Source organism: Coenobita brevimanus, chromosome 71, assembly GCF_032717465.1.
Source record: "Coenobita brevimanus isolate Jiangsu-jjx chromosome 71, ASM3271746v2, whole genome shotgun sequence".
In the NCBI taxonomy this organism is placed as follows: Eukaryota; Metazoa; Arthropoda; class Malacostraca; order Decapoda; family Coenobitidae; genus Coenobita; species Coenobita brevimanus.
This window is the reverse complement of record NC_137024.1, coordinates 661,337-805,515: the sequence shown is the minus strand read 5'-3', so window position 1 is coordinate 805,515 and position 144,179 is coordinate 661,337. Positions and strand designations below refer to the sequence as shown.

Below are 144,179 nucleotides of genomic sequence, written 5' to 3'. Positions count from 1 at the left end.
GATTAGCCAACACTGCGGGAGATTTAACCAACACTGCGGGGATTTAACCAACCAACACTGCGGGGGATTAACCAACCAACACTGCGGGGATTTAACCAACCAACACTGCGGGGATTTAACCAACCAACACTGCGGGGATTTAACCAACCAACACTGCGGGGATTTAACCAACCAACACTGCGGGGATTAACCAACACTGCGAGAGATTTAACCAACACCGCGGGGATTAACCAAAACGGAGATTAACCTCATGTGTGGGGGCATCAAGAGTACAAAGGTCATCGTGCTGAAGGGGTGAGTACAAGAGCATCATGAAATATAGTACATTATTACATTCTTTTCACAGATTTAGTACATTAATTACATTCTTTACGCAGATCATCATCAATCATCCATCAGTCGTCAGTCATTCGTCATCGTCAGTCATTCGTCATCGTCAGTCATTCGTCATCGTCAGTCATTCGTCATCGTCAGTCATTCGTCATCGTCAGTCATTCGTCATCAATCATTCTTCAGTCATCATCCTCCATCATCATCAGTCATCATCATCATTATCATCCTTCATCATCCGTCATCATCATCATCATCAGTCATCATCATCATCCGTCATCATCCTTCATCATCCGTCATCATCATCATCATCCGTCATCATCCGTCATCATCATCATCATCATCCGTCATCATCATCATCATCATCATCAGTCATCATCATCATCATCAGTCATCATCATCATCATCAGTCATCATCATCATCATCAGTCATCATCATCATCATCAGTCATCATCCTTCATCATCCGTCATCATCCTTCATCATCCGTCATCATCATCATCATCATCATCATCATCACCACCACCTTACTCCTTACTCTCCTGTCACAATAATTCCAATACCATCACTTTCAGCATTAGTAATATACAAACTGATATTAGCCCGTCATATCCAAAACTAAATCGCCAAGGAGGAGGGGCTAGGGAGCTTAACCGACGAGAATACGGACCAAGGAGCAGGCACAAGGAGGGTAGAGGGCGACTGCTGGACATTTGACTTCGGAACCCTTCTCCGAGGACGAAGGACTGGGAGCACGTCGGGTTTGTTGTGATGTGGTGACACGTAAATCTCAAACCTTTCCATATCTACACTTTGTTGCTAATTTTCAAAGTCTGCCACGTACTCCCCAGTGGATTCTTCCGTTTTCTGTATTCTGGTATTACATTTGTACTTTTCTTATCGCGTTTTCTCTAGGCATTCATTATTTTGAAACGACCAATCACCCTTTCGATGACCTTTGCAACGATCGTATGTTTCAAGACCACACACTGCCAAGAATACCACATCTTTAACCTCTTGACTTTTTACTTGGCAGTTCGCCGGTGATAAGTTTTTTTTTCCAGTCGAATTTAATCCTTTCCCTCCCTCCCTCCCGGTTCCATTGGCTCCGGGCGAGGCATTGTGTCCAGCATGGCGTTAACTATTAGCTGCTTCACTGCACTAAATCATCAGTTCTGCATGATTCTGCTCACAGCTCCATGTAGCATATTCACAGAAACAGGGGACCGTTGTAATAATTCTTTTGCACTTATCAACACCCATCACCATGAATGAATGAAACCACAAACACACATAAATACAAAGCTGGATTGTTGTGAGTTGCTTCTGGTTCTTAGTCAGGGGTGATGACTGGCCACGATGCGTCTAACTGTAAACAGTGCACCCTCGGTTACTGTAGCAGAGTCCCGGGGTGCCCACAGACGAAGTGACAAAAGCTAGACGAACGAACATTAGGGGTAGTGAGTATCATTCCAGGCAGAGGCAGGTCCCAGGGTGAGTCCACCAGTGGGAGAGGGAAGGCAGACTGGCTCCCACCGTGGACAGAAATAAGGGTTATTACCCGACACAGGGAACACACAGACTGGTGCCTGATGGAGTGCGGCCTGTGTGTATCGCTACTGAAACAAAACTGCCGCACTGGCTTGTGTGATCCACACGTCATCGTCTCTGTGGCGAGAACTGCTGTCTCGAAGCACTCAGCTGCTGACACACACACACCAAACCGTTTTGTAGCTGAGGCTTTAGTAACTCTTCTCATATCATAACACTACCACACCACCTACCACCTACAGTAACCACCTACCCGCGTATCCGCCTGCCTGCCACAGGATTTACCAGCCACCTAACACAGGACCTACCCAGCTGCTCAACACGTGACCCACCAGCCAGAGCACAGGACCCACCCAGGTACAAAACACAGGACCTACCCAGCCACTTAGGGCTTACCCACCCACCTAGCACAGGACCAACCCACTCACATAACACAGGACGTACCCACCCAACTACCCACCTACAGTAGCTACCCACCTTTGTACCCACCCAGCTGTCATAGGACCTAAATACCCACCAACCTACACAGGACCTATCCTCCCATAGGAGCTACCCTCCCACCGGCGCACTGCCTTGCTTAAGATCTACCCACACACTTGTCATAAGATCTACCCATCCACCTACCACATAACCTACTCACCCACCTCCTACATGACTTACCCACCCATCTACCCACCAGTCTACCATTCACCCTTCCTCCACACCCTTCTCTACCTCCTCCTTTCGTCCTTCGTACCTCTGCCGTTTTCCCCTCTTGACCTGTTCTTCCTTCCCAAAATGGGGTCCTTCTAAAGAAAATTCAGCAGCTTTGGGAAGGTGTGTTTTAGTAAACGGGGTTAATGGAGGCAGTATCCAACCCATAAGACTTGACAGATCCCATCCAGCCTGAGTATAATTGTGTGGTGGTAGCAAGAATACAGTAAAAGACACATTGATTGGATTAAACAGCAGGAAAAAAGCAAAAGACACACTGATAAGGTTAAGCACTAGGATTAGGTACCTTTGGCAATGGATAGGTAACTAGATAGTCTTTCTTTTACTGTGCTTTTGTTTTCCCTGTGGAGGAAGTGTGAGATTGTGTTTGCTCGTATAAAAGGTATATGGCATACTTGACAAATGTCCCCTTTGTGGTGTAGTTCTGTAGTACACGCAGGGAGAACAAATTTGGACCTTTGTATTGTGTACTGATTTTTATTCGTGTGATCATTTATAAAGGCCCCAGTTTGTTTATAGTGCATTACTCCTGTTGCCCTCGTCCACTTTTTAGATGCCTGATAGTCTAGGAGTTGGGGCACTACGACCAGATTTATTCCTAAGGGTCTAATTCCAAGTGATGGTTGGGGTTTCTTGCTTCTGGCATGCTACTTCAATCAGGCGCTCCCAGAGATGTTTTGTTGAGCTTATGCTGGAAGATTGTGTTGTGATTGCTAGATGCCTGGTAGCCTAATCTGACCTAATGTTATTATGCTGAAAGATTTTTGTGTTGTGACTGTGAGGTGTATGGTAACCTGATCTGACCACGTATTGTCCGTGTGCATGGTAACTTAAAATTACCTAATATGATCTCCCAAATTAGCCCATACTGAAGCTTAGTCAATATTTCAGGCCCAGCTCACATGCTTGGTGGAGGAGTGAGGGACTCTGATCAACCAACTGCAACAACACGTGCAACAGCGAGGCCACACCATCCATACTCAACACGTCCGCTTTCATGTTGCCGTGATACTTGCTCAGGTGGGCTAATGAATACTTCTGTTCCCGTCTCAGTCCTTCTCTTCCTTCTCTTTTCAGTACTCCTCTCTTCGCTTCTCATTTTAGTGCATTTTAGTCTTCTCTTTTTCAATACTTCTCTCTTCTTCTCTGAATACAATACTTACCATTTTTTCCTCTCTTCAGTACTTCTCTGTTCTCTTCTCAGTTGAGTGCTTCTCATTTTTCTCTCTCTTTTTAATACTTTTTTTTTTACTCCTCTTTCCAGTACTACTCTGTTCTCTTCTTCTTCTTCTTTTCTATACGTCTCACTTCTCTTCTGAATGCATCTTTTTTTTTTTCTTCTCATTCAATACTTCTCTCTTCTCTTCAATTTGAATGCCCCCTTTTTCTCTCTCTCTTGTAATTACTTCTTTTTTCTCATTTAAGTCTAATTTGTTTCGTTTTTCGTATCTTTTTCTCGTCTGTCTCTTGTCTTCTTTACTCCTCCTCTCTTCTCTTCTCTTTTCCGTTCACGTTATTTTTATCGTATTTCCTTGTCTCTCCCTATTTTTCTTCCCTACTCATTTTATCTCAAGTCTTCCTTTCTCTCTTTTCTGCCCTCTTCATCTAATTTAATTTCTTGTATCTCTCTTCTTATTTTACCTCACCTGGTCTTGCCACTTAGCTCTCTCTTTCCGTAGCTAATTAATGCTGACTCACCTGTAGATGATGTTATTGTGCCGTGCTTTATTGTCATAGGGTGAGGAGATTCAACACGTGGCGTGATATTATTGGGAAATGAATCAGAGGATAAAGGCGTACCCAGTTATTATTTACTATTATCAGGTGTGGGAAATTCAGCTCAGTTTGATTTTATAGGAACATGAATCAGAGGATAAAGGAATGTCGGAGTGCCTGATATCTTTGGCCAGATTTTTTTTTTTTTTTTTTCTTTTTTTTTTTTTTTTTTTTTTTACTAAGGGTTAAATACTGCACGCCTTCCATTTATTCTCTTCATTTTGGGGGCTCTGAAGTTGAGTAAAATTGTCTGACGGTAGTAGTAGTAGTAGTTTTGAAATATGAAACCAGTGGACTGCAGGTTGAAGTCCTCCTGCGGTGTACCATCCTCCTTTTGGTGGATAGGAAGGGAAGCGAGGGATATTTGTATAAGCGAATAGTGGAGCCACGCGGGTATATCGATGCCACCACGTGAAGGCGCCCCTCTTCATCACCTTAAACTGGTATAGAAAAAATAAATAAATGACTGATATAGAAAAAATAAATAAATCAGTAGATGCACCAGATCTATAGACGTGCTCGCAAAAGTGGGTAAACCTCACATTTCCTGAGTGTCTCTGTGTTCTTTCCTGAATATGTAAGACAAAAGGACTCCTTGTGAATATCAGGGTATTTACTGTATCTGTCTGTCTATAGCCAGACGCCGTAATTCCGTAAAGGGTGGCCACAAACAAGTCACCTCCATATCGCCCTGTCCCCAGCCATTTCGCTCTCCTCCTCCCAACTTGCACCCCCTCATACACCTCTGTACTCCATCCCACCACCTCGTCTTAGGTTTCCTTCCCCCTCCTCCCCTACACCTCACTCATATACACTCCTAGTTAGTCTCTCACTCCATCCTTCTTTCTTCCTTACTTAAAAAGAAAAATCCTCTCCACATGGGCAAACCACCTCCGTGTATTTCTCCCAACAGTCTTTACAAATACCGTAACTAGATTCAACCAGTGTTTTCTCTGGAGCCTAGTAATTTCCTCCTTCTAGGACATATATTTTCATTACAAGAAGACCAGCTAAATAGAGAGGCTACTAGAAATTGAGCAGCGTGGTTAGGGACTGAATAGAGACTACTAGAAATTAAGCAGCGTGGTAAGGGATTGAACAGAGAGGCTGCTAGAAATTGAGCAGCCTGGAGAGCCATTATGTTGGAGCCTTTATAGAGAAAATGAAACGAGACAACATATTTACTTCCTCAAGACAGTTTTGTTGACTGAGGAGAAACCGGCTGTAGTGTCCATGAACCCTCTCTCACCCCGATATCTTTCTCTAAGGCCAATAAATCGTCTGCAAGTAGGAAGACTATACTAGAGAAATGGGTTCAGTGTGTTGAAGGGTTTTGAAGTGTAGAATTCAAGTAATCATTGATGCTGAAGACGGACAGCTTCTCGTAGTGGCCTTGATATACCCGGTCGGCTCCACTGCCTAGTTGTACAAACTTCTAAACTCCCTCCCTAACCCTCGAAAGGAGGAAGGTGGGCTGCAGAGGAAGCGAAATTTCATTCTACAGACCACCGACTTCACGTTTCAGCAACAATAACAAGAGTTACTACTACTACTACTACTACTACTGCTGCTGCTACTACTACTGCTGCTGCTGCTGTTGCTGCTGTTATTACTATTGTTACTATTATGATGATGATGATGATATTATTATTACTGTTATTGTTATTCCCCACAGATAGACGCGAATCTGCACTCCCTGGACATCCTGGAAAAAGAGCGTGGTGGCGGCGGCGTGGCGATGGAGGAGGCGGCAGTGACGGCGGTGGCTGGGCACTGATTTGGATGACGCCGACCAATAGACAAATGACGATGCCATTATGTCGAAAGAAATGGCTGTATATTCACTGTGTCCATCGTGTTATAAGAACGTCCCAAACTCCCAGTCAGAGTTACCGATTAAGTTATCAAAGGTGACTGGAGGTTTTTAAATCCTGTCACTTGGGGATGGTAAACTGGTCATCTACCCTTACATGTACGAGAATATGGCAGCCTGATCACCCACCCTCTCTCTCTCATCTCCCTTTGTTTCTTTGTAAGTATCCACATTTCCTTCTCTTGTCGTTATGTTGCTCTTTCTCCTCTCCTTTCATTCCTCACCTACTCTTTATTTTCCTATCATTCCCCTTTAATCTCCTCGTAATTTCCTTAAGTTTTCCCTACTTTCCCCTCCTCTTTAACTTTCCTATGCTTCTCCTCCTCCTATCTTGTTTTCTCCCTCTTTCCAGTCCTTCTCAGATTCCGGCTCTCCATCTCACGCTCTTCCTTCTCTTACCTTCCTCAAATAATCCTCTCTCTGTTTTTCCTCATTAGCTTCCTCTTACGTCCCTCGTCCTCCTTCCCATCTCCTCTATCTTCACCATCATTACTGAATCTCCTTTTTATCAATTATAGTTCTCAAGGCGTTAATGAAGGGTATCGCCATCCCTTTCAATTCGATGTCTCATAAAAACAATAAAACAGGATTAAAGTGGAATCAGGAATAAAAACCATTGTAATGTCCATGCAGAAGGGGTTAAATATCATGTAAAAACATGTTTTTAATCATTCGCTAATAAAATCATGTGTATATAACCTTTTTTATCCTCTTTGTAATTTTATCCGTTTTTTCCTTTGTGTAATATTTAAGTAAAAGAAGAAGCCGAAATGCACTGCAGACTATTTTAGCCCTCATAGCACAATGAAGTGCTTTTCTTTCTGCCATCATATTACTTGAGTCATCCATTAACCATCTACTAGGCTTTTTCTTATATAGGTTAGCAGATAACCCCATTCTCTGAAGATGAGCTGTAGTTCAAAGGCGCCAGAAGCATTGAATGGGTTCTGAAAATGACCGTGCTGCCAATTAGTTCACATTTTTTCAACCAGATGGCAGCACCAGTCTTCTCAGGAACAGCAAAACATAAGACCCCTTCCCTGTGCAACGAAACATAGGTCAAAGGTTCCCCAATAGATGGCGCCACTAGTCATTTGTTGGTGGCGCCATGTATTGACAAACCATTGAACTACGGTTCGTTGCAGAGGGAAGGGGCCTTATGTTTTGCTGTTCCTGAGAAGACTGGTGCTGCCATCTGGTGGAAAAAATGTGAACTACACACCTCAGGGATTATTATTTCAAATTTTTTCCACCAGATGGCAGCACCAGTCTTCTCAGGAACAGCAAAACATAAGACCCCTTCCCTCTGCAACGAACCGTAGTTCAAAGGTTCCCCAATAGATGGCGCCACCAGCAAATATCTATCGAGAAACCTTTGAACTAAGGTTTGTTGCAGAGGGAAGGGGTCTTATGTTTTGCTGTTCCTGAGAAGACTGGTGCTGCCATCTGGTGGGAAATATGTGAACTACACACCTCGTCACCAGTCATTTTCAGACCATGTGCTGCCATCTATTGGGAAACCTTTGAACTGTTTCGTTGCACAGTGAAAGGGTCTATGTTTTCCTGTTTGGAAGGACCCCTGATAAAAAGCCAGGCAGATGACGCCACCAGTACATTTTCATGTCATCTTTATTTTCTCATTAGTTACTCTGGAAACCCTTCTCTTGAAGTAATTCAATCTGCTTTTTAACTGGTATAGAGGATTAATGTATTACATCGGATTAATGTATTACATCATCAATAAATAAAACATTTTAATTAAAATTTATTTCCTCTTGTAAAATATATTAATAGTACAATCAGTACAAACGAAATGACACGGTGTTATGAGGATGGGAAAGGATAAACTGAGGATGAAGGGGTTAGGGTGGGGAAGGAGGATCAGGGGAAGAGCAGGAAGCCAGAAGGAAGTGTACTGTAAGTGGAAGAGAAAGTGTGTGCTTTGGGTGTAGCTGAGTGCGTGAGTGTGGGTATGGGTGTGGGTGTGTCCGGGTTTAGCTGTAGGAATATGGGTGTGCCTGTGAGTGTGGGTGCAGCTGTGAGTGTGCGTGTGGCTGAGTGTGGATGTGGGTGTGACTATGAATGTGGGTGTGGCTGTGAGTGTGTAAGTGTGGAGGATGTCTGTGAGTGTGGGTGAAGTTGTGGCTATAAGTGTGAGTGTGAGTGTATAAGTGTGGATGTGAGTGTATAAGTGTGAATGTGACTGAGGGTGGGTGAAGTTGTGGCTATAGGTGTGAGTGTGAGTGTGACTGTGCTGTGTGTGGGTGAAGCTGTGGCTGTAGTGTGTGTGGGTGTGGATGCACGAGTGAGTGTGGGTGTGGCCTATGAGTGTTGGTAAGGGTGTGACTCCGTGGCTGTGAGTGTGGGTGTGACTGTAGCTGTGGGTGTGGATGGCAGTGTTGGTGTTAAGGCTGTGACTGCAGGGTGTTCATGAGTTCAAGGTTGTGGGTTTGGATGAAGGTGCTAGTTAGGGATACCTTGCACCTTAACACCTCCTGCTAAAATACAGTACATAACTGAACAGAGTGGTAGCAAATCATGAGATCGGAGTACAAAAAGAATCTGTCGGACATGTCAAGGATCATATGTAACTTCGTCTTGGGATTCTAGTGTACCAGCTAGCAAGCACAATAATTTCTTTAGTACATGACGATGATAGATTGTGTACCAGACAACCCCGATCAAAATCCCCACCTACTGGACTTGTTTCTAACAACCAATTCAGATACTTACAGTGTCGAAGTCCCCCCTTGGATCATTGTCTGATTCAAGCCACCAGTTTAACACCTACCACACCCTCCTGCTCTGAACAGGTCGTTGTGACTAAATGGCACTACGACAGGGCAGACTGGGAGGTACTCCATAATTTTTTCATGGATGTTCCTTGGACCTCCCTTTTCTCCCAAGATGTAAATTCCACAATGGGCCACATACAGGATTTCATTAAAGTCGGCATGGAAACATTCATTCCCCATCATAGTTACAGAAAAAGATGTAATTTTCCTAAATGGTTTGGCCACAACTGTGCTTGAGTAACAGAACATAAAACAATAGCCTATAACACTTATACAAGGGCCAAAACCAAAGAAGCCTTTAATTATTATAGAAATAACAGAAACTATGCTAAAACTATCATTAATCTTTCTAAATCAAACTTTCTGCATAGACAGGCTAACAAACTACTAAACAACCCAAATGATAACAAAATATTCTGGTCAACCCTTAATTCATTCAAAACTAACTTCACTACCTCCTCTTCCATTCCACCTTTACAGTCCCCCAATGGAAATCTAGTAAGTGACCCACATGGAAAAGCCAAACTTCTTGTTGACATTTTTTCAACAAACTCAACCCTAAATACAGAAAATTACAATATTCCTGTACTTGATTTTGATTCCCCTCAAATACCTCCTTTCATGATTCACACCAGATATGTACAAGCTGTATTACAGAATCTCTCAGCAGACAAAGCTACTGGTCCAGATGAAATTCCTTCAATAGTACTTAAAAATTGCTCCTCAGTGTTGGCTCCTGAATTGGCAACATTTTTCCATTTATGCATCCATTTCTCAAGATTTCCAGCCTCTTGGAAAGAAGCAAATATCCATCTTGTTCCCAAAAAGGGGACAACTTCTGATCCATCAAACTGTAGACCAATTGCAACAACTTCCATTCTCGGTAATGTTTTTGAGACGCTAATTAACAAACACATAATCAAGCATCTAGAAATCAACAAATTAATCAATGATTGGCAGTCTGGATTTAGGCAAGAACATTCAATTGTAGACATTTTTGCCTTCTTACCCATCAGATTAACAAAACAATAGACCAACACGGTGAAACACACACAATAGCACTAGATATATCAAAAGCATTTGACAGAATATGGCACCGGGCATTACTGTCTGTCACACTATGGCCTTGCATCACTGCGTTCCTCTAATTTCTTCTTACCTTCATAATAGAAAAATACGGGTCATGGTGGATGGTATTTATTCTCAATCATTCCATAAATGCTGGCGTACCTCAGGGATCAGTTTTGGCGCCAACCCTCTTTCTCATTCATATAAATGACCTCCTAATCTGTCACTCACAACCCAATACACTCTTATGCTGATGACTCGACCCTTCATAGTTCTTTCACATTTAGTACTTTCTTTACACAATTTGATATTAATTCCCAAATAAACACAGCAATTTCTCTGAACCAGGACCTTTCTAAAATTAATCAATGGGGACACACAAATCTGGTCTCATTTAATGCTCAGAAAACTAAATACATTAATTTCTCCAACAGAAAGAATCCCTCAGACTCTCACATATTTTTAAATAATGTCAATATTCCCATATCCACTACAACTGATATCCTAGGTGTTACTCTAAACCCCAATCTAATAAGCTGGACAGCTTATGTTAAATCCCTTGCTAAAAATGCTTCCAAAAAATTGGTACTTATGTACAGAGTTCGTGAGTTCTTCACTGACGAGCAGATGGCCACAATATACAAAAGTCATGTGTGTTCTCAGATCGAATACTGTTCACCACTGTGGAGTGGATGCAGAGCGGTTGCACTGAGGCAGTTGGACAAAATTCAAAATAAAGCCATTAGATTAATCAATAATCCTGCCATCACACAAGACCTTCCTCCATTATCAGTACGCAGAGATGTTGCTTCTTTAGCATTATTTTATAGATATTTTTACCGTACGTGTTCAGACGAACTGGCTTCAATTGTGCCTCCCCTTCACATTTTCTCCCGAAATAGTCGGGCAGCTGGGAGCGCCCGTGAATTCACTCTCTCTCCCCCGCAATGCAGAACCTCTGCTTGTCAAAATTCATTTATCCCCAGAACTACTACTACTCTGGAATTCACTTCCTGGGAGTTGTTTCCCACAATCATTTAATCCACTTCAATTCAAATCCAGTTGTTATAAATATTTTATGAATGGAGGATGCCTTTAGGCACATGGACTTATTATTTTTTTCCCTTTGTTTTTCCTTCCTCCATTCATTATCTATAAAAAAATAGAAAAAACTAAAAAAACTAAACCTCTCTACATTGTTTTTGACTGCCCTCTGTAGTGCCGAACAGATGAAGATCATACTTAATAACCATTAGCATTCCATAAAGAACTATAAATTTAGGGTCCGTCATCTCGTTTGCCACTCAAGGATTACACATACATCCCAACAATACAGAAGTCCTGACCTCCTCATGTTGGGTGAAATGTTGGAAATGCAGGAATTTTTACAAATCTTTGGGCTGCCCAACTGCAGTTATGATCACTGATGGTATTTGTAATAATAATGATAAGAATGACCAAGCAGGTACAAATTACAACAAAGATACCATAAGTTTAAAATATCATTAATACAGTATATAACTGCTCGCATAATGCAGGAATATTGTACTGTATAATGAAGCTCCTGCTTTATGAGAATTCCACATTATAGGGCCATCCTGTATGTTTGCATGTTAAAGGGTATCATGATACCCAAGCCAGCCTCGAAGTTCACAGTTTGGGGCAATATTCAGGGTTTTTCCAGGAAATTTGCCTACCTAATAAACACTTCATTACAGTATATACAAACACTTGAGGATGCCCCATCTTGAATGGAAGAGGTTGTGGGAATCCTGGGGGAAGGTGGAGTGGGGTTCTGTGGAAAAAAAAAAAAAAAAAAATCACAGAGCACATGGACAGCCACTGCAAGGGGAGAGGGCAGGATCATCTGGGGCAGAAATGCTCTGTGGATCGTGATGACACCCTGCGCAGATACAGGACAGCCATATGTCATAGGCTGATGCAACACTTGGTATGACTATCACTGGCCACATTATGACTGCTTGAACCAAAATTTGGGGCCTCTGGCTGCATTATGTCTATCGTCGCCGCGTAGTACTGTGTTAAAAAAAATGGGCAGCTTCCTCCACCCGCCTTAAGGCTATCATTTTCGCATTGTGACTAAATTTTGGCATCAAACTTTGCCTACCATGTTGTGAGTTTCGCACAATAGGATCGTGCGTTATGCCAGCAAAGACTGTATAAATAAACCCTTACACAATTACAATACTTAGACAACAATGTTATACTTTTTAGGAGAACATATATGAAACCCTTAATTAATATTGTGGTAACTGTTGTGCCCTAAAGATTACAGCACTTAATTTTTGGCCAATGCTCATTACCCGGTTCTTTTTCATAAGGAGGTGAACTGCTATTTAAATCTGTAGCTGTACCACCGAAATTACTATCCATCCATCCATCATCAAATCCTATGTTGCCCCATAAGGAGTGTAGGAGCCCGGGGCTATGTATGTTGGCCCAGACCAAAATTACTGATAAAGAAAATTAAAACACAGAAAAATGGTAATGCTAATACACCACACATTAATATACGAATGCTGCAAATTTATTTTTTTTGGAAAAAAAAAAAAAAGGGCTAAATTGTACAGTAACTAGGACTCATCTCTGGCTTCCATAAGAGACAACATTATGTTTCAAAGCATAATATGGAATGAAAACAAAACCCGCACTGACAACAAAAGCTGGACAATCTAACTCCTTCACAACAATGATATTCTTTATTCTTGCCATCTCCAGATTTTGTCAGCCTTGGAGAGTATTTTTTGTGACTGACTGGGAAATCATCTCCAATAACCCCTTCAATACCTGATTCACTCCCTATGCAGCATAAAATAACCTGAAAGAAGCAGGAATATATAGTTTATAACTAATGTGACTGTGTGGACAAAATGACCTTGACATCTGGTCCAAATCCATTTCCATATTCTCAATTCTTCTTTATGTATTTCCTGGTTCTCAATTCTTCTTTATGTATTTCCTGGTTTATGTCTGCCATATAGAGCACATACAGTCAACTCTAATTCATGTTTAGGATCTGTGCAGAATAATGTTGCTTTTAAGTGTCACTGCTTTATGTGGTACTAGGGTAGAGCTCTTGGATCAGAACGCACTGCAGCCTCCATAGTACGGTTTGGGGATCAAAGGTTGGCAGAATTCCTATCATGTAAATGCTACTGGGGGCATAGGTAAGTTTCCTGGCCTTAAATGTTCTGGGCTACAGTAGCCTTGCCTTGGACCCCTATGCTCCAAAATGGGCAAAATGGGAGCCAACGTTTACAGTAGCTACATTCCACTCGTTTATAGTGAGTAGATTTAATGTAACTGAATTCAAAACATCCTCACAATGAGTTATGAGCAACTTTAAATGAGATTAGAACAACACAGGGGGAAGAGGCACTGATTTTGGAGAAGTGGAAAATATCAAGTGAAGAATAGCTATATCATCACCATCATCATCATCTGGACCTCCTTTCCCACCCTAGGGCACTGTTACAAAAATGGAAATGGTGATATATTTACCTGAAATGCCAGAGTAACTCTGTCCACATGAAATCCTACTTAAAAAAAAAAAAAAACTCATTTTCAGAACAAATCTAGTATATTTTTCCAGCTAACATCAAGAAATTTTATCCAGGCCTGTGAGAGTTACCAGAGTTATCATTAACTCTCATGGTCAGGCTAGTATTCTATTCCAGAAAATGCCAGATTATTCTCTTCTGCTGACACTGAGTCCTTAGAGCTGGAGAGTCAATTTCTCTGTAGTTACCCCTAATACACTAAATGCTATTCACTTTACTCCTCTTCAAAATGGGCCAATATTGGATTGACGTAGTGCTGTTGTTTCTGCATTTACTTCACTACTTTTTTATCCAGGTGCTGACAGATTTTCCACTCTTCTCCCCAGTGAGTAATAAGGGTTTTGTCTTCACTGTGTGTCATTCTCTATCCAGCCGATGATCTTGTCACCAACACAAGAGAATGTCATCATCATTTACAGTCTGAAAAACAAAAACAGGGATTAATCAGTACTCCTGAGAAAATTACATCATCATCATCATCTTGCCTCTTTCCCAATCACACGTGGAGGAAGGCAGGATCCAGAGAGCAAAGAAAGGTAAGAAACATGACAGTGGGAGAACTACTCAACAGCATGCCCAACGAAATGGGCCACACACTCATTCAATTACTATTTAAGCCCAAAGAATCCTGAAGTATAATATAGTGTAGGGTGGAGTATATAAAACTTTCTGTATGCAGATGATATTGCACTGCTTGCCAATACAGTAGTCAAAAGGGCTGTGCATACTGGTGTAGAGCTTTGTGAGTACCGGTATCTGTGTGTCATGATTTGTAAACTAATGTAATGCAGTGGATGTTAAGAGAAAGAAAGCAACTCTCAGCATGATGTGTTGGTGAATGTAAAGAAACTTGCATTGGTGAGCAAGTTTATGTGCAGAAGTCACTTATTCAGGTGCAACCCAATTATATCCACCAAGACACTGCCTGTGGACTCAAATATGGCATTCTCTGTCTCTGTATGGTCACATCTCTCACAGCATAGGCCATGTGACTGCTCAGTGTCTCACTCATGTGGGGTTATGGTACGAGATGATGATTTAAATGATGGAATGAGGTAATGGTCTGAGTCATGGTGTGACCTGGATAATGTGAGGGGTAATGATCTGGGTAATGGTGTGGGATACCAGGCTAAGTGACGGTGTGGAGCGCAGTTCTAGGTAATGATGTGATCACTGTTTAAGTACATTTAAGGCTGGTGTGAGGTGGTCATTAAGGATGACTTTAAGGAGAGTCCTGATCATAAGCCAATTTTTCCATGGGCTATGTAGTTCCCACAATGCGGATTCCCATACTACTGTTCAGGTTACTGACAAATTAGTCACACTATAGGTAAGCTGACTGTACATAGAGCAGTTTTGTGGCAGATATGGAATAAAGAAGCCTGTTGGTAACAGGGCATGTGTCCTTATATAGCATGGTCAAATGGAAACTGAACATAAATTGGGAGGTTACTGTAGTACATTCAAATTTAACATGAACTCAATGTACTGTATGTAGAAGGTGGCCTTCTGCAGCAGTCCACCTTTCTCTTTTTAGGGGAGAGTGAGGGAGACAGAGGCCACTTGCATACTTTGGCACTTGGCAGTGACACCACTGGGTGGTATCTCTCTCCAGCCCCTTAAATTGACTGCAAAAAGAGAACCGGTATATGTGACTATCCCTCAATAACACTCCAATCCTTCCTAGTCCCCCTCACCACTCCACAAACCTACCTCCTCCTTGACCGTGCTATCCTCATGATCGTAACTCTTGAAGTGGAACCTGAGGGTGCCTGGCTGGTCAATCATGGGCTTAAACTCCCTTAGCTGTACTCCTCCAAGCCACCACCTCACTCTGCACATGAACAGGGTGCCAGTACACTACATGAAGCTGATTGCCTTTGTAAACGGCTCACTGACACCTCTGGAAGCAAAAATGTAAATAATTACCCTTTTCTCCACCAAAAGTACAAAGCCTATCAACAGCATGCCCAATGAAATGACCCACACAATCATCCAAACATTATACAGGCCTCAAGAATCCTTCTCTACCTCACAACCCTGACCAATAACATCACCATCATCACTCTGACCCCTGTTTCTATCTATGGATGCAGTGTGGTAGGATCCAGGAAGAGGGAAGGAGAAAGTCTGTATATGGGAGAACAATTGCAGCATAACTAGTGAAATGGACAAGTCATTCGCATATCATTTAAGCTCCTACAAAAAACATCAATTCAATATAAAGTAAGCACACAGATAAATACAGGTAGGGTATCCACTGCCAAAGGTAAGCAATATGCTCCACAATATCACAGGTTTTTCTATAAAATTCATACTGTAAACTAATTGAGGCTGACAAAAGCTTTATAGGTATCCTTCACACCATGTAATTTGTTCATACAGCTGCATCTGCAGGCCAACATTTAAGACTCATAGGGAGTTGGTTTGAAGTTTACAAATATTCACATACTATGTGACAGAGACCATCAATTTTTCAATCCATCTACCCATCATCTAATCCTATGTCACCCCATGGGGAGTGTAGGAACCCAGGGCTAGGCAAGTTGTTCCTGACGTTTAAGATGAGTGACCAGCCTCTCTCATCCCTGAGTGGTATTACATGAGCAATAAACCCCAACCACCCCTTGGATAGGATACAATAACCCACACTGGCAGACGAAAAAAGATGTATTCCAAAAAGTTTCAGCGACAGCTGCTTTCAGTGGATTTACAGACCAAGAGTGGTACATACAAATGCTGAGAAGCTGCTTATATGCAGGGTAAGGACACCTTTTCCCAACCACACCTGATGTGACCTCACCAGACTCTCCCTCTACTCTGTCCACGAACTCAGTGAGGAATTACAGTGGGCGACAAGGACCTTGCCACTAATCCTCTCATCAACGGATCTAATTTATACATTCCTTCACTATGGTCAAAATTATTATATCTCTTTATACATACAGCTTTCACTATCCTATATTTCTTATAGCTATTACATTTGTACAATATTTGGCTAGAATTCCAGTTGATTCTATGGTCGTTTTCGGAAGAGTGAACGTACCCTGCGTTATGTTGCCTATCTTACAAGCATACTTGGGTTCCTAAATGCGAGTGTCCAAATCCCTTCCAGTTTCACCAATATAAATCAAATCACAGTCACTGCATGGAATTTTGTATACCCCTGCAGTTTCTTTACTAATGGGTTTATTCTTTACTAACATTGATCTTAAGGTGCAAGTATATCTAAATGCAGTATTTACATCCAAATCATGACTCACAGACTTCACCAAGCTAAGATTTGGCACATATGGAACTGTGATGTATGGCTTATTTTATTGACTTTGTGATGTTGGTCTAGGTACAAAAAAGGCTTTTCTGGCTTTAAAATAAGCTTGCCTTATAAACCAACTGGGATATTTTGTATCTAAAAATATTTTCCATATCTTAGTGTTTTCCATATCAAGATGTTGGGGACTACTGATTCTGAGTGCTCTAAGGAACATAGAAGAAATAACTGACATTTTAGTGGAACTGAGGTGATATGAATAATAATGTATATACAACTGCACTGGGTTGGTTTCCTGTATACAGAAAAGCTAAGTGTCCCAAGTTTATCCCTGTGCACAAATACATCTAAAAATGGAAGGGAACCATTATTTTCCCATTCAACTTTAAATTTAATTGGGGGAACCAGTGCATTTAATTTTGTAAGAAAATAGTCAAAGTTAGCGTATATTTCTGGCCAAAATGAAAAAAACATCATCAACATACCTATACCAAATTAAATTTTGAGGAGATATGGTGGTAAGAAGGTTGGATTCAAAATATTCCATGTACAGGTTACTAAGAATGGGAGAAAGGGGCAAGCCCATACCCATACCAAACTTTTGCTTAAAAAACTGATCACCAAAAGAAAATGCATTACACTGCACACACAGCCTAATAAGTTGGAGAAAGACATCATGTGGCATGCCAAGATCAATGTTACAATTAGGTAATTTTTCTTCCAAGAAATTAATTACATCTTCAATAGGGACTTCAGTAAAAAGCGAATCTACATCAAAACTAACCAACCTGCCACTGGAGAATCTGAGAGAATCTTATTAATAAAATCAGTAGTTTTGGACATGGGATTTAGAGAAAATGCCAACCAATGGTGCTAATTTGTTCGCTAGAAATTTTGAAAGTTTGTAAGTGAACGAGCCACACTGTGAGATGATAGGACGGAGGGGAATCTGTGGTTTATGGGTCTTTGGTAAACCATAAACGTAAGGTAATTTTATATTAATTTGAATGAACTTACCTGACGATTTTCTTACAAAATTAAATGCATTGGTTCCCCCAATTAAATTTTTAGTTGAATGGGAAAATAATGGTTCTCTTTCATTTTTAGATGTATTTGTGCATAGGGATAAACTTGGGACACTTAGCTTTTCTGTGTACAAGAAACCAAACCAGTGCAGTTGTATATACATTATTATTCATATTGCCTCAGTTCCACTAATATGTCAGTTATTTCTTCTATGTTCCTTAGAGCACTCAGAATTAGTAGTCCCCATCATCTGGATACGGAAAACACTAAGGTATGGAAAATATTTTTAGATACAAAATATCCCAGTTGGTTTATAAGCCAAGCATATTTTAAAGCCAGAAAAGCCTTTTCTGTACCTAGACCAACATCACAAAGTCAACAAAATAAGCCATACATCACAGTTCCATCTGTGCCAAATCTTAACTTGGTGAAGTCTGTGGCACGTTGGGCCAAAACTACCGGTAACGCATCTTCACATTTAACACTATTTTTCATTATACAGTACAGTAATCACTCCAATATCCGACGTAATAGAGCCATTGGTAGGTCCGGTTATTGGTTTTGTCTGGATATTGGGCCCCAGCGTATGGACTTGTACTTATGGACCCTAACTCTAAGAAACACCTATACAACTCCCTCTGGACATGCATAGCACTTATTTAAGACCCAAATCACATCAATAAGGCACATAAATGACTGAAATAAATGCAAAAGAAACATAAAATGAGGGTTTAGAAGTATGTTCATACATTAATAAACATTCTGGTACTTATGGACCCTAACCTAGCCTAACTCTGAAAAACACATTCCTACTGCACATGCATGAGGTAAGTACGTTCACTCTTCCGGAAACGACCATAGAATCAACTGGAATTCTAGCCAAATATTGTACAAATGTAATAGCTATAAGAAATGCAGGATAGTGAAAGCTGTATGTATAAAGAGATATAATAATTTTAACCATAGTGAAGGAATGTATAAATTAGATCTGGTGATGAGAGGATTAGTGGCAAGGTCCTTGTCGCCCACTGAAATTCCTCACTGAGTTCATGGACAGAGTAGAGGGAGAGTCTGGTGAGGTCACATCAGGTGTGGTTGGGAAAAGGTGTCCTTACCCTGCATATAAGCAGCTTCTCAGCATTTGTATGTACCACTCTTGGTCTGTAGATCCATTGAAGAGGGCAACAAGCAGCTGTCGCCGAAATTGTTTGGAATACATCTTTTTTCGTCTGCCAGTGTGGGTTTTTGTATCCTATTTCTTGGTCACGATAGTGTGACTCTTCAGCCGTCACCCCTTGGATATAAACTTACACAGGCTCAATCTGACTGGAGTACCTTAATTACCCACTAAACCACCTGGCACCATAATTTGATTACTGTATATGGTAGTGTAGTAATTGGTTTCCTGGTGTACGGGAAACCATTTGGCTTGCCATTCAGTGTGGAGTCACCCACAGGCAGAAGGAAGAGAAAAGAATGAAGGAAAGAAAGACAGAAGAGGGAGTGCAAAGTCAACTGTAGGCAGAAGAAAGAAGAAAAAATTAAGGAAAGAACGACAGAAAAGGAAGGAAAGAAGAAAGGAAAGGGCAAACACCTGAGAACAGCACTACATCGAGTGAGTGGATGAGAAGGAAAAAAAATTACCTTGGCCAATTTGAGATAACTGTTAGAAGGTATGAATCTAATAACAAGTTGGCCAGTGTGAAGTACAACAATGGAGCTCTAATAGGCAATCCTTCTGAACTTTACTGTGACCTTGATCTCTTCAACTCAGTGATGTATTGTATTATCTGGGGAGTAACAGACAACATGACACAGTAAATGGAAGATCTCTTGTAGTGATGGGGTTAATGAAAGCTATACCTAACCCAGCATGTTCAAAAAGTATCCGTGGGTGAATAAAGCTAACTGGAAATATATTAGTAATAATAAAATGAATGCATCACCAGACTGAAAAAAAAAAAAAAGCTGATATAAAACTATCTATCTATCTATCTATAGACCGATGCCCTAATCATGAAAAGGGTGGCTGCAGACAAAACACCTCCAAGTTGCTCTGTCACCCACCATTTGACTACCCACCCCCAAACTTACTCCCCCCTCCCTCATACACCTCTCAACTCCATCCCTCCACCTCATCCTCAGTCTTCCCCTCCCTCTCCCTCCCTCCACCTCACCTACATACACCCTCTTAGTCATTCTTTCATTCTCCATTCTCTCCACATGTCCAAACCACCTCAGTGTATTTCTCCTAATCTACTCAACCACATCCACATCCACCCCACAACGTTCTTTCACTTCCTCATTCGTCAACCTGTCCCTCCATGTCACCCAACATGCTTCTCTCAAGTAACTCATTTCCACTGCTCTCACTCTTGACTTGTTCCCCTCTTGCAAGGTCCATGCCTCACTTCCATACATCAGGGTAGGGATCACAATACTATCATGCAGTGACTTCTTAACTTCCATACTCACTTCCCTATTTCTCATCATTGCTTTCAGTGAACCAACAAACTTCCTTCCCTGATGTACCCTTTCATGCACTTCAATCCCCAAAGTTCCATCCTTATTCATCACACTACCCAAGTACTTGAATGCACTCACATTCTCCATATCCTTGCCATCCAACCTCACTGTGCATTCTGTGACTTCATTCCTCTCAAACACCATAACTTTACTCCTGTTTACATTAACTTTCAGATTCCTCTTCCTACACACTGTCCCAAATTCATTCACCAACCCTTGCAACTCCCATTCATCTTCACTCAACAACACTGTATCATCAGCAAACAACAACACCGGAATCTTCCAAATCTCACCCTCATTCATTAGAGCCACCCCCACATCCACTGCCCTACCTTGCACCTCCTTTACAACCCCATCCATGTATATATTAAACAGCCATGGAGACATCACACAACCCTGTTTCAGTCCCACATTGAGATCAAAGAACTCACTCAACTCACCATCCACTTGCACCGTAGCCCTATCTCCTTCGTACATACTCTTCACAGCACTCTTCACAGCACTCAACAATTTTCCCTCCACTCCATATATTCTCAATACCTTCCACATACCTTGTCTATCTATTCTGTCATAAGCTTTCTCCAAGTCCATGAACGCAGCATACACTATCTTTCCCTTCTCTAGATACTTCTCCACTAAACATCTTAGAACAAATATCTGATCTACACACTCTTTTCCCTTCCTAAATCCCCCTTGTTCTTCTCCAACTAGATCCTCTGTTATATGTCTAACCCTATCAATGAGTATTCTACCATATATTTCTCCAGTCACACTAAGAAGGCAAATACCCCTATGATTACCACATACTTCTCTCTCCCCTTTTCCTTTGTATAAAGGAACAATTATACTTGATTTCCAGTCCTCCGGAACCCTTCCCTCTTCCCAAGCCAATCTACATAACTTCCATATCCACTCCACTACAATCTCACCTCTGTACCTCAGCATTTCACCACACACTCCATCAATTCCTGAGGCCTTTCCCATCTTGATCTTCTTCATTGCTTCCACTATTTCCGCCCTACTGATCTCTTCCTCCCTCCTCTCACCTCTCCTTCTCCCAGCCATTCCCCAACCACTTATACCCACACTGCTCTCACTTTCTACATTCAACAAATCCTCAAAGTGCTCCTTCCATCTCCTGAATTTCTCTCTCTTCTCCACCAACAATCTATTATTCCTATCTTTCACTCCCCTACTATTTCCCCTTTCACACTGCCTTACTTTCTTTACCTCCTTCCAAAACAATTTCTTACTCTCCCTCCATTTCACACTCAGATTCCTCCCAAACTCTTCATCCACTTTCTTCTTACTCTCCTTCACCAATCTCTTCAAATCCCTTCTCCTGCTCACATATACCTCTCTCTTCTCTCTCTCATCTTTTCCCCTACCTCTACACGCTAGCCATTCACTATATGTCTTCTTCTTTTGTTCCACAGCTCGTTTCACCTCATCATTCCACCATGCTGTCCCTTGCACACCCTTGCATTTCCTCCTCACTCCACAAACTGCCTCACACACTGCACCTATCTCTTCTGTGAATATCTTACATACGTCTTCCATCCCTTCCATCTGATCTAATTCATACCTTCCCAATCTTTCTTCCACTATGTTCTTATACTCTGCCATTTTCTCACTGTGTTGCAATTTCTCCACTCTTCTCACAGGAGCCGTTTCCTCCTGTCTTCCCCTTTGTCTCTTCAACCATTTTCTTTGCATCTTTACCTTGGCCATCACTACGTGATGGTCTGAGACTCCATTTCCCCATCCTCTCCACACTCTTGCATCCACCACTTGTCTTCTCATTCGCTCATCCACACACACAGTCTATAATTGCCTTTCGTTCAACAAGTTCACCATCCATCCTCCTCATAACTCTCCATGTATACCTGTGGATCATCTTATGTCAAAAGTAGGTGTTAGATATTGCTAACCCCTTACCAGCAAAGATGTCCAACAAAGCACTACCACTCCCATCTACTTCAGCTGGACCACCCCACTGACCAACCACTCCATCCACTCGTACATTCCCAACTTTGCCATTCATGTCTCCAATCAACAGCACTCTCTCGCTCCTCTCAAACTTGTCCATACATGCTTCTACTCTCGCCCAAAACTCATCTTTCATTCTTGCCACTCGATCCTCTGTTGGAGCATACACACATACAATCGCCCATACTTGTATACCTACTTTCATCCTCACCCATACAATCCTTGCACCCACTGTTCCATACTCTCTTATATTCTCCTTCCACTTCTTGCTTATCATCAGACATACTCCCTCTCTTGCCCTCTCATTTTCATTAACTCCTGCACATATTCCTAAACCGTACTCTCATTCTCTCACCCTTTCACCTTGCCATTTAGTTTCAGTCAATCTGCATATATCCACTCTTGCATCCTCAAGCACCTGCACAATCTCTCTCTCTTTCACTTCATCATTCACTCCTCTCACATTCCATGTCCCTACCCTCAGATATAAAACACCAATGGAAAATCTAACAGCCATGATTTATCTTTCAGGAAAACATACTGAAGGATGGCCATGGTCCATGGTAAAGCTAGTGTTTTCTATGGACAGGACATTAAATAAACTGCCAAAACCAGCTAATTACTTCCCTACTGTTGCTGGAAGCTGTTGGTAAAAAAATAAAAAGTAAAAAAATAAAATAAAAAAAGTTAGCAATAATTGATTATCATGACAGAGTGATTCATCCAGCCAAAAAAGACTGCTATTGTCCCCCAGCTACCCTACTCTACTCTCTGGATTAAGCATCTGCAGCCTTTTCTTTCTTTTTGTTCCCAAAGTCGAAATCAAATTACCATTCATTCAAGAGCCAACACATGCATGCACGTTGTAGCCTTTATAAATGATACGATAAGATTCTTTTACCTTCTGATTAATGTGTCCAATGAGATGATGCCATGCACTGAATCTCCCACTCAATACAGTAGGCCTACTGATAAACAACACAGCATTCCTTCATCCTATGATTCATGTGCCTATAAGATCAAGCCATGCACTGAATCTCCTCATCCAGTAAATATAAACAACTGCACAATAAAATCTTCTACATGTGAGTCAGCATTAATTAGCTATGGAAGGAGCCAGCAAAGTGACAAGACCAGATGAGGTACAATGACACGAGACAAGAGATACAAGACAAAAAGTAAGTTGAAATGCAAAGAAACGAGCAATGGAAAGACTAGACAAAGACAGGGAGAAAGAATATATGATAAAAGTAACAAAGAAACTTAAAAGAGAAAAACGAATTATCAGTCAAACTACCTGAGAAAGTTGTAAGGCATCACTGAGGCAAATACATCAGGTTCAGATGGTGCAGGCTTGATGATGCATCTGTTGTTGCAGTACACTGTCCAGGACCTCTCACTATCCAATTAGGCATGTCACTTCGTCCTGAAACACCAACTAAGCTTCAGCGCTGGATGCCTTGGGAGACTGCATTGTCAGATTAGGTTACCATGCACAGACAGTCTTTCAGGATATTTATGTAGGGTCAGATGAGATAAATATGCACCTACCATTCACAACACAGACAATATGTTGGGTCAGATTAAGTTAACATGCACCTCACAATCACAACACTTTCAGCATAAGCTCAAGAAAAGGTCTCTGAGAGTGCCTAGCTGAAGTAGCAAGCCATAGGCAAGAAAATCCAACCATCTCTTGGAATTAGACCCATCAGGACTACACATGGCTGTAATGCACAAACTTCTAGACTATCAGGCATCTAAAAAGTGTACAGTGATCCCTTGGTTTACGCATACTTGGCTATAATGATCGCTCTAACATGAAAATCTGCACTCCTGCTATTACTGAGCATTTTTCGGGTGAAACACATCATTATCAAGCACCTGAGCTGGTTTCTGCTGACAATGGTGGTGTAAAATCTGTGGTTTCTATGGCCTTGAGGGATGCAAAGATGAGGTCCTACTTAAGGAAGTAATCCCAGGAACTATCTCCCTCTGTCTGTATTTCCAGCTTCCTATGATCTCCAGTCTTTCAAACGCAGTGTGTCCAGGCATCTGAAAATGATCGGATCTTGAATTTGGCTCTCTCTTGTGTTTTGTTTTTCTCTTGGAGGGAACTGTTATTGCGGGCTCATGGCCTTTGGCTCTTTCTTCCTCGCATTTAAAAAAAAAAAAAAAAAAAAAAAAAAAAAAAAAAAAGTGGAGGAGACCATCTCCATCCCCTAGCCTCATAACCCCTTACCTAAAGTTCATCTCAGGTCTCTATATGGTATATGTTTCTTTCTTACTGTGCCCTCTTCATCATTTTCTATTAACTTAACCATGCCTGTGTGTGTTTCTGATACTTTCCATAACAGTATGTATATAATTAGTGAGTATAATTCGTTGTAGATGGAAACATTTGGGTTTACAAGTGGGATGTCCAGAAGCAATTGGGATAAATCCCACAGGTTCTGTTCTTCTGCTTTCGTGCCATTTCGTTACCACACGCTAGGTGAGGTACCGTACCAATTATGTGTGATAACCAAGAGATCACTGTACAACAGCAAAAAATGCACTATCGGTACATTACTGGCTACACAGTACAAAGGGCCAAGCTAAATATCCTGATGTACACCACAGAATTGTACCACAACAGGGAAATTACTCAAATATGCTACCTACTTATAAATGGTAGACACTTAATTCCATTCCATCATTCATCAAAACAGTTTTCTGCTTCTCTGTCCACTGCCAGATGCACCTAATCTCGAGGTTTAAGCCAGTCACCATATCTTCTACACTTTGTTCTTATTACCGTATCGTACTACCACATAGTTACACTCAGCCTGGAAAGGATTTTTCAAATCCTAAGGTTCGATACAGCCTCCATTAACTCTTTTACTACAACACACCTTCCCTCAGCTGTTCAGCTTTCTTTGGAAGGATTCCCTTAACTCCTTTACTACAATGCATCCCTGAGCTGTTTAACCGTCTTTGAAAATATCAACTTCTGCAGGCTTTCTGCTTTTGGTTCTATCTGATTTGCATTAAATTAAGCAATATTATCTGGGAGATGGAATTTTTTAAAATATCATTATCATATCCTGAAAGAATTACTGTAACTGGAGAGCGTACGGTAAGTAAAAATAATTAATAAACTGAGTCAAAGAAAACAAAAAAACAAACCCTTCCTTCTCTACCTGCTGTAGGCTAGTTGTTTTTCCAGTGAGGTGCAGTTTGTGTGCAAAAAGAAAAGCAGAAAACATATTATCAGATTATCTGTCTATTTCATACAACTACAACAGACCCTTGCTACAACAGGCCCCAGTTTGGCGAATATCAAATTAGTTTTCACTACGAAGGCCACTGAACTTCCACTGGCTATAACGAACAATGTTAAGTGGGACTCAATAAATGCCCTTTTTACTCCAACCTGGCCTGAAATTCCCCTCTCCCCATTGTGATTGATGAGCTGCAATAACTGACTATGGTAATACTGTACCAGTCATGAAGTATATAAGCTGCAGAAGGGTAAAATTATAGGCCAAATTAGTGTAAAACAGGCAAAGTTTTCATTTTTAGTGCTAGAAAATGCCACTGTACTCGTTTTTCAAACGTGCTTGAAATCCCACCACAGAGTAGGGACCATCAGACATGACGGCTTTATTGGATCAGGCTTCCCCCCCAATTAGAATGTTATAGGGATGATCTACTATAATCCCAAAGTTCAACTGGTCCAAGCAATGGAACTCAATCACTGTAGCTTGACTGACCCACCTTCTTAGCCTGTAGTGCCTGTTTTTCTGGCAAGAGGTGCACCAATTCTTTTCTGACTGTGGCAGCTGCTGTCTTGTCCAGTAACTCGGAACAACGAGACACCTGACTCCGATGGCCCTCCTGCACTCTCCATGCTGAATCCTCAAGCTCCTGAAGGTGGGAGAGGGAGATTAAAGTTGGAAGTAAATGAGTGGAGAGGAAGGAAGGAAGGAAGCAGCAATGATGGTAGGTCAAGGTTGTGAGGAAGGAAGAGTGTAACAAGTGGGTGGAGGCAAGACACTAAAGATACTGTAGTATGAGGGGGTAGGTGAGTGCAGGTGGGTTGAAGATGGAGTGAGGGGTAGGGTAGAGGGGGAAAAGATGGGTTAGGGTGTTGAAGGTACAGTGAGGGGGGGTATGGGAGACAGGCTTGGGTTCGAGTACATTTTTCTGTACTCGAGTTCAAGTACAATTACATTACAGTATCATGAATCCAAGTACAAGTACAAGTACTCCATTTTATAGCTGAACTCGAGTCCAAGTACGAGTACATTTGTGCTGTACTCGAATCTAAGTATGAGTACATTTTACTGTACACCACTTGACCTCAGTGACTCACCAACCCAGGTCACCTGGCCTCTCCAAGGACACACCATTGTTACCCTCACCACTTTTATATATCATGGTTGTACTCGAAAGTATTCGTAAAATTGTCGAGTACTTTGAGTCCGAGTACAAGTACAAGTACTATGGAAATTTTAAACCCGAGTACAAGTACAAGTACATTATATTGTGTACTTAAGTACGAGTACGAGTCCATGTACTCGGACCCAAGCCTGATGGGAGAGAGAGGAGAGGGGGGGTTAGGATGCTGAAGATGGAGTGAGGGGTAGGAAAGGGGTGAAAGATAGCTCAAACACAGATTATGGTGGGAGGCTGAGTACAGATACGTAGAATGTGGAATGGGAGAGGGTTACAGAATGGGATGGCAACTTATAAATGAAGCAAGGATGTTAAGAGGGCTACAGCTCCGCCACAACAAGGGGGGGGAAAAAAAAAAAAAAAAAAAAAAAAAAAAAAAATCCTTGAATTCCATATATTCCTGCATCAATATGTGATACCAGTACAAGATACCCAGTATTTCATTTTATAATCATATTTTGAAGTTTTGTGCAAGGCACAGTACAGTATTGGTACTGGTAATATGAAGATACCAGTACTGCATAAATACCGGTAACAAACTTTTCTGTTTTGCTTTCAGTACCATCTTTTTGTGTATAATAAATAACTGTATCTATTGCATATGAATTACCAGAGTTTTCATTTACAATCCTGGTCAAAGCAGATTTATATACAGTTCTTGTCAGATCCTGTTCATGTAAAACCAATTCTTTTCCCCATCTTTAATAACTAATATGTACAGTATATATATAGTACCAGGTACATATACAAATATACATGCACAAAAACATATATGAAAGTGCTAAGAAATCAAGAAAAACACTTACTCTTAGGGTAAAATAAAAATCTTGTCACATAAAACCTTCCTCCCAAACCAGTAAAGACCTGAACAACTGATAAGTTTTTGGATATTTCATCTTGATGGTTTTGGTCTGAATATTTTCTGAGTACTTTGATAAACAGTATATTTTAACATTACTCGGAAAATATCTAACCAAAATCAGCAAAGACAAAATAACCAAAAGCATATAAAAACACAGCCTATTAAAACATACTATTCTGAATATATCTGTATTGAAATCAAGACAAATTCTAAAAACCTCAAAAGTGTAATGAAAGAATCATCTGGTGGGGGGGGGGGTGTTGGCCAGAAGGGTAACAATACATGGTGTATGATTTTTTTATGAACATTTTCCAGGACGAAGTGCCTTTTGTCACCAATTATGGTATGTAGCTACGGTAATACATGGATGGAGCTACTGTACTGGCACCATATTCATTTCACAACACTGTCTACATTCTGGATATAACTCAAATCCAACCATATATTACAAGCAGGGTGTTTCCTCAGCTGAATCAGCAGCCACCAGTAGCCAGAATGAGGTATTATTGTATAATTACTCCCGTACGGCACCGGGCACATTTTCTTCCATTATCTTACTTTGAATATGATACTTAGCAACGCAGAGTGTGTCCTACCCGTCGCAAATTTCATTTTACTAGTTTAATTAACCAACTAATGTACCTGACAGAGGCGGGCGGACATGTTGACAGAGTGGAGGCTAGGATATTATGTGTGTTCGTGCGTGCGTTTGCAAGGGTAGGGTGTGTGTTAGTACGTGCGTTACCGCTGCGTGGGTGGAACCGCGCATGTAAGTCAGCTTCAACCAATCACATTCAACAGACAATAGCCAATCAAGTGCATCCTTTTCATTTCCCCTCGAATTTCAAATTTAAACTTCGTAAGTCCCCTGAACTAAGTCATTGCGCTATGGCGGTCTGTAATTGGTGCGAGTTAAATGACATGAAAGCTTTCGCTACGTTTTATGAAAACGAAGATAGTGCCATATCGTTCTTGAAAGACCATGGAGTAATTAGATCTATAGTTCCAAAGTGCCCAGAACATAATACAGACTTAGTTTTTAGAGAAAAAGACAAGATCTGGCGGTGCAGGCATACTTTTGATTTGAATAAGACCAAGAAAAGAAACGGACGACTCTCGTCCTGGACCATCGTATCTCTAGGTAAGCATTCCCCTGGGATAGGTTGGGATAGGTTAGGTTAATGTCAGGGGGGTCTGGGGGGCGGAGCCCCCCAGTTAGGAAACACGAGGTCGATAAGAAGCTTAAAATTATATTTTCTGTGGTTTTTTATACGATTTGCGTTGTTTTTTACTTCACTTTTTTGGGAAAATGCTTGATTTCACCAACTTGTCCAATCAAAGTTCATGATTGGAAAAGAGGGGAAATGAGGCATTTCCGACGAAAATGAAGGTCAGAAACATTCGATATCGCATCAAAAACTGCCAGGAAAATATATTGCACTACCTAGGGGGTGTATTGTCCACTTGTAAAAATTTACCGGTTTAAGTATGGTTAGGTTTGGTTTATTTCAGCAAGGTTAGGCTTTAGCATGGAATTTTCATTTTCCCAGTATTTTCAGTGTAATTCATTTGAAATTGACCTTCATTTCTGTCGGAAATCACTCGTTTTTGCGTAATCCAACCTGCCAGAACCTCCTGTTCAACAGTGAAACATTGGGGGTGGGGGGGGTGTAACTCAAAAACGAGTGATTTCCGACAGAAATGAAAGTCAAATTAAAATGAATTACACTGAAAATACTAGGAAAATGAAAATTCCATGCAAAAATGGCGTGCGGGAGTAAAAGTAAAAATTTACCCAGAATGAAATACAGTAGTGTTATAATACCATACCTAAATGATGCCCTAGACAAAGCTGAATCATGTACTGGCTACAAATGAGCAAAGATGATTTTCCTTCTAGATAAACTGTGACCATTCATGACTCTGACAGTTAACTACAGAGCAATACTTCCTCCTCCCTTATGTGTCACACAAGTAGCAGGTGACAGGGTCTGAGGGGTGACACGTTGGTCCAGTCCTAAACCAATCCATCTCCAAGTAATTCCATTTAGGTTAAGTTAGGTTAGTTTTAATTATGTTAGTGATACATTTGGTTACTCTAGGTTCAAGCTTGACTGACACAGTACAGTAGGCTATCGATGAAACAATGGGATTGATTGACCTTGGACACAGAAATGACCTAAAAACATAATGAATTACCTGACGGCCGGAGAAATGTCTCCGTTGATCCTTCCCATTTTTAAGGCCCTGCAGGAGTGTCGCTGTTGCCATCCAAAAGAGTGGATGGAAATGGTTGTTGGTGTTAAAAGGGTCCCTACTGAAATCACTCCTCCCTCCCTTTTCTTTCCAGCGGCTTCCTCTTCTGCGGTTTGGGTCTCCTGAGTGGCCATCTCATCTGTGATTTGGTTTTGCGAGTGGCTTTCCTTTATATGATTCGGGTTCTCCAAGTGGCCTTCCTTTCTATGCTCTGATTATTCTGGGTGGCCATCTCGTCTATGGTAAGGGTTTTCTGACTCTTCTGTGGTTTGTGTTCCCTGTACGATCCTCTCTTCTATTCCTTGGGTTCTCTGAGTGGTTCTCCCTTGTGTGGTTTGGGTTTTCCGGGTGGCCGTCCTTATCGTGGTAGCCTGGTTCCTGGCTGTGGGTCTCCCTTGTCACGTTAGTTCACACATCTGTGGTGCTTTTAACACTTTCCCTGCTGAGGTTATTTTTTTTTCCGTGTAACGCCCTCTTCTGTGGGTTCTCTTGCTGTGGTAGTGGCTCTTTTCAGCGTGGGTTTCATTCTGTGGGAAAAAAAAAAAAAAAATAGCCGCCTCTCACCGCACATAACAACGTGATCGCTTCGGTCCCAAGCTCCCGATGACCGTCTTAACTGTGGTACGGACTTTCCCTGTGGGTTTCATTGTTCTGATGGGGATTTTCCTGTAATAGTTTAAACAGTTTTGGTTTGCATATGTTTCTCTGGGGTCCATAAATGCCGCCTTCCTCTTGCAGTGGGATGTTCCCAGTTTGACCCTGGTGGGGGATGGTATAACGTCGCCTAGATTTGTTTTGCTCGATGCATGGGTTTTGGCAATGGGGATGTTTTTTCTATTCGTTGAGGCTAAGGGTGAGGCAGGCTGGGGAGGTCCTGGGAGAAGTCAAAATAGGGAACGGGGACACTGGGAGGGTGGGGTAAGCTGGGGAGAAACTTTTGTTGGGGCATTGCCAATTTAACATTTTTTGCTAGAGCTAGCGAAATATACAAACTTAGCAGCAATTTTTATCGCTTGGCTTCAAGAAATCTAGCTATATTCTAGATATTTGTAGAAAAAGTCTAGCGGTATCTAGTGATTATGAACTCTTCTATCCATTTGCTGGAGATTTTTTAGTACACCGGAAGTCAAAGGCCCGTACGCTATTCTCATAGGTTAAGGAGATTCCCTAACACATCTTCCTTTGCAATTTAATACTAGATATGACTAGTTAATATCGTTTTGCACGTTATGTATGCAAAATGAGGCGATATTAGAAAAATTTACATAACAGAAGAGGACAGTAAGCTCTAAGAAACCGAATAAATCACTAAGAAAAAAGGTGTTAAGGAGCTTCCTAACCGTCAAGAATACGGGCCAAAAGAGGAAGGAAATAAAGTGAGGAAGACAGTTCCAGAGTTGCCCTGTTGCATAAATGAGGGACTGTGAGTATCGGTTAATCTATGCATTAGGGAGCTGGACAGAAAAGGGATGAGAATTTACTGCCAAATGGGTGCTGCGTGCTGCTGTTAGGTAGGGGTGGTGATGGTGGGGATGTATCCATGGCAACCAGCGGGGATGTCACGGAGGGAGAGAGAAAAGCTAAGAATGAGGAAATGAAGGAGGGATGGAGGAAACATACGACATACTGAAAGTAAGAATCTTAAGAATGAATGGATAGAGGAAAGTTGAATGTTGCATTAGGACGTAAAGCTGTAAATGCTCCTCCAGTCAACCAATATGGTTCCCACATCCCAACCACCCCTAAATACTGCCTCATATGTAGATGACATCACCATAACAAGCACACAACACATTGCAGACTCAACCTGCACACTGCAACAGGACTACCTCAACACATTACAGACTTGGGTTTAGGACAGCCCGCTTAAGATCGTCCCAGCCAAATCCACCCCCAAACGCATCACCGGCAGAAAACATGACCATACGTACTCCCCCACATCACACTTAACAATGTACGTGTGCCACACACCCTCCACTACGGTCCTTGGAGTGACAGATGACATCGAACTCGCCTTCAAGGATCATGTACAAGACATCAAGAGACGGTGCACCCCCAAATTAAATACATTCAGGGCAACTACAGGGCCAGACTTTGGGTAACAAAAAGAAACACTCTCCTTACTCTACAAACAGTGCATTAGATCAGTGATATCCTATGCCTGCACGTCACGGACGCCCATCCCATCTAATACCCACTACAACACCTTGCAAATCATACAGAACAATGCCCTTCGTATCATCAACGGCTGAACCAAAACCACTCCCACGACTCACTTACACCCTGAAAGAAAAGTCCTCCCAGTCAGAGATTACCTAGATATGAGGGGCACACATTTCTACACAGCCGCCTGTTCCAATATACAACACCTCTGTCGTTATATGACAGAAACACACAACACACCTGAGCACATGAAACAGTCACCACATCAACATTATCAAACCCTCTACAACAATTTCTCATCTCCATATATTCCAACACTAGCAATGGAAAAAAACAAAAACGCCTACATACTTCACGTGCAGGGCATTACAGCACCTCATTCACAAGACCATACTACAAGCCCCGCTCCTGACATCCACCCATTTGATGTGTCTATAAATAGAGTTGATCAAGTTCTCCTAGTTAGGCTTAGAGTAGGACATCACCCAGCCCTCCTTCGCTACCAGCTTAGATTTGGGTTGGGTGGATGACAGATGACACTAGCCCTGCTTGTGGTTTAGGAACACACAATGTAGGCTAATACACATAATCGAGCACTGCACAGCACACGTCACACTAAGGCGCAGACACCACATCAACAGTATAGGAAACCTATGAAACAACCCCAAAGAGACAGTTGCTTACCTGCGGTCGACGGGTCAGCTCGATCAGACTGGCCGACTTTAGCAACAACAACCAATATGGTCCAAGGAGATGCAATAAATGAAGGATGAGTTACACCTCGAAGGATGCGAATGTTACAGACAGAGGTACAGAGGGGAGTTTTGAATGGAGGGATGGGAGTGGGGTGGATGAAGGTGACTTAGGCCGTAGCTCAGATTAAAAAAAACGGTTGTCCAAGGGGTTGCCCAATTTAAATATGGCGTGGCTCAAGAAGAGCACCTTATGGAAGTTCAAGGGTATAACCCCATAAATCTGGAATGGCGAATGGGATAGTCATGCATAACATAGAGGTGATCAATGCCACCCCTCTGGCTACGCCACTGGGTGTGACGTATCCTAGCAACCAAAGGCTGGTCAGCGGAGATGATATATGTGTGACCTTCAGTCCAGATATACAGGTGTATTCTGTTGCAACAGAAGACTTCGTTGAATCTCTTGCTTAAAGGTTTAGTCGGTTTAGGTTGATATGCCTTAACTTTCTAGTATATGATAATTATACCAAACATTAAGAAACACAAAGTAGGAAATTGAAGTGTAATTTTGAGAGTATATAGATGACTGAAACCTCCAAGCCACTTAAACCAGGACTCTCAGCAAGAAAACAATAGACAAAAGGTGCTGGTTGCGAAGGTGTTGAAGGAGCCATTGGTGCTGGTGTTCACTCAATGATGGTCGGGACAGAAATGTCGGTTTTGGATTATATATTGACTCTGGACATGATTATTTGGTGCAGCCGACTGTACAACTTGTTATTTTGATCATCATATCAATTAGTTTTTGTTTTTGAAAGTATTAAAGTTGATTAGAGGTGAAAAACAGCGAAAGTCAGTATTGCCAGGTCACCGACTTACCCAACACCCAAGGTAGTTCTTACAAATCCTTCAAGACAGACAATAAAACAGTTGTACTTTATTTTCAAAATGTTATCGACATGTTCAGTAATATTCTCTTACTAGAACTGCATTCAAGGGGTTTTCATCTGCTTTACAACGTCATATATCAGTCCCTGCCGTACAGTAGGCCAGGATATGGCATCTTTGTTGGCTGAAAAGTGTAGGAAATGAGTCAGTAATGATTCACATGCTTCACTATCAAGAGAGAAATGGCTTACATACGTCAGTATAAGATGGAAAAAGGCGGTAACTTTCAACAACAGTGTAGCAGACCAAAAGAAAAACAATCTTATGCAATAATTTTCTGTATAGGATATCAGTCTTCAATATAAAGGAAATTAGATACTATTAATTCGAACAGTACTCAGCAGTGCTCGAAACCAGACTACAGACTCCACTAGAATGGTCAATAAGACACCTAAGTTTTGCTACTAAGAAGGATGACACTAATTTGGCAGAATTAATTACTAACGCCTCCTCTGTGCCTTAATACCAGCCTTAATTCTACTCAGTTATGTGACTAAACGAATTAGGATAATGTTGCCTGTGATAATACACCATAATGTAATGACAATGGAGTCTTGGATAAATTTCGCTATGATAAATGATAGACAAAAATCTAAGGACGAGCCAATGCCCCACTGTCTGTTGTGGGCACAAGACGGTGATGTGACGTCATTTATGATAAGTTGCTATATATCAATAGAAACGTTTTTCACAAAGAGGAAATACCTTGCCTAGATCTTTCCATGGCCAAAATATGCGTTTCATCATACTGCTTGTTGGTTTTCCCACTGCATAGTGACTACGTAGGGATGTAAAAAGCTTCAGATTTAGCCAGTTTGTTAATCCATAAAATAAGACGTGATGAACAGGCATTAGGAGTTACCATTACCATGACTAGATACACAGGTTATAATTTAAGTAGGAAGAGCTATTTGACGATTTTTTTTGGCATGTGTCTATCTTAGTTTCACAGTTCTAGCATAATGCTAGCATGTTTTTGTGCTAATTGATTTTCAACCATATTCTTAGAACATACTTTGCGAATTTTGTGTAGCTATTAGGCACCTCTGGAACCTCTGAGGCACTGGGAGGCTGAGGCGAGTTGCTCTCATGAAAAGTTAATACCCTATTTTTAACGAGTCTAAATTAAATGTTGAATATTATGAATATAACCAACGGTATGGAATAAAAAAAGAACACGAATGAGTTCAGCAGATGATATAATGGAGTGAAGCGTGTACAAGAAGGAGCAGACGAAACGGGGCGTTAGGTGGTGTTCGAGGTGGGGGTGATGTATCCATGGCAACCAGCGGAGATGTCTTGAAGGGAGGGAGGAAAGTAAATGATGCAAGGAACTAGGGAAGGAATGGGGAAATATGCGGCATAATGAGCACGGGAATCATAAGAATTGAGGGATAGAGAAAAGTTGAGAATTCCGTTAGGATGTAAGGCTATAGATATTCGTGCAATCAATCAGTATGGTCCAGTGGGATGTAATGGAAGAAGGACGAGTTACGATTGGAGGAATACGAATGTTACAATTAGAGGGAAAGAGGAAGGTTTTGAATGAAAGGGTGGGAGTGGATGTGGATGAATGTGACGAAGAGCGTAATTAAGATTTGAAAAAAAGGTTGTCCATGGGGTTAGCCAACCTCAATATGGGGTGGCTCAAGGGGAACCCCATACCGGGGATTTACGCCAGATATATGGGATGGCCAATGGCACAGTCAGGCATAAATGAGTGGTAGTTAGTGCCACACTTCTGGCTACGCCACTGAGTGTAACGTCTCCTAGCAACCAGAGGCTGGCCAGCGGAGATGACATCTATCAGTCCTGCAGTCCACCTATACAGCTGTATTCTGTTGCAACAAAAGGGTTCATTGCATCTCTTGCTTAGCGATTTAGTCGTTCTGAGTTTCTATGCCTTAACTTTCTAAAATTTGTTGCCTACAGCACTCTCATATCGACATGTAGGCTATCCACACACACACACACACACACACACACACACACACACACACACACACACACACACACACACACACACACACACACACACACACACACACACACACACACACACACACACACACACACTTACAAAATCACTTATAAATAGAACAGGCCAAACTTTCAGTAAGACTTTCACAGGCATGGAAATCTTAAAGAATGAATAGGAAATATCAACCTAGGTTAGGTCACTTTAGGTAGGGTTTGGTTGGACTGGGTCATTCTTGGTTGGATTGGGTTCAGCTGGATTAGATATAGACGAATTAGGTTAGACTGGGTTAGAATAGGTCGGTTTAAATATGTTTGGGTTGGGTTGTATTCGGTTAGGTTAGGCTGGGTTAGGAAGGTTTGGATTAGGTTATTTTAGGCTAGGCTCTTTGGAATAGGTCAGGTATGGTCAGGGTAAGTGAGAATGGGTGAGATCAGGTCGCTGTAGGTAGGGTTAGGCTGCTTTTAATTTGGTTTGGTGGTCAGGATGGGTTGGAATAATTTAGGTTAGGTATGGGGAGGTTAGGTGAGATTATGTGAGATTATATGTAGTTAGACTGGAGTAGGGACACACACACACACACACACACACACACACACACACACACTCACAAAACCACTTATAAACAAAACAGGCGAAACTTTGAATGTGACTTTCAAAGGCATGGAAATCTTAAAGAATGTATAGCTGATATCAACCTAGGTTAGGTCACTTTAGGTAGAGTTTGGTTGGACTGGGTCATTCTTGGTTGGGTTGGGTTCTGTTGGATTAGGTATAGATGAATTAGATTAGACTGGGTTAGAATAGGTCGGTTTAGATATGTCTGGGTTGGGTTGTATTCGGTTAGGTTAGGCTGGGTTAGATTAGGTCATTTTAGGCTTGGCTGGGTTGGGATAGGTTATGTATGGCCAGGATAAGTGAGAGTGGGTGAGATCAGGTTTCTTTAGATAGGATTAGGCTGCGTTTGATTAGGTTTGGTGATCAGGTTGGGTTGGAGTAATTTAGGTCAGGTATGGGGAGGTTACGTGATATTATGTGAGGCTATATATAGTTAGACTTGGCTATGTGACACACACACACACACACACACACACACACACACACACACACACACACACACACACACACACACACACACACACACACAATACTCTCTAACGGAAGTTGGTGGTAGGGAAATGTGTGTATGTAATTGTGGTGGTGTGGTGAGGTTGCCATGGTAACACACTGGCCGAGCACACACACACACACACACACACACACACACACACACACACACACACACACACACACCATTGGGGAAGAAGCTGAGGTGCAATATTGTGAATAAATCGGTGAGTGCGAAGTGCAACGGAACCTTGAAATCAGCCTAAAACATCATGGTTATCAAGAAAGGAATGTATATCAGGTGCTGGTTGTAAAGGTGTTGAGGGAGCCATTGGTGTTGATGCTCACTCAGCGATGGTCGGGACAGAAATGATGGTTTTGCATTATGTATTGACTCTGGACACGATTCTTTGATGTGGCAGTTTGTATAACTTGTTATTTTGATCATTACATCAATTAGTTTTGTTCTTTAAAGGCATTAAAGCTAATTAGAGGTGAAAAACAGTGTAGGTCAGTGTTGCCAGGTCACAGACTTCCACTACACCCTGGGTAGTACTTACCAGGACTTCAAGGCTGACAATAAGCCAATTGTAGTTTAATATTCAAAATGTTATTGACATGTGCAGTAATATTCTCTTACTAGGACTGCCTTCAAAGGGTTTTCATCTGCTTTATTGTATCATATATCAACCTTCTATAGTAACCCAGGGTATGGCATCTTTGTTGGCTAAGAAGTGTAAGGAATGAGTCAATAACGATTCACATGCTTCATTGTCAAGAGAGAAATGTCTTATATACGTCATGTTAAAAGGAAAAAGGGGCGATAACGTTGTACAATAATGTAGCAAACCGAAAGTAAAACTATCTTATTCAATAATTTTTTGTGCAGGCTATCACAGTCTTCAATATAAAGGAAATTAGATACTGTAAATTCGATCAGTACTCAGCAGCGCTCGAAACCAGACTACAGACTCCACTAGAAAAGTCAATAGGAAACCTATGTTTTGCTACTAAGAAGGATGACTGTAATTTGGCAGACTTAATTACTTACGCAACCTCCATGCCTCAATACCAGCCTTAATTCTACTCAGTTATGTGACTAAACGAATTAGGATAATGTTGCCTGTGATATAACACCATAATATAATGACAACGGAGTCTTGGATAAATTTCGCTATGATAAATGACTGACAAAAATCTAAGGACGAGCCAATGCCCCACTGTCTGTTGTGGGCACGAGACGGTGATGTGACGTCATATTTAATAAGTTGCTATATATCAATAGAAACGTTTTTCACAAAGGGAAAATACCTTGCCTAGATCTTTCCATGGCTAAATATGCTTTTCATCATACTGCTTGTTAGTTTTCCCACTGCACAGTGACACAGTAGGGATGTAAAAAGCTTCAAATTTAGCCAATTTGTTAATCCATAAAATAAGACGTGATGACCTGTGCCGTGAGGAGTTCCCAGTTCTTGATTACCATGACTAGATACACAGGTTATAATTTAAGTAAGAGGAGCTATTTGACGATTTTTTTGGCATGTGTTTATCTTAGTCCCACAATTCTAGCATAATCCTTGCATATTTCTGTGCTAAGTGATTCTCAACCATACTCTTAGAGCATATTTAGCGAATTTTGTGCAGCCATTTGGCACCTGTGAAACCTCTGAGGCTGGGAGGCTGAGGCGAGTTGCTCTCATGAAAAGTTAATAGACTATTTTTTACTTAAGTCTAAATTAAATACTCAGTATTATGAATTTAACCAACGGTATGGAATAGAGAAAGAACACGGATGAGTCCAGCAGATGATATAATGGAGTGAGGCGTGTACAAGAAGGAGCAGACGAAACGGGGTGTCAGGTGGTGCTGGAGTTGGGGGTGATGTTTCCATGGCAACCAGAGGAGATGTCTTGAAGGGAGGGAGGAAAGCAAATGATGCGAGAATCTAGGGAAAGAAAAGGGAAACATGCGGCATAATGAACACAGAAATCATACTAATGGAGGGATCGGAGAAAGTTGAGAATTCTGTTACGATGTAAGGTCGTAAATATTCGTGCAATCAACCAATATGGTCCAATGGGATGTAATGGAAGAAGGACGAGTTACCATTGGAGAGATACGAATGTTTCAATTTGAGGAGGAGAGGAAGGTTTTGAATGAAGGGGTGGGAGTCGAGGTAGATGAATGTGACGAGGGGAGAGGAGAAGATCTGAAGAAAAGTTTGGCGAAGGAGTTAGGCAGCCACAATATGGGGTGGCTAAAGGAAAACACCATACCGGGGATTTACGCAAAGAAATGTGGGATGGCCAATGGCGCAGTCATGCATAACTGAGTGGTAGTTAGTGTCACTCCTCTGGCTACGCCACTTAGTGTGACGTCTCCTAGCAACCAGAGGCTGGCCAGCGGAGATGACATTTGCCTGACCTGCAGTCCAGATATACAGGTGTATTCTGTTGCAACAGAAGGCTTCGTTGCATCTTTTGATTAGCCGTTTAGTTGGTTTGAGTTGCTATCTTTAACTTTCTTAAATTTGTTACTTATCTCACTTGCTGTTTGCTGATGATACAGTATTGTTGAGTGAAGATGAATGGGAGTTGCAAGGTTTGGTGAATGAATTTGGGACAGTGTGTAGGAGGAGGAAGCTGAAAGTTAATGTAAACAAAAGTAAAGTTATGGTGTTTGAGAGGAATGAAGTCACAGAGTGTGCAGTGAGGTTGGATGGTGAGGATATGGAGAATGTGAGTGCATTCAAGTACTTGGGTAGTGTGATGAGTAAGGATGGAACTTTGGGGAATGAAGTACGTGAAAGGGTACATCAGGGAAGGAAGGTTGTTGGTACACTGAAAGCAGTGATGAGAAATAGGGAGGTGAGTATGGAAGTTAAGAAGTCACTGCATGATGGTATTGTGATCCCTACCCTGACGTATGGAAGCGAGGCGTGGACCTTGCAAGAGGGGAACAAGTCAAGAGTGAGAGCAGTGGAAATGAGTTACGTGAGAGGAGCATGTGGAGTGACGTGGAGGGACAGGTTGACGAATGAAGAAGTGAAGGAACGTTGTGGGGTAGATGTGGATGTGGTTGAGAAGATTAGGAGAAATACACTGAGGTGGTTTGGACATGTGAAGAGAATGGAGAATGAAAGACTGACTAAGAGGGTGTATGTAGGTGAGGTGGAGGGAGGGGGAGGGAGGGGTAGACCGAGGGTGAGGTGGAGGGATGGAGTTGAGAGGTATATGAGGGAGGGGGGAGTGAGTTGGGGGGAGGGTAGTCAAATGTTGGGTGACAGGGTGACTTGGAGGCGTTTTGTCTGCGGCCACCCTTTGCGGGATTAGGGCGTCGGGCTATAGATAGATAGATAGATAGATAGATCTCACTTTCATGTCGACAACTACACACACACACGCACACACACACACACACACTCACACACACACATACACACACACACACACACACACACACACACATACACACACACACACACACACACACTCACACACGCACGCACACAAGCACGCATGCAAGCACACCCACCAACGCACCCACCAACGCACACAGGTACGCACAAACACACACACACACACACTCACACACACACATACACACACACAGTGGAGTGAGTTGAGGTGCAAAATTGTGAATATATCGGTGAAGGCGAGGTCCAACGCAACCTTGAAACCCAATTAAAATACCACTCTTAGCATGAAAGTCATGGATATCAGGTGTTGGTTGTGAAGGTGCTGAGGGAGCCATTGCTGTTGATGCTCACTCAGCGATGGTCGGGACAGAAATGATCGTTCTGAATTATATATTTACTCTGGACACGATTCTTTGATGTGGCCGTTTGTATAACTTGTTATTTTGATCATTACATCAATTAGTTTTGTTCTTTAAAGGCATTAAAGTTAATTAGAGGTCAAAAACAGTGAAGGTCAGTGTTGCCAGGTCACTAACTTGCACTACACCCAGGGTATTCTTACCAGGCCTTCAAGACTGACAATAAGCCAATTGTATTTTGATATTCAAAATGTTATTGACATGTGCAGTAATATTCTCTAACTAGGACTGCCTTCAAAGGGTTTTCATCTGCTTCTTAATTTCATACATCAGCCTTTTATAGTAACCCGGGGTATGGCATCTTTATTGGCCGAGAAGTGTAGGAAATGAGTCAGTAAAGATTCACATGCTTCATTGTCAAGAGAGAAACGTCTTGCATACGTAATTATCAAAGGAAAGAAATTAGGTAATTCTCGACAATAATGTAGCAGTCCCATAGGAAAACTGTCTTATGCAATATATTTTTGTGTAGGATATCAGAGTCTTTAGGATAAAGGTCATTAGATACAATAATTCGAACAGTACTCAGCAATGCTCGAAAACAGACTACAGGCTGCAGGTTGAGTTTCAATAAGACACCTATGTGTTGCTACCAAGAACGGTGATTGTAATTTGGCAGAATTAATTACTTACGCCACCTCTGTGCCTTTATACCAGCCTTAATTCTACTCAGTTATGTGACTGAACGCATGAGGATAATGTTGCTTGTGATATAACACCATAATGTAATGACAACGGAGTCTTGGATGAATCTCGCTATGATAAATGACTGACAAAAATCTAAGGACGAGCCAATGCCCCACTGTCTGTTGTGGGCACGAGACGGTGATGTGACGTCATGTTTAATAAGTTGCTATATATCAATAAGAACTTTGTTTACGAAGGGAAAATGCCTTGCCTAGATCTTTCCATGGCCAAAATATGCGTTTCATCATACAGCTTGTTCGTTTTCCCACTGCACAATAACAAAGTAGGTATGTAAAATGCTTCAGATTTAGCCAGTTTGTTATTCCATAATATAAGACGTGATGACCTGTGGCGTGAAGAATTACAAGTTCTTGATTACCATGACTAGATACACAGGTTACAATTTAAACAGGAAGAGCTTTTTTGGCGATTTTCTGGCATGTGTTTGTCTTAGTCTCACAATTCTAGCGTAATACTCGCATGTTTTTGTGCTTATCGAGTCTTAACCATATTTCTAGAGCATATTTAGCGAATTTTGTTTAGCCATTTGGCACATCTGGAACCTCTGAGACACTGGGAGGCTGAGGCGAGTTGCTCTCATGATAAGTTAATAGCCTATTTTTGTTTTAATTATAAATCAACATTCATTATTATGAATTTAACCCACGGTACGGAATGGAGAAAAAACATGAGGAAGTCCAACAGGTGATATAATGGAGGGAAGCATGTTCAAGAAAACGAATCAGGGCGCCAGGGTGGTGGTGGAGGTAGGGGTGATGTATCCATGGCAACCACTGGAGATGTCTTGAACGGAGGGAGGACACAAAAGGATGGAGGAAATATGAGGCATAATGAACACAGGAATCATAAAAATGGAGGGATAGAGGAAAGCTGAGAATTCTGTTAGGATGTAAAGCTGTAAATATTCGTCCAGTCAACCAATATGGTCCAATGGGATGTAATGGAAGAAGGACGAGTTACGATTGGAGGGGTACGAATGTTACAATTAGAGGGAGAGAGGAAGATTTTGAATGAAAGGGTGGGAGTTGGGGTGGATGAATGCGACGAAGAGCGTAGCGAAGATTAAAAAAAAAAAAAAAAAAAAAAAAAAAAAAAAGGTTGGCCAAGGGGTTAGCCAGCCTCAATATGGGTGGCTCAAGGAGAACACCATACCGGGGATTTACGCCAAAAATGTGGGATGACCAATCGGACAGTCAGGCATAACTGCAGGTGGTAACGAGTGTCACCCCTCTGGCTACGCCACTGAATGTGACCTCTCCTAGCAACCAGAGGCTGGCCAGCGGAGGTGACATCTGTCTGTCCCGCAGTCCATATATACAGGTGTATTCAGTTGCAACAGAAGGTTTCGTTGTATCTCTTGCTTAGCGAATTAGTCGGTTTGAGTTTCAATGCCTTAACTTTCTAAAATTTGTTACCTACAGCACTTTCATGTCGACAAGTATCAACACACACACACACACACACACACACACATTGGGGGTGAGTTGAGGTGCAATATTGTGAATTAATCGATGAGTGCGAGGTTCAACGGAACCTTGAAATCCAACTAAAATACGACGCATATCAAGAAAGCAATGGCTACCAGGTGCTGCTTGCGCAGGTTATGAGGGAGCCATTGGTGTTGGTGCTCACTCAGTAATGGTCGGGACACAAATGATGGTTTTGAATTATTTATTGACTCTGGACACGATTCTTTGGTATGGCCGTCTGTACAACTTGTTATTTTGATCATTACATCAATTAGGTTTGGTGTTCAAATGTATTAAAGTTAATTAGAGGTGAAAAACGGTGAAGACCAGTGTTGCCAGGTCACAGACTTACCCAACACCCAGGGTAGTTCTTTCCAGGTCTTTAAGACAGACAATAAACTAGTTGTTCTCTATTTTCAAAATGCTATTATCAAGTGCAATAATATTGTCTTGCTACATCTGCGTTCTAAGGGTTTTCATCTGCATTACAATGTCATATAATCACTAATCAGTCCCTGTACTGTAAGCCAGGATATGGCATCTTTGTTGGCCGAGAGGTGTAGGAAATGAGTCAGTGATGATTCACATGCTTCACTATCAAGAGCAGAATGTCTTATATACGCCAGTATAAGAGCAAAAAAGGCGATAACTTTCGACAATAATGTAGCCAACCCAAAGGAAAACTATTTTACGTAATATTTTTTATGTGTATGATGTCACAGTCTTCAGTATAAAGTAATCAAATACCAGTAATCGAGCAGTACTCAGCAGCGCTCGAAACCAGGCTACGGACTCCACGTAGAATGGTTAGTAAGACACCTACGTTTTGCTACTAAGAAGGATGACTGTAGTTTGGCAGAATTAATTATTTATGCAACCTCCATGCCTTAAAACCAGCCTTCATTCTGCCCAGTCATGTGACTGAACGAATTGGGATAATGTTGCCTGTAATATAACACCATAATGTAATGACAACAGAGTCTTGGATAAATTTCGCTATAATAAATGACGGACAAAAACCTAAGAACAAGCCACTACCCCACTGTCTGTTGTGGGCACGAGACAGCGTTGTGACGTCATATTGGTGTAGTTGCTATATATTAATAGAAAATTCTTTTACGAAGGAAAAACTGTCATGTATACCTCTTCCCATGGCCAAAATATGCGTTTGATCATGATGCTTGTTACTTTTATCAATACACAGTGCAAGAGTGGGAATGGATAACCTTAAAATTTAGCCAGTTTGTTTTCGAACAAATGAGGACTTGATTACCTGTACGATATCGAGTTTCCAGTTTATGGTTATTCTGCCTAGACCTAAAGGCTTTTATTTTCATCAGTAGGAGCTTTATCTCGGCTTTTTTTTTGCCGTGTTTGCATTAATCTGTCAATTTTAGCGCAATGCCTCCATATTATTAGGCTTCGGGACACTCAATCAGCTTCTTAAAACATGTTTATCGAATTCCGTGGAGTCATTTGGCACCTCTGGAATCTTGATACACTGGGAGGCTGAGTAAGCAGTGGCTCTCGTCGAAGTGTTAATAACCTACTTCTCACTCAAATCTGATTTTTTTTTTTTAATTAAACCTTCAGTAAGGAATTTGATCAGAAGAAAGGACATGAATGTCTCAAACAGGTAATACGACTGAAGGAATCGTGTCCAAGAAGGAGTAGACGAAACGGGACTTCAGGGTGGAAGTGGTGGTTATGTGGAGATGTATCCATGGCAACCAGCGGGTATGTCACGGAGGGAGAGAGGAAGGCTAAGAATGTAGGAGATCAGGAAAGGATGGAGGAAATATACGAGATACTGAAAACAGTTATCATAAGAATGGGTGGATAGAGGAAAGTAGAGTATTGCATTAGGGCATACAGCTGTCAATGCTCCTCCAGTCAACCAATATGGTTCCCACTTCCCAACCACCCATAAATGTTGCATCATATGCAGATGACATCACCATAACAAACATACAACACATTGCAGACTCACCCTTCACACTGCAACAGGACTATCCCAACACACTAAAGGCTTGGGTTCAGGACAACAGGATTAAGATCACCCCAGCCAAATCCACCCCCAACCACATCACCAGCAGAAAACATGAACATATGTATATACTCCCCCACATCACACTTATCAATGCATGTGTGCCACACACCCTCCTACGGTCCTTGGAGTGACATATGACACCGGACTTCAAGGACCATGTGTAAGACCTCAAGATGTGGTGCACCCCCACACTAAATACATTCAGGGCAACTATAGGGCCGGACTTTGGGTAATAAAATGAAACACTCTCCTTACTCTACAAACAGTGCAGTAGATCAGTGATGTCCTATGCCTTTTTTTTTTTTTTTTTACAAACAATTCTTATTATACATCAGGATAGGTAGTAGGTGGATGGATAGGTAGTAGAGGGGTTGTTACGTTCAACCATGGGAGCGGAGGCACTTCAAAGAGAGCGAAAAGTTGCTAAAAGCTTCTTGGCAAGTTTGGTATCTGGCCACACACTCATCACTCCGGCAGGAAAGTTAGCCATACCTATGTAGTAAAGTCCAGACTCATACTAGCATTTTTGCAATTCGTATGACACATTTCAGAATCTTTTTTTCCCAACAACTTTAGTACCTGTTGGGAAGTACTTGACTGTCTTGGCACTTGGTTTAGTATTAAAAAACCATCAGCTGTGCCACGCCCAGCCCGAGTACAAGGATTCCTTTAAGATCAAGCTTAAAATTATGTGACTGACTGATTTATGTTCCAAAATATCACAACCTTTCGCGAACAACTGATACTGTAATTCTGACAAAATTGGTTAATCACCTTTACAGCCAGGAATGAAATACTGATGATCACTCACTTCACTATTCATTGTGGACTTCAGAGTAAAAACAGCATTGATATAGACAACTTTTAATAAAAGGAGGACACACATTATCTATACCGAATTTACTTTACACCTCATCACAGAAATTCACACAACTGTACATCAGTCTTCAAAGATATCAGTTGTAGTCTGACAACAACTACGGTACATAAAGAGTGAAACTGAGGTATTCAATCCCTCATTTTACGTTAAAACCTTCCAAAGTATTTTATTCAATGAGGTTTACTAGTTAGAACGCCCCAGAAAGTGGTGGTCTTCCATTAAAAAAATAAATACATAAATAAATACCCACAAGAGGTGACTGAAGGCTTTAGGTCATGTAATATATGCCATCAAGGGAAGCTAGCTCGTCATCCACTCTTAAATGCACTGATACGAGTACATGATAGCCTAGACTGAAGCCCCTACATCTCACAAGGGGGTAAAATGGGACTGGATATTACTCTTACCATTTTGACATTCCGACACTACCACCCAGAGGCATTCACAAAACTCTACACCGGATTGCAAAGATCCTGTTCACCATTAATAACAGAGAATTAACCAATGAACATCCGAAATACAGTGCATTCGCATATAACGCACCATATTTACAACATAATACATCTAGAATACTGCTCATGACTGACAGCGTCCTACAAAAAGTGATAACATGAATCCATACGGCAGAACGCGAAATCTGGCATTAAAAGCCGTCAAATCCGGCCTCAGTAAGTGCAACACGACCCTCCAAACCCCCCCCACACACACACACAACACTACGTGACCACTGACCATAAATCCAGTAGTGAGAGAGCGATTGAGATATTCGTCCACACTGTGTTGCATGCTGCATAGAGAAGACTCGCATTCATTTGTTTTTCATGTTCCAGAGCTTGATTTAAACACTAAAAATCACCCGTTGTATTGGTGTTGTGATGTTTGTGGTGTAAGCTACCAAGTAAGCGGCCGTGTGATGCAAGAACTGTTTCAGGGAGAGGGCAGCGGCCAGGCAAGTCTGGAAGTCTCATATGAGGAGGGAACATTTTTTTTTTTTTTTTTTTTTTTTTTTTTTTTGCCGTAAGCATAGAATGGGACGGCCATACCACGTTGAGTACACCGCTTCCCGTCCGATCAGCGAAGTTAAGCAACGTTGGGTCTGGTTAGTACTTGGATGGGTGACCGCCTGGGAACACCAGATGCTGTTGGCATAACGTTCTCCCTACGTGTCAAGTGGGGTTGGTAGAGGATTAGTGCCCCTCCCTGTAAAACAATTAACTCTAAGCCCTTGGCCACCCCGTTTGGGATACATGGCGTCTGGCAATGAATGAATGAACAAAGGTGTTTGTTAGCGTTCTGGTAATTAGAGGGTGGCAATAGGGGGGGGGGCGGGACTAGCAGGGGTACCCAGCGTTGTTTGGGTAAAACCCTATGATTGTGCATACCGGCATTGCCTGCGGCCCCGGATGGCCATTTCCCCTGTGGGAGAAGACCCCCGGGGTTCCAGTTTACCCGCTGAATCTGTTCTTCCTTGGGCCCATTTCCCCACAAATATATTCCCCATGGACCTCCTACCATTTTCCCACTACCCACCCATCCACCAGATGTATTTCACTTGGGCGCATTATCAGCTGGGCGGGGTAAAAAAATCAATTGGGCTCCACAGTAAACTTCATTTGGGCATTGAGTTAAAATAGAGTATTGGTATTGGGCTGCGAAGTAAAATAGATTAGCTTAAAACCTTACCTATAATAAACTAGAAGGGGTCATAAACATTATCGTTTGCTAACAAATAAGCAGTTTAGATTAGATTACGTTAGTAACGATATGTTGATGTCCAAATGAAGTGGTATGGTGGAGCCCATATGAAATAATAGCAAATTGGATTTTGCGCCCAACAGAAATGCGGTCTACCCACCAACCCTTCCCACTCACCCTGCTCACCCACCCACCCACCTTTCCACACGCCCCATCCCGCCACATCCACCCTCCCACCCACTCCACCCATCCACTCAACCCTGTCCAGCTACACCACCAATCCGACCCATTGTAGCTAATAAGGTTGTAAGTTAAAAAAATTCGGTGATTGGCTACCATGTTTCCATCATGAGGGCTTTATTTCTGATTGGTTTTAATCTTGGCCATCAGGGGCACCACCTTAGCAACTGTAATTGTACACATTTAAATTCGTCGTAAAACGTTACATCTGTCAGAGCTGTTTAGTGTTCTAAATGCATCCCCTCTATTTCCATTGAAGGCAGACAGACAAAACAATACATGTCTATCTATCTTCCTGGCGCCTCCATGTCGCCCAGTCACCCTCCATTTCACTGCCCTGCTCCAAGCTCACACACCCCTCTCTCATATACCTCTCCACTCCATCCCTCCATCTCATCCTTGGCCTTCCTCTCCCTCTCCCCCCCCTCCCACCTCACTTACATATACTCTCCTCGTCAGTCTCTCGCTCTCCATCCTCTCCATATGAACAAATCCCTCACAGCTCTGGGTGGTAACCACATAACTAACACGTGTTCCCTAAGTGACAAGTGAGTTGGCGGAGGGTTAGTGCCCCTCCCCGGAAAACAACTGACTAAAAATACGAACAATACCTATACGTTATATATATATATATATATATATATATATATATATATATATATATATATATATACATACATTATATGTATATGGATTTGGAGAAAGCATATGACAGGGTGGATAGACATGGATTGTGGAAAGTATTAAGACTATATGGGGGGGGGTATTAATCCCCGAGCTAGGTCTAATCAGATCATATAGCCCTGCTAGGGTTACAGGAGAGCGCTACCCCTCCCAGCACAGCAGCCACCGGGCGGGGAGCGAATTCGCAACCTCACGATTACTAGCCCGACACCCTACCACCGAGCTACCGCGCTCCCCTAGGAATATATGGAGTAGATGGGAAGTTGTTGAATGTTGTGAAGAGTATGTATGAGGAGATAAGGCTGCAGTGCGTGTGGATAGTGAACTGAGTGAATTTTTCTATTTGAAGGTTGGGTTGAAACAGGGATGTGTCATGTCTCCCTGGTTGTTCAATCTGTACATGGATGGGGTTATAAACGAGATACAAGGTAGGGCTCTGGATGTTGGAGTGGCCCTAGTGAGAGAGGGAAGTGTTTGGAAACTCCCTGTACTGTTGTTTGCAGATGATACTGTGTTGTTAAGTGAAGACGAAGGGGAGGTGCAAGGCTTGGTGGATGAGTTTGGGAGAGTGTGTAAGAAACGGAATCTAAAGGTGAATGTAGGGAAGAGTAAAGTGATGGTCTTTGAGAGAGGTGACGTCAGTGTATGTACAATGAGGTTGGATGATAAGGAAATGGAAAATATGAGTACGTTTAAGTACTTGGGTAGTGTGATGAGTAGGATGGAAGTTTGGAGGGTGAAGTGCTTGAAAGGGTACAACAAGGAAGAAAGGTTGCTGGTTCCTTGAGAGCAGTAATAAGAAACAGGGAAGTGAGCATGGAAGGGAAAAAGTTATTACATGACAGTATTGTGATGCCAACTCTAACGTATGAAAGTGAAGCTTGGACGTTGTTGGAGGGACACAAGTCAAGAGTGAGAGCAGTGGAAATGAGTTATTTAAGAGGAGCCTGTGGAGTCACATGGAGGAACAGACTGACAAATGAGGATGTAAAGGAGCGTTGTGGTGTGGATGTGGATTTGATAGGAAGCGTTAGGAGAAACTGAATGAGGTGGTCTGGCTATGTGGAGAGGATGGATAGTGAAAGACTGATGAGGAGAGTGAGTGAGGTGGAGGGAGAGGCCAAGGATGAGATGGAGGGATGGAGTGGAGAGGTATATGAGAGAGGGGGGTGCGAGTTGGGAGCAGGGCAGTGAAATGGCGGGGGACAGGGCGACGTGGAGACGATTTGTTTGTGGCCACCCCATATGGGATTAAGGCGTCTGGCAATTTATATACTGTATATATATATACAGTATATATACTGTATATCCCTTTCCTTGGGGGAAGCGTAGATAGATAGATAGACATATAGAAGATAGATAGATAGACAGATAGATATATCAGGTCCGGATGCAGCACTTTGAAAAAATGGGGGCATGATTCCTGGCAAAATTACCCCTTAATGCATTTAAGGAATAAAACTATTAAATTTCTCATTTATTTCACTAGTTTTTGTCAGAGAACAATAATTTAATAAGTGCAAGTGCATAGGATATTCATTGCATATATTTTGGAAAACTGCATGATTCTATTACTATAAGTGTCACCATCCACTCACCTGATGTAGTGCTGCTCTCTGGTGCCTGCCCTTTCCACTCTTCCTTCCTTCCTCTTCAGTCATTCTTTCCTTCCTCTTCCTTCTGTCTACAGGTGACGCTACACTGAATGACGAAGCAAATGGGTTCCTGTACACCAGGAAACCATTTACCACACTGGGTGGTAACCATATAACCAAATTATGACACCTGGTTCTTGTGGGTATTTAAGGCACTCCATCGGATTGAGCCCCAGGGGATGGTTGAGGTCTACTGCTCACGTAATGTCACTTACGGATGAGTGAGGCTGGTCTCTCTCATCTTAAATGTCAGGACCAACTTGCCTTGCCTCGGGATCTTACGCTCCTCATGAGGCAACACTGGATTTGATGATGAATGAATGAATAAACTATTATTATAAGTAATCACTAGTCTCCCAAATATAAGGGGGAACCTATGCCCACACACACCTATCATCCATGTCTGTATATAATATATAGATACACAGATAGATAGATGAACAGATACACAGATATATATACAGTACTTACATGCAGATGTCATGAACTGAGGGGTCAATAGGAGGATTTTGGATTTCAGGTTGGGACAGAATAAATTACAGAATATTTCTATACCAGTGTTTTTTAAATTTACACTACTGTACAAGTAAAACTTACAATGCAATTCACAGTTACATGCCAAGGAACAGTATTTCGTCCCTCATCATTACAAACAAACCTGCAAAATTCTTTTTCATTCTGCTTTATTGTCCGGGTTCCATGCATGTACTGTATGTACAGTCCTTGTTGTATGTCACACTTTTTTTTTTTTTCTTTAATTTTTGCTACCAGTATCACAGTAACTACAGTGCAGAAAGCTATCTATAATGTTACTTTGCAGGTTCACCCAAATTTACAGTACTATAGTTGTATGGACAGTATGATGATACCATAGAACACATCCCTGACTTACAACAATCATACTTATCAAGGACTAAACAACACAGGCTTTTCTTGTAATGCTAATGTTTCATGCTACAATCAGGGAAGAAAAATCAAGACCCTCATCTATTTAACCAGATCAGTCCAAGCACCCTCAACATAAATCAGTAAAGTTTGCTTTAACAAAATTCACGAATCACCATACAATCATCCAGGTTTGTGGAGATGCTATTTGTGGTTTCAGCTATTCATAGGTTAACACACTATCACAAAGTACGTACATTTGTTTAAAGTATAATATGTGACGACATTTTGGGACACTGCATAGGGTACACATACAGTACTTGGGCAATTATCATTAAATTATAATTGCAGGGGCAGGACTATGAGGACACCGATTTTCACAGAATTCTGACATTCACAGGGGTGTTTATAATGCAAACTCTGCAAATAAAGAGGGCCAACTGCACTGTTACCTGACAGCTTTAGGACTGAACTTCTGTCTTTTTGAACGGCAGATCACTTCTCGAAGTACCTGACCACCACCTACTCCAAAGTGATAGGGTAATCATACATGAATATGATGTCATTATGGTAATTTAACCATAAACAATACTTTATACAGTATTTTATAATTACATTTACAAATACAGTAATCCCTCTAATATCCGGACGCCCAATAACCGAACATCCCCACTAACCGAACCTTATCGTCCTGGGATCAAACATTCCCAAAATGGTCCGAAAATCCAAAAAAATTGGAAAAAAAAATCGATTTTTTGCCGTCCGTAATTTGAACTTGCCGCGCACGCCGCGTGAGAGCATTGTTTTGGTTCGTCATTCCTCCGACGTCCGATAGAGCGCCGCTGCATCCTCCCCACTTCCCGCCTGTCTCTCACCGCGACAAGACCTACGCTCTTCGTCATGGCTGCCCACGTGCTCGCTTTTGTGGTGGTGCCGTACTTGCTGCAAGGCCTCCTGCTGCTCTCTGCCCTACTCTTAGTGTGTGTGATGATGGCCCCGCCTCCTGAGAAAAGGAAGAGAGTGGTGTTGACTCTGGAGAAGAAACGGGAGATATTGGAGAAGGTTGATGCGGGTTGGTCTTCCTCTCGCATTCTCCGCGAGTTCAACCTGGCCCGGTCGACTTTGTTTGATATCAAGCGTTCCCGAGACAAGCTCATGCAGTACACGGCTGACTTCTCGTCGAGAAGCAAACGCAACGTGGAGAGGAAGGTTATGTTTACTCCCAAGTATGCAGAGATCGACCGCTCCACGTTGATTTGGTATCGACAGCAACGTGCAGCTGGTGTGATGGTACATGGAACGGAGCTGAAGGCTGCTGCTGAGAAGTTTGCAAGGCTTCCACGACGCCCTAGACTTCAAGGCATCCGAGGGTTGGCTCTTCGCGTTCAAGTTGCGACATGGCCTTACTAACCGTAAAGCACATGGCGAAGCATTGGACGCTAACGAGGATGGAGTGGACGAGTTTCGGCACAAGGTGAAAGGCTTGATCGACAGGGAGGGCCTCACTCTCGGTCAAGTCTATAACGCTGACGAAACTGGCCTATTCTATCGCTCGGTGCCAACGAACACTCTCGCCGATGAGACGGAGAAGCGTGTACCTGGCCGCAAGCTTTCTAAGGAACGGATATCTGCTTTGTGTTGTGCCAATGCTAACGGCATGCACCGGCTTAAGCCCGTTATTGTTGGCCGTGCAAAGCAGCCTCGGTGCCTTCGTGGGGTGATGGATGTCCTTCCTGTCGTATGGTACCATTCTTTGAAAGCATGGTTCACAGCTGTGATTTTCAAAGACTGGTTTCACCATCACTTCGTCAAGGAGGTCATACATTACCAGACGAAGACACTGGGAATTCCTCGCGACCAGGTAAAGGCTCTCCTTCTCCTCGACAATGCACCTGCCCACCCGTGCGACAAGGACTTGGTTGCTGAGAATGGCCGTATTAGGTGCATGTTTCTGCCACCTAATACGACTGCTCTCATTCAACCAATGGACCAAGGAGTGATCGTGGCAACAAAGCGCCTGTACCGTCGGAAGTTCCTGGACGAGGTGATGGTGGTTCTCGAGGACGAGGACGAGCGCAGGGAAGGACGTGACACTCGAGGCAAGCGGACTTTGGAAAACCTTCGCCGCTACAACATCAAGTCTGCGCTGTACAACTGGGCTAGTGCATGGAAGGAAGTCCCTGTGAAAACTCTTGAAAATGGTTGGTCTCGTCTGCTTCTCGGAACAGATGTGGAGTACGATTTCCTAGGGTTTGACGTGGATGACTTCCATGCACGGCTACGTACGCACGGCGACGATGTTGATGTGGACGATGTTCGTGAGTGGTTGGACGACGACGAGGGCGATCCTGGGTATCAGACGTTGTCTGATATCGAGATCGCGTCTTCGGTTGCTGGTGTCAGTCCCGAACTTGAAGATTCCGACGACGAAGGCGATGATGATGCAGACTCCGCCCAGCAGGACACTACTCCAGCCATCCCCAAGCTGAGCGCACTCCGGGAACATCTAGAGTTCGTCCTAGACTACCTGGAACACCCGGACTGCGACAGGGAGATGGGGCCCTTGGGACTCGTGGAGGAAGTGCGTGCTTTCCGGCAGCGCATCATCAATCGCCAGAATCGTCGGTCCTTGCGTCAGTCAACGATTGACAGTTTTTTCAGACCCGTGACCCCCGCTGTGCCAAGCCCTGGTTCCACTCCGTTGCCTCCCCAAGACAGGCCCTCATGCTCCGAGCCACAGCCCAGCACATCAGCTACAGTGGAGTCACCGCTCGACGTGAGTTTGCGGCTGTCTTCAGAGTCTTCTGTAGTCGGTACGCCATCACCACTACCCACCGATGCACCCCTTGGACGCCTGCCAGTGATACTCTCGGGCTCTGACAGTGAATAAACAGCAAGAACTTTTCCACTAGACCACACGGGAATTTTGAGTGTTGTGCAGTGAAAAAAACGGTGTGTTGTGTTAAGGTTTTCAAGTTGGGAGAAAAGTCTAAGTAGAAAAGAAATTTAACGTAACTAACCTTCTTTGTTTTGGCTTTGGAAACTTAAAAAAACTTGGGAAAAGTTAATGTGCAACACTTAAATTTAATGGAACATTATTTGGACTAAAGTGAACACTGTGAAAAGAACGGACTTCTGTGTGTTAGTGACTAAGTTCAGTGCAAGACTTCAGGAAGAGTGTAGTGCAAGTGCTTCAGGAAATCGTTCTTACTGTCAGAGTCCGAGAGGAGGCGGTTATTCATCGAGGTGGCCAGGGACTTGCTGTAAGTAGCCAAAATGTTTCATGTTGTACTATTTTCCATACTATATTTACCAGAATGTTTCATATTGTATTTTTTCCCATACTATACTTACCAGAAAGTGTCATACTGTACTTCTTTCCATACTAAACTTACCTCATGTATGTGCAGTAGGAATGTGTTTTTCAGAGTTCGGTTAGGTTCGGTTAGGTTAGGTTCGGTTAGAGTCCATAAGTACCAGAATGTTTATTAATGTATGAACATACTTCTAAACCCACATTTTATGTGTCTATTGCATTTATTTCAGTCATTTATGTGCCTTATTGGTGTGATTTGGGTGTTAAATAGGTGCTATGCATGTCCGGAGGGAGTTGTATAGGTGTTTCTCTGTGTTAGGGTCCGTAAGTACAAGTCCATAAGCTGGGGCCCAATATCCGGACAAAACCAATATCCGAACCTACCGATGGCTCTATTGATCCGGATATTGGAGTGATTACTGTAATTTACAATTTATATTCTATGTGTAGTCCTTGAAAATCTGTTATGAAATTAATTTCCTCTTATTACTAAGACTCAGATCTCTGATTTTTACAATGTACAGTGAAAATCCCCTGCCAGTTCTGCCTTCCATATTTCTCAATACTTAATGAATGTCACAAAGTAGTCTTCCTTCTTGCATTATTTTGTTGTGCTACACATCATCATCATCATCATCTAATCCTGTGTTGCCCCAAGAGGAAAGTAGGAACCTGGGGCTAGGCAAGTTGGTCCTGACATTTAACATGAGGGTGATCAGCCTCACTCATCCCTGAATGGCATTAAGTGAGCAATAAACCCCAACCACCCCTTGGATATAAACCTGCACAGGCTCAATCCGATTGGAGTGCTTTAATTACCCACTAAACCACCAGATGCCATAATCTGGTTATATGGTTACTACCCAGCATAGTAAATGGTTTCCTAGTGTAAAGCATTTGGCTTGTCACTCAGTGCAGAGACACCCATAGGTTGATGGAAGAGGAATGAATGAAGGAAAGAAAGACAGAAGAGGGAGTGTACAGTAGAGTCACCCACAGGCATAAGGAGGAGGAAAGAATGAAGGAAAGAAGGACAGAAGAGGAAGAAAGGAAAGAAGGAAGGAAGATCATCTAAAAATATTTCATGGAACACTTTCCACCACCACAGTCAGCAGGGAAGTGACTCCTTATAAAGCCACTTAAACCATTTGTACTCGAAGTTATCCTCTGACAACAAACTTGTATCTACCTCCTCAGTGTTGGCCTTAAATTTTGAACTCCCCCTGTCTACGAACTCATGACTCTCAGCTTCAGAAGAATTATAAGAATGGCAAACTGCCTTCTCACTCTGGGATACCATTGACTGTATTTGACAAAGCACATCTTTATCCAACAACTCTTGCAAGTCTGCCAAGAGTTTCTTTTGGCAAACTTCAGTGCAGTTTATCGCAAAACCAACGGCAGTACCCTCAGTCCTTTTCAACAAATTGTACGCTTTCTGAAGGCATACAGCAACAATCTTCACTTTTATATTAAATTCTTTTTTCATAACACTATTTTCTTTAAAGCTCAATTGTGCTGATGGTTGGCTTTCAGTATGTTGCGAAGACTGTATTTCTGCTGATTTGCTAGCCACATCGCAAGGGAGAGATTTAGAGGCATCGCTGGTGTTTCTTAAGTTCATTCCACCCTCACTGACACTGTCACTACCTTTAGTACCTGGTAAGTGCGCACACATCAGCTTCTCAACATTGGGCAGGACAATGTTGTATAATCTACTATATGTGAAACCCAGTTTCATCCATACATGACTGTTGTCTGGATGGAGAGATACAAGGTTCTGTGCAACTCTGAGTGCCTTTTTGTGCTGACCATCAGCAAGGTAAGCATCAAGCAATGCTGAACAACTTACAGTTAGCTGTTCTGATGTTTTTGATGATGAATGCAATTCTTCTGCATAACTTACAGCAGCTGCTGAACTATCTATCTTAATACAAGCTCTTGATAATCCTTCTAAACACTCTCTTCTGCTTGTGCCACTTGATGGTAAAGTTTTTAATATTTCTTTATACTGCTCAAAAGCAGCAGTGAACTCCTTTTTCATAAACTTATAATCTGCTATGAATTTCTGAATACCAAGCTGATCCTCGGGTGACACAATGTGAGTGGAGTCAGTCTGCACGAACCATCCATCTGTACACACTCTGGCAGTGTACTCACCTACTTCTTGCTTATTTGGACACTTTTCTGCAAACAAGTCATCATCAAATGCAGCAAACTCCATTTCACACCTGCAAAAGACAGAGAAAAATGACAATTGTATGAATGCACCTACTGGTACAGTATTATTATCAGCTGAAATAGTATTGCAACCCCAGGCTAATCATAACACAAATCCAGTGGACTGCAGGCAGAAGTACTGTATTAATTTTTTCATGAGACAGGGAGGGGACCAAGGGATGTATGCATAACCAGGCAGCTCCATCACCCAGTTATATTGGTGTCACCACACGATGACATCCTTCTCTATCACCAACTATTTCCTCTACACAACTCACAGCTACTGCATCCAGTAAATGATGGCCTTGGGGGAAGGTCAGGTCAAGTGTTTACAGAAGTGAAATGTCTGCAAGAAAATTATACTGATCAAAGGTAGGAGGCACAAAATATCAGGTTATTTACACATCGTTAGGTGGTAGGTGGGGGCGCTTACTATCCACTCACTCAATGTAGTGCTCTTTTGGGTGTCTGCCTTTTCCTCTCTTCCCTCCTTCCTCTTCTGTCTTTCTTTCCTTCATTCTTTCCTCTTCCTTCTGCCTATGGGTGACTTTACACGCCCTCTTCTGTCTTTCTTTCCTTTGCTGCGTCCTTTTCCTTCTGCCTGTGGGTGACTCTACGCTAAGTGACAAGCCAAATGGTTTCCTGTACACCAGGAAACCATTTACTATGCTGGATGGTAACCATATAACCAAATTATGGCACCTGGTGGTTTAGTGGGTAATTATGACGCTCCAATCGGATTGAGCCTGTGTAGGTTTATATCCAAGGAGTGGTTGGGTTTATTGCTCACATAATGCCACTCAGGGATTAGTGTGGCTGGGAACTCTCATCTTTGATGTCAGGACCAATTTGCCTAGCCCTTGGCTTCTACGCTTCTCATGGGGCGACATAGGCTTGGATGATGGATGGATGGATAAAACAAACTTTACTAATTTTCCACGTCACCTCTGAAATGTCATAAAAGTACCCCAACTAATACTATCACACAAGTCCTGCATGGGACAAGCCTTGCATGTATTCAATATGGACGGCAGGTGTGTATGCCGAAGTGATGATATGTTGCACACAGGAAACTGCTGGTTCTCATGAAAAGGACTACTGAGTCTATGCCCACAAATGAAAAAACAGACCCCCCCTCCCCCAACACACCATCCTCCCTTAAAGAACCCATCACTGACCCTTCACCATGTACAGTATTTAGTTTACAGCACTTCCTTTTCTTCCATCTAATTCAGATCAACTCTCCTATACTCTGGTCATTGTAACTTGGCCTAAAACTGCCATCTCTCCACTCAAATAATAACAAGGGATTTGCTATGCATGAAGTGCTATAGAAAGAATGTAGGGGCAAGGTATTGTCTTATGTTGCCATTCAGCTGTGACAAGAAACTAAAATGACAATATGATACCATACTAGTCATCAGTAAGTGTTATGGAAAGGATATATGGATGTGCTACTGTTTTATTCAGCCCATAAGTTATGGGATATGGGCAGAAATAGGATTAAAATGTCCCCAAGTTAACCCACTTAAGTTCAGGGCAACTCTGGCACCAGTATTCTATTCCACCAAATGCAAGATGATTACCAGTATATTCAGCTGTGAGTTAGTCAATGGAGCCTAAGAGTCAGTACTGGCACCATTAACCACCTAATGATCAGGATATTTAAAGTACCGAATACTCTAGTCCAGTTAATGTCACACAATTTATTCAGTTCAGGGTCTGCCATGGGAGAAGTGTGAGCATCTGGGGTAGGACTGCAAGAGGCTGACTGAAAAAGACCTGGGACAAGGTCACACAGTATAACCTCAGGGATAGGGAACTGAATGGAGAGTCTGCCAGCAGCATGGAGAGCCGCCATTAGGTAGCCATGGCCAATGCATGCATGCATGCATGTTGGAGCCTTTATAAATGAAATGAAACAATATATATATATATATATATATATATATATATATATATATATATATATATATTTATATATATCTAGGCTGCTTCCCCCAAGGAGAGGGAGGTAGCCGAGACAGGACGACACACTACCAATTCACTCATCCATACAAACACATTCATTCGCATGTTAGCCCCAAAGGGGAGAAGGACAGATCCTCACCGCACCACACCACCCGAGGGTCAACTGTGCAGTGAAATCAGTGACATCCACAGTAGGGCCCGACAGCAGAGCTGGTTTACCCCTGCCACATCATAATAGACCCATCCCCTTATATATATATATATATATATATATATATATATATATATATATATATAAAACAGTGTATGGATAGTCTCTTCTCATCCTTTATTTTGATCAATTTTGGGCTAAAATTAGTGCATCTTCACATTGAACACTAGCTATATTTCATTATGTGGGTATAATTCTTCCACCTTAACAATTCATGACATTAATATTATGATAAAAGTGGGACACTGAATCTTATTTATATCATGTAGTGCAACAACATGGAGTAACAGATAGAAGAAGGCAATTACAAGTTCTTGAGATGTTTATAATGTGGTTATACCCTATCAGAGAGTTCCAGGAGGTAGCAAGGTGTCAGAGATACTGCTGATGCTGAGGTAATTGATAATATACACATCAGTTATGAGGAAGACTTACGGAAGAGAATGTGGAGACACTAGCTGATCGCGCAGGGTATTTCCCACTTGTTGATGAGCTCACATTCCGTCGAACCTCTGCTGCATGATGTCTGAAGAGTTTAAAACATACAATTTTCTACGCACAGCATGGTACCTATATTCTGTATATATATATACTGTATACAGAACATAGGGAGTAGGCTGTAGCACCAGCAGATCAGAGTGGTACTCTCAGGGGTAATGGGAATGCTGGTGATATGAGAGCTGGAGCTCCTGTTTCACTAGCCACCAAAATATCCTGACAATCCCTCTCTGCTGATCTTTTCAGCCTGACACTGATATAGATAATAGATCTGCATGCCCTCCCAAACACTTTTTTGTGCCATAAAAAATATTTGATTTTTTTTGTGTGCACTCTATTACAAAAAAAATAAATAAATAAATAAAACCACTGCACTAGATGGTTAATACCGTATTTACTTGGTAAGAGGCTTTTTTTTCATCTTGTTTTTGTCCTGTGTGGGCTGATCTCATGTTGAAGGTTGCTTGAAACATGTTTTGGTACAGTGATTCCAACTATATTATGACAAATTCACATTCTCAAGGTATGCAATTCTGGTACATAGGCAACACTGTTGGCTAGTGGATTGTGACTGCGTGGAGTGATCTGGAAAGAAAAAAAATACCTACTTTGGGGTATTTAAGGAAGCGGCCAGCTCCAACACCTGGGGATTAGGTTGCCGTGTGGAAGCGGTGGGTCTCCAGGCTGGCCGTGGAGATGATCATGACACCTACATCTGCAGCAAGTGGTGTTTTCCGACGACCTCCACCCGGCCACTGTACCTGTGTTTACTAACCATCGCTCTGTTTGGACGTATCACTGTGTCAGTGTATCAAACATACTCAAATGTACGCAAGAAAACGCTAATATCCATGGGAAACTTACTAAATTAACCAAACCCAACATAATCTAGCATAACCAAAAGTAATCCAACCTAACCTAACGCGTTTGACTGCAAGCTTTTAAACATAAATACGTGTTAGAAACGTTAGAAATGAACAGCTACTGGTAGACGTCAGCAGAATATTTACACATTCTAACTCCATTGATCATCATATGCACTGGTATCTATAGGTGTTACTATTTTTTAGAAAGAACAAAAATAGAGCTCAGTATCATAGCACAAGACTATTTTTTTTCAAAATGTATGGAAGAAAACAAAACAAAAAGGCTGGTAACGCTCTTATTATCAGAGGCTCTAAATTACCATTTGCAAAAAATATCAAATAAGAATTCACTACATAATTACAGGAAGGGAAGTGGTACATAAACTGATTAATGAATGCCTTTGTTGTTGTCAAACAAAGATGGCGTCGGGTCAGAGGGCTTTCGCCCAGAAGCTGTCAAAGTAAGGTTTCACTTTTGTAGGATAAATGTTATTTTTGTCGCCTGTGACTTAACCTTATGTACAAGAGTAGCGCATTTTAGTTATCTGGTGTACTGTGAGGAACCGTTGCGTTTTTTATATTTTTTCCGAGTGGCAGCGTTCAGGGACGTTTGTAATCTTCATCTGTATCTTAGGCGATAGGTGTATCATGAGATATTTCAGTCAAATTGTTTGTTATATACATTTCTCTTACAGCATAAAGTTGGTGGGAACAATTATGTTTACTTTCCTGACCCAGATATGGGTCTCTATGTATTCTTTGCCCCCCAACCTGTACCGTAGATGATGATATAGCTGTGATTTATGGTGGGAGTGGCACCCTCCTACATGAACAAACTTCTCTATTGACCTACTGAAAATGGTGAGGTCTTCTAAGGTCAGGAAAAATGTGGCATTCAAAAGAGGTGAAAACAGTTTTGTGGCAGTTAGTGATGCAGTCCTGTAGTATGGGACATGTTAACCAACTTTTCAGCTTTTGCTAATTATGAATGAAAATTCATGCAAACTTATGTAATTTTACACTTTTATAGACTCACAGAACTTCTGATGCTCAGTGTGTCAGTACAGTACTGTATTGACTTTTTCGTGTTCCTTAGATTTGTCCATTTTCTTTCATCAGCTTGTTTTTGTCGTGTGTGGGTTAATTTGATGCTGCAGATTGTTGGGAAATTGTTAAAAAATATCAGTCTAACCTCAACTAACCAAACCAAAGGGATTTATCATGTATACAGATGGCACTGTTTTGTCATACCCGGCAACAAACACCGTTCCCTTCACAAAATACCTCATCCCCTTCATTATGTACTAATGCAGGGATAGGTGAGGTTAGTTTATTATCTCAGAACAAGTCTCCTGCAACCCACAACATCAAATCAGCTCACATAGGACAAAAACAAGCTAATGAAAATAACAGGAAATAGTGAAGTAAATGGTATAGTATTAACTGTCTAGTGCAATGATTTTAAATCTTTTTTTGTAATAGCATATACCGATACAAAAAAATATATACAGGTATATATTTATTATGGCACACATACCCCATTTTTAATTAAAATAATGTACGGTAGTAGTATTATGGAATATTTATATAGCCTATATATATATATATACAAAATCTAGATTGCATTAGTGGAAAGGATGTTTCACTTGGTTTTACATGATATATTACCTAGAATACTGTGCATAGTAAATTGTATGTTTTAAACTCTTCAGACATCATGCAGCAGAGGTTCGACGGAATGTGAGCTCATCAACAACTGGGAAAGACCCTGCGCGATCAGCTAGTGTCTCCACACTCTCTGCTGTAAGTCTTCCATGTAACTGGTGTGTTTATTACCTGTTACCTTATCATCAGCAGTGTTTCTGACACCTTTCTACCTGCCAGAATCTCTGATAGGGTATAACCACATTACAAACTTCTCAAGAACTTGTAATTAAACACACCATGAACTTACCAGTCCCACCTGGAGATGCAGTCACTCCACAGTCAGACAGTTTAGGACTGGGGCAGGAAGCCTTTGCTGGCTCTTATATTGCCCCCTCAAATGCTTGAATAGCTTTCAATAGCTTGAAGATCTTAAATGGGTGTCCTTTAGTTGGTCCTTGGTTCAGTGCAAAAAGATTTTGAATGTTAAATCCCTCCATGCCATGCTTAATTTAGTTTACTGTACTTCTTTTAGGTCACTTCTGAGCCTTCTCATTTCAAGTGACATAAGGCTGGTTTTCTTCAGCCTTACTCCATATGGATTGTTTGCTATGGCAGATATCATTTTGGTTATTCTTCTGTGGACTCCTTCCAGCAGATCAACATCCTCTGTTTGTTACTCCATGTTTTTTCTCTACATTGATATTCTGTAAATAAGATTCAGTATCCCGCTTTGTATCATAGTATACATAAGTGTCATGAATTGTTCAGGTGGAAGAATTATACCCACGTAATGATATATAGTGTTTAATGTGAAGATGCCTTAGTTTTTGCCCAACTTGGACCCATATAAATAATGAGTAGAGGCTGTCCGACTGTCCATCTACAGTATATATATATATATATATATACTGTATATACACACACACATAGCTACTGCAGATAGACAGCCTTTCCTCGTTATTTAAAGGGGTCCACGTTGGGCCAAAACTACCGGTAACGCATCTTCACATTTAACACTATTTTTCATTATACAGTATATATATATATATATATATATATATATATATATATATATATGGTATATGTATGTATGTATATCCATCCATCAGCCAGTCCTACATTGCCCCATGAGGAGCATAGGAACCTGGGGCTAGGCAAGTTGGTCCTGACATTTAAGATGAGAGTGACCAGCCTCACTCATCCCTGAGTGGCATTACTTGAGCAATAACCCCAATCACCCCTTGGATGTAAACCTTCACTGGCTCAATCCGACTGGAGCGTCGCAATTGCCCACTAAACCACCCGGCACTATAATTTGGTTATATGGTTACCACCCAATGAAGAAAATGATTTCCTGGTGTACAGGAAGCCTTTCGGCTTGTCACTTAGCGTAGAGTCACCCATAGGCAGAAAGAATGAAGGAAAGAAAAACAAAAGAGGGAGTGTAAAGTCACCCGTAGGCAGAAGGACGAGGAAAGAATGAAGTAAAGACAGACTGAACAGGAAGGAAGGATAGGAGGGGGAAGAGGAAAGGGCAGACACCTGAGAGCTGCACTACATCGAGTGGGTGGCTGGAGAGCGCCGCCACCTACCACAATCTGAATTGTGGGCAGGTGCTGTCATATTGGAAGGTTGATATGAATAGTAACAATGTATTTAAGGTTTATTGAATTTCATGCAGGTATAGCTTAGTATTCAGTTTGTGAGAAAATAACCAGACTATAACTGGTGGATGGTAGGAGATGGTCAGTAAAAAGGCATATAATGTGTGTAACTTGTGCTGGTTTGAAGGTATCACACTAACATTGTATCATGTGCCATTGTAGCTGGACCCTCTTACGGACACATTGGAGCCAGTTGATTATGAAGACTTCCTTGACCAACACCAGCTGGAGGCAGACCGTGACCCCCTTCGACGCATTCTTCATTTTCCACCAGACGACATCGCAGTCACCCTTATTCCACGACACATACGCACACTCCAGCCTGTTGTGCCAGAGGAAGGGTTAGTCCTTGCACGTATTCAGTCAGTGAATGAGTGGAGCATTGAATGATTAAATGAAAGAATGGATGATTAAGTGAATGGTTTTATTGTAGGTAATAATGGTGAAGTAACTGCATCAGTTGGAAGATGTCTCTTATGTGTAGTTTAGCTATCACTTAATTATTTTTTTAGTTTGGGGAGACTTTATAGTGGAGGAGTTTTTTTTTTTTTCTAATGTGCCTAAGAAATATCCAGAAGTTTTCCCAAAGTCCTTCTTTTTAGCCCTCATGAAAAATTTTCTCCCCATCAAGCACATGCATAAAAACATATTGATCATCATTAGACATAAGAAATAGTGTGTGAACAAGAGTGTAGTGGTAATAAGTTGGTAATTAGTGGAATTTGAACTTTCCACCAAGTGGAACTTTTACACACTGTAACCCCCGAAAGACTGTGACCTAGGCCTAAGAACCCTTATAATCGCTCCCAGGATTCATCATAGGGGAATGTCATTAGCAGAGATTTACTTCTTTATAATCAAATATTAAAATGACGCTGTATTTCCTATTAACCCTTCCACGCCGGGGCCATTTTTACCGAAGTTGTCACCTCAGTAGGGGCAGTTTCCCAGAAATTGCTTCTTTTCAGACCTTAATATCACAGAAAGTATAGCACTTAGGGAAACATATTGAAGACCATATTACTCACAACTCTTTCTCTTGCAAGTGAAAGTATCCTCAGGTCTGTAGATCATTGTGTTGATGAGTAATGATGTGAGGAAGGGAACTAAATTTTGGCGAGAGAGCTGGACATGTCTATGCATCTGGCTGGGGTGACGTCTATGGCTTTGCTCTCAGCGTGATAACTTCTTCACTACTAGATAAACTAGACACTGTTGCATCCAAGGCATGCCTTACGGCACTATCATTGAACCTTTTTCTACTATCCTTGGAAAGAGGCTTGGCAGGGTTGGATGATGCTGTTGGCTACAGGCGGCACAGACATAATCAGACAAATAGGAACCTTAAGGCATCGTTGGACACCTGGCAGAGGCACGGGCCAGACTGACTCTCACGTGCACCTTTTGGTGCCGAGATGAAATGGCAGCTGGTTCAAATGGTGGTGGGAAAACAGTTGCATGTAGAGTCACTACCTGGCGGCCCTGTGGAAGCCAGATTGTGATGTATATAGACGTTACCCGGTGGTTGGGATTAAAAGAATCCTGTATTGGGGTTGTCCCTAGTACAGCTGATGTTTTCTATGGATTTCAAGCTAAACAAATACCCTAAACCAGCTAATTACTTTCCAGTAGTTGCTGGTAGCTGTTGGAAAAAAGAAATCTGAAATGTGTAATTAGATTTGTAATTTGAGAGTCTCGTCTTGGACTCTGACCTTATGTACAGTCACAAAGAAGAATCCCCCTGGAGAGGAAGGGGGAAAAGTATACTTCCCCAGTATCCCTGCTTGTCGTCAGAGGAAACTGAAAGGGACCTTTTTGTCTCCTGTCTTTCTGTCTTAACTCTCCTCTTCTGCTTTTCTGTCCTACCTCTTGTGTTGATATTTCTGTGGTTCATCTGGCCATTGTTTTTCTGCTACTCCTACAGTGCCATATAGCCATATTATTGCCTGGTGCTAATTCTTCATTATTCCTTCTTTTCTTCTGAAGGAGGATCACCAAGTAAGTGTATTTGTGGATGAATGTTTCCTACCTTAGAGTGATGATTGTGTTATTAGTTATGGAGCTTGTAGCCACATTTCACTTATGGTTGTACCTTTCAAGGTCAGTGGTAGCCACACCTCCCTGGGTTGATGGTAGCCACACCTCCCTGGGTTGATGGTAGCCACACCTCCCGGGGTTGATGGTAGCCACCCATCTATTGCCTTGTGAAGAATTACTAAGTGTTGGTCAGCTGTGTTGGTGTGCAAAACATGTCAGTCCCTGTGCAAAATAGGTTGGGGTGGAGGATGGTAATGTAATCACACAAACAGAACACTTGCTAAATGCGAGTCTGCATTTTTTCATGTAGCTAGATGATTTATATTTGTGATCCTGGTGCATTGTATTATTATTCTTAAGGCTTTGTTTTATGTTTAAAATTTTAGAGCTTAGCTGTATTTGTGTTGGGTAGGATTGTAGTCTACCTTGGGCTAGCTTAATTCACAGTTCTTCTAATGAATTGTTTAGGCTCTAGACATTTTTTTCAGTGTTTTGATTTCAGTTATTCAAAGGTAGTGCCATTGAGTGGTTTCAGGGCATTGAGTTTATGAGATGTCTTTGCACTGATGTTACTTCTGTGCTGAGAAAGGGCCTTGTATATGCCTGAAGTAAGTTAATAAAAAATGTTAATGATGATATGAAAGCCGGTTGAGTGCAGTCAGCATGCTAGGGAAGTGTGGTGGCTCAGCAAGTGATGGTTGGCTCTGGCCCACACACCCAGTGTTAAGTTGATTTTTCTTTCATTTGTTCGTCATCTAATCCAATGTTGCCCCAGGAGAAGCATAGGAGCCCAGGGCTAGGCAAGTTGATTTTGATATTTAAGATGAGAATGACCTGCTTCACTTGTCCCAGAATGGCATTATGTGAGCAATAAACCCCAACCATCCCTTGCATGTAAACCTACACTGGCTCAATCCGACTGGAGTGCCTTAATTACCCACTAAAACACCAGGTGCCATAATTTGGTTATATGGTTACCACCCAGCATAGTAAACTGTTTCCTGCTGTGCAGGAAACCATTTGGCTTGTCACTTGGTGTAGAGTCGCCCATAGACAGAAGGAAGAGGGAAAAATGAAGGAAAGAAAGACAGAAGAGGAAGGAAGGAACGAAGGAAAAGAGGGTACTTTATTAATATGTAGGATGACTGGTGGGTTAAAAATTTGCCCACAGTAAAGAATCTGCCTGTGTTTACCAGTATGATTTGAGTGTGATGGGATTAAATTATTCTGTTGTTGACTGATAATTTCGTAATGCTTTAGGCCAGTGCAGTACTGTGAGTGTACAGTTTAAACTGGAGAGAAAAGATAGAGTGACTTATCATATGAAGGTACTGTATGTGATTTCATCTGTTTTGTGGCTCATAATATGAGGGTATGTGATATCATGTGTTAGTGTGTAACAGACTACTGAATCTTTGAAATGGGCTCAAACCCCTAGCCACAGATAGGGAAAATAAAAGTTGAACTCCGGTAGTTACTTTGATGTAGTTATTGTAGCCAAGGAATCCATCATTTCATGTTTACAGTGTAGATGCATGTTGATAATACTTGCAGGTCTGGATATGATGCCCACATGAGTGATTGTGTGAGATGCTACACAAGGGACTGGCTCCATGTGAGCCGACAATACCTCCACCATTCCACCTCTGTGCCTGGTCACAACCAGTTGGTGAGTGAACATCTGGCTGCTCTCCAGGCTGGACCACAGCCAGAGTTTGAGGTGGATCTGGAGGATGAGGATCACTCACTAGGGGATGGAGACAGGGTAAGTCACTAATACAGTTTGCTGAGATACAGGAAGGGTGTACTCTACCTATATGTATATGTGAAAAACGTATACATTATATTAATTTTTTATGTGGTTTATGAAGCAATCTGTTTAGCTAGTAATATTTTGACCCATTCACTTCAGTGACATATTTTTCACAATACAGTACTCACACTGTCACCAGATTGTTTTATAAGTCAGGGAAGGACACCTGTAAGTGATAAGTTTGATGAAAGTTGTATCTAACATTCCAGTTGAAAACATCTCCTCAAGACTCCTAACTCCATTGGGAGTTAGCAAGAATAGAATATGATAGACACATTGTATTGTGTGGCTTAAATTGATCAGTTGCATGAAATAAAGAGTAGCTAATTTATAACTGCAGGATCCTGGCCCTGGTAGTAACCGTCACTCATCATCACACTTGTCTGACACCCCACGAGGCAGTTGGGCTAGTTCTGTGTTTGACCTGAGGAATTCCCTGGCTGACCCTCTCCTGCCAGCATTGCTTTCTCGTGTTCCCCTCGAAACCGTGGATGCCAACAACCAGCAGGCCAGACTTATTAACAGACAGGTCAGTCCTTATGTTACCCCATGTCAGTTGTTTTCGTGTTGGAAATTATTGTTTTTTGTACTTCTAATCTTTTACTCATAACCAAGAATCATGAGTAGCTTCAGTCTGTAGTAATTTTTTCTTGCATACATGCTGGATTAAAATGTGCATTGGTTAAGCTTGTTGTGGCGTTTAGTGCTGTATACTCCTTGTTACTATCATCATTACATGCAGTTCTCATCAAAAGTCAGGGATGTGTTCCAAAATATCACAACTTTTTCCATATACTTGGTAATATGACTTTTGGAAAACTGGCAAATCAACTTTATAGATAACAGTAATTCATAAGGCAAAGCAGGGCAGTGAATGTGAGTGTCCCTAATAAGAGAGAATAGGGTGTGGAAGTTGCATTTATTGTTTGTTTATGATACTTTCCTGTAAAGTGAAGGTGAATGGAGAGTGTAAGGCTTGGAGTGAATTAGATTAGAAGTTTGTTTAAGAAATGAAGTTTGAAATAGTGAATTTAAGAAAAAGTGAAGTTATGACCTTTAAGAGGAATAAATTCATGGAGTCCATGGTGATACTCAATTGTCAGGAAATGGAAAATATGAGTGCATTCAAGTATTTGGGTTTTGTGATGAGCAAGAGTAGGAGTTTAGAGGATGAACTGCAAGAAAGGGTACAAACAGGGAAGGACTGCACATACATAAATTCAGTGAGAATGAAGTCAAGAGTGACAGGAGCAGAAGTAGTTATTTGAGAGAAGCATGTAGAGTTTGGCAGAGAGACAGAGAATTAATCCCCAGCCTGTGTTCTGGGATCGAATAGTTGTTAAATGTGGGTTTGAGCCAGCCTCTACTTGCAGGTTTAAATCATCATTCATAATTTGGACCTTAGAGGAATGTATTACTCGTGTTATGCTCTGAATTGTGAGTAGTCCCAAAGTTTGTCTATGTCCTTTCCTCTCAGGAGTCTCTGTTTGTGCTATACCCACCCCAAGATGAAGAAGACCTCATTGAGCGCAGATTCTACCCAGAAATACCACTTCCTCATTCTGGGCACCGTATCCAAGTTAAGTGCATCAACCTCAGACTGGAATTGGAAATTGAGCCCATCTTTGCCACCATGGCCCTTTATGATCTGCGGGACAAGAAAAAGATCTCTGAAAACTTTTGCTTTGATATGAACCCTGATCCACTAAAAAAAATGCTGAACTCTCACATTCCATATCAGGTAAGTAGTTGCCTCTCAGTTTGAAATTTAAGTTTGGTTAGGTTGAGTAGTGCATTACACCAAGTGTCTTAATCCCGTCAGTTGAGTTATGTAATTTCCACTCAATGCATGCCATGTCTACATGATTTTGTTTTGCTGTGAAGAAACTTTTCAGTTAAGAAGATTTAAATATAACCTTCATTACCCCCTTGATAGCTACTGCTCACCGTAATGTTAAATAAAATAATTGACAGGGAGCAAGATTAAATCAAAGTGTCACTATCTTGGAGGGGTTTCAAGTACTTGGGTAGTGTGATGAGTAAGGATGGAACTTTGGGGGATGAAGTACGTGAAAGGGTACAGCAGGGAAGGAAGGTTGTTGGTACACTGAAAGCAGTGATGAGAAATAGGGAGGTGAGTATGGAAGTTAAGAAGTCACTGCATGATGGTATTGTGATCCCTACCCTGACGTATGGAAGCGAGGCGTGGACCTTGCAAGAGGGGAACAAGTCAAGAGTGAGAGCAGTGGAAATGAGTTACTTGAGAGGAGCATGTGGAGTGACGTGGAGGGACAGGTTGATGAATGAAGAAGTGAAGGAATGTTGTGGGGTAGATGTGGATGTGGTTGAGAAGATTAGGAGAAATACACTGAGGTGGTTTGGACATGTGGAGAGAATGGAGAATGAAAGACTTACTAAGAGGGTGTATGTAGGTGAGGTGGAGGGAGGGAGAGGGAGAGGTAGACTGAGGATGAGGTGGAGGGATGGAGTTGAGAGGTATATGAGGGAGGGGGGGGTGAGTTGGGGGGAGGGTAGTCAAATGGTGGGTGACAGAGTTACTTGGAGGCGTTTTGTCTGCGGCCACCCTTTTGCGGGCGTCGGGCTATAGATAGATAGATAGATAGAAAATTCTAATCCTGAAGTGCCTCAGCTGTTGTTCAATCCCTTCAGTTTGAGGATGTATATACTGTTTAATTTTATCTTGCTTCCTTCAGTGGACTATATTTAACTCCCCCCCCTCTTTTTCTGAACTGGTGGAGGAAAAGAATTTTTTTTTTTTTTTTTTTTTTCCCCCCATTGTTTGGGGTTTGCAAGAATGAAGTGGCAAAATACACCAGCACTGTGAAGGTATAAAGGCACAGCCACAAGTCAGCATCAGAACTGGGAAATAATTACAAGTCTTATTATACATTTTAGATTTCCCTCTCAAGAATTGCTGGAAATTGTTGGAAAGTAATTTTTTTGTTTTGATACTTTGTTAAGCTATCAGCCTTTATAATACTTGCCCAGCTGTACCATTTCTCAAGAGAAAGCTTAGTACTGGGTATCATTTTCATAAATTGAGTGGTGACTACCAACAACCATGGGAGGTACTACCTTAATAATAATCGTTACCCATAAGTATGATAATTATCCACATAGTCATCACTTTTAGGCAGAAAACTCGGTCTGTGTAATTTTTAAAAAATCTAAAATAATAATTTTTCCTGGATATGCCTGTTTCCCAGTGTTGTAGGTCCAATAGATTAGTGAAGTAGTATTTAATATGATTTTATATTGCTACTACAGTATTACTGTATTATTATTTCACCAGGATATCTCAACACTGAGCCGGACATGCATCTTTGATATCACATATCCATCAAGTGACCTGTTCTTGGTGGTACGGCTGGAGAAGGTGCTGCAGGGGGACATCAGCGATGTAGTGGGACCTTACATGAAGGATGATGCAGTGAGTACTGCCACTGACTAACTGCTAATGGGGAGGAGATCTGGGTAAGGTGTGAAAGGATATTGATTTGATGTGTGAGGGAGGAAGGTGTGAGGAATGCAAACTTTTGCCTATTGGGGATCCAGGATCACAGAAATTGAACCCAGAGGACCCTGGGCTGAAGCTGCTCTTCTGCAGTTAGCCATCCTTTTTCCCAAGGGATGATGAGGGATTCTTATATGATTGGGCAGCAGAACTACTTAGTTATATTGGTGACCCTGTTTGAAGGCATCCTTCACTTAAAAAGCTTTTCTGATAATCCCAGCCGATATGGCATGTTACAAGGTATGTTGTCTTTCAATGGGGGGAGGGGGGAATAAATCAAGATGTTGCTAATGATGATGGGGGAAAGTCTGATGTATTTTTAGTGTGATGAACTTCTTTGCTCTTAAAAACACTTCTGGGGCATGTGAACTGCATGAAATTGTTGTGTTAAGTAAGGTTAATGTAGGATTTTGTGGCTTCAGGTAAAACCACCGATGGTACAGTTGAATCACAGCTTTCACATTACTCAGATTTTTCTAGCTAAACAAAGTCTTTTTCAGACAGCACTTGTATGCTACATGGCTGTAAATAGCTTTGATCCATTTCACAGGGTTACTTTGCGACACAATGCCGTTAAGACATTTAGCCTCATGAATGCATCTGTTTGAGGATTTTTGGTCGACATTAAGGACAAAATTCCTAATGTTTGCAACATTGGCAGCTCTAAATTTTGATTTGTGTAGTATAGGCAAGTTCTATGCCATTGTGTAGTATAGGCAAGTTCTATGCCAGAAGTGTTTTTATGAGTGAAGGATTCTAATCCCTCCACCTCCCTAGAATAGTTTGTTAATGAATTTGCATTCATATGTACCAGTAATGCACACGATATGGCTGACTGTAACTAATGTTTTAGTAGAGAGTAAATGGGTATCTAACATGAAAAAAATATTTTCACTGTGCCATTACAGAAGATTGCCCATTTTCACCAATCTCAGACAAATAAATGTTCACCTAATAAAGTGTTGTTGCATTTACAAATGTGTTAACAGAACCGAGAGAAGCTGAAGTCAGCAGCGGTGGCATGTTGTGAGCGCCTTGGAAAGTACCGAATGCCACTTGCCTGGACTGCTATCAACCTCATGAACATTTTCACTGGTGTTCACGGAGACAGAGAGAACGCACCGGAACGGGAACCTTCGGGCTCTAATAGTCTTGGTGAGATCATACAATACAGAAATTCCTCCAAATAAACCACCTTGTTTAAATTAATTTTATTTAGTTATTTATTTAACTTTTTTATTTATTTTGCTTAACAAATTAGAGAAAATTTTCCTGTTAAAGTTTCATTATTATATAAGGAAGTCTATGTGGGACAATATAGGTTTATATTTCTTTGAGTGTAGCAGAGTTTCTGGCACTGTGGTGTGCTCCAGTGGCAGGAAGTACATTGGAGGAGGGAGGAGAGGGGATAGAACTAAGATTTAATGACTTTTCATTCTCATCATGAAAGAGTTTTACTTTAGATCTCCTCCACCCCATATAACAATGGGAAATAGGATTAAGATAGTGTTAATGACTAAGCCTGCCAATAGAAAATAGGATTTAGACAGTGATAATGACTAAACATTAATATGTGTCTTGATATCACAGTGCTGTGACTGCTTCAAATACAGTTGAAGACTAACACATATCATGGAATTGTTGTTTAAGGGGAAGATACAACAGTTTTGACCTGACATACTAAAGAAGGTCCAAGTCAGGCTGAAACTGTTGTATCTTCCCAGTAAACAACCATTCCCATTCATGTGTATTATTCTTCAATTTATACATTGTTGTTTCCATGTCCAGACCGAAAACAAAGTTCATCGAGCTTTGATGACATGAAGCGCAAGAGTGGCACTGGCAGCGGGTCGCTTACACGCCGTGGATCATTAGAACGACGCAGCTTCACTGAGAAGAGGCGCAGCTGGTCTCCAGAAGAGTTTGGGGCATGTCTTGATTCATTTAGACCTGTCACTCTCACTGTCTCATCATTTTTCAAACAGGTGGGTTTCTTAAGCTTGAATGTTTGTTAGCATTAAAGACTTGATAACACCTTTTCCTTACCAGTTTATTTCTGTATATGGCACATTATTATCTTATATGTTCTTAACCCATTGGGTCCAGGGATGTGCTTTCATATTGTTATTGCTGTGGCCTGACATTAACCAAATTCTGTACAAGAGGGATAGGTGGGATCCAGTCAGTTGTGGCGCATGGGGATCAGCTTCCAAGAAGTGGCTGGGGTTTATTGCTTTTGTAATGACACTCAAGAATGAAGAACTGGTCATACTCACCTTAAATGTCTGATTTAACTAGCCCAGCCCCAGGCCCTTACGCTTCTAATGGAGCAGTACTGGATTGGATTAAATTTACTCTTATGTCCACAGTACAAGTATACATACATACATACATACATACATGCATAAAAATGACACAATGCTTCCTCATAAGGAATCCCCACAATGAAGTTGGCCATGGTACAGCTGTTTTATTTTGACCAGAAGGTAAACCAAGTGTCATAATCACCTAATTACTTCCCAGGTGTTACTGAATTGCATAAGCAACTCAGATTTCAAAAACAAAAACATACCAGTAGATATATGTAGTATAGAGAGATTGAAGGGAAAGTTGAATAACATTGTTATTGATGTGAAAGTTGGAAGGACGGTGTGGTGGTACAGTGTGGTGCAGTGCAGGGTAAGTTGTCAGTTTGTGTCCAAGGAGTGTTGTATTGCAAAATGCTATGACTTTTTATATGCAACCAGTAGCAGCTGAAAGCTGGAAGATATTGGTATGTCAGCTTTATAGACAACAGCAAAAATTTAAGAGAATTTATTGTAATTTACTGGGGACTTGATAAACATGTAGTAGTAGTAGTAGTGATAGGAGTACTGTAGTAGCAGTAGTAGTAGTATAGTAGTAGCAGTAGCAGTATTAGTAGTCGTAGTATAGTAGTAGTGCTAGTAGTAGTTGCAGTGCCCTGCTCATCTTAATGTGAACCTGGTGAATTGCAGGCCAAAGTTGCCCTTCCACAGTCTGTGATTCTTCTTTCTGGGAATGGGGAAGGGATTGAGGGATGTTTATGTACCCGAGCAGCTACACTGGCTAATCGTATTAGTGCCACCATGCAAAGGCAATCTTCTCCAGCACTAGGCAGTGTGTAATGAGGACTTTCTGTACTTCCATTAATTACTCTTGATCTGTTTCCATTTCAGGAGGGTGACAAACTGCGTGATGATGACCTGTACAAGTTTCTGGCTGACTTAAAACGTCCGTCCAATCAGCTGAAGAAGAAGTGCCTGCCGGGCCTCCTCAAGCTGGACATATCACCTGTGCGAGACCACCCCAAATATTGCCTCACCTCTGAGCTAGCTAGACTCCACCCTTACCCAGGTGACATTATACACAGCAGTTTTCTACATTTGGTAATAATAAGGAGTTCTTATATTTGGGTTGTACAGAATCTTGCATCTTTTAGACAAGGTTTTACCATAATTTTTAAGTACTGTAGATTGTTTTGTTGATATTGTTGTTTTCTTAATTTTGTGGGATTTGTCGTGGTTTTATTGACGTTATTTGGACTGTATGCCATTAGGAATAATCTGATTTTTTCTGAAGCTAGACAATTCCAGCATCTTTTTAGGTTTCATGGGTATTAAGTCAGTGTTCACTGTACACTATATGCTTCTGGGAAATGTATAGTTAGTGTTATGAATATATTGCCATTTTGTTATCTTTTTTTCTTCTTCTTCTTCTTCCTGTTTTTGGAAGTTGAACTCTGTAACTCATGTTGGATTTCACAAGAATAAGGTTATTTGAGATCAAGTAATCTTAAACAGTTCACTTCAGACATGTGAAACTACACCAGTAAGTTAGACACATCAACTCAGATTGCACTCATACCTTTGATGATATTAATTGCCAGTATATCCATACTTGTGTACACTAGCAAGTGGTAGTCTCTGCTTATCATGTGATTCTACCTCTGACTGCAGGGAAGCCATAGACAAGGTTCACGATGAACAAAGACTTATCTGGCACTAACTCCTTCAATCTAGTCCTGTACTTTTTATCATCTCTAGCTGTCTATCTATTGCCAGACGCCATAATCCTATAAGGGGTGGCCATTTGACTTTGAGTTATTTGTTTATACAGGGAGGGGCACTAACCCTCCACCAACCCACTTGTTGACACGTAGGGAGCACGTATGATTTGGTTATATGGTTACCATCCAGCGTTGTAAATGGTTTCTTGGCATACAGGAAACCATTTGGCTTGTCACTTAATGTAAAGCCACCTGTAAAGGAAATTGTAATTTAATTTGGGACTGACCTATATTAATGAAAGGGTTAATGAAAGCTACATATAAATCCTCCAGTTTGTAAATCTCTTCAGAGAAAAATAAAACCATCTGATGGTGACAGTAATAGAATATAAAATACATCATCACAGGGAATATAAAATAATCATCACAGTGAAAAAGTTAACATGGTAGTTTAGAGCTTTGTCAGACTACATGAGGAACAGTTGGTAATGATACTGTTATTCAGGCAGTAAAGAGATGCTTTAGGCTACTAACAACAGGTGCCTGCATGGTGTGAAACCCTGTCCATGACATCCTTTCAACCAGGGTTAAAGTGTGGGTAGATACTATGGCTCACAAATGTACTGTTGCCCATAAAAGTTCATGGGGATTCGCGTGACTGCAGGTATATACAGTCATCACCCATATCTTAATGCTGGAGGAAGATGCCTTCACACTGATATAACTGGACAGGTTATGTAAATATTCCTCAACTCCCTCCCTGTCTCTCCAAAAGAGGATAGTGGACTGCAGGAAAAGGGCACCTTTGGCCTGCAGTTCATCAAGTTCACAGTTAGATGAACCTGGGACTGTCATTTTCTTGATGGTGAGTTCATGTATAGTGGCATGATGACACGTACGCAGATACTCATGGCAGGTCTTCTTGTGTGCATTGTCACGTGGCGAAAGACTTGATGGGGACTGGAATTATCCATACTCACACAGACCCTCATAATCTTATGTAAATGACAGTACTGTACATGACATCTTATTGCACCACCTGGCTTGTACCTCAGCCTCCATTGCTCATGGTTCTGCAGTGTCAAAATGCTTATCCAGTTTTGTAATGCCATTCCCATATCTCCAGACTTAACATCTTTTTGGTGTTGTTTTCCAAGATTCTGTTTTCCTTTGAAAATTACATCTCTTCATTTCATATCGTAATACAGAGGTCTGTAAATGAAATTATTCTTAACTCTGGTGGAAGTAATTGTCATCATCCTGACCCCTATTCTTTCCTTAAAATGGTGTCTGATGGAAAGAGAGCATAAAAGTGGGAAAAGTATCAGCAGCATGCTTAGTGAATGGACCACACAATTATTCGCACAGCATTCAGTTCCCCAGAATCCTGGCTCTAACTCACAAGCATAACTATCCACAAATATCTAATATATTTTTCATTATAGACTTACTTCCATACACCTTCCAGGTAGTCATTCCGTCCACTGTCTGTTCATCAAAGAGTGCCAAAAACTGTGTCAGATACTCTTCGTAGTACATACTTCGTCATTCCAACTTGATCCTCTGCCAGTTGCTTACCCCTGTCGGCTTAAGTCTCTCACATTTTCACATTCATTTACTATATCCATCCACCTACTTTTTTGTCTTCCTTACCACCTCTCTCCTTCAGGCTTACTCACCTATACCTGTTTAACTATCCCATCCTAACTTCTTATGAAATTGGATAACAGATCTGTAGTAGCTACAGTTAAGAAAACTTTCAGATCAGCCATTGTATTTCAGCTGGCAGTGTAAGAGACAGAGTTTCAAGGATGAGCACTGATATTCCTTGATGTTCCATATTGTTTACTTCTTATTATGTAATTCTTGATCATTATGCTTATCCTTACTGCATACTTGTATCATTAGTATTTAAAAAAAAAGAACTAAAAACTCATAAACTTATACTATAATTTGTTTTTAAAGGCTCCATCATGCATGCATGTGTCCTTGGTCACTTAATGGAGGTTGTCCACGCTGCCCGATATCTGGCAGCCTCCCTGTATTTTATTGAGAAATATTTGTTAATCACTGTTCTGCATGAAAAATTTCTGGTGATTTCACTTGCTGCCTGAGGAGACCCATGTGCTGACAGATAACTATGTGATTGTTTTTCCAGTTACATTCATACTATCATTGTTGGTGCTTTTATTCTTATTTAACAGTGAAAACAATGAGCACAGTGTAGCTCCTAACTCATAAATATCACAGCAAGAACTTATTCCTCATACTAATGTGGCGTGGAATAACCTCATAAGGACGGTTCCTTATCTGCAGTCAGCGGGTCTGCTTCTTAAGGCAAACTGGGCTGAAGTAACAAACTAGTGTGACATATTCTAAAAATAATTAAGTACTGTAAGGAAAACATGAATGACAGTTTTCTAGTTTGCAGTAGTGTGAAACTGTAGAGATTAAGAGTGAAAGAAGGCCCATAATGAAAGAGAAAAATAGAAGTGATTGAAATAATATTTTGAAATACTGTACTATATGATGAAGGGAACAGAGCTGTGGTAAACATTACTGTGTGAAGTAAATGTGTATGGAGAGCACATGACTAAAGATGGAACCCCCCCCCCTTTTTTTTTTTTTAACTTTGTAGTATGGAGAATAACTGTCCTACGGATATATGTGAAGGACATTGAGAAAGAAAAATACAAACTAAGATTAACATATGAATGTGAAACTCTGGCGTAGCAGGAAAATGAAAAGTCAGGGGTAAGAGCAGAGGAGATGGGCTTATTGAAAAAATGTGTATGGAGTGCAGAGAAGGGATAGGATAAGAAATTACAGTAATGTGATTTGATAAAGATGTGCAGTAATGAGCAGGAGAGTTAAAAGCTGTGTGTATAGATGGTTTGGTCAGATGGAGAGAATGAGTGTGCAGTAAGCAGGGTAGTTATTGAGGTTTGGTGGCACCAGGCTTATCAGGATGTGAACTTGGTGGGCTGACCTTTTTCTGCAGCCCACCATCCCTTTTTGGTGAGATGGTAGAGTGGTTGACAAGACTGAGTTAAAAATGGATGGAGACATGGAAAGCCAAGAAGAAGTGGATAGATGTCGCAGTTCAGTGTGTAAGAAGATGAGGTATGGAGGTTGAGGAGGCTAAGGAACTGACAGGGCTTGAGCTAGTTGAACAAAGGAGAGCATGACAGGTTTGGTAACTCTTTTTATTATTTTAACTCAGTAATCATTGGATCGACTATCTGACAGGTAATGTGAAGGATATATGTGTGGATGGTTATGCCAGTAAGATGGAGGCTGGATTCTGGGGACTTAAATGGTGAATGAGTGAGTATGTGGCCCATTTTGTTGTTAGCAGTTGATTAGTTCTCTTCCCTTTTTTTTTTTTTTTTTTTTTTTTTGTCATCCCCCTTTGGGTGTAAATTGAAGCAGGATGAGAGTGATGATGATGATATGTACAGATGCTTTTGCCTGTAATTTGGAGCCAGGAATTGAAAGATTTAAATGATGTTTGCGTGTGTGTGTGTGTGTGTGTGTGTGTGTGTGTGTGTTTGATAATTTTCCAAAGTCCTGTCTTATCTTTCTTTCTGGGCCTTACTTCACTGTATCTTTTAGGTGGAAATTAGGATCATGATGATGATGATGGATTATGAGAGAGGTTGAAAAATTGATAATTATAGAAAGGGTAAGTTGAGCCAGTGATGAATGGTGAGGGGTGGAATATTTCAAATCTGTCGAATGTAAAATGGTGCTGTGTTGCATGCCAGTAGTGAATGGAATATTTGGAAATGCATTCAAATTTTATGAATGTTTGTGAGGGGGAAAACAAGGCAAACCTATGCAGGCATGGAACACTGTGTTCCAAAATTTATGTACGCTACAGTCAAGCTCAAAGTTTGCTTGTTATTCCACTGTGTCTACATCACACCGAGGGCATGTCTGTCATTATCCTCCTTGATACAGCATATCAGAGAAACTCATGTTTGTGCAAAGAAACATAATGCCTCACTCAGCTTAGGAATAGTAGCATTCAGAGGGAAGTAGAAGAGATGGAATAGTAGGTAAACTAATGTACCTGGCTGTATGCTGTATATGTTAACCTTGGCCTTGTACACTTAAGGACTCTTTTAAGGTGGTATTATCAAAAAGACTTGCTTATTTTCCCTAAGTCTTTGTAAAGCTCTGCCTGCTGTTCGGGTTTGGTTTCTTTGGGACTGGTCAATATGAATATTGTAATATTAGGCTAGTGAAAGTACTAACTCATTAACAACTATTAATCATTAACATAACTCATGAAAGGGAATGTGATGTGTGCTTATAAGACTCAGGCATATTGCAGACTAAATAGTATTGTTAACATTACTTATTGCATAATGAATAGTATTGTTGACATTCATAGTCATTAGTTGATTGTTTGCTTTAAACAAAGATAGACAAGGTTAAGGCCATGTTATTAAAAGATAGCGATTTTAAATTTATGCACGAGATGCTGAGCAGCCTTATAATGATGATTTTCAACTGATGATTACAAAATTATTGATCCTAACTTTAGCTTCCCTTCCTTCCATTGAATCCTTGCCTTACTTAACACTTCTTCACTGTCGTTCCTTCCAACAACCATATTGCAGCAGAGGACACAGAGGAAGAGGAGGAGGATGGTGATTGTAAGTTCTTTATGACCAGTTGCTTTGCTTATTATTACAGTAATATTCACTGTTGAATTAGTAAACAAGGAACCCTTAGCTACACAGTTTCCTTTTCTTTTTTTTTTCTTTTTTCCCCATTTGGTAGAATAGAGGAATAAATCCATTTTGTGTATGTTAGTGCAAGACTTCAGGCATTATTTTAGAGTTGTTATTGTATGTCATAGGTGTTTTGATGTCATGTTTTGTGGGCATTTAATTGGGATCCTTGTTTATTTTTCTTGCATGCCAGCTTTTTAGTTATTCTCTGCATGGCTGCCATAACCTACTAGCAGCATGTACACCCCAAAAAAAACATTCATTACCAGTGTGATGTGACACAATATGAGACAGATACCAAGGATTCTGAATTAGTACCAATACCTGATGAACATGGTTTCACTCTTACATATCATTTCAGAGTTTATTGTGCTCAGAGGTAACGAATATATATATATTTATACACAGTTAACATTCAGTTATCCAGCGTAATTCAGCCAACCCCCTTGCCGAATAAAGCAAAACATCAGAGATTACACAGTATCCCCCATCAGCTCAATATTCGGCATTGAGACAGATATTGCATTACTGTCTATCTCTACCCTCTATCCTAAAAACTTTCCCTTGAGTAAAAGATGAAAATTAATCATAAAATACAATAAAGTAATGGTATGATTCAGTAACAGAGCTACTGTTTATGAGCCGGTTGATACACCCGGATGCTGGATATTGCACAGAAATGCTGGTTATGTCCCGTTTCAGCGCCAGATATTGTATAATTTTACCAGATATTGCTTTAATAGAACCGAGCCAGCAGCACAGGATATTGTGTTGGACCAGATATTCTGATGATGGATAATTGAGAGTGTATATTATTTTTTTGTGGGTGTGCAGTACTAACATTACTGATCAGTTTTCTTTCTTCACTTCCTCAAATGCAACAAAATATCTCATGCGCCTGACACCTCCCTGTGGCCAAGCAGAAATGTTACTGAACAGTTTCTCAGGGTACCAAACAACAGTAACCAGAAATAGTTTTTATGACATAGCAAAAATGTGTCACATTGTGGTATAGACACCATTGAACCCCAAAGGATGTAGATTTTGCTAAAGCTAATTACAATACTGTACAGATTTTCTTATATCCTGTCTTTGTAAATTAACCAGTAGATATTTATAAGAAAGGGTTTTAGTACAAAAACCAGAAGACACAGATAATGCATCTTCCTCCCATGATTTGGATGAGTATCATTAGTGTTGCCAAGAAAGGTCAGCCTTTTGCGCTTACAGCTACCACCACCAAGCACTGTGTCTTAGACCATCACTGTAGTTCATCTGCCTTAGCTTGGCAGAGATTTTAATTCTTTTGCAGCTTTTTCTTGTAGCCCAGTGGCAGCAAATGCTACAGATCTACACCCTATCCACAGATCTACATGACTAAAGTAGTATCATATTCAAGTGTTTATGTCTTGTGACAACTCAGCATTGAGAATGGAAACATGGCAGTTTTAGGCCATGTTAAAGCAGACAGAGTAGTGTTGAAGCTGAGGCTGAATCACAACTCCACTGTGTATAAAAGTCACATGTAGCCTCCCCCAGGATTTCAGTTGAGGTGGTTTCTTATAACCCAGTAAACCATTTATTATGTAAGGTAACCATATAGCCAACAGATGGGTGTCTTCTGATCTGGTGGGTTATGTCACTCCATCTCAGTGCGTCCCAAAAAGGTTAAAATATGGGAGATGGTTTGGGTTTGTTGCTCAAATAAAGCCACTGGAGGTTGAGTGGCCATTCTCCCTCACTTTAAAAACCCGGACTGAGTATGGTACCTCCAGACCTCTAAGCAGATGAGGCAGTAAAGGATAATGCTGTAGCAACGGGTGCAGCAATGTAGAGCACTCAGAGTGTACACCCTCTCTGGAAATCTCACTCTGACTATTGGCTGGTGGGTACAGTGTAGCTAACTGGCTCAGAGGTGGTATTGTGAATCGTGAATTTGCAAGAATGAATTGAAGAATGAGTGGTATTCAGCTGGTTCTGCATTTTGTAAAATTTATCCTTATTTTTCCCATTATTGTTCCTACACCACAACTGCCAGTCATGTTGAGCATCATTGTGTTGGCTAGTTTAAGGAAGACTATCAAAGATTTTCGAGCACATTAATGTCCAGAAGTTAAAAATTAAGCGGGCTGAAAGCGTTGGAGGTGATGGTGTGATTCAAAAACATACAGCTAAGATTTCATGTCCCCAACTCCATTTATCTCTTCTATGAAGCCCTCAGAATCAACCTTAGATTTATCAGACATTGGTAGGGCAGCATCTGAATTATTGGTGGTACATTAGTAACCTCCAAATCTGGTTGTGATTGGGTTCCAGTCCAGTAGGCTGATTCTAGCAGATTTTGTTCTGGTGATCTTGTCCTTTCCGAGTTGTTACCTCGTGTGACATGTGATGGTGTTTAGCTTTTCCTCAGTCACTTCAGAAAACTCAGCTACATCAATTTGTTCAGCTGCTGCTACTACATTACTTATAGGAGCTGCCACTATCTGCTTCTCCTTCTACAATGTTTCTGTGAACTATATTCAGTATGTTTTTACATGATGGAACTTGCCCACTGCTGCAGCATGAATACTGAGTTATGGTTGTCTTAAGGTAGATGATTCTTTGTTACAGGAGAGGAATGTATCTTCATAATTACTTGTCAAATTAACCTTCCAGTCAGAATACATCAAGTGAACTGAAAGATGTTAAGAATATACATGCTCTAGCAATCTTATTATATTACACCATTTTAGTGTTTTAAAGCAGGTCCTCAATATAGGATTCTTTTTCACCCTTTTTGCCATTAAGTGTACTTCAATAGTAAAAAAATGGGCTTTTAAGTTTCCATTGCTGTTTTGAAAGTTGATTCACCAGTTTCTCTCATTTCATCCCACCAGTTGCATACAAAAACATTGTGATATTTTTAAAAACATCACTGACTAATGAGAACTGCCTCTAGTCATTATTCATTCTTGGTTTCCATGCTATGCTTTTACCTGCTTCTCCTTGCCTAATGAACAAGTATGTTGGGTTTTTTCGGTCAGGCTTTTAATCACCCTCTGTCGTGGATTTTATGCTGTTGAGAGGTATGTTATTTTGCTCCCTGCTTTCATGTTTCGCCATGCTGTATCTGCTTTCTCCACTCGACTTTTCAGGACATTTCGTGCCCTGCTTAGTGAAAATTCACTTCCAGACAAGGCACTTATCCCCCCCCCCCCCCTGGTCTGTAGAGTACTGGGTAAATTTTGTTGAAATAGCAGGATGTGCTCTCCAGATGGAGCAGCTGTGGCAGAAGTCAGACCCAAAATTAGCACAGTAGATCACTGTAACCATCCTGCTTTCAGCCTCATTCCCACCTCCATGATGTGCTTTTGTATAGGCCTCATGGACTCTGCAAGGGTGTCACCGAGTAAGTGTCATTGTAGGATGTGCTGAAGATCTGCTATGTGAGCCTCATTATCAGTGATTTAGGGTGTTAATACTGACAGGAGTGGTATAATTTTTTTTATTGCTCACAGAAGCCTCATTTATTTGAAGCATTCTCTATGCCGAAAACCATTTTCCAACACCAACATTAAGAAAAACCACTGCTTGCTGACTTTGGTGCTGAACCAGCTATCAGCCACCAGTACTGTCATGAAGGCCATAGGTATGTTAAACTCGCAACTAAGCCTATGACCCTCCAGTCCATTATAACTTTGCCAGGAACGTTTCCAAAGGATTCACTTCATGGCCTCGTCCCACAAATCCCCATTCTCCTTCAGCAAGCACTCACTGGACTGTCACATTAGTCTGGGCCAAGCACATCATGGACTGCAGGGGTTAGATCAGAGTCCAGTACATGGTAACTTTGATCTTGATGTATTACAGATATACCAGGGATTTTGAAGTCCACACTTGACATATGAATACTGTACAGGGAAAACCCATTATGCAGTTGGGTTTTGTTGGCAAAAAACAATAATAAAGTGAAGTATCACCAACTGGCACTGTTATAACATGGGTTCAGTGGGGATGCATCAAGAGCTCAGCTAAGGTTACTCTTATGTGACTTCCCCTGTCCTTACCAAAGTCCAAATCCAACCTAACTTAAAGCCCATAACCACCTAAAACACATTGCTGACAGAAATCACACAACATGAAAATGTAACATCAGAGTATTTACTGATGTGTAATAGGCCATCCTCTCCAGGGTCAGAGGACATGCTCAGGTGTTGATTGCTGGTGACTCCCTGTGACTTCTTTCTCATTTACCACTTGGACCAGGAAAAGAGGCAGCCAATATGAACTTGATGGAGGGGGGTCTGATCCTGGCTCAGGAGTGGGTGATGTTGAGGGAGATAAATGGAGGTCTTGTGCTGACAAGAGATGCAGAACATCATAATAACATTAGCTCTCATTCCAAAATGTGACTGACATGAGCGAGTAGGAGAAAGGATGGTTAGCAGGCTCTGGGAGTGATGGATAAACAAATCAGTCTTGGTTGACAGTTGATGATCAGGATATACACTGTGTGTCAAAAGACTCTGTTGTGACCCTTACCCAGGTGAGGCAATGTCTGCCATGGGAGGGTGGCTGCTTGCTTCTGGTTGATGGATCTGCATGACCAAACAGGCCAAAGTAGAGCTGCAACAACAGCAGCCTCACAAACAGACAACAATACACAGGGAATTCAGTACCAAGCTAAATTTTCCCCCATCATTATTTCAGTGCAGGCCAGTTTTATTCTGGGAAAGGGTGTCAAAAATTGAAGATTGTTATACCAGTAATATGCTCTCTGGGACATCATGTGCCAGGTCTCCTTGTACAGTATTTTTAATGTTATAATTTAATGCAGGCAGGATAAATGTGCTGCATTTTTTGTGGTGATTTCATTTGTGATCCTGAAGTATAATACTGTATATTCCTATTTTTTACACTGATTATTTTTGTGACCATTTGACATCATATATATCTGTTTTTATATATGCTGTAAATTCAGGAATATGTGATGCAGTTTAGTACAGAGTTTTGCATTCACTCGTTCAGCAAGAGTACATCATATTGATTTGTTCTTGCTCCCACCAGACAGTGACATTCAGCTTAATAAAGATTTCTATCTATCTGTCTGTCTATTGCCAGATGCCTCAATCCCGTTTGGGGTGGCCACAAACAAATCGCCTCCACATCACCCTGTCCCCCGCCATTTCACTGCCTTGCTCCCAACTCACACCCCCCTCTCTCATATACCTCTCCACCCCATCCCTCCATCTCATCCTCGGCCTCCCCCTCCCTCTTCCTCCCTCCACCTCACTTACATAAACTCTCTTCGTCAGTCTTTCACCCTCCATCCTCTCCACATGGCCAAACCACCTCAGTGTGTTCCTCATAACGCTTCCTATCACATCCACATCCACATCACAACGCTCCTTTATATCCTCATTTGTCAGCCTGTCTCTCCATGTGACTCCACAAGCTTCTCTTAAATAACTCATTTTCACTGCTCTCACTCATGACTTGTGTCCTTCCAACAACATCCAAGCTTCACTTCCATACGTTAGAGTTGGTATCACAATATTGTCATGCAGTAACTTTTTCACTTCCATGCTCACTTCCCTGTTTCTTATCACTGCTTTCAAGGAACCAGCAACCTTTCTTCCCTGCTGTACCCTTTCAAGCACTTCACCCTCCAAACCTCCATCCTTACTCATCACACTACCCAAGTACTTAAACGTACTCACATTTTCCAATTCCTCACCATCCAACCTCGCTGTACATTCACTGACTTCACCTCTCTCAAAGACCATCACTTTACTCTTTCCTACGTTCACCTTTAGATTCCGTTTCTTACACACTCTCCCAAACTCATCCACCAAGCCTTGCAGCTCCCCTTCATCTTCACTCAACAACACAGTATCATCTGCAAACAACAGTACAGGGAGTTTCCAAACACTATCCTCTCTCACCAGGGCCACTCCAACATCCACTACCCTACCTTGTACCTCTTTTATTACCCCATCCATGTACAGATTGAACAACCATGGAGACATGACACATCCCTGTTTCACCCAACCTTCAAAGAGAAAAATTCACTTATTTCACCATCCACATGCACTGCAGCCTTAGCACCATCATACACACTCTTCACGGCATTCAGCAACTTCCCATCTACTCCATATATTCTTAATACTTTCCACAATCCTTGTCTATCCACCCTGTCATATGCTTTCTCCAAATCCATGAAAGCTGCATACAACTTTTTTCCTTTCTCTAGAAACTTTTCCACTAAAGATCTAAGAATGAATATCTGATCTACACAACCTCTTCCCTTCCTAAAGCCTCCCTGTTCTTCTCCAACTAATTCCTCTGTTCTTTCTTTAACTCTGTCAATAATTATCCTACCATACACTTTTCCTATTATACTAAGAAGACAAATGCCCTTATGATTACCACACACTTCTTTTTCCCCTTTTCCTTTGTACAAGGGAATAATTATACCTGACTTCCAATCCTCCGGGACTCTACCTTCCTCCCAGGCCAATCTGCACGTCTTCCACATCCATTCCCCCATGCTTCAGCATTTCACCACATACTCCATCAATTCCTGGGGCTTTCCCCAATTTAACATTCTTCATTGCTTCCACAACTTCTATCCTTCTGATTTCTTCCTGTCTTCTTACCTCCCTCCTTCTCTCAGCCATTTCCCAGCCACTTATACTCACATTACTTCCATCCTGTATGTTAACCAATTCCTTAAAGTGTTCTCTCCATCTGCTCACTTTTTCTCCCTTCTCTACTAGTAATCTACCATTTTTATCTTTCACTCCCCTGCTAACCTCTCTTCCACCCTGTCTTACTCTCTTCACCTCTTTCCAGAACATATTCTTACAGTCCCTCCACTTTACACTCAGATTCCTTCCAAATTCCTCATCCATTCTCTTTTTACTCTCTCTTACTAATCTTTTCACCTCTCTCTTTCTTTCTACATGTAACTCTCTCTTCCGCCTCTCAACTTCTTCCACGCCCCTATTTCTCATCCATTCATTGTATGCTTTCTTCTTTTGTGCCACAGCCTGTCTCACCTCTTCAGTCCACCACGCTGTTCCATGCACCCCCCCTCCGTCTTCTCTTACCCCCACACACCACATCACATGCTGCACATATTTCTTCTGTAAATATCCTGCACACACCTTCCACGTCCCCCATCTGCTCCAATTCATATTTGCCCAATCGTTCCTTCACTTCTCTTATACTTTGCCTTTTTCTCATCCTCTTGTAACCTTTCCACTCTCCTTGCAACTACTCCTTCCTCTCGTCTTTCCCTTCTTCTATTCCTCCATCTTTCTTGGATCCTAATTGTGGCCACCACCAAGTAGTGGTCAGAAAGTCCACTCCCCCAGTAAAGATTTGTAGAGACTATTTGATGGTCATACTGTACTGTATCTCACCCCTTCATTTTGAAAAGTCTCTTCTAAGCTGAATACAATAATCTGGAGGTGGCATAGATAACATATTGATAATGTTCTCTGAGTGAATGAATTAATACTGTACGAGAAAGAATTTCCTTAATGTCCCCATCACTTGCTTGTGTGTATTTTATTGTTGCTGCCTCCAGACAGTTTTATTGATTGTAGAAGTCACTTGTAGATCCTGAAATGTTAAATGCAGCCTTTATTACCACTTCATTACCAGAGGGGTCTCCTTAAGTGAATAAATCTGACAATACGTGATCATCTTGTGTTGATTAATTGTGACAGTAGAGTATCATTGTAAATTAGCTGTCTTCAATTTAGCACAATCTGAAACTAGGCATTAAGCATATCATTAGCTCATTCAGCTTAGGATAGACTCTTCAAACTGTTTTTAAAGTTTAAACACAGCCTTACTAAACACCCTTAGATTATGAATTGCCTTTTCTAAGTTGAATAAATTAATCCTGCAGCAGCAAAGATGAACTATGAAAATTACCCAGAGTCAGGTGTTTAAAGTATCATTATAATGTATGATAATGTATCATTTTACTTTTGTATAATTTATCGTGTTATTGTTACAATTTATCATAATATTCCAAATTTTTTCTTCATAATTTACATCTCCCATAAAGTATATTTGTAATTAATGTTTCTCTCACCGTGCTGGTGGTTCAGATGAGAAATGCCGTCCCATCAAGGAGGTGGTGGAGTTTCCCCCTCGTGACATCCTGGTGCCCAACTACTACTACCGCAACCTTCTTTATGTCTCACCAAAGGATCTCAACTTTAACAACAGACCTGGTACGTGACAGGGAGGATTTGCCTATATACTATATCTTTCTGTCCATGTGTTATTTATATCTGTACCTGTCTGTGTATCTATCTAGTTGTCTGTGTATGTTAATTTATCTATCTTCCAATGCTGTATTGTCCCATTAAGACCGTAGGGGCCTTGGACAAGGCTATTTGGTCCTGGTAGTAGAGGGAAGAGTGGCCAATTGCTCTCTCTTCAATGGCATCGTATGAACAATAAATTCCAGCCACTCTTGAGTGAAAGGTGGCCAAGTGCTTGCACTTGAATGGCATCGTATGAGCAATAAATTCCAGCTTCTCTTGAGATGCAGACCCTTATGGATCACATCCAGCTGGAGGACCTTAACTTGCTTGACCATTGGGCATCTGTTTGGTTATATGGGTAACACTTGGATTTGAAATTGGCAGTAATCCATTGGTCCGGTTCTACCAGAAATGATGACTGACAACAAAATTTTCCATAGTGCTAAGTACAAGACCCAGCCCCCAGTAAAATTTGAAATTAAGTACCCGGCACAGTTATGGGTTTATGGTTTTATATGTCCCTTGTTTTTCTTTTCAGTAAAGCACCACAGTACTTGCAGCTGCTGTCATTGTGTCAGCTGAGCAGTACTAACTCTAACAGTTTGGTGGATTCCTTGTCTAATTTTACTAATTTCAAACCCTAGGCAGCATCCAGTATAGTAAATGGTTTCCTGGGCTTACTAGGAACCATATGGCTTATCACTAAGTACAGAATCACCTGAGGTGTGTTAATCTTAGCCATATTTATGGGAAGGTCATAAAGTTAGTATGGGCATAAAAAATTAGTCTATATAAAGCACTATAAAGTTATTTTGTACTTATGTACTTACTCTTTCCTTGATTGTGGATCTTACAACACCCTGTCCTTTGGTAGGACAGAATTAGAATGATGGTTATTATGAAGATGTTAAAAAGTACAGAATAATGTTGTTTTTCAGGGTCAGCACGTAATATTGCTGTGAAGATCCAGTTTATGTGTGGTGAGGATGAGGATGCAGCTGCCGGTAATATATTTGGCAAGTCTTCGTGTCCAGAGTTCACCACCGAGGCCTACACTGCTGTCACTTACCATAACAAGAGTCCAGATTTCTATGATGAGGTCAAGATCAAGCTTCCTGCTGTTCTGGGAGACCAACATCATCTCTTATTTACCTTCTATCACATCTCATGTCAAAAGAAGGCTGAGGAGAAGACTATTGAAGCACCTGTTGGCTACACGGTAGGAGGCGTGGACATACAGGCTAGACTTTCGTAAATTTCTGCCCGTCATATTTAGTTTAGGGATTATTAACAAAGGGTGGTCCACATATTGTGCCCTTTGCCTCATAGGTCATGAATTATCATGTGTTGCAGGGACATTTGACCAAGTGTTTCCAGTCTCAGCCCTGTATTGTTTTCTGCATCCTATAAGCCTTTTTGTGCTTTTATATCATGCACTTTTTTTTTTTTTTTTTTTTTTTTTTTTTGGCCATTGATTGCATGGATGATTATTAATGTCATAAGGCAGTCATCCCCACAACACACCTAATTTCTCTTGGGTGAGTGTTGAGGGGCACAGTATACGGATCACTTTGTATTTCGTATTTACTCATCAGCCATGCTTTTTCAGCGTGAATAATTTGGAGGTAAGCATCATGAACTAGGACTATGTCATTGGAGGGAAAATTCCACTGTAAACACAGCCTGATGAGGAGGGTGTATGTGAGTGAGGTGGAGGGGGAGGGGGAGGCCAAGGATGAGATGGAGGGATGGAGTGGAGAGGTATATGAGGGAGGGGGGTGTGAGTTGGGAGCAGGGCAGTGAAATGGTGGGGGACAGGGTGACGTGGAGGCAATTTGTTTGTGCCCACCCTGTATGGGATTAAGGCGTCTTTGCAATAGATAGATAGATTTTTATTACCTGTATAATGATCTTCCTCTCCCAAAATCTCACTGGGGAAAAGAGTCAGCAGGATTCAGGAATGAAACAGGAAAATATGAGGTTGGGAAAAATCTGACAGCAGAGTACCCAGTTAAATGAACTGTACGTTTATGCACCTGTCATGCTGGTAAAGATTTTTGTAATAGAAGTGGAATTGTTAACCCTTAAAGACTGCAAATCTCCCACCCCGACTATCCCTTCAGCCGCCTTTCAGGTCTGATTTTTCAGCATCCACCAAGGTAAATTTTGGTGTTATAGATTTCAGGAGCTTGAATTTAAACACCAGAAAATGTATATTTCACTCTCATATGTCTAATGCTTACCACACTATCAACCATCATAGATAACAAAAAGTCACTCCTTGCGTAAGAACAAAAATAGGAAAATTTTGGAAAATATATTATTTTCGCTTACGTGTCAAGTGGGGTTGGTGGAGGATTAGTGCCCCTCCCTGTAAAACAATTAACTCTAAGCCATTGGCCACCCCGTTTGGGATACATGGCGTCTGGCAATGAATGAATGAATGAACTTTACAGAAATCAGTCAATATGAATTATGTGGCTAGGCATGAAACAAATTGAAGGATTGAACATTAATGTAAAAAAATATATATACAGGTATATGTTTTTTCAATCAAGATAAATATATATACTGTATTCAGCCTGTCTCCGATCATCAGTATTTAAACTGATGCCTGTCAGACATTGGCCTTTAGGGGTTAAGGATTTAAGTACGGTTGGGCCTTGCATCTGGCGTTTTTTTATCTGCCGGTTTCGCATCTGGCGACAAGTTAAAAACTCCAAAACCCTGCTTTTTGGGGGGGGGGGGGCATAGGCTTCACAGCCTGCTGTCATGGCCCAGCAGTCCTCCTACATACCATACACCTCTACATGTCACCACTTCAGCACTAACACACACCGCCCATATTGAATACATGCTAGGGCTGTCTCATACAGGACTGGTGTATTGGTATTAGTGGGGATATTTATACAACATCTCGGCTGGTCTTCTGGTAGATCAGTAAAGCCTGATTTAATGAAATTCAAATCCTTAAACTGTTCCCTGCCCAAGCGGGGATTTGTACCTGGGTCTGTTAGGACTGCAGGCCACCTCTCTACCGATTGAGCCACCGCCTCCCTCGCATCTGGTGAGATAGCCTCGCATCTGTCTGGCGTTTGCCAGGTGAAAGTCCGTGTGCATCCAGCTTAGCACTTGGTGGCCATCTTGTGATGATGCCATTGTATACACCACCACTCCATAGACCACAGCTACCACCTTGCCTGATTAGTTTTTGTGCCTGTGTCTCGTGTTTGGCGGTGTTCAGCCAGAACTTTTTGCGAAAGTTCGATTAGTTATGATTAACTTCCTTGGGATAAAAGTCCAAGTATATGTAAAAAATATGTAAAAAAGGATTGCAAAAGAGGTAATTTATTATGAAGACTTACTGTACGTTTGTAGTGGCTGCCAGTGTACCGGGATGGGAGTCTGCTAACCGGGGAACACAGTCTGCCAGTGATGATGGAACGGCCACCCAGCAACTACCCATATATCACTGCAGACATACAGCTGCCTGGCACAAAGTGGGTCGATAACCATAAGGGACTCTTTACTGTGTGTGTAGAAGCTGTCTCTTCAGTTCATGCTCAGGTAAGAGTTCCTTGAGAATTTAATGAAAGAATGTAATACATTGAAATGGTATGGATGTATTAACAGAATGTACATAGACAGGGCTCCAAAGAACTTCTTTGAATTTGAGAGTTAGGGTATGGTAATGTTGAAAGAGCCAGATCTTAAATGGTATTGTAAAAGAAAGAATTACAGCATAACTGTAATTTAGAAAGAAGGGAAAGATTGGTGTTTGAGAGTGAGAAAAGTATCTGAGTATGAAAGCTTGGAGATGGTTCCCCTGTTGGGAGATCCCTAGGAGGGAGCAAAGTTTTGGAAATGATGATGATGATGGAATTTATGTAGTGTCTAACAGATGGACACCTGTTGATATAGTATACCCACTAATGTTTAATAATATTCAGATTAATCCTGCATCATCCTTGAACATGCTTGGGGTTTCATTTACTCGGGACTTATCTTGGAAAGATCATATTACATCTCTTGTAAAATCTGCTTCCAAGAGATTGGGTGTGCTAAGCCGACTCCGCTCTTTCTTCACCCCTGCACAATTGTTGACTCTATACAGGGGTTTTATCCGCCCCTGTGTGGAGTACAACTCTCATGTGTGGGGAGGGTCCCCACATACAGCTCTTCTCAATAGGGTGGAGTCAAAGGCTTTTCGTCTCATTAACTCTCCTCCTCTTACTGACTCCCTTCAACCTCTGTCTCTTCGCCGCACTGTTGCATCTTTATCTCTTTTCTATCGCTACTTTAATGGTCACTGCTCCTCTGAACTGTCTGCTTGCATTCCTCCACCTCTACGACGGGCGCGTAGCACCCGTCTGGCAGCAAACTCTCATCCCTTTTCTGTCCAACTCTCTAATGCAAGAGTTAACCGTTACTCCCAGTCTTTCATTCATGCAACAGGTCAGCCCTGGAACTGTCTCCCTCTGTCTGTATTTCCTCCTGCCTATGATCTCCAGTCTTTCAAACGCAGTGTGTCCAGGCATCTCAAAATGATCGGATCTTGAATTTGGCTCTCTATTGTATTTTGTTTTTCTCTTGGAGGGAACTGTTACTGCGGGCTCATGGCCTTTGGTTCCTTCTTCCTCACATTAAAAAAAAAAAAAAAAAAAAAAAAAAAACTTTTCTCTTTGGATGGTACGTTTGAGTATTTTATTAAGACTAACCACCCAAAATTTAATTCATGTGAGAGTTTTCGTAATAGCCAAAAGCTTAAAATGCATTGTAGAGTTACTTTTTTCTACTTTTGGTAGACCTGTACTTAGGAATATCGGATAGGCTTACACTAGATAATTTTGTTCAGTTGAGCAAAATCCTAATAGTCAGATGGTCAAGGCACTCCAGCCATAAATCTTAGGGATGGTTAGAGCTTCATCCTCATCCAGTGCCTCCAGAGGGAGCCTTTAGACTTGCAATGGTGAGGTGGCTCTTAGCCTCCATATAGAGAGGTGTTTAACTGACCCAGTGGTATACAGGTAAAATAATTTTTCACTCTGCCTGTTTATCTCAACCAGTGTGGCCACAGTGACTTAAACTCAATGCTGCACCCATTGTTGTAGGTCAGGATGTGAGAATCCAAAAGGAAACATCACAGTATAGTATGTGATGGCCTTATTTACCTGTACTGTATCGTAAACTGCAGTAGTGAGGCAGCTTGAGGCATCCACCCTTAAGAGGTGTTTATCTGACCCAAATTTACTGTATTTTCGTCTTTGCTCACCAGGACAAACACCTGGACCGGTTCTTTCATCTGTGCAAGATGGTGGAGGAAGGCAACATTCCAGCACGCATTGGGGAAGCGAACATGGAAGCGGAGCTGAAGAGAGCGTTAGTATATTGACAACAGTGTCCGGATTCACAAGCGAACCTGTGATTAATTTCTTGCTGTAACTGTGATTAAGTTTTTTGGGAAGGACAAAGAGAGTGCAGAAACTTTACTTGTTTCCATTTTTTTTGCAAAAATAGATCTTAGCAATTAGAGAAGATTTATCTTAAATTATGTTGCTTTGCAGGAAGGACAAAGAAAGGAGAATGCAAAATCTTCCCATGTCTCTTGTTCTTCTTGCAAAAACAAATCCTACTTGTGATGGGAAAATGATCATATGTTTTTTGTGAATCCAGGCACGGTATGCTATTCTTAATAATACTTCTTGAAAGCTGAGCATGTAATGGAGGCATTTAATCTTTTCAGACTGAGGACATTATATATATATATACAGTATGCAGTATTTATCATGATACTACCAGATTATAATTATCCAGTTTAAGTTCCATAGTAGAAAATTAATGACCACTGTATCTAATCACTATACTCTGAGAAGTCTGTCATAAGGTGAATACTGTAAACACTCAATTATCTGACAGAATTCAACCAAGCCCTACACTGTTTAATGTGAAACGCTGGATATTGCATAGTACCCCCCATTGGCTCAATATTTGATGTCGAGCCAGATATTGCATTACTATCCATCTTAACTCTCAGTCTTAAAAACTTTTTCATGAGAGAAAGATGAAAATGAAGCATAAAATTCAATAAAGTAATGGTACAATACAGTAATACAGGAAGAGTAATACATAAACCATGCCGGTTGGCTACTGTTCACAAGCCGATTAGTACACCTCGATGCCGGATATTACATACAACCACCAGTTACGCCCTGTTTCGGCGCCAGATATTGCATAATTTCACCAGATACTGCTTTAATAGAACCAAGCCAGCAGTGCCAGATATTGTGTTGGGCCAGATATTGCGATGACGGGTAATTGAGAGTTTACAGTATTATGATTTGGTGATAAGAATGAAATTGTACATGTATCAAAAAAAAAAAAAAAAAAAAAAAAAAAAGTCTGATCTTGCATTAGGTGGGGGTATCCACCATCCACTTACTTGATGTAGTAAACCATAAGGTGATTTTACATCGAAGAAGCCAAGTGTACTCCTGTAGCAGACATTTACTTTGCCAGAATGGTTGACCTTCTTGCACAGGGCATTAGTAAGGACATACAACCCCATAACTCCTATAACAAAATGCTTTGTGGTAGCACCAGGGAAACTGCTATCAAGTAGAAGAGCCTACTCATTCTAGCATGGTCACTGGTCTCTAAATATAAGCATGATATAGGCGATATATTGTGTTCAGCAGGGGACAATAGTTTCCTTTATTTTCATTGGTATAATATGCAAGAAAATGCAGATCACCACCTTTAACCCCTTCAGCCCAAGGACATCTTTTAAAATTATTTCTTAGCACAGTACCAACAGATGATTTTTTTTTTTTTTTCCCATTTAAAGAGAGATATCATTTGATGAAGGAATTAATCAGGGTTCTGTTTATATTTCCTAAAGTTTGTGTGAGGACATTTAACCCATCAGTGGTAATTGAGGTTTTCGTCGTATTTCATAATCATTACATATTCTGTGTACGTTTAGTTTCTTTCAGATTCTTGATTAAAAAAGAATACAGGTTCAAAGGTTCAAAAGAATGCTGATATCCCAGAAATGTACATCACTATAAAGTGTACATCATCCTTACCATTTCCAATTAAATTTGCTCTAGGATGAATTGATTACATTGTCAGTGTGTTCGGAAGTAACAATTATTCCTATATGGACAGTGTTGACCAGTCTAGAAACTGACAACTCACCGCGTTGCCTAAACTGATTCATTGTCACTAGACCCAATATTTGCCCTTATTGTCAGATATAGAGCTGAATAATCTTTTGCTTAGTTACTAAAAAATTTGGTAAGTTTGCAGTTAAGTCTAAGTGTATGACTAAAGATGCAGCTCAGTTTAGATTCTTCTTAGTTGTAATGGAGGAATCCATTTTAGAAGACACTAAATTCTCTGTGCCCCCATTTTATTGCACTTTTACTTTCTTGTTCAACTTCCTGTGATCTTCAGTTAAACTCAGTAAAATATAAATTAACTTTTCTGCAGGATGAATGAGCTAGTGAACTGTCATGCTGAACCATTGGTGCGATTTCTGCCTGTTCTCCTTGACCGTCTGTTTTCTTTGTTGGTATGGCCGCCAACCCTAGCTGGCCAACTTGTCAACATTGCTCAAGCCTGTTTCCACACTCTTGCAGCACTTGTTGGACGTGTCTCGGTGAGTATATATAAATATATATATATATATATTGGTGGTAGATAAGATAAGCCTCTTCAGTCTTGAGGTGTATAAAAAGAAAAGGATGATGATATTGTTTTGTTAGAGAGAGAGAGAGGGAGAGTGGAGACAGGTTGATTTGTATATTGGCAGGATGAAACTTGAAATCAGGAAAGGAAAGGCAAACCCCCAATTTTTGACGTCATTATTGAAATACTGTACTTGGTGGAGAATAAAAGAGGTTTGTCCATACAATCTTGTTGTTGATTGCATTATGTATAGTAGAAAGCAATTTTACCATTTCCATTGTTTATCAACACAAAATTCAACTCAAAACAATCCATTGTGTCGTCACTGTAATGCAATTTTTTTGCACCATAGCAGACCTGTTCACCTCATGCACATCACTATCACAATACAAATAATCCTTCAACATAACTTCAACAGATGATCTGTAAAAGTTCCCAACTTAACAGTAATGTTGCTCTTATTGATCCATCACTTCCATGGTCTTGTAACACCTTTGCAAAAGTATGATGTGGTGTTTTGGCTGTTTCACGTGATTAATATGAAAATGAGTTCTGGTAGGAGTTAAAGAGCACCTACAATTGTCTTACGTGCTGTTCTTTGTTTTTAGTTTGTATTTGACAGTTGTGTGTGAAATTTAATTTGTGGGATTTGTTTTTTATTTTTATGTATCATTCTAGCTATATGTAAGCAGTGAACTGCAATATTACAGTGACAGTCAGGTGCTGTGATCAATCGGTCACTCTTTTCTCTGTTGTAGGCTCTTTTGGATTACAAGAATGACCAGCATGGACGCAACAGCATCCTTCTGTCTTACGTGGCATACCAGTCCACTCTACCTCACCCCGATGACTGTCCTGCCACCCCCACTGCTGCCCCACATGGTTCATCCACCTCCCAGTCCCACCACCGTCACCATCATACACACGCCCATCAACCACCTCAAGCACCTGCATCTGTACCCACACACAGAAAGTACTCCAGGTAAGATAGTGCAGCACTGTTACCTGCATTACCTAAGCTACCATAGTTATCAGTATCCTAACTTTTTTTTTTTTTTTTTTTTTTTTTTTTTTTAATGTGTCCGACTCTGGGCATAGGCTTCACAGCCTGCTATCAAGGCCCAGCAGTCCTCCTACATACCATACACCTCTATATGTCACCACTTCGGTGCTAACACCCACCGTCCATATTGAATACATACTAGGGCTGTCTCATACAGGACTGGTGTATTGGTATTAGCGAGGGTATTTTTGCGACATGTCGGCGGGTCTTCTGGTAGATCAGTAAAGCCTGATTTAATGAAATTCAAATCCTTAAACTGTTCCCTGCCCCAGCCGGGATTGGAACCTGGGTCCGTAAGGACTGCAGGCCACCTCTCTACCAATTGAGCCACCGCCTCCCCCAAACCAAACCATCTATTTTAACATTACCTAATCAATTTGTTGCCACCCCTTTGGGATTTTGATGTCGGCTGTAGATAGATAAGTAGTTTACCATTAATAATATGAGAATAGAAAAAAAATATAGTATTTGAAAAGTTGTGCTGTAATCTGTAACATGAGTCCAGTACTGTACAGTGGTGTTTTTCGTACTGTAGGAGCAGCAGCAACCCCGACCTTGGACTTGATGTTGACGCTGAAGTTGGAGGACTCTTTGCCCGCGGCCTTGACAGAACCAACTCTATGAGAACAGGTACCAGTCTTATCAGTCATCCTTATCTTTTCTTTCACTAACTGTATCTGATCAATATTGCTTCATTGCTTAGTATAAACATGAAAAGCTGATGCCAAATACTGAACTCTGTCATCCATCATTGTCTCCATATTCATACCAGTATCAGTTTATATGACTATGCCATCTTAGTACACTCCTCTGCCCTCTGACTCTTTTTTCTTTATTTTGGCCTTAGATTGTCATCTCACCATCTTAAATACTGAGTTGTAACAATTGATTCATACTAGAATATGATGCTAATCATGAAGAAGTGATATGAAAGAGAGGTTGAACCATAGACACAGAGCTGTTTGACAGACTGCAAAAGGAAGAAAATCTAGGCAAAATTAAAATAAAAAGAGTATACTTGGCTTCACTCTACATTGTCAATTAATATTTTTTTTCCTATCCAGTCCATGTGACCCAGATATTTAACCCCTTTACCCCTGCTACTTTCCTGCCACTAATTCTGGTCTTGGATATTCATCATGGACGCATCTGACATTTCAGAATACAGCTGCACAAACCTTCTTAGATCTGTTAGACTCCAAATTGCTACTGAACTCATATCCATAGTTTTAAAGATATTGGTAGCTGTTTAAAAGATAGTAGGAATCCCAGCCCACATCATACCATCGCAATTACATGTATTATAGGACAAAGAGAGAATATGCGATTAGTTCTCTTTCTTTCCCCCTTGTCTCAAAGGGAAATCCCCCATCCCCAAGGGGGAGAAAATGATAGTCAGCTAATGCTTTGATACAGTTCTGCCACCAGCCACTTTTGCTAAGGTGGATTTGAGCTTACCACTGGCACCTGATGAAAGACTTTACAATAGTGCTGTACTGGATTTTATTTATTTCAATATTTACTCTTAAATAAGTAATACAGAAATGTATTTTTCTTTTCATGCCTCATAGAAAGTGACGATGAGCAATTTGTCATTGGAGGTAAGATTGAAGTTGTTTATTACTTTATAATATGACTAGCAGAATTGTGTACAGTACTTTTACTTAGGTTGATATATACTTTGCCAGCTTTACTAACAGTGTATTTAATTATGTGCATGTACTTGTGTCAGTGAGCATTGACGGAGCCTTAAGTAAAATACATATGCTTACTAGAAAGCAAAATTTGGTCACTGTGCCAGTTAAGAGGGCACAGTGGAATAGTAAGCCAGCTTTTACCCCTTGCTGTGTCTCTATAGAATATACAAGTACTGTCTTATTACTTGCAGTGTACTATGTACCAAAATCAGAATAGAATCTAATGAGGTTCAGTGTAAATTAAACAGAACACACTTTTTTTTTCTCAAAGCCTGAATGGAGATTTACAGAACCAGTGGCATTATTGTATGTTTCCCCCTTTCCATGATGGTGGTCTTGTGGTTAGAATGCCCCAGAGTGGTAGTTATGCTATATGCATGTGTGTGATTCGCAAGAAGTGAATGATGGTTTTCAGTGAATGCCACCAAGGAAAGTAGGTTGGTCATCTACTCCTAATTACTCTGGACTGATGTCATAACCTAGCCCCAGGCCTCTACAACTTGAGGGGGATAATATGGGACTGGGTGTTACCATTACCATGTTATTCCCTTGTTTCAGGCAGCACATATGAGAACCTGTTAAGCCTGCAGCGTTCAGGAGGAAGAAAACTGACACACGAGGAGATTGCACTCCAGTGGGTTGTGTCTAATGGTGCTGGCCGGGAGAAGGCACTTGCTAATTCGTGGTAAGTTTCATCGTCGTCTATGCATATCAACACTCAAAAGGAGTGTAGTATTGGTAAACCAGATTAAAGTAAATCTGACATGCTCCCAAGGTTATTAGTGTGGATTTGAGATGTAAAAATATTAATAAAAATACATATTGAAGTTGTAAAATCACACAGGATTTATTTATTTATTTATTTATATATTTCCCACATCTCAAGCAGTTCATATATTCTGAGAGAGTCAGTTATTACTCTGTGCTAAAACATCAGAATTTGTTTCATGGAAGGGTTGGGTATAAAATAATTTTGTCCAAATAAAAGGAAGAAAGGAGTGAATGTGACTGAACTGGAGAATAGTAAGAGATGTACTTATGGTATTTGAAAATAAAATCGTAAAGTTGAGTTGGAATAGTACTGGAGAGAAAGAAAGCTGAAACTGAAAATCATGCAGTTTTGAATGACAAAAATACCACACCAGTATTAAAATGAGTGTCTGACTTTATATACTGTATTGGTGTGTTATATCCTTAGAGCTTTGTTATGAAATATTATTAGGTCACCGGACAGTGAACTAAAAGGACACCTTCCTTTGTAGTGAGAGAACATTTAATGCCTCAGCGTGTGGTTCCCTGCTTTAAAATGTTCTTTTTCTTGGTTGATGTTCAGGTTCTTCTTTGAGGTTATGATCAAGTCAATGATGGAACACCTGGCCAGGACTGGGGGCCAAGACACACCTCGCAAGCTGAGGTTCTCACATCAGTTTGCTGATGATGTGCAGAATCTCACGTCTTCCATCACTAATGACATCATTGCCCATCACAACAAAGATGTCAGGGACATCAGGGTAAAAACTTATTGTATTTTTGTAAAGATTGCTGACATATGATAAGGGCATTTTCTTTTGCTGTTGTTGGGGGAGCACGGTAGCTCGGCGGTAGGGTGTCGGGCTCGTAATCATGAGGTTGCGAGTTCGCGCCCTGCCCGGTGGCTGCTGTGCTGGGAGGGGTAGCGCTCTCCTGTAACCCTAGCAGGGCTATATGAGTTGATGAGGTCTAGCTTGGGGATTAATCCATCTTTTGCTGTTGTCTTTGTAGGCAAGAGTATAGCACTGCACCATATGAGAGAGATACTCAGTTGCTATCATTTATGTTTGCAGATCATGCAGTCCACTGGTACTGTGGACAGAGTATTAGAGCTACAAGGTTTATGGTATATTTATTTAATTTTTCTGTATTTAAATATAGAAGTGTAGCCCTATTCTAGTCTTTTTCAATTTATGGGGCCTGTTATACAAAGTAAACATATAAACCAGTGATTTAAATTTTATTGAAGGTTGGTAATCAAAATTCATGCACTGGGAGAACTATTGAGTATAGTAATATTGGTACTTAGAACAGAGGGTGTAAGGCTGTTTTATTTTTTGCAAATCATAGATGGTCAACAAGTGGGCTTGTGTTGTTTGTTTGGGAATTCTCTCCTCTGTGTATGTAATTGCTGAAGATAAAGAAACAGGGAAACTTTGGCAGGAATTCTGTAGCCTACAGTACAGTGTATATATATATATATATATATATATATATATATATATTCCATTGCAGTACTATACAGTAATCAGCATTACTGTACTTCTAATTCACTTTTTCTTCTTGTTTTTCCTGTTTAGTTTGTCCAGAACATAAATAGTAGTTTGGCTTTCTTCCTGTGTGACCTGCTGTCTGTGATGGACCGAGGGTTCGTGTTCATGCTGGTACAAAACTACTGCCGCCAGATGAATGGGAAGATCACCTCTCTCCCAGATGCTGGACAGCTCATCAATCTCAAGGTACAGTTAACAGATACAGAATACAGTGTTGCTATATATTTTAATTCCACCAGGCCATGTACTGTACTGTTATGTAGAAAGGTATGGGTATGAATTTTATTTCCTATACTTGATGGAAACATTAAGTACAGAAAAGATGGAATGAAGCAAACAGCAGCTGGAAACTGGTAAAGGAATACTGGTGATAGATGAGTCACTGGATATTGTGGTTATAATGTGCAACCTTGGTGATGTCATCAGTATAGGGGGCTGTGCCAAGCGGTGCCATTGAAAGGGTGCATAGTGGTTGGAAAAAGTTCAGAAAATTGTTATGCATCCTGACATCTCAAGTGTTATTGTTTGCATTAGGGAACATATTTGGTACCTGTATTAAAAGTGTCATATACATGTCAGTGAAACACTGGGTTTATAAGAGGAAGAAATTATGAAATAGGAACAAATGACATGAGAATGAGTCAGTGGAAATGTTGAGTAAAAACTGGATGATGGGATATTCTCACATAAGCGGAGAAGATGTCTGGGGGTGGAAAGCATAAAAAAAGTAAGTGCAGTAGAAAGGAAGAGATTGAAATGGTTTGGACTCTCGGAGAGGATGGATCAGAGGAGTTGGATGTGGAAATGCAGAAGTATAAAAGTACTGTGCTGTTGATGGAGAGGCAGATCAAGGAAACCTTGGGAGGAGGTGGTGTGTGCTGAATGCAGGCCAAAAAATGATATTAGAGAGCTGTCACAGAACAGAACAAGATGAAGGATTGCTAGTAGGTGAACCCATCTCACCCTTGCAACATAGAAAGCAGTGTAAAGGCAAAAATGATGATGATTTAATTTTATGTGGGATTCTTGTTTTCAGAAAAAACATAAAAAGAATTAATCATTAGGAAATGCCAGATTAAATGCTGTAGTTAGTTTCATTGTGCTAGCATTGTAGTCAGATGTTACAGATCCATATGTTGTCAACACATTGATTGTGATTGGAAATGTGATGCAGAAAGATGGTGTAAGAGGCATTGTTAGAAGCAGTATGACCGCTATTTGTGTTATTATGTTAGTAGTGGTTTTGTAGGAGTATTATACTACTGATACTTGCCACCTTTAACATGAAGAATTCAGGGGAGTTTGGTGTATCTGTTTTGCTGTTTGTGCAGTTCTGACATTGATAAAAAGTCGTATGATATGTCATTCAATGTGCATTTGTTATAAATCAGGAAGATGCTGATGTTCTTTGAAATGCATCATTGACAAGTATGAAATATTGTGTCTTACTCATGGTGGAACTTAAAAACATGTACAGCCATCACTGAGTGTCAGATGACTTCATTGTCAGGTATAGGTTGGCAGAGTACAGTCGTAGTATAGTTGTAGTAGTAGTAGTAGTAGTATTTGTAGTGTAGTAGTAGTAACAGTAGTAGTAGTTGTAGTGTGGTAGTAGCTAGTAGTAGTTGTAGTTGTGGTGTAGTAATAGTAGTAGTAGTATTCATAACCTCAGGCTCATATGAATGTGAACCCAGTGGACTGCAAACTGAGATTGTTCCTATGCAGCAGTCCACCATTATCTTTTGGGGGGATGTGAAGGTAATTTGGGAATTTTTACGTAAGTGGGTAGTGGAGCCATATGGTAATATAGGTGTCATCACATAAAGGTGTCCCTCTCCAATACAATCTCTTGTAGTAATGATAAGAAACATGACCTAGAGTATTGATGCAGTACAGACATATATTTTTGTTGAATGGCATTTCTTTGCACTGGTAACCAAAACACTGGTATGGCTCTCCCATGTTTTAATGTTTCATTTTCCATTTTATCCATAAACAGTACATTTTTGCTCTGGGGATGTTTGAGTAGGACTGTTATCAACCAGATTATGTTGGCTTAAGTAGTGTAATGTGAACACTGATATATTTCTACATTATCGGTATGTCATATCCATTTACAACAGTTTGTACTCAGAGGTGTTGAGGAGTCATTGTATTAATTTTATCCATCTTATCATCGCAGCTGGACTTCATTCGCATCGTGTGCAGTCACGAGCATTTTGTGGCGCTGAACCTGCCCTTCTGCACACCACTCTCAGCCATATCTGCTCCATCATCTCCCTGCCCATCTGTATGTTGCCCTGGTTATATGTTGTTTTCTCTTGAGTACATTCTGTTGATAGGACAGCTGTAGTACATGTATTCTGTTTCAGCTAATGCCAGATGCTTTTATTCAGCTGAGAGTGAGTTACATGAACTGAGAGTGTTAACCTTTTTAGCGCAGTGAAATCTTTTATACTCTGTCAGTTTTATTCAGCTTAAGAGACCTTTTGAAGTGTAGAAGCTAGATATGGTGTTGCCTTTATTAGTCCCTTACTCCTAGGTGCCTTTCATGAGCTTAACAGAGTTGTCTTTATAGCATCAAGAATAAAAGTAAAAAGACCTTATCAAATGAAAGGAGTTAGGAGAAATTAGTAGAAAAGAATGAGAACGGGAGTGACGAGTTTTGATAAGTTAAGAGGATGACAGGGAAGAGTATTTTTGCAGCATTTCGTAATAACCCCACAGGATAGCAAATTTGTTAAACATTAAATATGTATTGGAAATGCCCTCATTTGTGAACATCCATATCTCAGCCTTTTTTGGCCTGAGACGACTCTTCCTGTTTTCTACATAATGCCAACAGTGGTTGCCAAGAGGGGTAACCTTTCTTCTGACCAGATGACTTTAGTGAAGGTATGCAGTGAGAAAATATTGTTTGTGTATTTATGATTATTGGTCATTATTCCATTTGTGGGAATTACATTTACCATAGAGCAGATTTACTATTTCTCATGACAGAATAATAATATAATGTGAGCAGCCCCTCGGTACATGCACCCAGTTCAGTTAATGGACACTCAGAGGCCAAACTTGCTAGTGCAGCACTAAGTTATAAAAGTGACCCATCCACCTGTGATCTGTTATGAGCGACATTCATCAGCATTAGGCCAGGAAAAAACATAGCATGACTGGCAGGTTTACAGCACATGCCAGGGTAACTGAAAACTCATGGGACTATTCTTATTGGCATAAAAATCTTTTCAACATGTTTTCCTTATTGCTTTACTTCCCATATTGCACCTTAAAGTATGGTATATTATTAATGTGAATTTTATATCAGTGTACAATAGTCAGCATCAGAAACACATCATAATTGTCATCCAAACCTCTTTTTCCTACCTAAAGATTAGGTGAGGTAGGATTCAGAAAACAAGGAAAGAGAATACACACACACAAAAAAGGAAAACTATCAACAGTTTGCTCAGTGAAAGGAGTCAGATACTTATTCATACACCAGGAAAGCCCCTGGACACCTGACTCAACCTTGAAAACCTATCATCATCTTGGCTCTTTCTCGACTGCAGGTGGGGTGAGGTAGGGTACAGAACGACAGGAAAAGGAAAAAATATAATAATGAGAGAACTGTTCAGCAAATGGCCACACACTGATTCATTCACTATTCAGACCTCCAGAATCGTGGCTCAACCTGATAGAAACATTCACTGTTTGAGCCCTGAAATCCATGCACCTACTGTTAAGCCTAAACATCTGCAGATTTTTTTGGTGTTTTTCTTTGAAAATGTGCTTCACATTAGCTACCACATAGAATCAGTGTGGTATCAGTTGAATTTATATTTTCTTTTGTGTTGTGTTACAGATTGGGTCAACTACAAGCCAGTCATCGTTCATATCAACAGTGTTTGGCGGCAACCGCAGTGCATTCATGATTCTGTCCAGTTCATTCCGTCGCCAACACTTCCTGGTTGGCCTGGTTCTCTCTGACTTGTCTGCTGCGCTAGAAATCAAGTGAGCAATAACCCTGTGGCCTTAGGGATTAGTTTATTTACCATCTATCCATCTTGTGACAGTTTTATTCAGCTAGGGACAAACTGGAGGGCTTAGATATAGCATTAATAAACCCCTTCACTTGGAGAGGCCTTTCTTAAGATGAATAAAATCATACAGTAGCAGCACAAATATACAGTTGTCCCGTAACATCCGCATTATTAACATACACAGTTTTAAATATCCGCCAGTGGATATAACATAAACGGTTTTAAGTATCCACTGGTGGATACAGTACCAGAGCTGGATTCACTAAAGCATTTTATCTTGTTTTTAACTTTTTTAGTGTTTTTGTATTCAATAAAGTGGTTGTAAACCTACCCATAAGGTTTTTCTTTATTTATGTATGGAAATGTGGGGGCCGGGAGTGTTTTTAAGAGGGGCAGGAGATATCCGTGGATTTTTAACATATGCGGGTGTCTAACCCCCGTGGATGTTAAGGGAGCACTGTACTGGAAAGGATGTTATGCAGATGTAGTTGGATAATTGGTTATGCACACCACCTAAAAAAAAGTTTTGTTTAATAAATATTTTGAATTGTAGAAGTGAAGTTCATGATTTAAACAGACTGCTTTTATGAGCAAAGATGAAGTAATTAGCCTCAGTTATACAAAAATGTGAGTATAGTTCACCAAAGTTATTGAGTTTAAAATGTGAAAATGTTCATCACTAGTTGTTGGCCGATGATGCAGTTATAGTGGAAGTGAAGGAGAGAATGGGTTATGCTAAATAATGAGTAGGAGAATACTGTATGAGAGTAGTACACACAGAGACTGATTATAGAAAGTTTTAATTGTCTAGGAAAGAGATACCAGATTAATACAGAATTTAATTGTTTTGAAGTTGTTCATGCATACAGTATTCCTATATACGAATGATGTAAACAATTGAGTAATTTTCTAGTACAGTACAATGTATAATTTTCTGCTGAGCAGTGTTGACACAAACCCTTATAATTTCTGTTGTTGATGGTATGGCCTCGGGCTCATCTATAGTAGCCGCAGCGAGAAATGAACGCTGTGGTGGGGCAGCCGGGATGACCGGGGATTCCCCCACTGTAGCCATATCCACATGTCACCGACCATAGAGGTGGGATGTCACCGACCATCGGCCACCGCTGCAGCCCCGCTCCATGATCCTTACCCTGTGTCTCTGGCTTTCTCTTTCTCTCTCGGTTTCTATATAAACTGGTGTATTTCCAAAACTAATTATGAAATTATTATGACTTTTGTTCCACACCACCACTGAGGTAAAAATCAAGGAGAGTTTTCTGTATAAAGGTTTCCCCCCCCTTGTCTGAGGGGAGGTCAGTTCTGGCGAGTGTATAATTATAGGTCAGGCGGAGGTATCGGCAAGGCCGCACTCCCCCGCTCATATGCCACATTTAGGAGGGGGGGGGAAACCTTTATACGGAAAACTCTCCTTGATTTTTACCTCAGTGGTGGTGTGGAACAAAAGTCATAATAATTTCATAATTAGTTTCGGAAATACACCAGTTTATATAGAAACCAAGAGAGAAAGAGAAAGCCAGAGACACAGGGTAAGGATCATGGAGCGGGGCTGCAGCGGTGGCCGATGGTCGGTGACATGTGGATATGGCTACAGTGGGGGAATCCCCGGTCATCCCGGCTGCCCCACCACAGCGTTCATTTCTCGCTGCGGCTACTATAGGCATGAACCCAGCAGACTTCCAGAAACCAGCTACTTCAACAAAGAGGTCCCGGAGATCTTTTGCTAAGGTTACGTTGAATGATTGTCTCTGTTCCGAAAGTGAGGTGCATGAGTTGAGTAAGTGTGTTGTAGTGTGAAGAGCTCCATTACAGTGAGGGCATAGTGGATTGTTCTTGAGTTTGTATTTTGCGTTGTTGGTGCTTGGATGCTTTGCTGATTTGTTCTTCCCACTCTTTATAACTAGCTACTCTACCACACTGTGCATGGCGTGATGTCTCTTCCTCAGCCATGCACAGTGTGGTAGAGTAGCTAGTTATAAAGAGTGAGAAGAACAAATCAGCACACAACACAGACCCCGCCATTATATATCTAGTTCATGGATGCTGGATTTTTAATTGTTTTCTTTGCGTTGTATAACTAGCAGTTCCACCACCCATGGGTGAGCAGTGAGCACAGTGATAAACCATGACACAAACTTTTATAACCCATATGCTGCATGGATACCCTGCCATAGTTAATTTACCATAATTGAACTGAGCTTTTCATCCACACGCACCTTATTTCCCATAGCTGAGTGGCAGAATAAGAAAATTCTTTGGCATCGCATCCATTCCATAGGATTTCTTCATACCTAACACTGTTTTCTAGTGCTGTGTTATTCTCTTGTTACAGCCCAGCATTCAGACTGGAGAGCAATTTTAGGCCAGGTTAAAGTTAATGGAATACAACTGCTTTCTCTGCTCCTCAGCAATCCCACCATCCATGGTCGAGCAGTGAACACCGTGCGTAACCTCCTGACGAGCCATGACACAGACGAGCGCTATGCCGAACCTGAGGCCAAGTCCCGTGTGGCTGCTCTTTACCTGCCTCTCATCAGTGTGGTCATTGATGCTCTGCCACAGCTGCACACCTTTGCCCTGCCTAAATGTTCGTAGATCAAAGGAGCATTTTTATGTTGCGCTATGTGATGTGGTGACCATATAACCAAGTGGATGATGCCTGGTAGTTTAGTGGGTTAAGACACTTCAGCTGGAGGTGGCCCCTGATGGATTGCATCTGAGGGGTGGTTATGGGTTACTGCTAATATCCACTCATGTGTGAGCAAAGAATCACACACCTGAAATATCTGAAGTAAGTTGCCTGTTCCCAGGCTCCTAGTCTCCAGTTGGGGCAATAAAGTATTGGATGATGACATCTTACTTCACAGTTATGTTCAGATGGAAGTACTGTACCTACACAAAGAAAACATGTTTATTCAGAAAACACTGTGCAGCAGCTTTAGTCCAACTTGGATACTTTTGAGGTATGTGTCCTGAAGTGAGTCCAAGTCAGATAAAAATTGTTGTATCATCTGAATAAACAATTTTTCCATATGTAGGTATAATTCATCCAGTTTTCTTCTGCAGTAAAACCTCATTGTATGTTACATTTTTTATGTCATCTATGTCTTGAAGGTTTTTTAGTTCTGCTCATCATGAAACATTTGGATATCTTCAATTTTCTTCTTGTTTATCATTTTCTGTAGTTGAACTGGTTTTGCATGGTCTCTTTTTGTCTTTACAATAGTTTACCTTTTTTTATATTCTTTGTACTCTCATAAAATTTGATGTTTGTATTTTAGGGTTTTGTACCCCCTACTTCAAGAGCTGTTTCATTTATGTAGTTAGAGGGACCGAAATGTGTGGAGTTCCTTTTGTCAAGATTTTCCCCTGTAGGATATTCAGTCATGCTTTTGATACATACTTACTTTGACTGAAATGATAAGCTGACAGTTTGCAGGCCCTTGGCCTTTGGTTCCTTCTTTCTTGCATTAAAAAAAAAAAAAAGTCTCATTGTTACCAGGCCGTTGTTTGCCTTTAACCTCATCACCACCAGTAATCCCAGTAGGAGTGCTTTTAATCAGCATGAAGAGTGTACTGTACTTCCAGGAAGAGTAATTTTTCAGTCCATGTTAGTAGTGAGTGTAATATTGTTTTGTAGCTAATTGTCAGTTTTCTCTGTACAGACCGCAACCCAATGTCTTCCCTGAGTGATGAGAGTGACACTGGAACAAGTTACATCCAGCAGAATGTTGCACTGGCCATTGCTGGCTCGCCTATGTTTGCCAATCGGGAAAGTGACTATGATGTCTTGCAAGGGGTGAGATAATAGACTTCTCTCATGGCTTTGTTTTAGTAATGCATTTGATAGGAATGTAAAAGGGTTATTGATAGTTTTTTTTTTTTTTTTTTTTTTTTTTTTTTTAGACCAAAAAAATATGGCTCTGGCCAACCACTGTCTGCTACACAGTCATGATGGTAATGAGGGTACCATCTGAACATAGCCATTAGGTCAAAGAGAGAATTGCAGTAGCTAAAGACTGTACACTGTGTTGAGTAAATACAGTATGTCCTTGTTTTAAGACTCCAGTTTTGATGTTCTTTTTGTGACTTATTCTGCAATAAATTGGAGCAATATTGCCCATTAATTATCCAGTGTTATCCATGAGACTGGTGTTCTATCTCCGTTTACTGTAATATTCAGTACCAGATTTACAGAAAAAGTTGTGATGAACAAATCCATGTCTTATAATAACAGGGACAGCCTGTATTTTTTTATTTTTTTATTTTTTTTTTCAAATCTAGAAACAGGTGCTCCACAGGATGGTGCAAGGGTCTCCCACCTGAACTGGCCAGACTCTCCTCCCTGTGGTGCACTGCTGGTAATCAGCCATTTTGTCCATAGTGCCCTTTGTCCCATATTCTCGTTGGTTATGGAATCCCCCTAACACCTCTTCCTAAGCAATTTGTTGTACTTGCTACACCTTACTGCCCTTCTCCATGTTTCATAAATCCTTCTTATATCGCCACTTTGAATAGATAACATCTATTCGATCTATCTATTGCCAGACGCCCCAATCCTGTACGAGGTGGCCACAAACAAATCGCCTCCACGTTGCCCTGTCCCCTGCCATTTCACTGCCGTGCTCCCAACTCACACCCCCCTCTCTCATATACCTCTCCACTCCATCCCTCCATCTCATCCTCGGCCCCTCTCTCTCCCTCTCCCCCTCTCCACCTCACTCACATACACTCTCTTCGTCAGTCCCTCACCCTCCATAGATAACATGCAGAAGTATATTAACCAGCCATATCCAGAAATAAATTGCTGAAAAAGAGGTGCTAGGTAGGCTCCATAAGGGATGAGAATATATGCCATTAACATCTATAATGTGTGGCTGCTGGCTTTGTTGTTACAGCATTTCATCTTTGTGTTGGGTGTAGGTGGCAAGGCATCAGCACGTTATATAGATATAGCATTCTGGACACCAAGAGTCATCTCATGAGCTTAGGAGGTTTCCTAACACCTCTTCTTTACCTGTTTATTTTATGTATAATACCTGAATACTGTATTCTCGTATCACATCATCATTCGTATTGTTCGTGAAGGATCCAACATGCTTGCATGGGTCGGCCTTGGTCACCTAATGGCAGCTCTCCGCACTGCTTAATCCCTGGCCGCCTCTGTATTCAGTCCCTTATCCATAAGGATCCATGAGGTCACACTCTGTGACCCAGGTCTTTTCTTTCTGCCTCTCGCAACCCCACCCCCAACATTCATATTGCTCACTGTCCACACCCAGTTGTCATCCTCCATCCTCTGAACATGTCCAGACCATCTCAGTTGACCCCTCCTCATTACAGCATAAGTACTGTACACTCCGGTCCCATCCTTCCTCTCAGCTCTACAATTGTAATCCTAGCTCTGCCAGGCCTCACAGTCAAGGATGCACCACACATCCATCTAATCGTTGTCATTTCTGTACATTTGAGGCTATGAATATCCCTTTCCTTTACTGCCTAGGTCTCACTATCATACAGCATTACACTCCTAACACATGCTGCCTACAAGGATCCCGTAGAATGGATATGTTATTTAAATTTTTCTGATATTACTATAATTCGCATTGGTAACATACAGGAGAATACTGTCGTAACTGGCTATATAGTGAAATAAGCTAGTAAGGAAAAAGTGCTTTGGAGCTTCGTTTCCCCATGAGTATAAAGTTCTACTCAGTATCATGATCACTAATTCTGATCCTAGAATGAGGGATAGCATTGTGTGGGTAATTTGGAGGAGTTTGAAAGGGTAGAGTACAAAACTGCTACCTGTTGGCTGGGTGGATACTGGTGGTATTTACCCTCATACACCAAACCAGTCTTCATGGAACTTCAGTGAACTTACCTTTACAGTCACAAGTAGTGTGTCTCATGTAGATTACCAGTACAGTTTATGCAGATCAAATGGTAACTGTGAGTAAATTGCAGTAATGATTTACCAACATATCATGCTTAGAAGTACGATTGCTACCTCAGGGCCAAACTTGAATATCACGCTTAACACTGTTACCATTATGTATCATAGAAGTTAGGAGGTAGATTGAAACCATTTATTAACACCCGTGGAATCAGTCACACGAGTGTACCATAATTGCCTTTTCATTTTTAGTTATGCCCTCTTTTACCATTGATTTGAAAACACTACATTGGCATTTTCTCAATTTCATTGTGTCATTTTTTTTTTTTTTTAATACTGGTAAATGTGTAACAGCAACTGTGGTAAAGACTGTCTTTAGGGAAAAAACATCTCTGCAATTTCTGGCCATTCTGTGTGCTTCAGTCTGTGCAAGCAACAGTTTTATAAAATTATAATTAGGTGATTCCAAGAGTGTTAATGTACAGTATCTAGTATTGTAAACAAGAAGCATACAGTAGTTGCTACATCTGTTGATACATACCATCCACTATACTGGATGGAAGTTTTGCCAGCATCACACAAGCTTTATAGTGTTACTGCTGTATGTCATATTGCTTTAACATGTGTAGATGATACTGTAATGAGAGGATTTTTTTTTTTTTTTTTTTTTAATGAAACTAAAGCTACAGAAAAAGGGAGGGGGAGTATATAAGCATGTTGGACATATACAGGAAGCTGTGAACTAGTTGATCTCCCTGGTAACACTAAATCATCACCTGCTGAATACACAGTGAAGGCTATGCACAATTAATACTTATTGCACTGAACTTGCACGCAGACAGCAGAAGAGGAGATGGAGAATGTAAGTGTCCATCTCATCACTCATCTGTTTTTGTTTGTGAAGATGACAAGGTTGTGGACATTTTGAGATTATATAATACTGTATAATAAAAGAACCCTTTTTAGAAAAGTGTTGTGTAAGCATTGGAAACTTCACTTTGCCCTTTTTATATGGTTATTAATAATTATAGTAAATATTGTTATTATAGCTACAGTCTTCATGATGACAAATGCATTGAAATACTGTGTGTATGGTATGTCTGAATAACCCATGATTTTTTACAGTACTCTGTGACTAGCTTATATCCCATCTTGTATGTGATTGTATAGAGTCTCAAGATGGATTATGAGTGCAGCCAGCAAAAGATTGTTACCATACTTTGAAACATCAGAGCAGTTTTAGGAGAGTGATGTAGAGAGACATGGATCAGTCCATATTAGACTCTAGAACCTGACTTTCTCCTTGGAGGGAGAACTAAAGCCAGAATGGGGAAGATGTCTTTAGGAAGAGTGATGCTGAAGAGAGTTTAGGTGTTGTATTGGTTATATCTGTGTGTGTTCAAGTCTGTGTATGTCATCAGTAGAACCACCAGGGTACAAACATTATAAAAGTATATGAAAGGACATACTACCAATACTCACTTTTATCCAGCATGGCATGGATTCAAACCCTAGACTTAGGGTACACACATCATCAGAAAAGTACCATCAAGCCAGTGTTAAGGGCAAAATTTTTATTCTTGAATGGTTTCACCAATGAGCTTCTTGATTTATTAAGGGTGCTCATAGGCAGAAATAGTTAGGAATAAAGTTTTTGTCCCTAACTAGTGTTTGTCTCCATCACTCTCCTCATGTTACCCTACTGTTATGTATAGAAAAATACTCCAGTAGCTATAATGTACATGGAACCTGGATGATTTCAGGCACAGAGAACACATAAGATCCTGGGCACAATGCCATGGAGCCAACAACTCACTAGCATTTTACCCCACAGCCCCAGCAGCAGTCCCGCAAATGTCCCCTGAGCTCTGAGACCACGCGTAACCTACTGATGTGTCTGTTGTGGGTGCTGAGGGCAGCAGATGGCAGCACCCTGAGGCACACCTTGGCAGACCTCTCTCATACCCGCCTGCACCAGCTGCTGGATGTACTCTATATTGCTGTGTCATGTTTTGAGTACAAGGTGAGCTGAAGCAATTATTAACCCATTGAACCCAGGAGCATTTTTTTTTTTTTTCCCCATCATATGTACTTTTTATAAATGAATCTTGATTTAAGTACAGGGAAAATGTTAAACCTATTGTGGTTTGGACAGCTTTAATTATCCTGACCATGGTCAGGATTAGAAGTTTTTTTGGTTGTATGAATTTTTTAGAAAATTTATGTTCCCTACCATTGTAGTTGTGGGCCCAGACATCTCTGGACATGAATCCATTGGGCTGCAAGCCACAGGGCTCCTCCTCCTGCAGTTTACAATCCTCCTTTTGGGCGATGGCGAGGGAGTTGAGGGATGTTTGCTTAACTAGGAAGTGGAGTCGCTCAGGTATATCAGTGCCACCGCATGAAAGCGTCCCTCTCCAGCACAAAGAGCCAGTTCATTGCAGTTTCCACATGCGCTTCTCACCCTACACCACATAAATCTTCCACACCTATACCCATGTTTGAAGCATTGAGTTGGGATGAGTTGCTTATCCAGTGACAGAACATATTGCCCTCACCCCTACAGAGCATTTGCTCTTCACAACCCATAAGCTACAGTACAGTATTTATGTATAAGTAAGAATATTAAAGATGATTGATTGATTGATATACTGTAAATGAATAGATGTGACAAAGTGTAGTGATGTTAAAAGGTAAGCAGTGATAGCAGCGAGGTGGCCTGTCCACCAGCCACCAGGACAAAGAAGCCATATTGATGGTGTATTAATTTTACTTGTCATGTGTGACGAATTGTGATCAAATGTCAAGGTAAACTGCAGCAACAGCGAGGTTGTGGCCATGTTGATGATGATGATGATGTATTTATTGTTGTAAGTGACTAAATGTAGTGATGTGTCAGGGTAAACGGCGATGGCAGCGAGGGGGCCCACGCACCAGCCGACAGGATAAGGAAGCCATGAAGACCCGCCTGGAGGAGGCCATCATGGGGCAGAACTCAGCACGCTCGGAGATGATGCTTCGCCGCCGAGGTAACAGCGCTGCCACAGCCCCTCACACTGTTGTTGGCTTGTCTCAGTTCTACGTTCAAGGTGGGTGGCTTCTATAGTTCGTCCACCTTGACGTGGCAGAGGTTTTCGTCCTTTTGCAGCTCATTTCCTGTACCTCAGTGGCGAATAAGACAGTACTGCAGTTCTGCGTCCTTTCCGTAACATGTTTTCATGACAAGCATCGTATATCTTGTTAATCTTTCATTGCAGCTCAGCATTCATCATGGAGAGATGGCAATTTTAGGCCAAGCTAAAGTGGACAGAGTATAGTTCCCCACACACCCCTTACCACCAGGCCAGTTATCCTTGTATGTCAGCTTCTTTATGTAACTTTCTCTCACAATACCTCTTTATATCCCTTGCTGTGCTTCTTCACGTTATATTTCCCTTGCAAAACCTGTCTGTCATCGTGGCAGCGCATTTCATCTGTTACCTTTTTCTTACAACGTGTCTGTTTTCCCTTACAGTGCTTTTTCATGTTACCTTTCTCTTGCAACACCTCAATGCTATTCCTTGCAATGCATCTCCATGTTGCCTTTCTCTTGCAACACCTCTGTTATCCCTTCCAGTGTTTCTTTGTGTTACCTTGCTCTTGCAGCATCTTTCTGTTATCCCTTGTAGTGTTTCTTCATGTTACCTTGCTCTTGTAAAGCCTCTCTGTTATCCTTTACAGGTTTCTTCAGCTTACCTTTCTCTTGCAACACCCTTCTGTTATCCCTTGCAGTGTTTCTTCATGTTACTTTATCTTGCAAAGCTTCTCTGTTATCCCTTGCAATCTTTCTTCATGTTACCTTTCTCTTGTGACAGGTCTTCTTTGTCATTGTCCCTTGCAGTGTTTCTTCTTGTTACCTTTCTCATGCAAATCTCTCTCTCTTCCCAGACAATTCCTCTTCATCTGCTACCTTTCTCATGCAACACCTATTCCATGCAGTACCAGTACTTCTTGTCAGTCAACACATTCCTCAGGAATGTATGAACCTTTATGGAATTTACCCCCAAAACACAGAATCTCATCATGCACCATCCTTTCATTATAATATGAATGGGGAGTACTACTCATTATTTCGCATGCATGCAGGTGAGAGGAAGGGGTTGAATATTATCAGTAGTTTTGTTTTTTTATTTTTTTATTACCATAAAATAGCTCTAGAAACAGCTTCTTTGGTATCCTGTGTGATACAGAACATTACTGGGAGCATGTTGGTAATTGTATATTTAAGAGTTAGATGTGTCCAGATGATGGCACCTCATAGTGCACTGCATGGATTATGTATGTATGTATTGGGGCAACCAAAGGAAAACTGAATTTTGTTCTTACCTCCCAACCATTCCCCGTTTCTCCTCAGTATCACTTTTCCCCAAAGTACCGTACTGCCAGAAATTACCTGAAAATACAGACAGGCATTAGCAGGTAAGTTACATATTTGACTTTGATTGAGAAAATGCATTGAAACAGATACTGAACTGTACTTAATGGAAGTAAACCAAAGCTTCCTGTAACAGCAATTGCAAAGTCCACTGCAGCTTTAGTTTCATTGTTAATATTGTTTGGGCAGAGTATAGTGTAGTTTTTATCCATCCATCCATCATCCTCTCATTTATTGCCCTATTAGAAGTGTAGGGTCCCTGAGCTAGGCCATTCAGTCCAGACATTGAGGTCATAGTGACCAGTAACTTTTCTCTAAGAAGCATTATATGAGCAGTAAACCCTAACAGACTCACGGATTTAAACCCTTATGGACTGCATCAGGTTAGAGTGTTTTAATATTTGTAAGCGTGGATAATAAGGAAACAAGAGGAGAAATGGAGGATGGAAAGAAACTTAACATTGTGTACGAATGGTGATAGTGTTTTTTTTATTAACCACTGTGTGTATATCAAGAAAGGGAGACAGCAGCTGGCACAACCCACACATTCATATCCTGTGGTCTTGGGTCCAAGGAGAATACTGTAACTGTTTTTGAGATACAATACCTTAAGCTAAGAGATTTCACTTAAAAAAGAAAAATCAAGTTACGAAGAGTCTGTCATACATGAAAGTGAGACAACAAGGTGACAGTGAAAAAGGTTACTGGTGGGGGTATTGGATTTCCAGGAGCATAAATTCTTTCATGTGAGGACAAGAACCAGCTAGGCCATTTATAAATATGGGCAAAATTTAAAGAATACTGAATGACACAAGAACAATTACCATCAGTTTTCATGGAACTAGTGTTGAGGTTAAAAAAATTGAAAAAAATCAATTTGGTGCTTTTGGGGGGGCAAAGCACTCACTTAATGTTAGAGACTATGGGTTGGCAAAGATGGGACATGGTTTAGACTTAGGATTAAGATTGATAAATACAACAAGTGCTTGTGTAACACACGATTACCGAGCACAAATCTCACATAACATGGGAGATGCCATTTTCTGTCCCAAAGATGTCACAACGCGGAAAAAAATAGATATAACGCGGTCAGAGGAAGCTGCTCATTTTTTACAGCACCTGACTACGCAGTGATGATGGACATAACGTGGCGGGAGGCCCCAATTTATGTTTCAGAGTCATACTACTCGGCCAATGATAAGCAGAATGCGGCATGAGGCATAAAATTACAGTTGGAATTCACACAACACAGCAGGTGATAGAGAGAGTGAGGATTGTATCTGTCTAAGATGTATTGCTATCACATGTCTGCGCGGGGTGTCATCACAGTCCACTGAGCATTTCTGCCCCAGTTGAGCCTACCCTCTCCCCGCACTCTGGCTGCACATGTGCTCTGTGTGATCTTTGCTCTTTTTTTTGGACACCTGACCCAGCCCGACCAGAGGAAGAGGCTGTCTGATGTTTCTGTTGCCTTTGGTGTTAACATGTTGACAAATAAAAAAAAGATTAAAAAGGATGTTAATAGACCTGTAATGAGGATTTGCAGTATTGTACAGCACCTCTTTTGTTTTTAGGATCATTCTGCAGGGAGTTTTCCTGTTGTGCACACCAGCTGTCTGTGTTATCCTAAGTAGCCCTACCTTCATTATATCTTTGTTTTGCTTGCATTGTTACTACAGTTAATCCTTGCTTAAAGTTGGTTTACTAGAGTTGTTCCGTTATTAAGTTGCTGGTGAAGTAACACGTTTTCTTAACGCTAAGGTGCTTGTGATTCATTATAAAGTTGTTTTGAAGTGAGTACATATACAGTAATTAGTTTTCGTTCATGAACCAGAAGTGCTGTATATCTTCCATAGGGTTGATTAATTTAAAGTAGCAGTTTGCCCTGTCACATTCTTGATTTTAAGTACGGACTGACTGCAGTACAGTATTAAGTTTTTAGTAATGTATTTTCTTTTCTTTTCTGCTGTATGTGTAAAGCATCATTTTATTACCAGGTATTTAAAACTATTCTTCCCATGCTTCTTTTATTATAGCTTCCTTCTTTTGCTTCATGTCATCTAGCAGGTTCTTTTTGTCTTCTGATATTACAGCCTTTTATATTGTTTCCTGCCATTTTTGTCTTTTAAGTCTTTTCCTCCATGATTGTGTAATTTTAGCCTTCAGAGTAATAGCCTCGCAGGATTTAGTGCCTGGAAAGCTAAATATGCACTGAAACCTTTGAGCTAATAAATGGAGGGTGAGTCTAAAATCTGCTCCTTTATTGCTTGTTATTGCTTACAAGCTTCTTCTTCCTTTCCTTCCAAAGAGATAAATTGGGATTGGGTCAAATGATCTCCTCCTCCTCCTCCTCCTCCTCCTTCTTCTTCTTCTTCTTCTTCTTTGTACTTTATATTACTCTGTATTCCTTCTTCTCTTTCTCCTCACCAAGTTTGGCTAGGTTATTACTGTCTTATTTTCTTCCTCATCTCTTTTTCATTTTTCTTATCATTCTTTTTCTTTTCTCAGTTTTTTATTTTGTAGCAAATTTTATTTCTTTTTTTATCTAAACATAGACCGCAACCCACCCTCTCCATCTGGCGGAGAGAAGCTGCGATGGCGCAAGGAATCGTTCCCTTGGCGCAACCAGCAGCACCACAGCCACGACTCAGACCGCACCTCCCTCCACTCCCAGCACCCTCACTCACATGACCTACATCAAGAGCCCGGCACAGTGGAGGGGCACCTGGCAGCTGAGGCCAATATGGTCATTCTTGACACATTGGAGAATATTGTACAGGTCAGTCAGTCACACATGCATGCTCAGTAGTTGAGAGAAACTAGATATTACTGATACTGAAGGATTTGGTTGAGAGGAAGACAAGGAGACTAGATGGTATGATTGGATTGATCCTAATACAATGTGCAGAATAGTTAGTGCAGCCAGTCCACAATATTGTTATGGACTGCTCATTGACCAAAGGCGAACTGGCAGTAGACTGGAAAAGAGTGAATATACCTCTGATTTACAAAGAAGATAGAGGAGACCTGGTGTTGGTATGAGATGCCATCAGAAAAAGTTTTTTTTTTTTTTTTTTTTTTTCCCCCCCACAATCATTGGCCAGTGCCCAGTTCATAATTTTATCAGTGAGGTATGTTTTCTTAGACTTTTTCCCCACATGTTATTAGTGTTTTTCTCCATTTTTTTTTTCAGGTGTTAACAACAGCTGAGCACCTTCAAGGGCTGTTGTCTGTGGTGCTGAGGGTGCTGCTTCATTCTCTGGCCTCAAATCAATCCACCACCACACTCACCAACATGTTCAACTCACAGCGGGCACTGGTAGCAAAGGTATGCAGCTGTGTGTGGTTATTTATTTATTTATTAATTAGGTAGTTTTTCAGGAAACTAGCTGCACTACAGAATTATGATGATGATGATGACGATGACGATGGTTCCTCATTTTTGTATGTAATCTCTCCCATTTTTTTTTTCATCCTACCTCCCCCATCATTTAGGAGGAAAAAAAGAACAAGATGATGATGATAGTAATTCCCTCACTTCTGTACTTTCTCTTTCCTTGTGTTCTGGATCCTACTTTGCCTCATCCATAACTGAGAAAAAAAGGCCAAGGTGATGATGATGATGATTTTTAGCGATGAAGTGTTGACCTAAAAACGATATACTATTTTCAGTTCCCCAGCCTGCTATTTGACGAGGAGACTGAGCAGTGTGCGGACCTGTGTTTGCAGCTGCTCAAACACTGCTCTTCACGTATCCGCACTGTCCGCTCCCACGCTGCTGCATCCCTCTACCTCCTCATGCGTCACAACTTTGAAATTGGCAATGTGAGTGTGGTGTGCATCTAAATACTGTCTACCAGTATTGAATTTTCTGTATTTTTTATCCCTTCATTTCAATTGTATATATATTTTTTGTAATTCTTGCTATTTCCAGATAAGTGGAGTGGTTCATGGAACAGTCTACAGCAAAATCCCTGCCATCTTGCTTGTTTTCTTTCTGTGCTCTTTGACAGTTAGCCTTACAAATTTACAGCAACCGCAACCATTGACAAAGTTTACCTAATATTTTACCTCTTCTGCTTGTCACTGGCTAAAGGTGTTTCTCTGTAGGTGATTCTCATTGACATGATGCATCATGCAACAAACTGATAGACACACTCTAAATAGTAGGTGAACTTTTAACGTGGACTGTACGTACATTTGACTTAGCATTTATATAATTATTCACTTGGTCTCCCCTACCTTGAACATTGGATAAAGTACCAAGATCTCATATTAATCAGTCAGATCATATTTATAATACAGCGAGAGCGTAAGGTTATCAGGTGTAACATTACTGACAAAATTATGATCAGTATATTACCATCATATTAGGTATACCTTTAACCCTTTCAGAATGATGGCATCTTTTATATTATCTTTTCGTAACCTCCAGTAATTTTTATTGAGTTTCAGAATAATTTCTCAAATTAGAAGCATTCCCCATCCACACTCTTACTAGAAGGGGTCTTTCCCTGACTGAATGGAGTACTCTGATATTTTGTTTCATTTTGTTTCATTTATAAAGGCTCCAACATGCATGCATGTGTCAGCCTTGGTCACCTAATGGTGGTTGTCCATGCTGCTCAATCTCTGGCAGCCTTCCTATTCAGTTGCTTTTCCCTGAGGTCACACTCTGTGACCTTGTCCCAGGTCTTTTTTGGTCTGCCTGTCACAACCCCACCCCCACTGTTCACACTTCTCCTTTCTGCATCCAGTTATCATCCTCCATCCTCTCCATTTGCCCAAACCATTTCAATCTACCTCTCCTTATCACAACACCAGTACACTCTAGTCCCATCCTTTCTTTCAACTCTTCGTTCACACCTCTCACCCTCCACACCCAGCTGTCATCTACCCCTCCTCATCACAGCACCGATACTCTCCAATCTTAACCTTCTGTCATAAACCTAATGTGCCTGGGCCTCACATTCAAGGACTTAGCACACACCCACCTAATCATTGTCATTTCTGTATGTTTGGGCCTATGAATATCCTCTTCCTTTGCCACCCAGGTCTCACTACCATATAGCATTACACTGTGATGGTAGCATGAATAAGACATTGTAGTGAAAGGGTTAACCAGTACTCATTTGTCTTCATTTTGTGTTAATTATCTCTTCATACTTTAGAACTTTTCAGTAAGGCATTCTTGTACCACCCAAACAGAATTTTGCCCGTGTGAAGATGCAGGTCACCATGTCACTAAGTTCACTAGTGGGAACATGGCAAACCTTCAATGAAGCGTTCCTGCGCCGTTCCCTCAAGACCATCCTCACCTATGCTGAGGAGGATGCTGACCTCCAGGATACTTCATTTCCTGAGCAGGTCAGTTACCAAACAGATAACAGTATTTAACCTTGCAGATGTTGCTAAAATTTTGTTGTGTGTACTATAATAATTCTGGTCTGTGGGAACCTAAACTCCGAACCTGACACATCCCAGCTTTTGGTAAAGCAAGAACCTGTTATTGTATTTTAACTTTTTACATTTACAGTTACGGTATTAATTTTATATCAAGTGTTAAGTGTACCCTGTGTAGTTGTGCTGTCATCTTTTATTATCAAATCATTTTACTGAGCATTTATTTTATTAGTACAGAAGTCATATTGTTACAGGTAAAAGACCTGGTGTTCAATTTACACATGATCCTGTCTGACACAGTAAAGATGAAGGAATACCAGGAGGATCCAGAGATGCTTCTTGACCTGATGTACAGAATAGGTGAGTGTAACTGAGTGCCATATTCTAGGTGGCATAGAAGACTTGTTAACGCTGTCATCGGCAATTCATTGTTAAGACAAATATGTTGATTTTGGAATTACAACACCAACCAGTATATGTAAAGTATAATGCAGTGCAGCTCTCAATATGTTAATTATGAGTTTCTGAAAATTCAAATTAAACAAAAATAATTATGAAAGAATCAGTTCACCGATAATAAATAATTAGCCTTGAAAAGACCATTAGGTGTGTTGCTGTTTGATATTCTTTGTACTCCTCTACTCTTTCTTAGAAATTTATTACTGTATTGATATTCTCTTCCATATTTATGCAAACAGTGTCAGTAATAAAAAAAAGATGTAGATAGTATACCCAAGAATTCTAAGCTGCAATATGCAGGATAGGTAATTAGGGAAGAGGTGGTAGAAAGCCCTCTAAACTGATAAAAATAAGACCTGTAGTACTGTATAGCATTGCCTGCTGTGCATGTGTTTCCATAATATGAGAAAGGTACCCCCTAAGCCCAACCCACTGCCTTCCAGCACGAGGGTACCAAAATTCTCCAGACTTACGTCTGACATGGTTGGCCAGCATGGCCCAGAAGCACAGTGAGCGTGGCCAGCATGCTGAGGCGGCCATGTGTCTTATCCACAGTGCTGCTTTAGTATCAGAATACCTCTACATGCTGGAAGACTGTCCACATCTACCCACTGGAGCAGTTACTTTCACAAAACTCTCACCTAATGTCCTCGAGGAGAGTGCAGGTTTGATGTGTCATATTGGTACAGTTATTCTTCATTTAAGTTATTTCATGTAGGCTAAAGTCATGTCATCATTAAGTCACCAGTAAAGTATGGCAACATCTTTTCTTCATGTAAAGTTACCTGTGATTCATTAAAAGTTGTTTTGAGGTTGGATATTATTGTTATCTATTTTTATTGCCTCATCCATGAACCAAAACTGTTTCACTAGAAATTGCACCACGTAGCATTTTGCATACATCATCTTAGACATTAAGGGAGAACTGACAGTGTAATTATTTTTATATCATCTTAGCCTAAGACAGAATTAGATAGAGAAGGTCATTATTGATAATCATGGCTACTGATGGTTTATGGAAAAAAAAAAAAAAAATGTTTTCCCTGGTGGCAGTGTCAGATGATGTTCTGAGCCCTGATGAGGAAGGCATTTGTACAGGGAAGTACTTCACTGAGAATGGATTGGTGGGACTCCTAGAGCAGGCCAGTTCTTCACTTCTTCAAGTAAGTAATCTATGGTACAACAATGGATACTTGCACCATCAGAACTTTATGTAGAGATGCATGCCAGTAAATTTGAATTTGTGTGATGTGTGTGAATAAGAATGTCAGTGTTTTTATTTTCCCAGTGGGATCAAATAAGTTTATTTATCTCTTTCCTTATTCATTGGAGACACTTGGTAGGAAGGAGGCTTAAACCCTTCTTGTGACCACCACAAGGCATTACAAGGAGATTGAGGAGACAGAAGCAACAAGTTTGAATGATTTTATCCTTGTTTCATTTATAGTTGTGAACAGACTGGGTTGAAGAGATCTTACTCAAATGTTTTGTGGTTGGCCTGAGAATCAAACCTAGGCCAGGATGGTGCTGCCTTTAGCTCCCTGAATTTGGATGATATCTTTTGTAATAAAGTGTTGCTGCTAAAGATGTTGCTGTTCAGTGTACAAAAGGTCCATAATATTCAGAGGAGCTTTTAAACATTTATTTAACCCGCCCCGTCCCGGCCACTTTTCGACCACTGGTACCCCCCAATCCCGGGCAATTTTCGACCTTTTTTTTTTTTGCTAAAACTTTCGCTTTTGGTGAGAAACATCGAAAATTCATAGAGAAATCGCTCATCTGAGGTTTAAAATACTCATTACAGGTAGGAGAGCCTCCTTACCTTACTGGGTTTTCTATCAGGCTGGCACCAAAGAAAACGAGTTCTATGGGAGGATAACTATTTCACACCACTCATAAACGGTATTTATTTATTTACTGTTACGAATTTATATGTAGTACAAGAGTATATTGGTTTTCAAGCAGTAATATAGGCATTATAAGCATTGGTTCACTCACTAATACCTGACCTTTTTTTGCCACATTACCTGATCATCATTTCTAACTGTTTCTTCCTCTAATGCTATGTAAAGTTTGTCCCCCACATTGTCATTGATTGGGGAATCACTCTGGCCCTGAATTTCGTACCGTGGCATGACATGGCTATACTGGCCAGGTCACTGATAACAGGTGAATTGCTGAGAAAAGGGCATGAGGGGGGGGGGAGGAGGTCATGCTGGGTAAGGCATTGTCTCTGCCTGGCATCTTGTTGAGGAAGGTGTCCCGTGTATACGTACCAAAAATGACTCGCGAAAATTGAAAATTGTGGAAATTATGAACCTTGCAATTGCAGGACGTTGAAGTACGTCCTCGGGATTAGCTGTGACAAAACGTGAGGACGTGGAAGTACGTCCTCGGGACGGCGCGGGTTAATTCTTCCAGTGTACAAAGTCTGTCCTAAGCTGATTAAAATCTTCAGGAGGAGACAGTTAATGAAAGTAATGTTCTGAGACTCTTTGGGTATACACAGCACTACCCAAGAGTTGGTGGGTCCAGCAAGGTAAAAGGGGGATTTGTAGGGCTTGCAGGAAATCCAAAACCTGCCATTTTCATCAAGACCTTTATGGACGATTTTTTAAAATTTTCTGCATGTATGAGTCACCATTTACCCATTCCCTCGCTCAGTGACTGAACTGAGATGTTTCCTTCAACCTCATAGTGATTGGTAATATATGTACAGTAAACCTTCATAAGAAGTCACCCTTTTTAGCATTCTTTTGGGCTATTGTCCTTGTAATAAACTCAGGAAAATTACATACCAGTATGCAGATTCCAATTTGGACTGTAAGAGCTTATTAACATTTTTCTCCAGACTACTGTTGCCACTGATTGTGCTGTGTACAGCATATTTATACCTGGTGTATATATATATATATATATATATATATATATATATATATATATATATATATATATAAGAAAAGTTGCTGTATTTTAAAACTTGCCCCTGACTTACGAGGACTCACTGATTAATGAGTCTGCTTCCTGTGGTTGATTACACAGCCTCTGTAGGGAGAGAAATATGCCTTTTACTCTGTTAAATCCTTCAGTGCAGTGACATATGGTACTTTTTCTTTAGTTTATTCTTGCTGTCTTCTGATATTTTATTCAAACTTGAGAGGCTCTCTAATAATGAAGAGGTTAGTAATGGCTGGCTATACATAACCCTCCTCAGATTTCTTACGTGATTTTAAAATTATCTGATGGTAGCAAGAAAAAAGAAATTAAAATACTTCAAGCAAAGAGGGTAATTTTTTTGGTGTGTTTGTGCATTCACTGTTAATATTTTTTCTCTGTCAGGCTGGGTTGTATGAGTGCCTAAATGAGGTGTACAAAATCCTGACACCCATTGCTGAGAAGAACCGAGATTGGAAGAAACTTGTCAATATTCACTCCAAGCTTCAGGATGCCTTTGCAAAGATCGATGCACTGGAGGGGCGGCGAATCTTCAGCACCTACTTCAGAGTTGGCTTCTATGGGGCAAAGTTTGGGGACTTGGATGGGGAAGAGTTTGTTTACAAGGAGCCCATGCTTACCAAACTCCCAGAAATATCACACAGGTTGGAGGTAAGGAATTAGTGAGTCATGTGCAGTGTATGTAATTATCTTTACTGTAAAATATGATGCTCGGATGGGATGCCTTCATGTGATAGTAATATGACCAGGCAGTAGAGCTTTCCGTTAAAAATGTCCCTCACTTCCCGCCCTTCCCCACAATAGGAGGAGCTTGGATTGCTGGACAGCTTTAGCCTGTCATCCACCAGCTTCTTGTTCAGATGAGCCTGGGATTGCAAGTGGTACTACTGCTTTTGTAATACATAAGCATTAAATGTATAAAAGTGCTTGAGAGTAGAGTGGCTTGAAGAAGAAAGGTGGCTGGCACCATGAGACCTTGGTAAGAAACAAAGAACTGAGTATAGAGGCTGTAAGAAGATTGCATGAAGGTGTGTTAGTGCTTACATTAACATTTGGGTGTGAGACTGATATGGCATAAGCTTGCAGTTGAGGGTAAGAGCAGTGGAAATGACACTGATCGGGAATGTGTGTAGTGAGCATAGTGATAGGGTAAGACTTTAGTGATTCTCAGAAAGGCTTGGAATATGGAAGTCTATTGATAGTAGGGTAAAAAGGAATGTGGTAAAATGATATAGTCAGATTGAGGGAATAAACATACAGTATACTATATATGAGTGAGTTTGAAGATGGGAGGAGGCCAAGACAATGGATATGATAAATAAGTTTAAGAAAGTGAGGTATGGATGTTGATGAAGTTAGGGAAGTGTCAAGGGACAGAAATCATCATCATCATTGCCAGACGCCATGTATCCCACACGGGGTGGCCAAGGACTTAGAGTTAATTGTTTTACAGGGAGGGGCACTAATCCTCCACCAACCCCACTTGACACGTAGGGATGCCAACAGCATCTGGTGTTCCCAGGCGGTCACCCATCCAAGTACTAACCAGACCCAACGAAATGACTGGATGAAATACATATGGAAAAGCACATATTATGTATGGAGAAGTACATAGCAAGAGTTTGGCAACCCATTTAACTTTCTGGTTGTAGTTAATGAAATAATTGTCTGACATGTATATATGGAGTGCATAGATCAAAAAGAGACAACAAAATGTGTGTAGCTGGTTATACTTATTAGGTGGAACTAGGATTCCGTAGGGTTAAGTGGTGTGTGAATGGTTATGTGGACCATTTCATGGGTCATGCTGTTGATAGAGTTCCTTGATTTGTGCTGTGTTTTTCATTGTTTCTGGTTCCTGTGTCACCCCATCTTTTGGTGGGAATAATGTTTGGCATGAAGATTATGATGATGATCTTTAATTATTTTGCTCCTGTTTCAGAACTTCTATTCAGACCGGTTTGGTGCAGAGAATGTAGTAATGATCAAAGACAGCAACACAGTGGACAGTAGCAAGCTCAGCCCAGACAAGGCATGCATTCAGATCACCTACGTTGAACCCTATTTTGATGAATACGAATTCAGGGACCGTGTCACATCCTTTGAGAAAAATTACAACATCAGTAAGTTGTAACCAGGTTTCTGTCAGTCCAGTGTTTATGTTTTTCCTGTTGCTGTTATGTTGGCCCCCTGCCCATTTGTATGCAAATCCAGTGGACTGCATGAATGTGATCACTTTAACTGGATACTACCAGAGATCTTGTGTTGAGGTTATGTTGAAGGTCTGCTTGTGTTGTGAGACTGTGGTACATCCTGTGTTGAGGTTATGTTGAAGGTCTGTCTGTGTTGTGAGAATGTTGTATATCTTGTGTTGAGGTTATGTTGAAGGTCCATCTGTGTTGTGAGAATGTGCATGAGGTTACTAAGTGTGTTGTGGTGTGAGAGGCTACATTACAAAGTGAGCTTAGTGAATTGTTTGTGAGTTGTATTGTAAGTTGGTATTAAAGTAAAGAAGGGTGATAGGCACATCGTACAAGGCTAGGTGCGCTTTAAGTACAGTATCTCTGGGAAAGGCAGTTTCTGTGGGATAAATGTCTGATGGAGGGTTCATGGAGAATGCCAGTTGTGTACAGGTTACGGCTGTGTGTATGTGAAGGACCTGCAGTAACTTGATCTTATGATTTTTGTGCCCTGAATCTAGAGTTTGAACTCAAGCCCTGGGGGATGTTTTAAGTGGATGGTGGCAGTCTGTCCATTCATATGCTTGCATATGTTCACACCTATGTGTGTTTTACCAGTGACACATATAGTTTCCAGCACACACTGATATAGCCATTACACCCCTCCAACTTCAAAATGCACTGCCTTCCTACAAACACCTCTTCTCATATGTACTTCCCCAGCATGGGGAAGGGTTAATTCTGGTTTTCACACTCTCTTCATGGAGAAGATGCTAAAGCATTGAATTGGGTTACTGTTAATGTGGTTTTTCATCAGAAGGACTGTTTGTTTCATGGTGAAGGTGAGCTGTAAGTAGGGTAGAAAGGAATATTACGGGATTAGCTGTTGCTGTTATCATGTAATTAAAGCGTTGCACCCAAGACTAATTTTGCTGAATTTAATTTTGTTGTGTTGCAGAACGGTTCATCTTCTCCACACCATTCACCCCTGATGGCCGTGCTCATGGGGAACTTCAGGAGCAGTACAAGCGCAAGACTGTTCTCACAACACATCACATGTTCCCCTACGTTAAGACAAGGATACAAGTGATTGACCGTCAGTCTGTGAGTATATTCACATTCACAGTTACAGTGGTTCCTTCATATTTGTATGAAACACCCCTAGAAGTGGCAAAAGTCTGCGAACACTGCAGTTGGTTCCCTCTGCCGTCATAAATGACACCTTTGCCCATCGTGTGGGATGGGGTTATGTGCTTGGTGCTGGTGGTTTGTTTGTCTATCTGTATGTTGGAAAAAGTATGGTAAATTGTTAAATACACTTCCATCAGATTTTGAATAATGATTAAGGACCATTGGAGGAGCAAGGAATTAATTTTTTTTCAAAAACGGTTGTACAGTACATCATAAGTTGAGGACAAGATCAGATTTTTATTTTATTTTTTTATTTTTTTATTTTTTTTTTTTCCCAAACTTGGTGGAACGTTTGACGGATAGGAAAGGATGATGTGATACAGTTTTGAAAGTATGGAGTCATAATTAGAGATCGTAGGAGAAGGCCAAAGGTTCAGCCCATTAACCCAAATAGTTGAGTAGACTAAACAGTAGATGGGTTTAAGGCAGAAGTGGTTCTATTTTGAGAACAGATTAAAGGTCACAGTGAAAGACATAAACACATCTTACAGTGTAAGTGAGGATTGGCTGCATATACTTTTTTTTCCTCTAGTGGGTACTGAGTCCGATAGAAGTTGCCATTGAGGACATCCAGAAGAAGACAAAGGAACTCTCAGCTGCCATCAACCAAGATCCCCCAGACCACAAGATACTGCAAATGGTTCTGCAGGTGAGGAAGCCTCGCATTCATTGGTTTCATTTAACAGGTCATTACTGGTGGCCATGTTATGTTTCTGTCTCTCCCAGTCAAATTTCTCCCACAGTGCACTAGGAGTGTAATGCTATATGGTAGTAAGACCAGGGCAGTAAAGAAAGAGGGTATTCAAAGGCTCAGACATACAGAAATGACAGTGATTAGATGATGTGTAGTGTAGCCTTGAATGCAAGACCTGGGAGGCTAGGATTATGATTGCAGAGTTGAGAAGGCTGGGACTGGAGTGTATTGGTGTTGTGGTGAAGAGGGGTAGATTGAGATAGTTTGGGCATGTGAAGAGAATGGAGGATGACAGTTGGGTACAGAACGTGAGAAGTGTGATTGTCGGGGGCAGGGTTGTGAGAGGCAGACCGAAAAAGACGTGGGACAAGGTCATAGAGTGTGACCTCAGGGATAGGCTGAGGGACTGAATTGGGAGGCCTCCAAAGATCAAGCAGCATGAAGAGCAGCCATCAGGTGTCTAAAGCCAATGCATGCAAGCATGTTGGAGCCATTCTAAATGATACGATGACAGTCATCATCATCATCATCATGCCTATTCTTTCCACTTAAGAGCAGAGTGAGGTAGGATCTTGAAGATAGGTGGGGGAACAGCATTTGGTATACTTAGTGAAATCAGACACTCATTCATACATCATTTAGACCTCAAGAATCCAAGCTTTGCCTTACATGCCTAATCATTTGACTTCATTTTTGTATTATTCATTGTAAAGTTGTTTCACATATACCTCCCAGATGGAATCATTCTGTTAACCGTCAAGTAAAAAAAGGGGGTGCCAAATGCTTGTCATGTGCTCCTCTTTACAGTATTCATCCAGACTTTCAGTTCCCTAGTCTTGTCAGTTTCATTCCCACTTTCTTATATGCTCATTTTCCACCTGGGACAAGGTCATTGAGTGTGACCTCAGGGATAAGGGGGAAGCTGCCAGAGATCGAGCAGCATGGAGAGCCACCATTAGGTGACCAAGGCCAACGCATGCAAATATGGTGGAGCCTTTAAAAATGAAACAAAACAAAACGATTTACCACATCTATCCACCTTCTTGATTACATGCAGTTTCTGTTGACATTGTGGTATCATTATTGTTGTTCCCTCTAGGGCTGTATTGGTACCACAGTGAACCAGGGCCCCATGGAGGTGGCACATATCTTCCTCTCAGACTTGGTGGAGAGTAGGAATTCTCCATCACGCCTCCAGAACAAGCTTCGGCTCTGCTTCAAGGATTTCTCAAAGAAGTATGTACAGTACACTTGATCCTCATTATTAGTCATCTGATTTATTTTTATTTTCTGTTAGTTTCACAGTAAATCACAGATAAAGTGCATAATAGCTCCATGAATCTGATTATTCTTGGTGTATTTTCACAACCCTTAGGTGATTTTAATCCACTCTGAGGGAGACCTACAGTGACGGAATATGGTATATGAAGGATATACAGTATCTGACTTCTAATTTGAGAAGTCCTCCTGAACTGAATAAAATTATCTGAGATAGTAAGAATAAAATATAAATATATGTCAAACTTAAGGAGTTGTAGTACCATTGCTGCCTTTAGAGTTGATTTGCCTATTTTCACGATAAACAGTACCAGTTGTATGAAAAAAAACATTGGAGTACATCCTTGACTTATAATGATGACTGCCAGTAACAAAGAAAAGGGATATTTGCAACCATATCAGATTCAAAAAGAGAGTGGGAAATACTAGCAACTAGTGTGAGGTATTGCCCTGCCAGGCTCACTGTGCTAGCGAGTGGTTATGCAGCAAGTGAAATGCCTTCCCACAGCTCACTTCCCCGCATAGTTAAGGTGAAAATGTATATAATATTGTCTCATTGGAAAGCAGTAGATGTAAGTAAAGCAGTTTGGCATATAGTGTAATCATTTTTGGTATGGTAGGTATCATTATCTTTTTTACACATTATTTAACTTTCATATGATTAATTATTTTTGTATAAGTTGTACATTAGTGAATCTGGGTTTAAAGTAACTCTTTTGTTTCAGATGTTATGATGCTTTAAGAAAGAACAAGACATTAATTGGTCCTGATATGAGGGAGTACCACCGTGAACTGGAGAGGAACTACACACGCTTCACTGAAGGTCTCGCTCCCATGATCACCATTAACCACCTTACAAGGCCTCCAAGGTCAGTCATGCACAGGATAACAGAGGAACTCCTTATCATCCCTTATAAGATGATGGCTTCCCTGTTCACCTGCACCTGTTTTACGATACTTTTGGATAGAGCAGAAGGGCAGATGTGGTAGCAGTGAAGAGGTTAGCCTAGGAAAATGGGAGAGGGAAAGGTGGAAGGAAAGAATTATTGCATATATGGTATCTTATTTAGGAGTATTTCTCTGTAATCACTATATACCATGTTAGCTAGATAAAAGGAGGTGGTAAGAGTTCAGTGTGTACAGAGTCTACTTACAGATATATGTAGAGCAAAATACTGTATTACCCAACAGTAATGCTGACCTTGTCTCTTACCACATGTAATGCATTTAGTTTCTTTATTCCTATCATTCAGGGAGAAGGACCGGGGATTAAAAATAACACTAACTCCTGATATAACAGTTTAAGAAGGTAAGTTTTAGAATTAAAATCTTTGTTTGCAGGTACATTGGGTAAAGGGTCTAATAGGTAATTGTCTCTTGCCAAGCCCTAGATCAGTTCCCATTACAGGAGTGTGCTCAGCAAAGAAAAATAGTGTTGAAGTCAGTCATCAGCTAGGAACTAAATTCAGAGAGAACCAGCACCATTAAGATGGGCATGAAGTAGCCCAGTCCACATACATGGATTACAAAGCAACAGTCATTTGTTTACCAAGCTGTTGAAGATCAAGTGAACATCCAGGGCCACCATCTTTGTTTTATATATATCCATCCATCCACCCATCATCCAATCCTCTGTTGCCCCATGAGGAGCTTAGGAGCCTGGAGCTAGGCAAGTTGGTCCTGACATATAAGATGAGAGTGACCAGCCTCACACATCCCTGAGTGGCATTACATGAGCAATAAAACCCAACCATCCCTTGGATATAAACCTGCACTGGCTTCATCTGAATGGAGTGCCTTAATTATTCACTAAGCCTCCTGTTGCCATAATTTGGTTGTATGGTTACCACCCACCATAATAAATGGTTTCTTGGAGTACAGGAGTCACTCATAGGCAGAAGGAAGAGGAAAGAATGAGGGAAAGAAAGAAGAGGGAGTGTAAAATCACCTGTAAGCAGAAGGAAGAGGAAAAAATGAAGGAAAGAAAGACAGAAGAGGAAGGAAGGAAGAGAGGAAAAGACAGAGACCCAAAGCAGCACTACATCAAGTGAGTGGATAATTGAGCACCTCCACCTACCAGGCAACATTATTAAATGAATTTTCGTTTGGTGAAAGAATGAACATGTGGTCAACCAGCGTGGCGTCCCTGCACACTCACATGCATGTACACACACGAACATCTGTGCTCCTCCACATCCTGCAGAATGCCACTTCGGTCTCTGGGTGACCAGCATCGTGAGAGGAGCCATGAACAGAGCATTTATTCAGAAAAACAGCCATTTAGACCTAGCTGTATGTTACTGTTTACAACTCAGCAGCCAAACAACGCTGTATATTTAATTATCTTTGTTTGGTAGAAGCTATGACACCTGAGAAATTACTGAACAGTGTGGTGTTTAGCTTTAACAAACTATCACCTTTAATGTCAAAAGTCTTGTACCAGTTAGTTAGCTATATCAAGGGTGTACTGTATCATCATCAGACTGAATGGGTTACTCAAGTTTTTTCATCCACTCCTTCTGAGGACATACTACTTGCTTTATTCTTTCAAAGATCTGACCATTTTCTTTGGCTTTGGAGAGACCTTGTGTGGTGGTGAGTTTATGGAGATTGTTTTGAGCCACTTCACTGCAAAACATCTACCCCTAAGCTAAATGATATCATCAGGTAGTGAGAATAAACCAACAAAATGCAGCACCAGATTCAAGGGATTAAGATGATGCATTCACCAGCCGTCATGTTGTAAGTTGAAGTCAGTGGTGGTTTCCTTAGGTGCCTCTACATGTACAGCCTCATAATGAATGGGTCTTGTTTGGTTGAAAAAAAAAAAAAAATGTTACTTTGTTTACATTCTTTTCTTATGCAGTAAGGTATATTTCAGTACTTTTAATATATTCACTTTTTTACCCAAAGTAAATCCTTATCATATGTCACCCTTTTTTGCTGTTCTGTTGCTGGAGAGGGATGGCTTCATGTGGTGGCACCAATATAACCAAGCTGTTCCACTGTCTAGTTTTACAAACATCCTTCAATTCCATCCTTGTACCCCACAAGGAGGATGGTGAGTTGCAAAAGAAGGGCATTTTCAGCCAGCAGTCCACTAAATTCATATTCAGATGAGCTTGGGATTGCAGCTGCTACTACTTCTACTACTATTACCATCACTACTAGTACAGTGATGTTCACTTTTGCAATTGAATACATGGTAAATTACAGAAAACTTGTCTGCTAAAGTTTCATTGGTACTTATAAAGTCAATATGCCGATCACCCCATTAACGTACCAGTTGTATGGAAAAAATGTTGATATATTGGAACTTATCCCCAAATTATAGCAAGGACTGCCTGTATATTGTTTAAATTCTTATCATTTGCAGGAAAGTACTATATTTTCAGTACTTGTATGATTTTCATGTATGTGTTCACTCTTATATGTACCTGTATATATGAATTAGTGATTACAGAGTTTGGTTTGTGAATGTCTGTAGCTGGTAGGATAATAGTAGTAATAATCCAGTGGCATCAGGATTGTAACAACTAATAATTATGTAGTTTATATTTTACAGATGAACTTATTGCAGTATTATTAATAACCCATCAGTCCAAGGACATCAGTTTATTTTTTCATGCTGCACTCAGATGATTTTATTAAATTTTAGAGACCAGCCTAGAAGTAAAGGAGTCAATGAATGCTATATTTAACCACTCTAATACGTCTTTTCTGAGCTTAATAAAATCATATGGATAGCAAAAATCATATGAAAAATATGTCCATGAACTAAATATATATATTCTTTTTTTATGTACTAACACTTCAACCTCTTATGCACAGAATATCTTTTATATTATTCTGGCTGATATCATGAGGCACCTGTCATAATATTGGGGACAGAATATGCATGTGGGCTGCTCTCAAAGCACAGATAGGGAAGTGCTCTGTCTAGTCATTTGTCTTCATTTCACAGTGCCAAAAATTGTTCAGATGGGAAAATTATACCCATAGAGTGTGTTTACAGTAGTTTCCTACAATAATTATCATTTTTGACATTCATTCTTGTTTTTAAAGTCCCTAATAACTTACTCAGAAATTGCCTGTTAAAGCTCCATGACTACCTGTGAAGCCAGTTCTCCAAATTAACATTACCAGTGGGTCTGGAATAACTTGTGATATTTCTAATACATCCCTGTCTTATGAAGAGGACAGCCAGCATTGTCAAGATGCAACAGTTTTTATGTGACGTGGACCCTCTGTATATGGGTATAGTTCTTGTACCCTCTTTATTCTTTTGCCTTGAGCATGTTGTATGGTGTACAGCAGTACGGTAATTAATTCACACATGACTAACCTGACACATGATACTCTTCCCTGCATGCAGCTCTATCTCCACCTCCTCCTCCAACACCACACCTCGGCTGCGTGTGCCTTCAGGAGGGTAGGTAGCCTGTCGTGTGTGTCCAGTTGAGTTTTTTGTCTTGGGAACAGGGAAAAGGGGCATGAGGTTTTCAGGGCACTTCCACCATCAGTTTGTTTTCATCCCCCAAAAATGAATCGTAAACATGGTAATCTTTCAGGAAGAGGTATAAAGCTCACTAAATATTCCATGGCCATCACTCTAATGGTGCACATGCTGCTGATTCATGAGTTCACTAATATATTAAGTTTCATTGGAAAAATATAGAGCTCACTGTTCTAATAAATGCTCATTTTGAATACAGTATCTGTTGCTCGCCAGGATTAGTGGCAAAGGCGACTCTAAGAAAGAATTGAGGAGAAAAAATATTGTTTATGAGCATCTTATCCAAAAGCAATGACTGGAAGTGGCCTTACCATTTCATCATCCCATTTATACAGTTTTCCTCAGCTGCACAAACTAACAATCTCTTGTCACCACAGAAGGCTGTAAATATTTGCTCTTGCCTCCCTGTACAGTATATTTTGGTTTTTACATAAAGCTATGAAATTGTAGACCTTTTGCATTTTTAACAGAATAATTATTTATGTATTTGGTTCTTCCTACTTAATCGTATTGTATATTTGTACTGTATATATATTGTATATTCATTAAAAAATCTGTCACATATACAAGACTGCTGTGTCTCAAGATTATTATTATTATTTTTATTGTTATTATTATTATTATTTTTATTTATACTCTGCTTCAAGCCCACCAAAACACCCATAGGATATAACACCCTATATGCTTACATACAGAAGACATGGGCATAATATTGTAATAATCCTAACAACTGGCACAGTCAAGGCTGCAGATATTGATAGACTAAGGTAATACTTTCAGATATTGTTGATAATCAAATGGCAACCCTCCCCCCCATCCATAAGTGAGAAATAACCTCCTTTCCGTATGTGTGTCCATCCAGCTCAGTATGAGAGAAAAAAAGAGTTTGGGGTGTGAAAAAAAAAAAAAAATGGTAGCATAACCTGAGACTAGCAACAAAACTTTAGCCAGTGTGAAGATGATTATTGAAGACCACCAATATAGTACTCTCATAGTGTTAACATAGCACAGCATCTGTTAACCTGCAGGTACATCCATCCAGTGCTTCTGCAGGAAAAATAAAGTATTGGTGGAACAAAACTGATCTTTTCTAATGCATCGTAAGATATTGTTTTCAAACACTTCAGATGTGTAATGTATTCTTGCATATTACTAGAAGTATAGCTCATATCCATCCATCCATCATCCATTCCTGTGTTGCCCCATGAGGAGCATAGGAGCCTGGGGCTAGGCATGTTGATCCTGACATTTAAGATGAGGGCGACCAACCTCACTCATCCCTGAGTTGCATTACGGGAGCAATAAACCCCCAACCACTCCTTGGATATAAACGTGCACCAGTCCAGTCCGATTGGAGCGCCTTAATTACTCACTAAACCACCAGAAGCCATAATTTGGTTATATGGTTACCACCCAGTGTTGTAAATGGTTTCCTGGTGTACAGGAAACCATTTGGCTTGTCATTCAGTGTAGAGTCATCCATAGGCAGAAGGAAGAGGAAAGAATGAAGAAAGGAAAGAAAGAAGAATAAGGAAGGAAGAGAGGAAAGGGCAGACACCCAAAACAGCACTACATCGAGTGAGTGGAAGGTGAGGGCCCCCACCTAACACCAAATATAGCTTATAAATTAAAAAATTTTTGAAATTATGAGTTTTGACTGTAATACTGTACATGAATGTAGGATTGTTCAATATACACAGGGCAAGTTGAGTTAGATTTTTGTTTTAAATATATTAATTACACTGCTGTATTTTTCAGAACACATTCAGTACTGTACTATTGTTCATTGTGCTTATAGCATGTTTACTTCAAGAGATGATGATGTGTTTTGGTAATGGTAAATGTTACAATGGAGACAAGAGTTACAGTCCATTTATTTCTGTACAATTCTTCCACACATACTGTGTGTTTACTTCACGAATCATTCTTCTTATGCTTTCCAGATACTTTCCAGACTTAGAATATTTAAACTTTTTCTTATCAAGTAAATAAAAATTAATTTCCTTGAATGTTAAGATGCCATAATTTGAATTGTATTTAATTTGTTTATAGAATTTAGATCACTCTGGTCTGATTTACCAAGAATTTTAAAGTTACACATTAGCAGAGAGACCAATATTAACATAGTTATAGTGTCCAAGGTTTTCTTGGCGTGGGGTTTGGTGTAATAAACACTTTTTCCTCATACCGGTATTGTTGTTGTTGGCCTATGTCATATGAAACTATTATGTGAAGTAACTATCCAGATCTTGTCAGACAGTATCTCAAAATATTATGCAAGTCGTAGCATATTCAGATATATACTTATAATAAAACATTAAGTCATAGTGTCATATGGCATACCGGTAATTGTGCACCAGCATTGTATAATCCAAGGCTCCACAAAGTACCGTATGTAAGTTTGAACTTTTAATGAAGTAATAATTTTATGCTGCATTTTCTGCTGTTGTTTCTACTGAAGGTGCTGTGCTGTTGAGTACCTTACCCGTGTCACTAGGGTTTAAGCAGGGTCATAGTTATAGTAGGCCCCTAATTTATGATTATTTGAAAAAGTTCTTACTGAACATATCTGACATAAACAGTTCTTTTATAAACTACTCACAAGCAGTATTAGAAGAAAGGTTTAAGAGTTGAATTATGTGTGGCAATACAATCATTGAATTCACACTCGCCTTTCCATAATTTCTGTAGATAATTTAGGTCAGAACCTCCTTACTTTGTTCGCTTTCTTGATGGTGGATCACTGCACAGCACACTGCAGACTAGGACACAACATAACATCAACAATGTAGGGAACCTATGGAACAACCCCCTAGAGGTAGTTGCCAGGGAATGTAGTAGTAGTAGTTGCAATCCTAGGCTCATCTAAACTTGAACTTGATGGACTATAGACCAAAGTTGCCCCTTCTGCAGTCCATCACCCTCCTTTAAGGTGATAAAGAGAGGATTGACGGACATTCACATAACTGGGCAGTTTCACCATCTGGTCATATTGGTGCAGTCATTTGAAAGAGTCCTACTTCAGTGCTGTCAGTGAGTGTCAAGGGCCGGTATTCACATCAGTTGAGGAAGCTCCGTAACACCTTTTCCTAAGTGGTTTATTTTGTTTATTATGCCTTACTGTCCTCGTCTCCTTCCATTATTGTCATACTCTGCATAAATAATGTAGAATAAGATATTAACTACCCATATCCAAAAATAAAGAGTGAAGGAAGAAGTGTTAGGGAGCTTCCATAACCAGAGAGAATATAAGCTGAGGTGCGTTATGTGGTGTGTGTGGCCAGAGCAATGACTTACACCTTTCAGTCAATATTTCGTGCTAAGGATCCTCAACCCTTTCCATACAATGATGTGCTTTTGATTTTATACTTGGTGCCTCCAGATAAGTTTATTTGCCTCTGGGGAGACCTCATGTAGTGAAGGCATAAATGAAGGCTGTTGTTGCCTATCCAGTCTGAACATCTCTGCAGAGTTAGATAATACTGTCTGGAGATAGCAAGAATAAAATGAGTAGTACAACATTGTATGGACTGGCATAACATCAGAATGTAAACAGCAGCACCCTCAGACATACATAAAAGGAAAAAAGAAAAGAAAATGCAACATTACCATTTAGTGATTGTACTGGTAGTTTCACATCATTATTAGAATTGCACAGCACCAGCAAAAAAAATTATAGGAAAAGTACATAAATTACAGCATATTACTGTAAACCTTTGCTGTGTCAGAGTTTTTGGGGGAAGGCTTTGTATTAAAATGGGCCTCATGGTTTTATGCTCAAAACTTAACCTCTTTAGTCCAGTGCCATATCTTCCCAGTTTATTCTTGCTGCTTTCAGATTGTTTTATTCAACTTAGGAGATACATCTTGTATTGAAGGGATAAATAAAAAGTGTATTTTTCCTCAGATGTGAATTATCTCATAAGTTGAGTAAAATCATCTGAAGACAGCAAGAACAAAATGAATCATACATTGTTGGAATGTGAAAAGATTAAAATGCAAAGGAGAAGGAAATGCCATAATTTTGAACAGTCTATGGAATACTATAGTTGTTACATATGACTACCCTACATCTCGCATTACAGAGTGTAATTATCGATGAAACCAAAAGATCAAATATAAAATTTGTGAAAAGATTGTAAAAAATTGTAGGCTTGTCCATACCTTCATGATCTCAGTTTTGAAAATAATAATGCCTGAAGACACAGAGGTCAGCACACTCGTAATGTACTGGATACATTTTAAACTTTTTTCTTAATGCCTTTAGATGATTTTATTGAGCTTAGACAAAGAAATCAGGTTGTGTAGTGGTGAATTGGCTTTCTGATGCCATTATGACAAATGGTTTCTACAAAAGTTAATGAAATCATGTACACTCAACCCCCTGCTATTGCGCCTAATTGGTCACAGGAAACGCGCGTGATAGCTGAACTGAACAATCAATGGGAAAAATTCTAATTGGTTTTTCGGTGGCCCATTTTTCTAACTTTTAACCACTTTATGCCTACGATTTCCTGCCAATCTCTCCTCTAACATGAAATAAAGCATTATTATATTAATAATAACAGTATAATGAATAAATAAACAACACAAAAGGCCATCAAACTTTTATAAGGATTACGGCTTGGGTGGTTTGATGGGTTCCGAGGCGTGGGAGTGGCTTAGTTGCCGCCAGATCTCTTTGGCTGTCTTCATTTCTTTAGTGTCCACAGCTATAGGGGGTATCACATGGTACCTTATATCAGGAATGGCTGAGGAACATTTAAGTGAAACAAAACTTGGACGCTATCATACACGTTCCTCACACTGTCGTCAGAGCCCCGTCTCAGTTGTAAACATGTGATTACTTTATCGACATCACAGTTTTTTCGGCATAAGAAATATTAACTCTTTATAAGGGTTTCAAAACGATTGATATTTATTCTAAAATACAATATTAATAAGTATTCAGCGTTAGGCTAAATTTCAGTGCTGTAGTACAATATATTCTTTCGAATTCTTTCGAGCCGAATGAGTTTTGGTCACTGTTTTGCCCGTCGTGTCCTTGGCAGGAATCCGTTCAGATGCATTCCAAATGCCCGTGCTATAATCGGGAATTTTACCACGTTACCATTCCGATTAACCATCGTATCCTCTACAACCCTCGTATGAAGTGCCGTGTGAATAAGTTTCGCTTAGCCTGTCTTCAAACTCGAAGCGTGATAGCAGTCTTGGAGTGCGTGATAGCATGTATGGTTGTGCATTTGATGTGTGCGTGATAGCAGATAAGCGTGATAGCTGAACGCGTGATAGCAGGGGGTTGAGTGTGGAGGTAACAAGAATAATCTTAAAAAGAAAAAAAAAAGGTCAGAGGAGTTGAAGGGTTAATCTGATGGTGTATTAACCTTGATTGTTTTAACTTCATGATTCCTGGTGATGTCCTTTTTGGTCTATTTTTGCTCCCACCTGACAGTTGTATTCAGCTCAGGAGAGGCTTCTTGTATTCAAGGGATTTATTAAGACTAACCCCTTCAGATCACAGTCAGTTCCAAGCTGTATAAAATTGTCAAGAGATGGCAAGAATGAAAAGAGAAAGACATCCCTGGGCTCAAAGGGTTAAATATCAGTCACTTTTCTATTAGTGTTCAGGTACTGTATACTGCTAAACTGTCAAAATAAAATAGGAATATCATAGGATTCGGAAGCAATTTTCTGAATCAGAGAGTGCATTATAATGGAGGTTTACAGTCTGGTAGCAATGGAGCCTATGATTAATACATTTAGTACAATGATGACGTTTTAATATTGCACTCTCTAGATGATATTGTTCAGCTTGGGAATGACAGTTTGTAGTGATCCATTTACAACCTGATTTCCATCCCTAAGCTAAATAAAGTTGTCTGAAGGTAGAAAGAATAAAATTAAAGGTAGGTCATCACACTGAAGGAGTTAGTGATCCTTTCATGCTGGTTTAGGTTGTTGTAAGTACCTTAATGGATGGTGATCAGACCCTTGACTACTGTGTCCCACATAAGCGCTATTCATTCATTTCATTCTTGGTGGAGTGAGCACACATACCAGTAGAATAGGGCTGAGATAAAATTGGCTACTCAGTGAGGCAACCAGGTGGTGTGAAGATGTCATTCTTGCAATACCTGTACTGAGTACACAATATTGTACAATGTCAAGATTTTCAAAACTTTATGGACAGTTTCAAAATTAGTTTATCAGCACAGTAGGGATGAAACAGTTTTTGTCAACTTCCTCTGTGTAAAGATGAAATCATTCATTTGTATTGCACTTATCTGTGATAAATTGGTAAAGGACAGTGCCTGCCCTTCTTCCTTTAAGGTGTCTCCATTACCTCCTAATGAAGCAGCAGTAGGTTTTTGGCCTCGTAGAATCATATATTGTGGAGCCTTGGATGAGCAGTGCCTTAATGGTGACACACTAGCTAGCTGACCATGCCATTCTGGTGGCAGAGTGCCGTCCTCGTGGCGCCACTCCACCGCCAGCACCAGCTCGGGGGAGACTCTGGTGTCGGGGGGCGGGTCTGGGGACTCTGACCCAGGGCAGGCATCTGGCACTGAATGCTAGCCTGCCCTGCCATGGTCTTGCCCTGATCCACCCATCCTGCTCTGTCTGCACGGGAGTAGTGTGGTTCACCCAGTAAGTAGCTTTTGCATGATTCACCTGCTCTTAACACAAATTGTCACATTTTCTTAACTAATCTCAGCTACTTTTTGCTTATGCCATGTAAAATAATAAAAATGCTAAATGTTGTAAGACAGCTATAAAACACAGGCAGTCCTCAGTACAAGTCATATGTGTTCCAGCATATCACAACTTCTTCCACATACTGTTTATCCCAGTATAAAATGAGAAAAACAAACAAATCAGTCATATATTTTAAATTGCAATAGAACTGTTATAAATATTTGTCTGTACTGTACTTAATGTGGACTTAACAGAAAAAAAGAAAGTGAAAGAAAAAATATAAAAGGTGACTTATAATGAGGGCTAAGTGTTTCTCACATTAATACTTTTCAGTTTAGGTCAGTACATCTATAAAATATAAGTAACTTCCGCTTAACCAGCATCCACCAGATATTGGACACTGATAGCAGTTTTGGCCAAATCCACAATATGATTACATTATCATCATCATCATCATCATCATCATCATCATCATCATCATCATCCCACCTTTTTCTTTTATTAGATACATTTACTAAATCAGAGAATGTTTATTAAGTAAATAATTTGCTCAGATATCCTATAATATTGATCATCAGGAAGCCAAACATTATTGATAAAGTTGTTAACATTTTTATGAGACAGATAATTGTTGCTGAATGTTAGTTATTCATAAAAGCAGCCTATCATCTGTGAGGTTGTGGCTGTAAACTTTATCTCTGATAGTTGCCATAGTCATGTGCTGCCACAGTTTAGCAATTATGGTGACTCTGGTATAGCTTTCAGTCTCCGTTTGAGATTTTTTTTTTTCCCCTCCTTTTCATAACAGCCACGCCATTAATTTTTGGTTCAGCATAATAGATAAAGAAATCAGTGAGGAAATCAGTAGGCTTATTTCTACATATCAGTAACTTTGGGTCCTATGCTCCTTGTAGGGCATCACAGGATTAGATGATGAATGAATGAATAACTTTGTGGCACTGATAAGGAGCCTAAACATGGTGGCATTGTACACACTGGGTGAAATAGTGGCAGTGTTAGTTACCATGCAGAGAAGAATCTGTCACTTCCTTAGCATTTCCATTACATATGATGCTTCACCACCCCCACCACCACCACCAGGATTTATTAGAATGGATAATAATGGCCCATATTCGAGGTGGCATGTCAGGCTTTGTAGCACATCTTTCTAAGCTGGTTATTATCATCTTACTCATTAACATTCCCATACATTTCTTATTTATCATTTTAACATCGACAAAGTGTGCATCATACAAGGAGATATTAAGATGCAATGTGAAATATTCATTGCAGAGGAAGATTTGTTTCAAAATCTCTCAAAACACAGAATATGACCAGCAGTTGTGTGGAATCGTGGTTGTAATGGAGAAAAAAAAATAAATGTATGTCTGTATAAGAGGACTTTGCATTAATAATACTTGCTTGTTTGGTAGTCAGAGCAAGATTTTTTTTTTTCTGCTGTTTTTACGGACACTGTTATTACAAACTATTGAGGGCTTGTTTTGTTGATCATCCTGATATTTCGTTTGTCTAGTGAACTTTGTTTTTTTGTTATACTTTTTTCCCATAGCTCAGTGGCAGAGTAAGATTATCCTGTAGTGGCCATGCACCCAGTCCTTAACACTTTTTTTTTTTTTCCCCCCACCATATTGTTGTGTTAATTTCTTATTTATAGTTCAGCATTTAAGATGAAGATATATAATTTTAGGCTAAGTTAAAGTGTACAGAGTGTACTTACAGCACATAAAAATATAAACTTCAGCTGCCCCTACAACCACCACCCAAGTGCTGCAGGGGTGACTGGTAAACCAAACAGAACATATCGTGAAGCTGACAGTTTTCAAGTAACATGCACTCCAAGAGATTCCTTAGCCTACCTGTTGCCCAGCTTGGGGCCAGAGCCAAGATGATCATTATATTGTGGTGCCAGTGCTGATAGTCTTTTTGGGTAGCCTCCTCTCTTCGATTATCATTTACATGTATTTTGAAGCTACAGTCAGGATTTACACTTGTTAATATCCCTTTTGTGTAATGTAAATTTCTCTCCTATTTGGAGTGATTTTTGTAGACCCAGGGGGGCCATCCCACGCAGTGAACCAATGTCTCTTGTGGCTGATAGCGCCTTGCCACAGCAAGGTGCAGTGTGCGGGGAATAATCTGGAGGATTGGTTCCTGGATAGATGACACATTTGTTTCTCCACCAAGTTAACAGGAGCACCATAGTACTGTCAGTCCTTGATTTACGATTAGGTTATGTCAAGTAAAGATAGATCGTAAAATGATTCAGTCGTAAATCAAGAGTATATTTCCATTATAATTAGGGGGGTTACGTCAGCTAAGCATTAAGAAACTTTTTTAGGCCAGCTGAACAGTTTCTGCATATTTTAATTTTACACAAACTTGAGAGGGTTTTCATTATCTTTGTTACACAGTGGAGTTGTCTGTAACCAAATGGTGCAGTCTGGCTGTCCGAGATGGCCCAGCATTCCCTCTGTGCTTGGTGGTGGTGGTGGTTACAAGTGTACTTAACCCACCAACTTCTTTATGTTGCCTTCACTATATCTGTATGGGTAAAATATCAGTTTTGGGTAAAGAAAACTTGATTTACAGTTAACATTTTTTTTCATTTTCAGTGAATGCCATCCAGGAGGATCATAAATCAGCCTCACTTCAAGATCTGATTCCATCATGGATTCTCCCCCATTGCTCCTATCTTTATGAAGATAGGATTGATAGTTTTCATCCAAGTATAGTGAATCACTATCTTTATGAAGATAGGATTGATAGTTTTCATCCAAGTAAAGTGAATCAAACTTAATTTGTAGGTTAAGGTATGCTGTAATGGTGCTTTATTTATACTATATATCTTTATTTATATGCAAAGTGTTCTCTTTTGCTTTTCATAAAGAACACAGTTTTATAGAAGCTGGCTTCTTCAACTTGTGGCTGTCCCTCATCTGATCTGAACTGTAGCATTTATCACTAGACATTATGGACCAGTTAGTGGACCAGTATGCTAATATATTATGTACAGCAACTTTGTAACAGTCACAAAATATTGTACTTCCAGATTAGGGCCAAACTTTGTACCAAGTATTATGAATGTGTGGATGTGTGTCTGCAACAGTATGCCTGTGCTTTTTGTACTAGTCATCTATCAGTGGTGTATCTGCAGATGGGACTGAGGGGTTTAGAATCAGCAAGGATTTTTCTGAATACGTCTGTCGGGAAATCTGATGACTGCGAAAAGCTTACTACATGCAGTTTTCAACTTTTTCAGCCTTGCAAAACAGTCATAGGAGACTCATATTGATCGTTTTTAAACTGTAGAATAACAGTTCTGTGATCTTTTCTATTTTACTTATTTTTCCAATGAAAACAAGAGTTTCAGTTAATTTTATACAGTAAAACCTCACTATAATGGACTAATCGGAGCCCAAGCCATTCTGAAAAAAGCTAAAGTCCAATAAAAGTGACATCTGAACTTCCCCTTGCTAGCCCGGACTTCTTCCGATATATCAGACATTAGTCCACATCACACCAACAGCTTTCACTACCATTGCATAACTATACTGTACTGTATTATACTTTCACTACAATAATCAAATGGTATAATATATATAATAATACTGTACACCTATCTCCACTATTTGACAGGGATGCATTCCTTAAAAAGTGGTTGAATAACGAATTGGTCAAATAACGAACCAATTTTTCTCATAAGATTGTTAAGAAATTAGGGAGGTTAGGTTCCTCACCACCTTCATCATTCAAAAAATATTCAATAAAGATAGAAAAAATACTGGTAAATATGAA

The 144,179-nt window shown here is 40.6% G+C and overlaps 2 protein-coding genes, 1 long non-coding RNA gene and 1 other non-coding gene across 4 annotated transcripts; 2 read left to right on the top strand and 2 right to left on the bottom strand.

The window, feature by feature from the left end:
* Positions 1 to 13,675: 13,675 nt before the first annotated feature.
* Positions 13,676 to 30,575, bottom strand: LOC145406821 (uncharacterized). The gene is made up of 5 exons (XR_013898593.1): positions 30,001 to 30,575; positions 26,259 to 26,408; positions 23,797 to 23,925; positions 15,401 to 15,590; positions 13,676 to 14,107 (listed from the first exon to the last, which is right to left on the bottom strand). It is a non-coding gene; the product is annotated as an uncharacterized LOC145406821 (long non-coding RNA).
* A 16,349-nt stretch (positions 30,576 to 46,924) lies between these two features.
* Positions 46,925 to 47,043, top strand: LOC145406991 (5S ribosomal RNA). Its single transcript, XR_013898656.1, has one exon. It is a non-coding gene; the product is annotated as a 5S ribosomal RNA (ribosomal RNA).
* An 8,307-nt stretch (positions 47,044 to 55,350) lies between these two features.
* LOC145406684 (uncharacterized) lies at positions 55,351 to 56,595 on the bottom strand. Its single transcript, XM_080277780.1, has one exon. It carries the CDS (start codon positions 56,592 to 56,594, stop codon positions 55,479 to 55,481), a length of 1,116 nt encoding a protein of 371 aa, XP_080133906.1. The 5' UTR covers position 56,595; the 3' UTR covers positions 55,351 to 55,478.
* Positions 56,596 to 60,556: 3,961 nt separating this feature from the next.
* Positions 60,557 to 140,243, top strand: Zir (dedicator of cytokinesis). Its single transcript, XM_080277998.1, has 45 exons — positions 60,557 to 60,597; positions 61,849 to 61,963; positions 63,610 to 63,788; positions 67,039 to 67,249; positions 67,638 to 67,826; positions 68,775 to 69,038; positions 70,611 to 70,748; positions 71,822 to 71,987; positions 72,621 to 72,817; positions 74,030 to 74,207; positions 79,488 to 79,523; positions 87,710 to 87,835; positions 88,810 to 89,090; positions 91,250 to 91,438; positions 93,147 to 93,250; positions 95,363 to 95,531; positions 96,319 to 96,542; positions 97,159 to 97,253; positions 98,195 to 98,224; positions 98,879 to 99,005; positions 99,654 to 99,831; positions 100,651 to 100,809; positions 102,806 to 102,913; positions 104,483 to 104,631; positions 107,090 to 107,268; positions 108,347 to 108,480; positions 111,416 to 111,439; positions 112,412 to 112,600; positions 113,477 to 113,670; positions 115,975 to 115,979; positions 117,547 to 117,770; positions 118,185 to 118,319; positions 118,664 to 118,816; positions 120,200 to 120,358; positions 120,649 to 120,754; positions 121,297 to 121,518; positions 121,907 to 122,016; positions 124,193 to 124,459; positions 125,751 to 125,931; positions 126,947 to 127,092; positions 127,712 to 127,828; positions 128,973 to 129,109; positions 129,877 to 130,020; positions 133,527 to 133,583; positions 140,129 to 140,243. The coding sequence occupies exons 1-45, from the start codon at positions 60,557 to 60,559 to the stop codon at positions 140,241 to 140,243; spliced, it is 6,651 nt and encodes a 2,216-aa protein (XP_080134124.1).
* Positions 140,244 to 144,179: the final 3,936 nt, after the last annotated feature.

What these genes read in the sequence shown, in the direction of transcription:
- LOC145406684 (XM_080277780.1), bottom strand. Translation starts at nt 56,594, where the DNA reads ATGGAGTTTGCTGCATTTGATGATGACTTGTTTGCAGAAAAGTGTCCA.
- Zir (XM_080277998.1), top strand. Translation starts at nt 60,557, where the DNA reads ATGGCGTCGGGTCAGAGGGCTTTCGCCCAGAAGCTGTCAAA. An exon ending in CCTGTTGTGCCAGAGGAAGG is followed by an intron (nt 63,789 to 67,038) that starts GTTAGTCCTTGC and finishes TAATACTTGCAG; the next exon opens with GTCTGGATATGATGCCCACA. An exon ending in CACTTGTTGGACGTGTCTCG is followed by an intron (nt 95,532 to 96,318) that starts GTGAGTATATAT and finishes TCTCTGTTGTAG; the next exon opens with GCTCTTTTGGATTACAAGAA.